This window comes from Neofelis nebulosa, chromosome 5 (genome assembly GCF_028018385.1).
Source record: "Neofelis nebulosa isolate mNeoNeb1 chromosome 5, mNeoNeb1.pri, whole genome shotgun sequence".
Taxonomy (NCBI): Eukaryota; Metazoa; Chordata; class Mammalia; order Carnivora; family Felidae; genus Neofelis; species Neofelis nebulosa.
The window spans coordinates 3454448-3598626 of NC_080786.1; the positions used below are offsets into that span (position 1 = coordinate 3454448).

General features: G+C 39.0%; 1 long non-coding RNA gene across 1 annotated transcript; it reads right to left on the reverse strand.

Annotated features, from left to right (window-relative positions):
- Nucleotides 1-34092: 34092 nt before the first annotated feature.
- On the reverse strand, nt 34093-113870 carry LOC131511565 (uncharacterized). Its single transcript, XR_009261586.1, has 4 exons — nt 113702-113870; nt 99309-99420; nt 35411-35672; nt 34093-35013 (listed from the first exon to the last, which is right to left on the reverse strand). It is a non-coding gene; the product is annotated as an uncharacterized LOC131511565 (long non-coding RNA).
- Between the last annotated feature and the right edge of the window lie 30309 nt (nt 113871-144179).

Genomic DNA, 144179 nt, shown 5'->3' on the forward strand with positions numbered 1-144179 from the left:
TTTTCTTACTTTCTTTCAGCTGGTTAAAGTCGTTTTACTTCTGGAGCCAAATGTATGTTTAGATCACCAGTTCTTTTCCCTTAAGTCCTGTTTTATTGTTGCCATTAGTGAAGCTTTCTCCTAGTGTCTGGTGAGATAGGCAATCTTCTTCTTTTCAAGTTTATTTTATTTTTTATTAAGTTTTACATTTTATTATTTAAAAAAAAATTTTTTTTAACGTTTATTCATTTTAGAGACAGAGAGAGACAGAGCATGAATGGGGGAAGGTCAGAGAGAGAGAGGGAGACACAGAATCTGAAACAGGCTCCAGGCTCTGAGCTCTCAGCACAGAGCCCGATGCGGGGCTCGAACTCACGGACCGCGAGATCATGACCTGAACCGAAGTCGGTCGCCCAACCGACTGAGCCACCCAGGCGCCCCAAGTTTTACGTTTTAATTCCAGTATAGTTGTCATACAGTGTTATGTTAGTTTCAGGTGTGCAATATAGTGATTCCACAATTTTATACATTATGGTGATAGGCTATCTTCTGGTTTTAGTTTTTACTCCTTGAATGTTGCCCTGCGTAGGTGAGCGGGATGGTAGGAGAGGTTGTTTAAGGCACGACTAGCCTTTTATCATTTCAAACTCATCAATTCCCTCCTTGTTGCTCGAATGGTACAAACCATGTGGGGGCTCATGGAAGTTTAACACAAGCGGGAGAGTTGAAAAGTCCTAGCCGGATGCTAATTTTAGTCATTGCCCTCTGTCCTCCTCAATTATTTATGATATTTCAAAATACATACTTGAACCAAATTCCTGCTTGTTTATTTTCTAGGGATGTGTTCCATGTTTTACTGAGATCAGGAAGTTGACGAGCTCAACCTTGAGACTTTAATTACCGCATATTCCACATGGACCAAGCCCTAGGCCTTCCTGTAGGGAGTTCTGGGCCCAAGCGCAGTACTGAAGTTCTTCCAAAATACATTTGTGTATGTGAGGAGAGAATCAGGCATAGAGGTAGAGGCGAAGAAGAGAAGAATGCACAATGGGTACTCTGGTGGCTTGGAACTTAAGGGAGAAGGAATAAATAAAATAAAGGCCTGAGTTCAAAGTACAGCTGAATCTTTCCGCTTTATAATTTGGGGTGGTTTTCCTAAACTTTATAATCTTCCATTTCTTTATCCTTTAGTATTAAAGGATAAATAATATCCTTTATTATTAAGGATCGTAATAATTATATTATCGGGTTGTTGTAACGAGGAGATGATCTAAGGTAAGTTAAGCTCCTGGAAGACTAACATTATCTTATTTTTATTTAATAAGTGTGCGATATATTGGAAACCATATGCAGGGCAAGGTCAAAGTTGTGGGTCAAAGTTCACTCTTGCTGGCCCCATGATCCTCATCCATTGAGTGATTTAATGATCACTTAAGAACTTTCTGGATGTACGTTTCTATAAATATATAATAATTTAAGTATAATTTGACCCATTTTGCCAAGGTGACTGACAAAATTTAAAAGCCAGGTGATTTTTCCCAAGGTCACACAAATAGGAAGGAGCAGAGCTAAAAGTTGGAAACTAAATCTTTGGGCTTCAAGTCCTCAGTTCTCCACAGTTCACCTTGTTTGGTTGGTGTAGATGACCTATTATGCTCTTATTGAACAGATGTAGATGCTGTGGGTCTGCATTTATTTTTGATTATTTATTCATTTGGTTACACAGACTTTCAGGCAGGCACATCTGCCTGGAAGACGTCAAGACAGTGAGTACAGAATCTCTTAAAAATGAGGGACCCTTGTTTCTTTGTTCTCCAGAAGCAGACCATTAAAATATGGAGCTGCCATCCTGTGATTTTACTTACTTCCTAGTTTGTCAGTTACATGATCTTCTGGGTCAGGCAGAGCTGTAAGTGACTTGCCTGACTACGTTTTGTCCTGGGATGACAGCCAAGTATCGTGGGAGCCTGAAAAATGAGGCAACGTACTTGGACTTTTCTTTTTGACCGTGACATTTGCCACTTCAGGCTCATTTCATAATGGGACAATGCAGGTGTGTGTGGTTTGGGGGAATGGTATTTAGCTGATGGAAACTTTGATTTCACATTCTGAAAACAGAGATGATTAATTAATACCTAATCAATTTACCCTGATGCCATAAAACACAATCTTCCTGTTTATTAAAGCGACCGGTAATAGAATGCTGACTTTCTTCATTTCAGTAGTGTTCTATTTTTATTTCCTCAGAATAAAGATCAAAACCCTAAGAAAAGCTTGAAAGGTGGGGCTTAATCTGGCCCCTGCCAACTTCTGTAGGCTAAAATTCTGTACCCAAAATTCCCTTTGGTTCAGTCACAGTGACTTTCTCTTTGGTCCTTGAATACCCCAGATTATCTCCACCTTCTGGATATCTACATATGTTTCATCTGACTGGACTTTCCTGGTCCTTTTCCTTGCCAAAGCCTGTTTGTTCTTCTTGATTTATCTATCCACCAGGATCTTCTCTGAACATTGAGACTAGAGTAGGTACCTGTTTATAAGTTCCCCAAGCCCTCTACAACTCTTCTTCGTAATATTTATAGCACTTTAGTTAACTTTTCTCTATCTTCTTAGCTAGCCAAATACTGTAAGATTGTAGACCCTAAGCGTGGCTTGTCCATCATTGCTTTCTGGGTGCTTTTCGTGGTGTCTGACATGTAGTGGTTATAAATGTTTGATAAATGAATGAATAAATGAACAAGAGCCCAGTGGAGGGAAAAAACAGTAGAAGAAATAATGATGCTAAACCCCTCAATAATCAGCATTTTCAAGGAGAAGGTTGGTTAACATTAACTGATTGACAACTCTTTAGATGGCATTTTATTTTATTTTCATTATTTAACTGTGTGCAACGGTGTAACTAGCTTCATTTTAAAGATAAAGAGTCCTCAAAGATGATGTGACTCACTCACATGACTTCCAAGGAGCAGAGATGAGATTTCAGCACGGTTTGGCCCAGGATACATCTGTTTTCTCATGGGTCAAATGGGTGAGCGAATGAGAATGTGGTGGGAATGACCACTCCAGCATCTTTAAGTCCTTAATGCAGGGCCAAATCTGGGTGATTCCTCCAAGAATATGGTATTGCCTTTGTTTTACCTTTTCTTTTTTTGTAGGTTTTGGTGTTGTCCACTTGGCCTCTCCTACTGTAATAGCCTTCACAGCACAGATCAGAGAACCAATGTGGGGATTCTGTCAGTGGCTGAGTAGATCTATTCTATTACGCATTCTAGGACTGGGGAAATACACACAGGATAGTGTTAGGGACCCAGTGGGATCACTCTGAGGGGGATCGAGCTGAAGCGCCATTGATGGCCTGACTTCCATATGCTCTCACTCTGACGGGTGGACCACAGTGGCATTCCGTGTCTCCTGGAATTAGTGTCAGTTCAAAGATAGTGTCTAGTTGCCTTTCTCCAAAGCACAGTCACCCTGGTAAATGGCCTGAGTTTCCTTTGAATAAAGCTAAGAAAAAGATCAGCACTGTACATTTTTGGTGGTGTTCCAGGCCCCTTCCTCAAATGGACCATACTCCTCAGTTCAAGGGGATTTGAATTTGGAAACAGGCTCAAGTCTAGGGGCGCAAGGGGCTATAATTCTCCGTTCTGGCTATTCAAATTAGACTTCTGTTCACTAGACCTGGAACTGGTTTGCTTTTACAGATCAAGTAACAATTAGTAGATTTTCACTTGTACCCTAGTGTTTATAGCAGCACTTTCAACAATAGCCAAATTATGGAAAGAGCCTAGATGTCCATCCACTGACAAATGGATAAAGAAGATGTGGTTCATATATACAATGGAATACTACTTGGCAATGAGAAAGAATGAAACCTGGCCATTTGTAGCAACGTGGATGGAACTGGAGAGTGTTATGCTAAGTGAAATAAGTCAGGCAGAGAAAGACAGATACCATATGTTTTCACTCATATGTGGATCCTGAGAAACTTAACAGAAGACCATGGGGGAGGGAAAGGGGAAAAATGAAGTTACAGAGAGGGAGGGAAGCAAACCATAAGAGACTCTTAAATACTGAGAACAAACTGAGGGTGGATGGAGGGTGGGGGAGAGCGGGAAAGTGGGTGATGGGCATTGAGGAGGGCACCTGCTGGGATGAGCACTGGGTGTTGTATGGAAACCAATTTGACAATAAATTATATTTATTTATTTATTTATTTATTTATTCATTTATTTAAATGTTTATTTATTTTTGAGACAGAGAGAGACAGATCATGAACGGGGGAGGGGCAGAGAGAGAGGGAGACACAGAATCGGAAGCAGGCTCCAGGCTCTGAGCCATCAGCCCAGAGCCCGACGCGGGGCTTGAACTCACGGACCGTGAGATCATGACCTGAGCTGAAGTCGGACGCTTAACCGACTGAGCCACCCAGGCGCCCCATTAAATTATATTTAATATTAAAAAAACAGTTAGTAGATTTCCTTCTATTTCTTTTCTAGGGACACCATGATCTATAGCTAATGCCATAGGTCTCTGTGTGTTAGAATATTCTGATTACTGCTTTGTCTCTGTTCATATGACTCTTTTCAAGTTTACATGGAAGAAAATATGAAAATAGATATAAACAAATCAACACCATACAAACTAATATTCCAAGTGGATTAGATTACATTAGAGACCCAAATGAAATCGAAAAAAAGCTATCATATATTGAAAATTATGCCTATGTGTATCCAAATAATTTGTAGATGAAAGAAGAAATCATACTTAATGTTACAAATATTTTAGAGAAAATCGCAATGAAAACAACTTATGTAAAACCCATAAGCAGTTTTATTTAATTCATAAACTAAATGCAAATAAATTGAAGATGATACAAAGAAATAGAAAAAAATTCCATGTTTATGGATTGCAAGAACAAATATTGTTAAAATTTCTATACTACCCAAAGGAATCTACACACATAATGTAATTTCCATCAAAATACTAATAGCATTTTTCACTGATGTAGAACAAACAATCCTAAAATTTGTACGGAACCACAAAAGACCCTGAATCCAAAGCAATGTTGAAAAGAAAAGCCAAACCGGAGGCATCACAATTCCAAACTTTAAGTTGTATTACAAAGCAATAGTGATCAAGACAGTAGGATACTGGCACAAAAGCTGATGTGTCGCTCAATGGACAAGAAGAGAAAATCCAGAAATGAACCCACAACTATATGGTCAATTGGTCTCTGACAAAGCGGGAAAGAATATCTAATGGGAAAAAGACAGTCTCTTCAACAAATGCTGTTGGAAAAACTGGATGGCTACATGAAAGAGAATGAAATGGGACCATTTCCATACACAAACATAAATTCAAAATGGATTCAAGACCTAAATGTGAGACTTGAAGCCATGAAAACCCTACAGGCTAATATAGAAAGTAACCTCTTTGACATTTGCTGTAGAAGCTTCTTACGTCTCTGGAGGCAAGGGAAACAAAAACAAAAACAAACTCCTGGGACCGCATCAAAATCAAAGGCCTCTGCACAGTGAAGGAAACAATCAATAAAGCTAAAAGGCAGCCTAAGGAATGGAAGAAGATATTTGCAAATGATATACCTGATAAAGGGGTAGTAGCCTAAATATATAAATAGCTTATAAAACTCAACACCCAAAAAACAGATAAAACAGTTAAAAAATGGGCAGAAGACATGAGCAGACGTTTTTCCAAAGAAGACATCCAGATGGCCAATAGACACATGAAAAGATGCTCAGTGTCACTCATCATCAGGGAAATGCAAATCAAAGCCACGATGAGATGTCTCCTCATACCTGTCAGAATGGCTAAGACCAATAACACAGGAAACAACAGGTATTGGCAAGGACGTGGAGAAAGGGAACCTTCTTGTCCTATTGGTGGGAATGCAAACTGGTGCAGCCACGGTGGAAAACAGTGTGGAGTTTCCTCAAAAAGTTAAAAATAGAACTACTCTATGACCGCAATTGCACTACTAGGTATTTACCCAAAGAATATAAAAATACTAATTCAAATTAGTATTTGTACCCTAATGTTGATAGCATCGTTATCTACAATAGCCGTATTATGGAAACAGCTCACATGTCCATTGACTGATGAATGGATAAAGAAAAGTGGTATGTCACACACATTATATACATAATATTGTATATATACATATATACATATACATAAATATATATACATATTATATACATAATATTATATACATATATACATATATATGTATACATATACATATATACATATACATATATATACATATATACATATATATGTATACATATACATATATACATATACATATATATACATATATACATATTATATACATAATATTATATATACATATATACATATACATATATACATATACATACATATATACACACATTATATACATATTATATATATACATATATACATATACACACACACGTATATATGTGTATATGTATATACACATATATATGTGTGTGTGTGTATATATATATATATATATATATAATGGATAATAGCCATAAAAAATAATGAAATCTTGCCATTTGCAACAACATGGATGGAGCTAGTAATATTATGCTAAGTGAAATAAGCCAGTTAGAGAAAGACAAATACCATATGATTTCCCTCCTATGTGGAACTGAAGAAACAAAACAAATGAGTGCAGGTAAAAATAGAGAGGCAACCCATGAAAGAGACTCTATCAGAGGAGAGCTGTGTGGGGAGTGGGTAAAACAGGTGATGGGGCTTAAGGAGTGTGCTTGTGTTGAGCACCAGGTGTTGTTGAAAGGGTCGGATCATTATATTGTGCACCTGAAACTAATAGAACACTGTGTTAACCATCTAGAATTTAAATAAAAACCTAACAAAGTAACCGCATACACTAGAGAAAAGGCTAGATAATAAATTAATGAGCTAAATTAGTAATCCACAAGTTTGAAAGTAATAGAATAAAACCAGATAAAGATAATAAAGATAAAAGACAAATAAGCAAGATAGCAGATAGAAAATTGAAAAGATAAAATCAAAAGCTGAATTGGTCCATATTTTTCCTAAAAGATAAGAAGGAAAAAAATTTGGTAAAATTCTACTAGATGTTGAATATGTGTGTTTTATATATGGGTGTGTGTTTTATTATTTTTTTCATATTTCAATGTTTGATATGTTTTATAATTTTTAAAAAATATTTTTGTTTTATTTATTTTTGAGAGAGAGAGAGAGAGACAGAGTAAGAGTGGGGGAGGGAGACACAGAATGTGAAGCTGGCTCCAGGCTCTGAGCTGTCAGCACAGAGCCCAACATGGGGCTTGAACTCATGAACTGCGAGATCGTGACCTGAGCTGAAGTCAGATGCTCAACAGACTGAGCCACCCAGGCGCCACTATAATTTTTTTTAATTAAGGGAGATAACTTAAACATTTTCAATTTTTTTTTTTTAACTTACTGAAGAACTGAGAAAAAAAAATGGGAAATATCAGATAGGCGATCCTCAATGAAATGAGTGTTTTTGTGTATGGTTAGAAAGAGACATGAGAGAGATCTGACAGAATAGTATATTTTAAAGTAGCTTTTTTTTGTAATGGGAAAAAATACCTTTTTATATCTTTGTCACTGTATTCCCCTTTGTCTCTATTAAAGAGAAAGAAAGAAGTTTTTACTTTGGCAGATTGTATTGTGTTTAATATGAACTACGTTTCTACCTGGTTTAATGACTAATTATCCTTTCTATTCGGGGGGCTCTCCTACCTTACAGTCCATTTATCCCCAGTCTCCTGGCCCCAATGGGAACAGCGAAAATAAGGCAGGCCCTCATGGACCAGCTCGCTTTTCTTGACCTCAGTTCGGAGATTTCTCCTAATACAATTATGGCAGGCTTAGGATCATTCATGCCATGAACATGTTAGTCAAATTGTTATCATCTGAAGTTGATTACATCTACTGAAAAAAAAATTGTACCAAATGCTTACTATACGTCAGGCACTACTCAGAAATCTGCCTGTGTTTCTTCTATTAATATTTGATACAAGGAGATTAAGCTAGTGCAATGTTTCTTTGGTCAGAACAATACATTCTTTCTTCTTTGGAAAGAATTTCAAATCTTGCCTCCTTTCTTCCCTCCTGCTTCGTCCTTTGTTTCTTCTCCGCAGGCTTTTCAGAGCACAGATGACCTAAAACTGTCATTTTTAAAAGAGAAAAACTGATGAAGACGTTCCATCTCCAGTCCTACCAAGGAGATAAATCTAATTACTAAGTATTATGAGGTCCTTGTTACAATGCAGTTTCACTCATTTTAAAGAATATTTATGTATTGTTTTATGGTTTGAAAAATGTTTTCACATATATTTTATCATTTAAATTCACAGGGCTTTGTAAGGCAGATATCATATCTCTCTTACAAATGAGAAAATTAATGTTCCATGGTTTAAAATGTGTACGTTTATATTGTTATCAGTGGTAGAAACAGGACTCGAGCCCCCAGGGTTTTATTCCAGGTTCTGTGGCCTGTCACACACACTGTTTTACCTAGGTAACCTCATGGCTGGGGTGGGGGTTGGGGCCTGGAGGGTTGGGTGGGGGGAGAGATGTTTCTCAGAACCTTCTGCCATAGCCTTACTGATCTCCCCAGTTGAACCTTCATATTAAATAATGATTTTTATTTTTTTAATTTTTATTTTTTTAACGTTTTATTTATTTTTGAGACAGGGAGAGACAAAGCATGAACAGGGGAGGGTCAGAGAGAGAGGGAGACACAGAATCTGAAACAGGCTCTAGGCTCTGAGCTGTCAGCACAGAGCCCGACGCGGGGCTTGAACTCACAGACCGCGAGATCATGACCTGAGCCGAAGTCGGCCACTTAACCGACTGAGCCACCCAGGCGCCCCTAAATAATGATTTTTAAAGGGCTTTAAACTTCTTTTAACTTTTGTTTTTAATAGTACAAAATTTTATTATGGTATAAACTTTCTAAAATCTCTAAATCCACTACCAAGAAATCTACTTAGCTATTCAACATTTAGATCATATATTATTTAAGTACAGGTGCATGCTGAGACCACTTAAACAGAAAGTGAACCAATGAAATGGAAAATAAAAGCCTTGGTGTTCATACCGATCATTCTTTCCCCCTCAGTTTATGACAGCTAACAATTTCTGGTTTGTTCTAGAAGTTCTATCAATCGATCTATCTACCTAGCTATCATCTATCTATCTATCTATCTATCTATATTGTAAAATCTGTCATATGTGTGTGAACATATATTTGTTGTTAATGTGAGTATATTTATTAAATGTTCTTTATGTAAAAGGGGTCATATGCTACATACCAGTTGCCACTTTTTTTCCCCCTGCTTGATATATGTCGAAAATCTTTCCGCAGCGGGCCCTGGTCAGTGAGGTCAGTATCAAATCACTGTTGTAGCTTGACTTGTTCTGACCTTAGTCTTCCTTGTTATTGTGTGGAGTATCATTTGATGTCGTAGGAGTTCCTTCTAAGATGTCTCACTGTGGAGAGCAAGACTGAGTTCTTTCCATCATGGCCCCTGTTGCATCCTTGGTATCGTGTGTTTGTGGCGGCGGGGGGGGGGTGGAGGGGGACATTCTTGGGCACTGTATATTCAAGAGGAAGAGTGTCTCTCAGCCTCTCAATGGCAACATCTACTTAGAATCCTGACTGTTCAATATGAGTAAGAGTCTTGGTTGGAGGAGCTTTACAGGTGCTGTGGACTGAATCGTGTTCCCCCATAATTCATATGTTGAAGCCCTAAGCCTCCAAGTGACTATTTCTGGAGATAGGCCTTATAAAGAGCCTTATAAGAAGAGGAAGAGACTTTTCTGTCTCTCTCTATCTCTGTCTGTCTGTCTGTGTCTGTACCCATCACGTGAGGATCCAGGAAGAAGGCAGCCATCTGCAATCCAGGAAAACACAAACGAACAAACAAACAAACAAAAACTTTCCCCGGGAGCGTCACCAGCTACACCTTGACCTTAGACTTTCCAGCCCCCATAACCATGAGGAAATACACTTCTGTTGTTTAAGCTACTCAGTCTGTGGACTATGGAAGCCCACGCAGATTAAGACACCAGGTATGTAAAAGAGCCTGGAGGAAACCAGTTGGCCATGAAGTAGATGACATAGAGGGGGTGAGACCAGGATCGTATTGGCGGCACGTACAATGAGATTGGAATCCTGGGGCAAGAAGTCCTCAAAAGTACTACGTTAGAACGAAGACTGCTTCCGGAATCGAAGTTTACTAATCCCGGTTTGCAGGGGATCATTTGATGCGTAGCCACGGTTACCTCCTCAGAGCCCAAAGAACCTTTTCTCCAGCAGGAATAGCAGATCCGTTCCTCATGTTCTACTACAAGCAGAGACAAGTGAGGATGCATCCTAGGCATTCTCGGGGAAACCTGGAAACAGAAGTAGCTTATGCGCAGTGGAAACTTTTAACCCTTGTATGTTTATCGTCATGTATGTGCAATTTACATTCTACTTCTTGATATCTCTGTATTTATCTTTTTTTTTTTTTTTTTTTTTTTAAATTTTTTTTTTTCAACATTTTTTATTATTTTTATTTTTGGGACAGAGAGAGACAGAGCATGAACGGGGGAGGGGCAGAGAGAGAGGGAGACACAGAATCGGAAACAGGCTCCAGGCTCCGAGCCATCAGCCCAGAGCCTGACGCGGGGCTCGAACTCACGGACCGCGAGATCGTGACCTGGCTGAAGTCGGACGCTTAACCGACTGCGCCACCCAGGCGCCCCTCTGTATTTATCTTTACATGAAATAACACTAAATTCACTTACCGTTGGATACAAGTGGAGCTCCAAAAAGATGGGAAGATAAGTTACGTCTATCCTTTAACTTTATCACTGGCCCTCTGTCGCCCCACCCTTCCCCACAACATAATGCCCCATACCTGCCAAAGACGCCTGTCATGCCTCAAGAAGCCCCAGGAATGAACCGCAGAAGACCCAGAGGATGAGAGGAAGGCCTCTTCTCTGCACAGAAGGGCATTTTACAAACCTTAAACAGGAAACAGATCGTGCTACTCTTCTAGATTTTGCCGGAGACAGTCCTTCAAAATTCTGTTCTGACTTTCGTCTTAATGCAGCAATCACAAAGACAGAGCTCGAATTTAAACAGCCCCTGGAGACAAAACGCTGCTTGAGAGGGATGGAATGAAGAGAACTCAAACACAGGGAAATTAGCTACAGCCCTGAAGCTGTTGCTACTAGGTCTCCATCAGTTTCTAAGCACAGATTTGGACAGAAAGCTCTTTCTGTCATTTGAATGGGAGCCAGAAAGTAAACCGCCCTCAACTGGACGAGTGCCATTCATCTGGTTTTGAAACGTCTGCTTCAGTATTGATGCAGTGGTGTGTATGCACAGGCTTTAATGCGATCAGAGGGACTAGGATGATTCACTCAAGCCATGCGATACACACTCTTTGTCATTGTATAACCTTCACACAGTCTCTTTATTCTGGAAGTGCAATGTTGCAGAGATTTCTGGTAGAAAAGCATTCATGGTAAGTGGTAGGGTGGACGCCTATCTATTTTAGTTCCAGCAAGTTTGTGAAAGTTGTGTCTAGTGCATTTTCAGAACTAAACACCATGGTAATTCAGTGCAGCCGATTTTTTATTAGGTATGTCAGAAAAAGAGGCACGTTCTTGGAGTGCTCTGAGGGAGATGTGTGTGGTCCTGTTGTGGTGGTCCTAGGTTGTAGACTTCCCTGTAACTCACTCCCCAAATTCAAGTGTGAATGAGGATTGGAGGTCAGAATTAGATAGCCTATAGGGAGTTATGGGTCATGCTAAGATCTTATCTGATCGTTCCTGCTTTTTTCAGTTTGAAGGGCATCCAGGAGAGGAGCAGTTTCTGGTTTGTAGAAAAATTAGAATGTCTAGACACAGTATCCATCCATCCATCCATCCATCCATCCATCCATCCATCCAGGCTTCCATTAATTTATTCTTTCGTATTAAATTGTTTATGAAGGTCAGATAAAATCACTCATTTTTTCTCACCTAATCTAAACAACTTTGCAGGCCAATTGTCGCCTTTAAAAACCATAAAGCATGGAGATCTATTAGGTGTGTGAATTCAGATTGAAGTGATTCTGAAACATTTATTTGAACATTTATTTGTTTTGGGGAGAGCGCGAGTGAGGGAGAGGCAGAGAGAGGGGACAGAGGATCCAAAATAGGCTCTGCACTGACAGGCTGACAGCAGCAGGCCCGACGTGGGGCTTGAAGTCACGAACCGCGAGATCATGACCTGAGCTGAAGTTGGACGTTCAACCAACTGAGCCACCTGAGTGCCCGGAAGTGATTTTTTTTGAATAAACAAAAATAAAATCAGTAAAATCACTCAAATTAGAACTGATTTTTGAAATAAAACTGGGGTGCCTGGGTGGCTCAGTTGGTTAAGTGTCTAACTCTTGATTTTGGCTCAGGTCATGACCTTGGGATTTGTGAGTTCGAGCCCGTATCGGGCTCTGCACTGGCAATGAGGAGCCTGTTTAGGATTCTCTTGTCTTCTCTCCCTCTGCCCCTCCCCCACTCATTCTCTGTCTCTCTGTCTCTCTCTCTCTCTCTCTCTCTCTCTCTCAAAAAGAAAGAAGTAAACATTAAAAAAGAGCAATATTATATAAAAAAAAGAAATAAAACAAAAATGGTATCTTAAATGTGTTTGCAATGAAAAGTAAAAACAACCAAACACAAACATTTAAAACAAGAGACTGAGCATTACAAAACTGTATGTTTTAAAGATAATTCTTTTCAGAATTGTTGATATATGCCTGACACATTTAGTGCTTTAGCAGTGGTTGTCAAACTATGTTTCCTTGTAACCTGAGCTTCAGCTGGCTGGACTGAGGTCATCTATTCTGAAATCATAACTGTCATATTTTTCCAACCATGTGAATTCTCTGTCACCAGTGCACAGGAAGATAACTACAGAAACTGAAAGTAAGCAGTTGGAAACTTTGGAGGCAAAATAATTTAATGTCTGTTTAGTCTAGTGATGAAACCAAATGGGGTTTGTGGTTTATTTATCTTTGTTTTTTTATTTCATTTTTCTAATAATTCATTTACATTGCATTTTACCAAAATATCAGGCCATGGTGGATTGGGAACAAAACAAAACAAAGCAACGATAAGATAGACGAAAACTGCCCATCACATTAATCAGCAAATTAAATTAGTAAATGAAAAAAAGTTAATTGGTTAATTAGTAAAACATCACTCTAGAATTCTCTTGATTAATCTGGCGTTTGGAAAACAGAAGTGCATTTTCCAAAACGCCTCATTACCATGCCGTGTACTCATATTCATTCAACCCTTCAACTTATTTCAGTGCAAGGCCAAGGGTAAAAGTCCCTCCTTTAATATGATTGTAACTTTAATAACATTTTATATCTTCACCTAACAAAGCCTATTTGATGTTTTGTTTTCTTAAAATGACTTTCTATGAAGAGAAAATACTTATTTAAAAAAACACTTTCTTCTAACAAAGTATACCTGACCCTTGAACTGACCTTGTCCTGCAGCTTATAAGCCATAATGATGATAGTGATTTTTAATAAAAAAGTATCCTCCACTTTTCCTGACGGAGTAACAGCTTTGCTGACACTCGCGAGGCCCGTCAGGGGGCTGCTTGGTTTAAACCGCAGAAAAACCTGCTTTTACCTGCCTACTACTTTGGTGGGCCAGTGCTCCCAAAGGCCGATGGGACTCTTGCCACATTTGGGGTGCGGAGAGCCTGAGTGCCCTGGGAACGTCTGAGCTGAACCAGAGTTTCCTGCTGGCCTGTTACAAGCGGCATCCCCTCAAGGTCCTTATGAAGATCACACGTGGGGTGCTTCCAAATAGGGCTTTTGAGTATGGCCATGATAATGACCGGGCTCTGGGGTGAACTTTGGGGTGTTTCAGCCAAAGAAGTTGGTATTTTGCTGATGAGGGTTGATGAGAGTCAACAAGAAGGAAATGTAGCTGTGGGAGTGCTAGAAGCTTTGTTTGAAGTCCTAGGCGAATCCAGTCTACCCGTGTCTCCCCCGCATCCTGTAGAGCTCTTCTAAGGGGAAGACCCCCCTTTGAAATTCACAGGAGTTTGTCTCTTAGATCAGCTTCATGGGGTGTGGACGATGATACGGAAGACAGGATGCCAGCAAAGCACAGCAAGCAGGGAATGGAACCAGCTAAGTACTGTTGTATACACTCGGGCGACGAGATGACTGCTTTCTCTCTTTTGTGGGCCGAGTTGTCTCCCCTCAAAATTCACGTGTTGAGGCCTTAACCCCACTACCTCAGAATGTGACTGTATTTGGAGATAGAGCCTTGAGAAAGCGGTGATTATGTTAAAACGAAATGGTTCTGACTGGTGTCCTTGTAAGAAGAGGAGATTAGACTGAGACGCTAGGGACACTCGTGCACAGAGGGAGACCAAGTGAGAACACAGGGAGAAGGCAAAGAGAGCGGCGTCAGGAGAAGCCAAATCTGCTGACTGGGTGGCATATATGTGGCGAGACAGTTCACTCTTGTGGCCTGTGTCTACAGGCCACCAAGTTCATTCTTCATAGCTCTCCTGTACAGACAGAGTAGTCCACTTTTGCAGACTGACTTGAGGTTCGTGATTGAAATGAATACCCTAAGGGGCTGCCCTTGGATCTCATGCCTTCCATAACTTGTGAAGAACCACATGCACATAAGAGAACTGATCTGTAGGGATTTTTCGAGATGGATGGCAGTGGAGAGAATAGGTTTCCAACTCTGGTCGTTGGTTATAATTCACGTCAGAAGCTATGACGTGGACAGAGCCTACACGAAGGTTCAATATATCCTCAAAATAAAGATCCTCTCTCTCCCTGGTGAAAGCATCTTCCCATTTTCATATTTGGGCTGAGAGTTTTCTTCCTAGTTTTGACTTTGGGACAACCAAAAACCGTGTCCTAGTTATTATTACTGTAGAAGAAAATGTCCACTTATAGAAGATTCAGAGGCTAGTTATATATTCATTTATTTATGGATTCAACAAATATTAACTAGTACCTACTGTGTGCTGAACATTATGATAAATTCCTGGAAACCTTGCTCATGTCTTTCTAAAGTTAGAATTGCTAAAGTGTCTGAGAGGGCTGTGAGGGCAGGAGAATGGAAAACCGGGAAGCAATTCATCAAATAAACATGAGTATAATAGATTCTTTAAAAGAGAATATTGGAGGGTGAGAGCTTTTTAGAGGAGGTCTATTTTTTATTTTTCATTTATTTTTATTGTTTATTGGAGACAGAGAGAATGATCATGAGTGGGGGAGAGGGTAGAGGGGGAGAGAAAGAGAATCTTAACCAGGCTCCAGGCTCAGTGTGGGGTCCAGCCCTCACAAACTGTGAGATCGTGACCTGAGCCAAAATCAAGACTTGGACCCTTAACCAACTGAGCCACTCAGGCACCCCTATGATATTATTGTTCTAGAAGCCTAAATTATCTGGACACTTGGGAGGATCAGTCAGTTAAATGTCTGACTTTGGCTCAGGTCATGTTCTCACATTTTGTGGGTTCAAGCCCCACGTCAGGCTCTGTGTCAGCAGATCAGAGCCTGGAACCTGCTTCAGATTCTATGTTTCCCTCTGTCTCTACCCCTCTCCCACTCACCCTCTCTTTCTCTCTCTCTGAAAAATAAACAAACATTAAAAAATTTAAAAAAAGGAAGCCTGATTTGTCTAAGACACTGAATGAAAATGTGTTAAGACTCTCAATGCTTTGTTTGAAAGCAGTCTTTTCATTTAATAAACAATACGCATGTTTCCAAGAGAATAAACCCAATTTCTACATGTAGTTTATAATTTATACTCTATCCATAGCCTGTAAATTGACATCTGGAATTCTCTATTCATTTTATTCTATACTTGGTATAATTATTCTGTTAAATGGCTTCTTTGACAGAGAAGTGAGGGCCAGAGAAAATGGTACATTTATCAGGCAACTCATATGAAATATCTAACATCTTAACAGAGACTAGGACACAGTTTTGCCTGGAATAGCTGTGGAAGTAGGAGAAATGCCTTTAATAGGAAGAAAACATGACCTAAGTTATAGTAAAGATGTCAAGTTTGGTGAAGTGTTAGCTAATGAAGGCCATGATGTAATAACTGTCTATAATAACTAGACAGTCTAGCGGAAGCCAAGAGCTGAGTTATCAGTAGTTTTCATTTGCCAGATCAAAGGCAAAATGTTGTCTTTTTTGAATAGGAAAGGAATCAATGGCAATGTTAATTAAAAACAAACAACAACAACAAAAACCAAACCCTACAGTTTCCTATTTTGGGATGGTGGTGTAGGCAAAGAGTCTAAAAGGTGTTGTGCGATGTTACAAAGAGATCCAATTTATTGGATCTTCTATAAAGGATAGATTTGACACAAATAGTCACGAGGTAACTGTTTTCAGTAAGTGTTTATTAGACACCCTAATGTTGATGATAGTGTGTGATGCATGCATTGCACTAACTGCCTGGGTCTCTTACTATGTATCAGCAATTAATCCATTTTACATATTATCCCACTGATTTTCTTTTCCGCAGACCCCAATGTTCAAGATGTCTTTCACCGGAGACAATGATAGTCAAGTTATTATTTTCACTTTGTTATTCTTTTTTGGTAACCGAGTTCCCAAAGAGAAAAATCAGCCAATAGATGAAACTTTACTGGACATACATTTTTAGTGATACATTAGGAAGAATGGGAATTCACAAAGTACAAAGAGCATATGGGCCTTGAAAAGGTTCCTGGTTTTTGAAAGTTTGCAAACTACGTGCTCGTGCCCTTGATTGAACTCAACTTCCAATAAGCAAAACTAACAAGAAAATTGAATGAACTTGGGTCTGTAGAAGGTTTGGGGCCAAGTATGTGGGAGACTGCTTCTCTGATGGGAATAACGCCTTCATTAAGGCCTGGGGAGGCAGGGGGGGTGCTTCATGTTTTAGGGGAGCACTTCCCTTACCCGCCACCCCATTTCCCTACAGGTAGCACTGGTAACCCTCTTAGTGCAAACAAAATAACAAAAGCACTAGCCCGGCACTGGCTCCTGAGGCAACCAGAATCCCAGATGATACCAGGATGGCACTGATTAGAGATTAGGGAGACGGAGGTGAGAGTATTCTAGAATAGTGGGTAGCCCATTGGTTATGCGTGAATGGTTAGCATGTGTCTGAGAGTATGGTATCCCTGCCCTCCAGGAGAGGTGGCAGGGGCTGGTGTGGCCAGTCCCTGAAGAAAGATTTCCAGCTGAAAGTGGGAGTATCCTCATACATTTACCCCAGGGGTCTAATAATACTTTCTAGTAGATTACAACACCAGAAATACTGGAAGACTTGTTCCGAGCTTCTAATTCTGGGGAGGAAAATATAAGGCTTCATTATCTTAATTTATATGGTTAAATAAAAAATGTAGGTCTTGGGTGATGGGTATTGAGGAGGGCACCTTTTGGGATGGCCACACACACAAAAAAATATAGGTCTTAAATAATTTATGGAGGGTCACAAGTAGAATGACTTCAGTCTTGAAAAGAAAGGCAGAGAAAAAAAGCACCCGTGAAAAATTATTGTTAGTAAAAACAAAATGAAATGAAGTACCTAAAATATATTCAAATTTATCGGTTATAATAAACATAAATGTATATGGGATTAACTCACTGATCAAAAGATAGTTTATTTTTAAATTTATTTTCTTTTTAATTTGTATTTATTTTTAATTTTTGAAATATTTATTTATCTTAGAGGGAGAGCATGTGAGTGGGGAAGAGGGAGAAAGAGAATCCTAAGCAGGCTTCATGTTCAGCATGAGCCTGATGCGGGCTTGATCTCAGGACAGTGAGATCATGACCTGAACTAAAACCAAGAGATGGATAGTTAACTGACTGACTCACCCAGGTGCCCCTTATTTTTTTTTTAAGTTTATTTATTTATTTTGAGAGAGAGAGAGAGAGAGAGAGAGCGAGCAAGGGGAGGGTCAGAGAGAGAGAGGAGAGAGAATCTCAAGCAGGCTCCACATTGTGAGTGTGGAGTCCAATGGGGGGCTTGAACTCACCAATGGTGAGATCATGACCTGAGCCAAAATCAAGGGTCGGATCCTTAGTTGATTGAGCCACACAGTCACCCTAAGGGTTTTAAATTAAATGTAAAATGATCCAATAAAATCAGGTTCATTAGACACACACACACACACACACACACACACACATATATATTTTATATGTCTAAATATTTAAAGTAAAAGTACAGAAAAGCCTGAGAATAAAGGAAAGAAAAAAGTTATGCAGAAAAATGTAACTGCAAAATTTGGGTTAGTAGTTTAAATATGAAACAACATCGATTTTTAAAGGGGTATTTTTAAAGGACAAAGAGGCATACTTTTTTTTAAGTTTATTTATTTATTTATTTATTTACTTATTTATTTATTTACTTTGAGAGAGAGAGAGAGAGAGAGCAATCAGGGGAGGGACAGAAAAAGGAGAGAGGAGATCCCAGGCAGGCTCCATGCTTTAGCATTGAGCTCAGTGTAAGGCTCAGTCTCACGAACTGTGAGATTATGACCGAGCTAAAATCAAGAGAGGGGGCGCTTAACTTACTGAGCCACCTAGGCACCTTGGGGCACTATTCTTAACTTAAAGGGAATAACAGGTCAATATCACATGCTCATTCTTTAAAGATAATGATAAGATGCACACCTCTGGAAAGACTGAGCATACAAAAAGAAGAATGAAGAGTACAATGAGAATATTTGAAATACAGTAAAATTTCACTGTCAATAGGTATATGTTAATATATTTTAAAATCTAGATGTGGGGCGCCTGGGTGGCTCAGTCGGCTAAGCGTCCGACTTAAGCTCAGGTCACGATCTCGCGGTCCGTGAGTTCGAGCCCCGCGTCGGGCTCTGGGCTGATGGCTCAGAGCCTGGAGCCTACTTCCGATTCTGTGTCTCCCTCTCTCTCTGCCCCTCCCCCATTCATGCTCTGTCTCTCTCTCTCTGTCTCAAAAATAAATAAACATTAAAAAAAGTTAAAATAAAATAAAATCTAGATGAAATGTTTCTGGAAAAATGCATAATTTCCACATTGATGATAAAGAAATAAATAATTTCAATAGAAAATTAAATATTAAAAAAACAGGGGGCGACGGGGTGGCTCAGGAGTTTGAACACTCAAGTCTTGATTTCTGCAGATCATGATCCCAGGGTTGTGGGATCAAGCTCTGTGTTGGGCTCTGGACTGAGCATGGAGCCTTATTAAGATTCCCTCTCTCTCTCTCTCTCTCTCTCTCTCTATATATATATATATATATATGTATATATATATATATACATATATATATATGCAGTAAAAAATTTTAAAAATCAGAATATTATCAATCCCTCTCCATATACACATATAGTTAATCCCCATCTTATATAAGCTGTTTTAAGAAAGAAAAAGAGAGAAATCTTCTCATTTTGTAAGGCTAAATATAAACTGGATTCCAAAAGTAAATAGGGATAAGCAAAGATAATTTATTAGCATAAAGCCAGAAATTGTAAATAAAGGGTATGGCCTAATTAAAACATTAATTAAGTAATATTTTATATAGAACAGTCTTTCCCAGAAACAGAAGGAACAATTTAACAGAAAAAAGTGTATTAGTGTACTTTAATATATAAAAAGAAAACAATTTATCTCAATAGATTTGGAAGACACATTTAATATTCTTTAGCATTTGCTAAGATAAAAACGATTGGAAAACTACAAATAGAAGACAACTTCCTAAATTTGAAAGTTATAGATCAAAACCTTCAACACACATCTTACTTTATATAAATCTTTGGGTGTATCTGCTTTAACAATGAAAAGCTGACAATTTTGTTGTCATTGTTACTGCTCAATATAGGTTTGCAGGTACCAACCAATGCAATATGACAAGAAAAAACAAAATGAATGCCCATAAATAAATTAACTGAAAGAATAAGTTGAGAAAGGAAGAAATAAAACCCTCATTTGTAGCAGAAAATATGATCACCTACATAGAAACCTCAACAGACTCCACATACAAATGATATAATCAATAAGAGAGTCCAAAAAGAACAAATTTCAAAAATCAATAGCATTTCTATATACCAACAAAAATAAATGAAAAGTTTAGTTAAAAATGTGATATAGTTTGAAATAAAACAAAACTATTAATTAATTAAAGAATTAACTTACCAGGATTCTCAAGGGTCTATGAAAAATTTAAATATACACTTTGAATTCACAGGGAGAAAATCTTAGAAAAATGTGAAGAAATACCTCATTCATGGAACAGATGACTTAAGATTATAAAAATGTTAATTTACATTAAGTGAATCTACAAACTCAATTTAGATTCCAGATTTCAAAAGTCTTATTGAGGAATTTGATTACTTTTTCTTAAGTTTATGTAGAAGATTTCTATAGAAGCTAAAGCAGTTTTTAAAAATGAAAAATGAAAGGTGAAATCCATCTTTGCAATGTTAAAGACACTCTTAGAGCCAAAGTATTTTCAAGGGGTGGCAGTGATGTGATAACATAAAACAGACCAATGGAACAGATTAGAGAACCTCTCAAAAATGCATATGGAACACGACATATTATAGAGTTGGGAACACAAACCAGTGAGTAAACAATGTAAACAGAAGGTATTGGGAAAACTGAGACACTGTATTGAGAAAAACAGTGTTTTATTCCTTCTTAGACCAAAAATTGGGGAACTGACATTGCAAAACTAATATAATAAATATGTTAAGGAATATCTTTAGAACCTAAGGATGGAAAATGAATTCATAAATAAAACACAAACACTAAATATACAGAAACTATTGACTCCATTGAATAATATTCAAAGAAGCATTGAAAATCACTGTAAGAAATCTGTAACTCACATCCAAGCGCACATCCTCATCCCTCCCTCCTCCCCCCCCCCCCCCCGCCCACATATATAAAATGATCGGGACTATTTAGAAGGGAGGAAACCAGAATGACAAGTGAGCATGTAAAGACATCCTCTCATATTAATCAGAGAAACAGTAACTAAGCAGTAAAAGAGATCAGTTTGGCAACTAATAAAACCTTACTTACTGCAAATGTTGACAGGATGTTGGGAAGTAGGAACTTGTAATAGACTTCTGATGTTAATCACTTAGTGACATGGTATTTAGTAACATTAGGTTCTCATATGCCTTATTACCTGAAATGCACCCAAGCAAGATCAAATATGTGTCCTTTTGGGGACACGTAGAAGGATTTTTCGACACTGCATCATTTGTGGTAGTGAGGGAGTTGGAGGTGACTAGAGTAATAGACGTACGGAAGATGACAGATGCTTCTATGGGATACTCTGCAGCAGTCAAAAACAAATTACAGGGACACACCATCATAAAAATGGATCATAACAGCATATTTTTGAGTAAAAAAAAAGTTATGAATAAGAACAAGATTTATAGTGCAGTAATGCATACGTGAAATTAAAACGCACACACACATTCAAAACAACACTGTATATTTTTCAAAAATGCATGCACAGCCAAGCATTTGTACCAAACACCTATGACATAAATTTAGAAGGATGAGGTGAGCCTTAGAATAAAGTACAATAAAAGAAGAAAGGAAATGTGGCAAAAAGCAACAAATACCTACTAAGTGGGAAAAGTGCCTGAAACCAGTAAGGGGAAGGTCGTTAATAATCATGTTTGCTTTGAGTCCTATCTATCCCACATCAAATTAAATCCAGCTTGGCCCTCATCTACTAAAACTGGCAGAAAATCCAATCTGAGTTGTGTGTTAAAGTGTCATTCCTGTTCCTGTTGATTTTATAGTAACCTCTTATGCTTCTATAACCCAGAAAATTTTCTAGAGGTTCTCACACTTGGGCCTGCCACGGTCACCGATGCCCTTCAGCTTGCCACCCCTCGGTCAGCATCTAGACTTTATTTCTGCTTTGTGCTCCCTGTTCCGGGTATGCTGCAGGGACCCCTGTGTTCTGTAGCCTGCCTTTCTGTTGTAGGCCGTCCCTAATGTAGCCAGTACGCTTTTCTCCCTGTGAGTTTAGGCTGTTTCATAGAGTTGTGTACTCGTCCGTCCTCCACCTTCCAAACAACCTCTGTTACTTCCCCTTCCAAGGTAGCTCAGGAGCAGGAAAGATGAAACCAACCTTTGGGGTTACCAAGAAGCTGAACCATAGACCAGAAAAGCCCACTCTCTTTTAAGTAAGGAAAGGGTGGAGTCAGAAAATAGGAGAATATCACTATTTTATATAGGTAGACCTTACAGCTACCACAACCGGGTGCAAATCAGTGTCTTTATGGATCAGCCCAGGCATAGATGTAAGCTTGGCTTCTTTACTTCAGGACTTCCCATACTATTCATTATGTCAAAGATTCACAAGTGGCTCTACACACAAAACTTCACAAGTTTATATGCCCTTGGGTGTTTGTTTCTTGGGGTATATTATACAACACGATTTGGGGGAGTCCAAATTGGGAAATTCTAAACTAAGGAACCGCTTTATCTCACTAGAAGCTGTCATTCGTGTGGCTAACCTCAACCCAGAAACTGAGCTACACATAAATTATTTGATGTCCTGGAATTCATGCAAGCCCGGGACAGAGTTGTTATTTCTGTTGCCATTCCTATATTGTATATTGTCAATGAGGAAATAGTGACACCTTCCAGCTTTTCCAGATACAGCAGAAGCAATTGATTCTGTCACATGGCTAACTGGGAATCAATACTATTTGATCTCATGCGATTCGCTGGTGATTTGCTCAATTAGTTCTTACGGAAGCATGCTATTCACCCTGTAGGATGCAGTCGTTAGGTGTTAAGTACAATTGAGGGATAAAAACTGAGGTTTCCTAACAGGTAAACGTGGTTTTCTTTTCATGTTATTACTATTATTTACAGTAATATTAAACGACAGGATCCCTATAATTGTCAATAATGTTAGCATTAAAGAACTTTAACGTTACAGTTTTCTTAATAAGGAAGCAGGCTCGTAACTGTCAGATTCTTTCTGTCCTTATCCAGTGTGACCTACCTGAGCAACACGTTTGAAAAGAAGTGAGGTGAAAATGGATACAAGTCTTTTTTAATTCGGCTTGTTTGGTGCTAATAATTGACGCCTGTTATATAGCCAAGAGTACACAACAAAATTTTTGTAGAATTTTAGACTGGAGTAAAGCATGAGCTTAATTGCAAGGAGAAACATGTAAAAAGACATCAAAAAGTTTTCTGGATGCTCTTTATGGAGAGATGGGAAGCTAAGAGATGTTACGAACTTATTTTTCTCAATTCATATTGCCAACACACCGGAAATTGGTAATATCTAGTATGTTACTCTGCGTGTGTGGAGGATGATAACCAAAGTGGCAAAAGTTTTCATATATATATTTCATTCAAAGTGTATGTTTAAATTTTTCATAGGCCCTTGAGAATCCTGATAAGTTAATCCTTTAATTAATTAAATAAACAATTGTGATGAATGACAAGATTGTAGGCTTCCCTATATACTAAGAGAGAAGTACAAAATTGAGCAGACCCATACACTATTAGTAGATGAAAACTGAACACTGCCCAAATATCCACCAAGGGTGTAATGGATAAGTCAATTGTGGTATATCTATGCATTGGAATAGTAGAGAAAAATGGAACTGAATGAACTACAGATATATGTAGGTGCAATGAGTCGGCCACAAGCAAATACATTTTATATATGCAGTGTGTGTGTGTGTGTGTGTGTGTGTGTGTGTGTATCTCCTTTATTACAATTTACATAGGGAGACAAAAATAAGTTATAGTGTTAGAAATAAAAATATCCTATAATGCTGGAGAGAAGGGACGGGAAATGATTTAGAGAGGATACAGATGGGGGTGTCTTCTGATGTATTGACAATATAGATAATCCATTCTGTTGTACAGCTCTTTTGTGTGCTTTTCTTAAAAATGTCATATATATTATTTTTATTTTATTAACCTTTAAAGTTTATTTATTTATTTTGAGAGAGAGAGGGAGAGAGAGAGAGAGAGAGAGAGAGAGAATCCCAAGCAGACCCCACACTGTCAGCACGATGCAGTTCTTGAACTCATGAACTGTGAGACCATGACCTGAGCTGGAACCAAGAGTCAGACACTTAACTGACTGAGTCAGCCAGGCGCCCCTATTTTTATTTTATTTTTATGACAATGATATATTTTTTTTTTGAGAAAGAGAATGCCTGAGTGAGTGGGGGGTGGGGGTGGGCAAAGGGTGCAAGAGAGAGAATCTTAAGCAGGCTCCACACCGAGCATGGAGCCTGATGTGGGGTTGGGTCTCACAACCATGAGATCATGACTTGAGCTGAAATCAAGAGTCCGAGGCCTAACCAACTGAATCACCCATGTGCCCCAACATTTTTGAATATTAAAAATCTAGCCCAATTTAAACATTTGTCTTATCCAAATCTTCTTCCCTTTCCACGAACCACATACTTCTATTCACTGATGAATCTCAGCTTGTATTTACATAAAGGGAAGATCTGCATAGCTTTCTCTCCCTTTTTTTTTTACCCGGTGCCCATCACAAGTGTACTCCTTAATCCCCATCACCTTTTTCACCCATCCCTCCCCACCCACTTCCCTTCTGGTAACCATCAGTTTGTTCTCTAGAGTGAAGAGTCTGTTTTTTGGTTTCTCTCTTACTTTTTTCCCCCAGGAGACACATGAAAAGATGCTCAACATCATTAGGGAAATATCAGTCAAAACTACAATGAGATATCCATTCACACCTGGTAGGATGGCTAAAATTAACAACACAAGAAACAACAGGTGTTGGCCAGGATGTGGAGAAAGGGAAACCCTCCTACACCGTTGGTGGGAACGCAGACTGGTGCAGCCCCTGGAGAACAGTATGGAGGTTCCTCAAAAAGTAGAAAATAGACCTATTTTATGACTCAGCAATTGCACGACTAGGTATTTACCCAAAGGATACAGAAATACCAATTCAAAGGGAGACATGCACAGAGATATTTATAGCAGCATTATCCACGACAGCCAAACTATGGAAGAGGTCATCTATTTTAAATAGAATCTGACAACCCCACCTAAACAAACATGGGGTATGGGAGCAGACCATTCTGATTTCAAATCCTGAGTCTGCCCCTCATGAGTGTCTGTGCCCTTGAAATTGTTACTTAACACTCCGAGTCTTGGTTTCCTCATTTGTAACATGGAATTTATTATAACTACTTGGGATTGTGTCATTGGTTTAGTGTGAGTCCATGTACCAAGTGCCTTTGCCTTAGTGAGACTTTGATAAAATTAGTAAAAGTTAACCACCCACCCTCGACTTTGAACATGCGACTTCATGACAGTATGCCGACAGGTGTTGAGAAGGAAGACTATGTATGGTCACAATAGTATGGTCACGCTATTTTGCCGTGGGAAAAATTGGGATTTGAAGCCAGTTGGGCTATGAAAACAAAGTTCATTACACACTTGTTGTTAGTGCAATTGCTTGACTACCGTCCATCTGACCAGCATCAGAATGTACGATGAGGGACCTGGTCATAAGACTCGGCAGATTACGAAGTCTTGGCTTCAAATTGGTTCATAGGCCAACATTGATCTATCAGTTCAATTTAGGTACGAACACCGATCTAGTAAAGAGCTAAGACTCCGTAGCTCCAATTGAATCAGGATCTCCACTCTTGAGAAAATCCACCAAGTTCGCCCTTTTTTTTTTGCACGTTTACATCATGCATTTGACTTTCACATTCTGTGAAAATGATGCTGATTTCACCAGCTTTTCCACTAACATTTTTTTTTCTGTTCCAAGGTTAAATCTAAAACCCACATTGCAGTTAGTCATTGGGACTTCTTAGTCTCCTCCAAACTGAAAATTTCTCACTCTCTCTTACCTAAAAGATTTTCAGGAAACACGTCCTTTATTTTGGTGGATGTCCCTCGATTTGTGAGTGTTATGATCAAAGTTATGCTTTATTGAGAATTATTCCATGGATGCAATATGTTCTTCTTAGTACATTGTGCCGGGGGGTGCATTACATTGATATGTCTCATTCCTGACGGTGTTAAATTGGGTCACATGGTTAAGTGGTCTTTGCTATGCTTCTTTTCCACTAGAGTTCCTGTTTTCCCTTTGTAATTAATACATATGGGGGGGATATTTTGAGACTGCAAATATCCCTTTTCTCCTTATGCTTTTATCTGCTTAGTTTTAGCATGGGGCCTGAGTGCAGCAGTTACTAATTATGGTGTTCTAAAGGTGCATTTCTGTTTTCTTCCTTCTTTCTACACTGAATCATTGAAATCTGTCTTGAAGGTGATCTTTCCTTCCTTCCTTCATTTCTTCTTCCCTCCCTTCCCTCTTTCTTTCTTCCTTCCTTTCTTTCTTTCTTTCTTTCTTTCTTTCTTTCTTTCTTTCTTTCTTTCCCCTTTCTTTCTTTCTTTCTTTCTTTCCCTTTCTTTCTTTCTTTCTTTCTTTCTTTCTTTCTTTCTTTCTTTCTTTCTTTCTTTCTTTCTCTTTCTTTCTTTCTTTCTTTCTTTCTTTCTTTCTTTCTTTCTTTCTTTCTTTCTTTCTTTTTCTTTCTTTCTTTCTTTCTTTCTTTCTTTCTTTCTTTCACAGTATGGGTTCATGAATGTTTCCTTTATTCTTTTTGTTATAATTTATTGCTACATTTTTCTTAAATTATCCCTGATTTGGCTATTGGAACCTTTTTCAGGTTGAGTCCTGTGTTTTTTGTTTGTTTGTTTTTGGTATGCCTCATTTTCTCCTTCCTTTCCAGTTTTTCTTTTTCTCTTTCCTTTTTCCTCTTATACTCTGGCACCAGCAATAGTTGAAACTTCTCTTGGGCTTTTCCTGCCTGATTGTCAGAATCTATTACCTTATCAAGAAGCTCTGCACCCCACCCCCTGCCTTTTTTAAGTTTATTTATTTATTTTTGAGAGAGACACAGCATGAGCAGGAGCGGGGCAGAGAGGAGAGAAAGAGAGAGAGAGAGAGAGAGGGAGGGAGAGAGAGAGAGAGAGAGAGAGAGAGAGAGAGAGAGAGAGAGAGAGAGAATCCCAAGTCTTTAGTGTGGAGCCTGATGTAGGGCTTGAATCCACGAACCGTGAGATCATGACCTGAGCCAAAATCAAGAGTCAGTGGTTTAACCAACTGAGCCACCCAGGTGCCCTCTGGCCCTTTTTTGAAAAGTATTTAGAATGCAAGACCCAGCTGCTGAGTGCATTCATTAATAATAGGATGTCATTGCTTCTAGACCCACTCAGCAGACACATGAAAGCATATGCGTGTGTGAATGTGTGTGTGTGTGTGTGTGTGAGTGTGTGTAACTTTTATAGCCATAATTCTGAGTCCAATCTAGCATTAGAGGGCTCTAGCTTTCCCCCTTCCTTTATTTATAATCTGTTTTTTTTTCTGACAATGAAAAAACTGGTTCGAATTATCTGTGCTATATTTGCTTATATGTGCAATTCTGTTATACCCCAGAATATTGCTAACTCATACATCTCTGAAAACAAATTTACCATCTAGATCACAATATTGATGCACTGTTAACTTTTTTGTCTTCACCTTTACAACGTCCAGTCAAAACGCTGTTCTCTAAAGTTAATTAGGTCAGTTCCTTTCCCCCCTGCCCACTTCAGTGTGGTTTATGCATTTTCTCATACATTTAAGATTCATTGGCTACAGGGTACCTTCAGTTTCCCCGCATTATGGTTGCTATTTTAAAATGTACGTATGGTACAACTCACCATTTTTGGTATAAATTTGTATGAGCACCAGCATTTTTCTTTTAAAACAAAGTTCCTGGGGCGCCTGAGTTGCTCAGTCAATTGAGCATCCAAGTCTTGATTTCAGCTCAGGTCATGGTCTCATGGTTTGTGAGTTTGAGCCCCATGTCGGGCTCTGCAATGACAGTGCGGAACCTGCTTGGGATTCTTTTCTCTCTGCCCCTTCCCCACTTTCTCTCTCTCTCAAAATAAATAAATATTAAAATAATAATAATAATAATAATAATAATAAGTCCCATCTCCTCCTAAGCTTCCCCACGGTGCCCTTTTGTAGTCAACCCAACAACTGGCAACAGGGACCTATTTTCCATCCATGCGGTTTTGTTCTTTCCAGAAAGCCATCTAAGTAGAATGATATAATATGTAACACTTTGGTTCTTCTTACTTTCACTTACCAAAAAGTATTCACGTTTCATCTATGTTGTTACATGAATCAATACTAGATTCCTTTTTATCTATAATAGTATCCCATTGTGTGGATGTACTGACATTTATTCACCCATTCACTCCTTGAAAATTATCTGGGTTGTTTTCGGTTTTGAGAGTTTATTAAAAAATTGTTATAACATTTGTGTACTATTTTTTATGAGAGTAAGTTTTCATTTTTTTTTTTTTGGAAAGATACTTAAGAGTGAGATTGCTGAATCACATAGTAGACATATATTTAACCGTATGAAACCTTCAAACTGTTTTCCAAAGTAGCAATACCATTACAAATTTCCTCAACATTGTATAAGATTTCAGTTACTCTATGCTCTCAACAGTATTAATCATCAGGATTTTTTCTCGTGTTCCAGCCCTCTTCCCTTCCCTTCCCTTCCCTCTCTCTCTGCCATTCCAATACTTGTAGGATCTCATTGTATTTTAATTTACATTTTTATAATAACTATTTTAAACATTTTTCATATATTTATTTGTCATCCGTATTTGTTCTTTTGTGAAGTATCTGTTCATATCTTTTGCTCATTACTTTAAAATGAAACTTTTTATTCTGAGATAATTATACATTCATATACAGTTGTAGGAAATAATGCCTAGAGATTTCATGTGCTTTTACCCACTTTCCCCCAATGGTAACATCTTGTAAAATTATAGTACAACACCATACCCAGGGTATTGACATTGATATAGTCAAGATACAAAACATTTCCATAACCACAGAGATCTGTACACTTTTAGTTATACCTACTTGCCTCCCGCCATTTGGTAGGGGTCTCTCTGGCTCTGGTAGTTTTCTTGGCTCTGAGTTTCCTCTATCTGATAGTAATATAACTATTCCTGCTTTCATTTGATTCATATTTTCAATACACAGCTTTTTCCATTCTTTTACTTTCAACCTGCTTGTATCATTATACTTGAAGGGAGTTTCTTGTAGATAGCATATAGTTGGGTCATATTTTTATCTACCTGGTCAATTTCTGCTTTGAATTGTCAATTTCTGCCTTTAATTATGGAGAAAATTTTCATTTACTAAATTTACAGATATAATGGGGTTTAAGTCTTGTATTTTTGGATATATTAGAGTTTAAGTCTTGTATTTTTGTGTTGTTTTTGTTGTTGTTGTTGTTCTGGTTTTTATCTGTTCTCTTTCATGCTTCTCTGTGGGGATTCATCAGTTTTAGGAGTTCCCTTCTAATTTGCCTATTTTGTTTTGAATATATTTCTTTGTATCTCTTTTAAAATGATTTCTGTAGGTATTATATTAAATACATAAAACTTACCACGGTCTACTGATGTCACTACTGTACCCGTTTGAGTGAAATGTAGAAATCTTACCTACCTTTGGGTCTGCTTATGCTCCTGTATAAAAGTACCTTAAATATTTACTTTATTTATCATATAATTATATTTAATACTGCTCTACATACAATTACATTTAGAATCACATCTAAGTGTTACACCTATTATTTTAACGGTCAAATAGTTTAGGAGGACGAATATGTACTTTGTCCATATTAAAACATTTTTTTTCTATCATTCTTTCTCCTTTCCTGATGTTCTCAGATCGCTTCTCTTATCACTTTCTTTCCTTTTTAGAAACCTTCCTTCAGTCATTCTTTTAGGGTAGTTCTTCTTAGAAACAAACTTAGTTTTGCTCATCTGAGAATATCTTGATTTGCCCTTAATTCCTGAAAGATACTTTCACTGATTTACAATTTTGACTTGACAGTTCTTTTTTCTCTTCACTTGACAAATTTTGTGCCATTTCCTTCCAGTCTCCATGGTTGCTGACAAGGCGTATGCTCTTACTAGACTTGCGTTTCTTCTATAGTTAAAGTGTCGTTTCTCTCTCATTGCTTCCAAAATTTTTACTTTAGTTTTTCTTTTCAAAGTTTGATTCTTATGTCGGTTGGTGTGCTTTTTTTTTTAGATTTTTTAAAAAAATTTTTGAGTTTTTCCTATCTGGAATTTACTCAGCTTTTTGTCAAATTTGGGAATTTTTCAGGCATTTTGTTAGTACCTTTTTTGTTTCACCTCCTCCTCTCTTTCTAGAACCTTGAGGACAGGAATGTTAGACTTTTCATTATAGTCTTATGGATCTCAGAGGCTCTGCTCATTTTTATTTCCAACTGATTTTCTCTCTGTTGCTCAGATTGGGTACGTTCTATTGTTTTATCTTCCAGTTCACTGACATTTTTATCATTACCATCCCCTTTTATCTCCTTATTCCTTACATCTGTTTTTTTTTTCTTCTGAGATTTATATAGTCACTCTGGTTTTCTTTTTTTTTTTTTTTTAATTTTTTTTTTTAACGTTTATTTATTTTTGAGACAGAGAGAGACAAAGCATGAACGGGGGAGGGTCAGAGAGAGGGAGACACAGAATCTGAAACAGGCTCCAGGCTCTGAGCTGTCAGCACAGAGCCCGACGCGGGGCTCGAACTCACGGACCGCGAGATCATGACCTGAGCCGAAGTCGGCCGCTTAACCGACTGAGCCACCCAGGCGCCCCACTCTGGTTTTCTTTTAGTTAGTGTTGTGTATATTTCCTAACCACTTACTTATAATCAATGTATTTTTAATTAATTTAATTTATTGTAAATGATGTATGGTTTATTGCGTTTTAAAATCTGATCTGACAGCGTCTGAAGTAAGTAGGATTTTAGGCCACTAAATTTTCTAAAATTTTTAAAAATATTTTATTTATTTTTGAGAGAGAGAGAGAGAGAGCGAGAGCACATGGGTGGAGGAGGGGCAGAGAGAGAGAGAGGGAAACACAGAATCCAAAGCAGGCTCCAGGCTCTGAGCTGTCAGCAGAGACCGATGTGGGGCTCGAACCCACAAGCCATGAGATCACGACCTGAGGCGAAGTTGGACGCTTAACCAACTAAGCCACCCGGGTGTCCCTAGGCCACTAAAATTTAATGTAATGAGTGATCTGTTTAGATTAAAGTATAAGATCTCACTAGTTATTTTCTATTTGATTGTCTCTTCTGTTTTCTCTGTCTCTCTTTTCCTACCTTGCACACTTTTTTGCAATTCAATTTTATCTTTTGTGTTGACATATACTTCTTATTGATTTTTTCAGTGATATTCCCTAGGATTTACAATATCCATCTTTAATTAATTGGAGAATATCTTCAAATTATAACGTAGACTTGATGTGCAAAGGCCTTAACAGAAATATATTCCCAGTTACTTTCTTTTATCATCTGGGATATTCTTGACACATATTTCGGTTTTTCATATGCTGTAAGCATACAGCACATTGCTATTAATTTTGCTTGACAGTGAGTTACGTATTAAATATTAAGTAACAAAAATGTGTTATTTCCCCTCATTTATTGCACTTCAATTTTTGTGTAGATTAATTTTTCTGATACCACACTCCTTTGGTCCGAATAATATTATGTAATGTATTTTTTTGTAAAGTAGGTCTTCTTTCCATCAATATCCTTAGTTTCATTTGAGAAAAATATTTATTTCTACATTAGTTATGAAACAGTTTCACTGGATGCAAATTCAAGACTGACATTTTTTTTCTTTCTGGAAAAAAGAAAAAGTGATATTATTCCGTTGTTTTCTAGCTTACGTGGTTTCTGATGAGACGTGTATTATACTTCATTTTTTCCCCCTAATGTAGCTTTTATCTCTGGCTTCCTTCAAGATTTTTTTAATCTTTTGATTTTAGCAGTTTGCGTGTGTGTGTGTGTGTGTGTGTGCGCACGCGCGCACGCACGTGCATATTGTATTTATTCTGCTTGGATTTCTCTGAGTGTCATATCTTGGACCTCGGGTTTGGTGTCCATAGTATTTAACATTTGTTCATTTTTGAGAGACAGAGAGAGACAGAGCAGGAGCGGGGAAGGGGCAGAGAGAGGGAGACACAGAATCTGAACCAGGTTCCAGGCTCTGAACTGTCAGCACAGAGCCCGATGCGGGGCTCGAACTCACGAGCTGCGAGATCATGACCTGAGCCGAAGTCGGACGCCCAACTGACGGAGCCACCCAGACGCCCCCGTATAGTATTTAAACATTCAGCCATTGCTTCTTCGCTTCTTCATATGTTTGTTTTACACTCTTCTTTCTTCTAGTCCTGGGATCTGAATTTGCAGACATTAGACCGCCTAACACAGCTCTTGGGTGCTCTGTTCAGATTTTTTTGCTTATTTCATTCTTTTTATTTCAGTTTGAGTAATTTATAGTAACTGTCTTGAAGTTCACTGATGTTTCCTCAGCTACGATTGATGAGTTCTTCAAAGGCATCCTTTATCTCTGTTACTGTTTCTCTCTTTTAACATGTCCATTTGATTTCTTATCATTTATACGTCTCTGAGGAAATTACCCATGTGATCTTGGAGGTGTGCACCTTTCCTGGTTGAGCAGAGGTTGGAAAGCCTTTTATGTGAGTAGCCAAATTGTAAATGTTTTAGGCTTTCCAGTCTGTGTGGTCTCCATCATAACCAACTCTCTTGTTGTAGCACCAAAACAGCCACATACAATATGTAAATGAATGTGATTGTATTTCATGAAAACTTTATGTAAGGATACTGAACTTTGAAATTCATCTAACTTTTAAATTTTTGTTCAAGTTTATTCATTCTTGAGAGAGACAGACAGACAGACAGACGGACAGCGCATGAGCCCGGGAAGGGCACAGAGACAGAGAGACACATTATGTGAAGCAGGGTCTAGGCTCTGAGCTGTCAGCACACAGCCCAACACGGGGCTCAAACTCACAAACTGCGAGATCATGACCTGGGCGTAAGTCGGATGCTTAACCGACCGAGCCACACAGACAACCTCCCTCCCCCCACCCCTCCTACAAAGGGGATATTTCTTAAGACTTTAATCTTTTCTGTAAGTACCTTGTGGGATTCACGAAGAAAGAGCCTACAGGAGGGTGCAGACTCCCTAATCACTATAGCCACGAGGATTTCTCTGGTCTTTGCATGCCTTGTCTCTTAATAATTTTCCAGCCACTCTGGCTAAACTTTTCCTAGCAGTGAATGGTTTCATCAACCCCAAGTAAGACGATGGTTGCATTTTACCCTGTCCTCCTGCAGACACTTTTCACTCTGGAGCTTTTGATTGCCCTGTGACCTCAGCTCTCATAGTTACAGGAAAATTCATAAGCTCACTGTGTCTAGCTCTTCTGTTGTTGTAAAAGCAGAGGTGAGGCTCTTTCCAGCTCTGTACACCCACAAGAGTAAAATAGACATTCTCAATGTTCTTTTATCTTTAACTTTCTTTTTTTTTAAGTTTATTTATTTCTTTTGAGAGAGAGAGAGAGAGAGGCCAAGAGAGAATCCCCAGCAGGCTCCGTGCTGTCAGCATAGAGCCCGATGGGGGGCTCGATCCCATGAACCATGAGATCATGACTTGGGCCTAAATCAAGTGTTGGGAGATAACCAACTGAGCCACCCAGTTGCCCCTTAACTTTATTTTTTCTGAGAATATTTAGGTACAGGGTGATTCCCAAAATTAACTTACTTATAATCATTTGACATGACTTGGTCCAAAAGTGGTTTATGATAATACCTGGGTTTTATGTCCGCCTTTTTGGGCCAGGAGAGACTCCTCCTCAAGGTATCTCCTCTTTAAAGTGCGGGGGTGGGGTGAAAGAGGAGAATGAGAATGAGTAAGAAAGGGTAGTTCATTGACTCAACTTTATGAATGGGCTTTTTAGAGAAATGCAGAATCTTGATATGGTGTGGACATAAGGCCGACATTCACATTATTAAAAGCTAGAACGCTTCTGTGTCTCCTTTGTTAGCCTTTGAGTCTGATGAGCTATGTCCTCAGTAGCTGTTCACTCTGGGGGCTCCGAGTCTAATTGTAGGTACATACAGCAAAGTAGCAAGAGCACACAAATGATGAGAACCCTTCTGTAAAGACTTAGCAGGGTCTCCGGTACATAATGAGCATTTGAGAAAAAATTAGACCCATACTCATAGAATGGCAGTTGTCTCCCTGTTGTTTATCTCCTCTGTTAAATGGCTAAGTCCTTGACAAAAGGGACTGCATCTTAATTTGCCTTTGTATCCAAAATACCAAGTCAAGGCTTCGTATGTAGTGAGCACTTGATAAATATTACCTCGCTCCATTTAAAAAATAATAAATGGTTGCCATGCACAATTTATGTTTGTCTCCCTCTCCCTACTGAAATCCCCATGAAGACAGAGATCTGTCAATATTTTTTGTTATTCCAGTTGAGTGTCTAAATAAGGCCAATTGTAGATGCTTCATAAATACTGATTGTTGGCAATAGTCTCTTCTGACAAATTTCCTCCATTTACACGTCTTTCGTATGGCCCCAAATGGTTGCTGCAGTGTTTGAGCCTGGATGGTATCTCCATCATCAACTAAAAATACTCAACTTGCATTTGGACTTTCTTGCTGTTAAAGTGGCTCTCTCTTCTCTGAGCAAAGTATTCTTTCTTCAGACAGAATTACTTGTTACAGATCAGAGGTATATAAAGCTTCAGGATAGCTCACCCAAGAAGGAGGAACTTCGGACAAGGCTATGCAAGTCAGAATTCTCAGGAAGAAGTCATTTACAGGTTTCGAATATGCAACTATATAGTCTCATTAAATGTAATGTTGGCAGTAATCAGTTCCACTTCACTGAACTTTTCCAACAGTCCAATTTGAAAAGCTCATAAGAATAATTGATCCCCAACTCATCGGTGACAAATGTTAGAGAAGTTGAAGAACTTCGCACTTATTTTTGATGAGTTTATAACCTAGTAGAAAGAACAAGGAGTATACCCTTGAAATGATATTACAGGCAAAGTTTCACGGAGTGCACGTAAACAAAGTTTGAACTGTATCCAGAATACCCACGTGTCTCCAGTTCTGGTGGCAGGGGCAAATTGGTGAAAACATTTTTTTTCGTAGTATAGAAACAAAAAATACAAGCAAAAATAAAGTATAGGATATATGAAATCATTCGTGGGACTCATGGGATTTAGACTTCTTCCTTCCCTTTGATATCAGTTCAATAAATTATGCAATAGATATTTTACTTTAGAAGGAATGAAGTATGAAAGATTAATAACTGTCCGAAGGCATGACTTTCTAAATTAAGAGTATTTGGGTCAGATTAAAAGCGTGTTTCTTTTATCAAGTATCAATACTTACTCTCTGGTAAGTATTCTCCTATGTTCTTTGTGACTGTTGTCCCATTTAGTTCTTGGAAACACGGTAAGTTGAAACATCTATCGTTTTAGAGGTGAGGAGACTGAGGCAATGGAGGAGTTTGGAGGCAGGTAAGTAGGGAGCCAGGATTTTCAGTTGGCAACTGAATCTAGAGTTCATAGCCCTGCCTACAGAGTCCAGGGGTTGCCCTAGCCGACTTCTGGGCCTCAGTGGGTGGTGGGAGGCAATTTCATGAGAGTGACTCCTGGAGAAACAGAAGAGATGAGAAGGCACGGAATTAACGTAAAGCTTAAAAAAGGTTAAGGACACAGACAACCCCCCGAATAACACTGAGCAAAGGTCAGTCGTGGTGATTCAGAGGAAGGAGGTGAGGGCAATCCTGTAAGATCCTCGGGTCTAACAGGTGCAGAAATTCAGGCTTTGAGTGGGGAAGGTATTTTGGAAGTTTCCACTACTCCGGAATACAGAGGTGATTCTGGAGCCCAGGTAACTCCTTGGGTTTAACTCATTGGGTTCAGGTATGTTGTGTGGGCAGGAGGCTGGCAGATTATTAAGATCAGGCGTAACAAGAAACCTTGAGAGCCGGGACCAAAATTTAGGTATTAGGGCAGTGCAACTGGGTACTTTAGTTACGGCAGTCACACATCACATCATTGCAAATTTTATGTTCATTTCAAGATATTGCTTACTGTGCCAACCTAAAGTCTCTGGCAACAACCAGTGACTAACTAACTCTTTAGTTGATGCTGGGAGTATGATTTCAAAAGATACACACTCTGGAATCACAGAGCTGAAAGTAAAAATTCAGTTCGGTAAACACCGAATCTGGAGACTTACCTAAATTGCCAAGCAAGATCACTAACAAAGAAGAAAGCTAGTTGGACACTTCCGTAGATACAATCGGATGTCTATCCTGTTTTCATTTTTGGGAGACGTTAGGGAGCTTCTCACTGTAAAGCTGTATGCTTTTATGCACTGCCCTAAACCTTCCATAAAATCTGCAGGAAAAGTTAGCTTGAATCCCGTATCTGCTGTATATCATGGAACCTCATCACTACGTACGTGGCATTCTGACAGAAGCTGCAGAAAATTAGTCCCAATAGCTTAGCAATGCTTGCATTTAAGAGCCCATACCAGAGTGTTCTTCCTACCGATTCCCCTTATGTTCCAAAGGGAGAACGGTGCAATCTATTTGTGGCTGCATAAACGGCATGAAATACTACAGTAAAAGAATTCCTTGTTCCTTGCAGAACAAGCTTGAGACTAGTGTATTTTATGTAGTGAGGGAGCATAATTATTTCACCATGTGTTTGTTTACTAAAATAATTTATGAAGGGATAATCCCCCTTTGGAACCAGCTCCTAAAGAACGTTCTTGATTCATGCCCCTTGGCAAAGCTGTCTTGCTATGTCTTCTGCATGAGGTTGTAGCTTTGCAACGAACTCCACATTTTATGATTAATTTGCAGCTGCTTGATTCAAATACTGCTGAGCTTACTAGCTTTTTTTCCCCTCTGATCAACCTGCCCCCCCCCCCCCTTCTAAACCTGTCAAGTTCAAAACTATCGTGAAGGTGTAAATAATGACTGGTTGTTACATTTATTCAAGTGGAATCTTTATTTAGGAGTGAGACCACATGCCTGGCATTTCACACATTTTCACACAGATGAAACTTTCAGAGAATCTTAATTTGGGAGTACATGAGGAACCGCAGGGGCAGATGAGAAATCTTTGAAAATACATTGGGGAATAGCCATTCAATGAAGAGGGTTAAAAATGAAAAGCCCACCAACTTTAGTTCTAAAAATAAAATTATCTTTTTCTGGCTGAGGAGTGTTAGGCAAAGGCTGATGTTTGCTGAGCCTCAGTTTGCTTTAATACTTTTTTTTATAAAAGGAGGCATAACTCTCATACCTCAAATGAGGTTGTGTATTAAATTCCAAAATATTATCAAATGCTGTGTTATTATTATTGCCTTATCTTGTTCAATTATTTTCCACTGCATTTTATTCAGGTCAAAATATCACAGTGATGAACTCCTTCTATCGTTATGTGCACAAACACGAACCCAAGATTGTTCTAGGTTCTGTAGACAGAACAGTAACCTCTGTCGCAGCTCCAATGAGGGAAATGATGAAAGAAGAATATGTCAGGTGTTGCCAAGTGCTAAAAAGAAATAAAAAGAGCAAAGCAAGGAATGAGCCAATGATGAGGAAGGGTGTTATTTTGGTTTAGGTAGATGGAAAAGTCTTCTCTGATAAGGTAGCGTTTGAGAGTAGATCACTGATAAGCGAGGGAGTAAGTAAAGTAATGGAAGACTGTTGCAGCAGAGGGCATAGCCAGGGCAAAGGCACTGAGGCAGGAGCATGCATGCTCTGTGTGTTTCAGGAAGAACAGGAGGGTCACTGTAGATGGGATATGGTAAGCAAGGGGGCAATGTGATAGAAGACGAAGTCGGAAAGCAAGGAGTGGGGTAATGGAGGGCCTTGAAGGCTAAGCTAAAGGACGGAGACTTCATTCTGGGGGAGATGTGAAGCGTCGGAGGGTTTTGAGCAGAAAAGTGACATGATCGGGGCATGGTTGTTTCCATCTATTTTTTTGGAGAAGAAACTACAAGGGGGCAAGAGTGGAAACAGTTGTGAACAAAAGATGGCAGGCGATGGAAGCAGCGGAGAAGATAATGACAAGTGATCAGATTCTGAATATATTCTGCAGGGAGAGCTGACAGTTTCCGGAAAGACTGCACTGAAGGAGCATGAAGGCAAGTGCAGTCAACTTACACTGCGGCTTCTAATAATGACAGGTGATTATTTGAAAGCGATGCTCCCAGCCCACCAGCCCACACAAATGTTTGTCCCGAGATGCAAACAGAGTTTGGTTTCCTTCTGTCTGGCTTGGTTTTTATTTAATTTTTGCTCCGTTTTCACTCTGCTCTTACTTTGTTTTATTTTAATATCTCAGCATCTCAGGAGCACAGAATTCATTATGTGTCTTTGTTTCCGGAACATCATTATCATTAAGGCAGGCAAGCTCCATTTGACCTTATTCATCTTTGTTTTCATATTTTAGCCCCTTTCATCTGTGGATTCCTGTTTTCTCTTTTCCCTTTGCCTCTAGTGCACAGTCAAATATATCTGATATTTATCTTTGAAAAATGTGCGGTCATGGCTGTAAATCTATGCCTAAAGTTTTGCATAAATAACATCATGTTGTAGATTGTGTTTTCTTCTTTCTTTTTTGAAATAACACTATACTTTCGACACTTTACGTGTGTTGCTTTTTCTACTTCCGGTGCTTTGTTTTATTCTGTGCAGGTTGTGTATCAGTTCTGCTTAACTTTTCCATTTGCCTGGTTATCTAGTGTTTTTTTTAATAGCTAATGGTGCACTAAGGAATATCCTTTTACATGATTCTTTATAGTCTTAGGGGACAATTTCTCTGGAGGATGTGACCAGTAGTTACTTTTCATTTAAAGATATTTGGGGCACCTGGGTGGCTCAGTTGGTTAAGCAACCACCTCTTTATTTCAGCGCAGGTCATGAACTCATGGTGGTGAGAGCAAACCCGATGTCGGGCTCTATGCTGGCAACATGGAGCCTGCTTGGGATTCTCTATCTCCTCTCTTTGCCCCTCCCCCACTCATGTGCACTCTCTCTCTCTCTCTCTCTCTCTCAAAATAAATGAATAAGCCTAAAATGTTACCAATACATTCACAATGAGTCATACAGAATCAGCAGTCATTTCTCATTTACAACAGAGAACAAGGGTGCTTGGTTAATTTTTAAAGGATAAATAAGTAAGTTTATTTTTATTGATATAGAGGCAGTTTAGAAGATTATAGAATGCTTTGGCACTCAGTTTTGGAAATTTGGAATTGACACTAAGAATGCTATGTGGGTATAGAGAGAACATCTCTCGATATAATAAAGGTCATATATGACAAACCCATGGCTAACATCATACTGAGTGGTGAAATGTTGAAAGGCCTTCCTTTTAACATTAGGAAAAGACAAGACGAGGGTCCCCACTCTCACCATTTTTCTTCAACATAGTATTGAAAGTCCTAGCAAGTAGGCAACAAACAAACAAACAAATAAAAATAAAAGAAAGAAAGAAAGAAGGAAAGAAATAAAGAAATAGCAAGAGAAAGAGAGAGAGAAAGAAAGAACAAAAGAAAGAAAGAAAGAAAGAAAGAAAGAAAGAAAGAAAGAAAAAGAAAGAAAGAAAGAAAGAAAGAAAGAAAGAAAGAAAGAAAGAAAGGAAGAAAAGGCATCCAGATTGGAACGGAAGAAATAAAACTGTCACTGTTTGCAGATGTGATAATATTACATACAGAAAATCCTAAAGGCTTCACCAAAAAGCTGTTAGAAGTAATAAACAGGTTCAGTAAAGTTTCAGGATAAAAAAATCAATATATAACGATCTGTTGTGTTTCTGTGCACTGAAAACAAACCATCAGAGAGAGAGATATAAAGACAACAATCTCATTTACAATTGCATTAGAAAGAATAAAATGCATAGGAATAAATTTAACCAAGGAGGTGAAAAACCTGTATGTCGAAAACCACAAGACATTAACGAAAGAAATTGAAGACGCAAATAAATGGAAAGGTGTTCTGTGCTCATGGATTGGAAGAATCAATATTGGACCATACTACCAAAAGCCATCTATAGATTCATTGCAATCCTTATCAAAATTCTGATAACATTTTTCAAAGAAATAGAGCAAATAATCATAAGATTTTTGTGGAATCACAACAAAACCCCAAATATCCAAAGTAATGTTGGGAAATAGGAACAAAACTGGAGACACGGCACTCTCTGATTTCAAACTATACTATAATGCTATAGTAATTAAAACAGTGTGGCATCAGCATAAAAACATACACCTAAGCCAAAAGAACAGAGTAGAGAGCCCAGAAATAAATCCACACTTATATGGTCAATTATTTTATGACAAAGGATCCAAGAACACATAATGAAGAAAGGATAGTCCTTCAATAAATGGTGCTGAGAAAACTGGACAACAGATGCAAAATAATGAAACTGGGCCACTATCTTCCAGCATACGCAAAAATTAACTCCGAATGAGTTAGACTTGAATGTAAGACCTGAAAACATAAAAATTCTAGAAGCAAACGTAGCCACTAAGTTCCTTGACATAGGAACTTGGCAGTTATCTTTTTTTTTTGGCAATTATCTTTTTAATAGGACACCAAAAGAAAAGAAAAGTGGGACGACACATATCGTCAATATTTACACGCATGAGAACAGGATTCAGACTTCTTTTTTCAGTAACAAAGAGGTCCCCTTAACAACATGTTCATTATGCTACCCGTATCCGGTCTTCAGACTCACCATGTTTCTGCATAGCTCGGAATTTGCTCCCAAAGTAAATAGCAGTTGAGCCTTGCGAGGTTGCCCTGTGCGTGTGTTTGCCCACAGAGAGAGCGGGCGACGGGCTACTTGTATGCAGTCCAAATCCTCCATGACTCTGAGTGCCCTTCTACATGGGCCACAAAGAGGCAAAGGCTGAGATTCTCCAGGACACCAGCAACTGATCAAGATGACTAGTACTGCTGGGTGTACTACTCCTCTCCTCCCATGTTGGTGATACACACTATCAAGAGAAAATGAGACGATGGCGGTTGATGATAAAGATGGGGGGCAGACAGAAATGCAAATGCTGAGCCAGCAGAAGAAGAGTCGGTCAAGGAATCCCTGAGGAAGGGCAGAGTCTTTCTCTTCAGATCTCCCAGCCAAAGGAAAACGTGTGCATGGCGTGAACATTCGGACACACTGATCAGTTAACTGTCAGGATTCTGATGTAACGTCTTTCTGAAACTTGGAATAAAAATACTGAAATGCTAAAATTTACTCTCATGTTTTAATGAGGTAGCGGCTGGTTTCAGCTGAACAGAATTAACTACATCCAGATTAGCTGGGTTGTTACAGAGTGATGGGGAACCCAACGGTCCTCAGGAGGATGCATTCTGGAGACGACCTGATTTACGTTTTAGCTGTGTCACTGGTACCATGTGCTTGGACAAATTCCTTAACTTTTTCATGCCTCTGTTTCCTCATCTATTTAGGTAGATAATTATACCTGCCTTGGATTTTATGAGAATGTAATGATGTACGTCCAATGGCAGCTTCTCAAACATCACTAATATGATCAACTGATGAGCCAAAAGTAAGTTTATTGATCATGTTGAAAGAGAGAACAGCACCTCCATGGAGGTGGGGTAGTATCTCATCATATATGGAGAACTTGAAGTCTGGTTGAAGGCAGGAGCTTAGTCAACTTTGGGTGTGGATCACAATAACACCGTTTAAGATGGGTGGAAACAGCCAGTTCAGGGTTCTGAGACATAAACTGTCCATTGAAGCTTCTTATCGAAAAGTGGATGGATTGTTCTGGAAGATCGTGTAAGGAACAATCAAGTTACTGGCCTGGGGAAGAGTATGCTGAAATGGTAAAGTTGTGCTACCGCAGACAGTAAGCTCTGTGTGTGTGTGTGTGTATGTGTGTGTGTGTGTGTGTACACGCGCGTGCATTAGGGGCATCGTTTAAATGGTTCCAGTTTTTAGTTAGTGTGTATAAAGTGCTAATTTCTTTGTCTAGCATAGAGTAAGAACTCAAAAAATATCGACTCAGATTTTTCTATGATAATATTTCTACTGCTCTGGGAAAATCTTATGAAATGTAGAACTGACTAAGCTAAGGCTGCTATATACTCAGTTTTATCCGTATCATCGATAAAGTGTGTGACATGTGTCTGGGAACGTGGGAAGGAGATGAAGGGCACTAGAGTAGGAACCAGGAAAACTGATTCTAGTCCCATCTTTACTACTAATCATTTGGGGGACCATAAACAACGCATTCGCTTTTTTTCTAAATCCGGTCTGTCCTCCCAATAAGGGTGGGGGTAATACCAGTAACTCTATGCTGACGGAGTTTGATTGGATGATGTCAAAGCCCTGGCCATTTCTAAAAGTCTAAGAAATATTGTTTTGATTCGTGTGCTATTAACATGAGGACTCACCAGGCTGAAAATGACTAAGAAGTGTAAAGAAATAAAACACTGAGTGGGCCACATTTTCTGGTGTGTGAAGCCTCCAAACAGTAGAAAGTGTTGGCTGGCCTTCTAGTCATAAGGGTACCACTTAATGTAAAGGGGACAAACCGGAAATGCCCTCCGCCTGGTTCATATTGGTTGAAGTTAGAAGGTAGACATCTATTGCTAATAAAAGCAATCTAATTTATGAAGAATACTTGTTAGATGGAATTTACTTAAGCTGATTAGTTATTTCTTTAGAGTTTAAAAAAATGTTTCATAAATAAGAATTCATTTGCTTATGTACATTCCATAAAAGCATTTTATCCATTCAAATGATCTATTGAATGTGTACCTTGTACCATGTACCTCGTAACTAACACAAAGTCCGTGCCTTGAATGTATGTATGTTTAGTTGAGAAAATAGACAAAGAACAAAAATAAATGGATTAATGTGTATTATAATTTCTGATAACTATTAGTGCAAAGAAGAAAAATTAAATACAGGTCTTATAAAGCAGGTTTAGAAAGGCTGAGGGCAAGGGACCATTTTAGTTTGTAAGATAGACTCCCTTTCCTAAATAGGCAATATTTGAACATCAATCTAGTAAAGTAAGCACATGTGTGAAAATCACTCCCAGAGTGAACTACATGTAAAGAAAATCGGGAAAAATATACTTGGCACATTCAAGAAAAATGGGGAAATTGGACACGAGGGGTTCGGGCAGAATGACGGAGGTAGAACAGAGGGCAGGTAACCAGGATCCGGGTCATGGAGGGACATTGAGGAAAAGGAGAAAAGATTGTAATCCAAGACTATTAGGGAATGTCATCTGGAGGCTTTAACCAGGAGTGCAAGGTAATCGATAATCAGTTTTAAAACGGTCATTCCGATGACGTGGAAAACAGATCCTAAGGAGGAGAAACACAGGCTTAGGAGGTCAGTTAGGCCCTGTTGGACCCGCAGGGCAGAAATAGAGGGTTGGACAAGGTGAGGGGGTGGGGACGGGGAAAAGTGATCAGGTTTGGGCATCTGTTGGAAATAGACGAATGGAAGCTGCTACTGGGGGGGAATAAGAGAAGTCTTGCACCACGTGAGGCTTCGGGTTGAGCAGCCAGTTGAAGGGTGCTTGCACTGATTTTCATGTAGACCAAGGGAAGGACTAAGGAAGTCTTTGGAGCAACACAAGGTGAAATTTGTACAACCTTTTTCTTTTTCTTTGTGTTTGCTCTACCCTGCCAGGATCTGGTTGTATGCTTGGCCTCAAGAGGTTATTTTGGTTAATTACGAAGGCGATTCTGCTCCACAATTATCTCCTTAAAGTCTCTCTCTCTCTCTCTCTCTCTCTCTCTCTCTCTCCACACACACACACACACACACACACACACACATATCTATATACACACATATAGATATGTATCTATATATCGCTATATATCTATATTGATACATCGATATATCTATAAATCAGTATCCCCCCCCTTGTATCTTTCAGGGGTAAGAAAGGAAACAATAAGGAGAAAGTGGGAAAATCTAAATATATGAAGATACATATGTATCTGCCTCACAGTTTTTCCTGAAACAAGTCCGAGTACGATCCACCAAAAGCAAAGTTTTGTCATCCACTTTGCCATAGCAACGCAAAAATGCCAGTTTCAAACTATCATATATTCCGTTTTGAACTGATACCAAAAAGTAGAAAATGTTCCTTTGGTTGCAAAATTTTTTTTTATTTCTAATGTGGACAAAATACCTTCACATTTAGTAGCACCAGGACATGGAAATATTTAGAAACAATCAGAATGCCTGGTAGAGTATACTCAATAAATGTTCATTGTCTTCCTTTGCACCTTCCTTCGTTCAAAACACAAAGTCAGGTGGAATACGGCTTCTTCCGTTCATGTCTTCACTGTCCCTTGCTAGTTGGGTGTTTGCTGACTATCTGAAGGGACTGTCAGGCAACTCACATGAGTCTGTCTTAGCCTCCCAGTATAGCCGATGATGGCCTTGTACAGATAGGAGCGACCCCTGACCTTAAAAGGAGACGGAACTATGGTGACCTTCTGGGAAAGCTCAAAGAGTTGAAGATTTGAAGCTTTCTGTTGCACCTGGGACTTCTAAAGTTGTTTCAAACGAGTCTGTATGTCTAGAAAGAAGTGCATCAAATGTACTGCTGAGGTCCTTCAACCAAAGAAAGTCGGAAGTGCAAAGGGGAAAACAAAATGTTTGCTTTCAGTATTTAGTCCGTTAAAAAAAATCGTGTCTCTATAAACGTTCCCCAATAGGGCCATTTTACAGCTGATCGGCAAGTTCATCCAGAAAAAATATATACATATTTTTAAACACAACCAATCCTGTGCCTTATTTGTGCTCTGGAAGAAGATTTAAGAGTGTCTCTTCTCACTAACCATAAACTTCTCCATGAAGCAGGACACATCTAGAGACTCTAAAAGAAAAGAGTGCAAGAGCTCAGAAGGTACCTCCAAAATGTAAATTTGTCCAAAGAATTTTGTGCTAAGGGTTACAATTTTTTTTTTGTATCTGTTTTGGTTTTCTTTTCATAAAATTCGGGTTAGCGACTTTTCCTTCTCTTGCCTGCCTCCCGCAAAAAGACAGAGAAAGAGAAAAAGACAAATATGGCTCTCAGAGATACAAACTTCTTTTTCCAAAACAGTGTAAAAAACCACAAGCTACCGGGTGAAGACAAGAGATCATAAATCAGATGGCCTCAAAGTAGTTCATATTTCAGGAAGCAGTCACGGAGATACCAGCCTAGTGAGCCACCACGTCCCCGAGCTCTTGTACATTTATTCCTTCTGCCGCGAAATCTACAACATGACTTTGACATTTTCTGAGTAATTTCTCAAAACTATTCATAGGGGAAGGGAAGGAAAAATAAGATAAAAGAGGGAGGGAGGCAAACCATAAGAGACTATAGAGAACAAACTGAGGGTTGCTGGCTGGGTGTCGGGTGGGGGGTGGGCTAAATGGGTGATGGGCGGGGGGGAGGGGTGGGCTAAATGGGTGATGGGCGTTAAGGCGGACACTTGTGGGGATGAGCACTGGCTGTTGTATGTAAATAGTGAGCCACTAAATTCTGCTCTTGAAATCATTATTACACTATATGTTAACTACCTTGGATTTAAAATTAAAAAACTAAACAAAACCTTTCAGTATGATGTAGGAAAATAGCTCTTCAAATACACTCTTGTGAGGACTTGTGTAAAGAATTTTCAGTTACATTATTCAAATTATTCTTGTCAGGTACTAGCTCAGGTTTGGAATGAGTTCGCCAGGTCTGTGTAATTTTTGCTAAGTGCAGAACTTATTTCTATATATGTTCTAGCTAAATGTTTTCATTAAGGAAAAACAAGTCTTTGAATGTTTACAAAATTCTCCCACTAGCCACTAGATAAAGTGTCTTTGTGAGAGCTCAGAACACATACCATCAAAAAACAATTTAGAGGGGTGCCTGGGTGGCTCAGCTGGTTAAGTGTCTGACTTCGGCTCAGGTCATGATCTTGTGGTTCACGAGGTTGAGCCCCACATCGGGCTCTGTGCCGACAGCTCAGAGCCTGGAGCCTGCTTCAGATTCTGTGTCTCCCTCTCTCTCTGCCCCTCCCCTGCTCACACTCTGTCTGTCTCGCTCTTTCAAAAATAAATAAACATTAAAAATTTAAAAAAAAAATTAGAAATCTCCTGTGGAAAAAATTGTCTTCCTGAAGTCTTTATTATAAAATATTTAAAAATTTTAGAATTTGAGCTTGTCACCTACTTTTCTTAAGTAATTTCAATATACTCTGAATTATTCTCAGTACTGACTTATATAAATAAAGGAGATGAAATTTTCCTTTAAGGTACCCACAGCCAGGTGGATAATGAGAGAATATTATTGGCAACATTTGCCAATGTGGTAAATATGCTAAATATTTAGACCTTTTCAAATGATTCAGAAGATCAAGTATGGCCCTAATTCAACAAGAATAAAGGGGTGTTTGAGGAGTGCCTGTTGTGATAGGGACCTTTGCAAGCAATGAGAATCCCCCGGGAAAGTAGCACACCTTCAAATCCATGTTAGCAAGACATAGCCCATCAGAATACCGGGGTGTTTACATCAATACAGATCACCCGGGGACCTCCACAGGACCGAATATGTATCTTTAGTTCAATACAGGTATTTACAAATGCAACAGATACGTTGATTTGAACTTGCATATCAAACAAGACCTTTTTGATTTTCCAATAGTTAACCATACAGATCTTGAGGATGAATAGCGACTACTCTTCATTAAATTATCTGAGAGACCTGGGCAACTGTGTCTCTTTCCTCATCATGGTTCCATCTTTGTTCCTTCCGACTTGTCTCATCTTGTCTTAGGTGGGATTCCTCAGATGCGGGCTCTGGCTCCCGTAACTTATTGTGGGAGTGCCCCCAGGGGCAGCAGAGGTGAGCGAGGCAGGGTGAGGCAAGAGAAGGAGCTTCCTGAGGACTAGGTGTCCTGGTCCTAGGAGCTCAGAAGCATGAACTGTCGCACTCTGATCCCCCCGGCCCACTCACTCATTGTCAGGAGCTACCCCTTGGGAGGTGATAAGGAGTCAGCTGTTGAGTAGCTTCTGTTGACCCAGGAGAATTTTCTGGGCAAGGGGGCAGCCTGGAGATGGACGCAACAGTCTGGTAAAGGGGATCTGGGCAGTGCACCAGGAGGGCCTGCCACAGTCTGCCACTTACATCAGCCATGGCCAAGCAGAAAGCCTGCTCACATCAGGCAAAACTGGAACTTCCGAACATTTAGAGCTCCAAGCTGTGCAAAGCAGAAACAGAAGGTAGCTCATGCTTGGGAAAATCCTCCAACCGCCCTACAACGTCTGGGAAACATGACCACTGCTGAGGCAGGAAGGAGCATAGACCCTCCGTTACGTGTACTGGCAAAGAAAACAAGTGTTACCTCAGCTGAATACTTCGAGGAAAACTCCTATATTTCACACATTCTTTCCTTGGCGATTACCAACTTTCATATAAAAAAAAAAAAAACAACCCACAGCCTTCCTGGATTTAGTAATTTGAACTAAAAGATGTTCTTTTGCCAAATTATAATAATACTTGATCTATATTGGGTACTTAGAAGATTCTGGAGCAATATCTCACTCGAGCAATATCTGGGCATTGTCTCCTTTTATCGTCCATTCAGCTGAATTTAATTTAAAGTTGGTAATTTAATTATCATCTGCAGTTTTCCCATGAAGAAACTGAGGCAAGGGAATATTAACCAGCTTTCTGAAAGTCACCCGGCTGGAGGTAATAATCTGAACCCAAAGCAGCCACGCTGAAACTTTAATATGCACCTGAATTGCCTGGGGATCTTATTACGAGGCAGATTCTGATTTAGTAGATCTGGAATAGCATTGGACCTCGTTTTTACGGAGAGGAGTCTAGAACGTTATATCATGCTGCTTTCTGAAAATACTTCTTAAGAGAGTGTGCCCAGCGGATCTGTATTTAGTTGTTTCATGCTTCCTGTAAACAAGGGAATTTTATTTTGTCTCAAAATCCCTCACACTTGTCATGATGCGATGCTGCGAGTGTTTGTGATTGACCTAAAAATTGTTATTGTTGGTCAGCCCTACATTTTAGGATGAACGAAGTATCCTTAAGCAGTTAAACACCTTCACCAACAGGCTGAATTCACGAGCTGTCGCTGATCCCGTATTTGGCTGCCGGAGACAGGTCGTAATCCTCCAGAAGATATCTCACTTGTGGTCTTCAAGAGCTCAGCTTGAAAGAAGATCATTGCTTGGCTGCTTCTGGCTTCCTCTTCCTCTCATCCCAGAGAGGCCACTGCAAGGAAAGGGCAAATGCCTTCTATTCACAACTGTATCAGCAGAGCAAGGAGCCGCCACGCATTGGGCTGGAGGTGGTTATGATATGGAGGCTCCTCTCTGTTTCGTCTCATTCTGGGCATCACGGAAACAACAACAACCACAACTGCCCTCCAATGTGATGTAATTGCTCAAACTATGTTAGGGATGTCGAGACGTGCATGGCAGTTAATTCAACAACTCATTGCCATGTGTCTACACGTGTGCCAGGCCATGTGCCGGAAGCTGGAGCTCGGCTAGTAAACAAGGCCACAGTGCCCAACAGTGTCTGGTGATGAGGTCAGCTTTAGCTCTGGCGGTGGAGAATGTTCCCAGTATTCCCAGGTCTGATGCCTTGGTTGGCTAATTACAGAAGCGTAGGGAAGGGAGTCCTTGCTCAGCCCCCAGCTACATCCTTAATTCTGGCCAGTTTTGTGTCACCATCGGTATTAGCCTGGATCCTAGAGTGGCCATAGACAAACAGACATCATCAAGAGAGGTTTTCTGCTGGATGAAGAATGAAGAAAAACCTGCAAGTCAGTACGGAGCCGGCTTCACATCTCTCTCTCTGCTTCTGGGAGTTCAGTGTGGAATAGTGATGACAGCTTTGGACTTGGCCTCCCAAGCTTTGAGTTAGGCTCTACCAAGCTGATGGGGTCTGCTGCTTACCTGACTTCTAGCGGCCCCATCCAGTCGGCTCTCTGAGAGGCCAAAAAGCACACGGACTCCCAGGTGTCGATTACAACCCATGTAAGTCTGTGAGTCTTACATACAAGTGAGGTTTTTCTCCGGGGTTGAGATCGTGGAATTTCGTTCAGTTTCTAATTTAACTACCCCCCCCCACCCGCCCCTTCCCCAACACACACACTGTTTCCAGCAGGAGCTATAGAGATACTGATTAAGCAGCAATTAAACATCCTTACACTGTCATTATCTCTCCTTAAGTAGCCACTTCAGCCATGAGGAGAGCATTAACTAAATCAGAATTTAATTTTCCAAGGGGGTAGGTAGGCTTTCAATTTCCCTGATTCTGGGTTTGTCAAAAGGAGCACAGAGTCTTTTGTTTATCCTAAGAGACTCTTCAGATTGAATTTTGCATTCATGGGGATGGAGTTTCTGTCTTTAGATCACAATATTTGCAAAATATATTTCCATCCAAAATAAAGCTGTCTCTGCAGGGAAGAAACCACATCTTGAACGGTCTATTAACGCTCTCTCAGGTCAGCATTGATTGGGCAAGCAGGTGGCCCACTGGTCAGCAGTGACTCTGCCAAGGCCCATGACCTTCTCAGGATGGCTTCCATTTGTTCCTTAACCCACTGCGAATTCTGCGCTCTGATATCTAAGACCTTCTGCAGACGTCTCTAGAGAGATATCTCAGTTGTCTCTGTTCTTCTCTAGACTGTCTCCATTATAGTTATTGCTTCGTGCTGCTCCCAAACTGGTCTTCTTTCTCAGGATGTTTAATAGTTCAATGCAGGAAGCTTGTTGCTAATGCTAGAACCCACCTTCCACAGGCTGCGGCAATGTGGGAGCCTGAGATATTCTAGAAGGAAAATAGAGGGCGGCTTGAGTTGCAGAATCTGATGTGATGTGATTCTGTGGTATTGTTTCAGCAACCCTTCCAATTCGCCTTGTGCCTCTGATCGACTTGCCAGCCAACATCATCTGGTCCCATGATATTTTTTGCCCTTGTCACCGACCAAGATGGTGCCCACAGTAGGGTCTCTGTAGACTTTGTTGTTACTATTTGCTTGTTCTTTATTCTGAACTTCCCACATCTGGCGTGTTCTTTTTGTTCAAATATCAGCTTAATGGCATCTTAGGGACACTTTCTGAGTTTCCAGTGAAAGTTTCCACCTAGTGACTCCATTTTTTTTTTTGGTATGTTTTGCGTGAGTAACTTTTAACTTTACTTTTATAGTTTGATTTTCACGCAAAAAAAAACAAACAATTCTCATCCTGGATTCACTATCCACCCTTGTTTTCTTCTGTAATAATTTCAGCATTAGTCTAGGACAAGGGGTTTTCTGGGCTTAGTCGCAGACTTCAAACAGACCTTGAAGAAGTCAGATGTTATTCCAAATGCTTTTGGTAATTGAAGAAGGTGGGAGGTTCCTCCCCAACCACCATCACCGCTAAGAAAGCCTGGATCCTCAAAGACCAGACTTTCATGTTCAGAAAAACTACATTGCTTACAGCCAACATTATGTTTTAAAGAGTATGACCTGAGGGGTGCCTGCGTGGCTCAGTCGGTTAAGCGTCAAACTCTTGATTTCAGCTCAGGTCATTATCTCATGGTGTGCGAGTTTGAGCCCCACATTGGGCTCTCTCTCTCCTTTCTCCTTGCCCTCCCCCTCCTCTCTGAATAAATAAATAAACTTAAAAAAAGAAGTATGACCTGAAAGAGCCTCAGAGAACTGACCAAATGGTGTCCGAGAAAACTTAGATTAATTATCTTGGTCACTGGGACGATCTCCATTGAGTTCCTACAAGTGATTAGAGCCCTGAGGTTGGTATTAAGGGTTCCCCAGGGCCGTATCCAAGTCACATCCTGAGATCATTGGGAAAAGCTTCTAAAGACCTTCCATTATGTGCGTCAACACAATTCGGCAAGCACTCGTTACATGTGCGGTGTCTTCTTTGTGGGGTAATACCAACAGGAAGAAGACTTAGGCTCTGCTTCAAAAAGTTCACAGGCTAGTGCAGGAGACAGACACAGAGATTTATGACTGGGAGCATCAGGTACAAGAACAAGAATTGCAGAACAAGAATTGTAACCAAAGAACCAAGGGAAGACAGACAAAGAAAAGATGAATCCCAGATGGTGCATCTGGCAGGTACCACACTGTTCATCATCTGATATATTTAGGGAAAGTGGCTTAAAAGAAATGTCACTCATGTGCCAGAGTTGGAGAGGTTGTCGGTCTCTAATTCAGCATTTCCAATACTCAGAGCTTCTGATGAGCTTAGCATTCTTGACATTAGGCTAAGAATAGCACAAGGCAGGCAATGGTGCCTGAGATCAGCACTCCAATCCCGTTGCCAGAGAGCAGGGAAGGAATGAAACACTCCAGGCCGTCCTCGGAAACTGGTGATTCCAGACCCCTTCATTCGAGAAGCTGTTTACAATTGCCATCTGTAAGACAACACTTTTATATCCTTCAACACATTTGGAAGAAGTGGGCTGTGTCCAAATTTAGCATAGTCTCCCTCCACATGCTTCTCATCTGTAATTTCCAAAGTCCCAAAGTATTGAAGAACTATGCTACTAAGCTAATTTTGCTGTTCCAGCACATAATCTTTCCTCAAGGAAAGTATTGAAAGCACTTCCTACCTGAATAGCCCACATGAAGGTGTTTGCCTTCATGCCATCTCATGACTTGCTTTTATCAAGGGCAAATCTTCAGAAGTAGTCTAATTCTTTTTTAAAAAAATTTTTTTGGATGTCTTTTAATTTATTTTTGAGACAGAAAGCACAAGCTGGTGAGGGGCAGAGGGAGAGGGAGACACAGAATCCGAAGCAGGCTCCAGGCTCTGAGCTGTCAGCCCAGAGCCCGACGCGGGGCCTGAACACACGAACGGCGAGATCATGCCGCGAGATGAGGCGAAGTTGGACGCTCAACCGACTGAGCCCCCCACCCCCCCGGGAGCCCCCTAGTATAATTCTTTATAGCAATTTTTGGATGCTTGTCCTTGATCCACGTGGGTATTGTGCCTTTATTTCCCCAACTGACTATGTTATGAGCTTGGAATCCAGACAGACAAGTGACTTTGGGTGACAGTTACCTGAGAATTATTTCCTCTCTAATTAGTCACTTTCCTCTACATATGTATCCCTTAGTAGACATGCAGTGCAGAAGTCCAAGATGTCCAATGGTGGCGTCCAAAAGTGTTCCCGCTGTCTAAAGATAGCAACAACTCACTCACCATGCGTATCTCTACGGAGAAAGTGAACCTGGAAGTACTCTTGGCGCCAGGGAAAACAGCGCAAACTTGTGTATCTCACAGGAGAAACTTTGGAGAATAAAATGATTGTTTGTGTCAGCAAGTCCAATGAACTTTTGTTGATGATTCTTTCTCATGTGTTGAGAGTTTGTTTAACAACCTTGAATGGGATGTTGAATCTTGTTGTGATATCCCTAGATGTCAGGAGCATCTAGCATTTTAGGACCTGCTGCAACCTAGTTTTCATTACCATGCCTGTCTTCCCTAAAGGGATATAATGTCGTTATCTTAAGAGGAGCACAGCACTCAGGCCTGTTTGTTATGTCACCAGGGGTGTTTGGGGTTCTGTAGTGATCGAGTCTTCTATGAACGCAGAAAGGCAGAACACTGTGTATTTAGTTGATCTGGGAGAATAATTGGGATGATATTGAGCCCGGTCCCCTCTTTCAATTAGGTGCCCTGTGAACCTTCACCAACAGTGGTTAAAGCCACAGTCAAAGCAAGAGGACACAAGGCCTTTGGTAATCTCCTCCTAATCTACCTTTCCAGCTCTAATCTACTAGAGGACCGAGATGCACATTCTCCCCGATCTTGCCTTAAGGAACATTTTCCATTACACATTTAAGCCATGTTCTTTGATTCTTCAGCAATTTTTGTTCATGTTCTTTCTCCATTTTGAATAAGTTTCACCCTTTCTTTTGTTTTCTTTCTTCCAAATATAGTTCCTTTGACATCTCGGTAAAGCTTTCCTCTAATAACACCCAAGCATTTGGGGGCACCTGGATGACTCAGTCAGTTAAGCTTCCCACTTCGGCTCAGATCATGAACTCGCTTTCGTGAGTTTGAGCCCCGCGTTGGGCTCTGCGCTGACAGCTCAGAACCTGGAGCCTGCTTCAGATTCTGTCTCCCTCTCTCTTTGCCCCTCCTCTGCTCACGCTCTTTCTCCCTCAAAAATAAAGATTAAAAAAATAAAAATTAAAAAAAAAAACCCACCAGGCATTTTGACTTTACTCCAGCAGCCCTTGACTCAAACTACTGTCGTAACACATACCTTGAGAAATTCGAAATTCGAAATTCGAAATTCGTTACATATTGTCTTCTTTGTCCCCTTGCTTGTAGCATCCAAATCTCATATATTTCATATTTTTAAACCTCACAAAAATAACTAGCATCCAGTAGAACTAACAATAATTCACTATTAATTCACCTAAAAATTATTTTTAAGAAAAATATGACCTGTTATGAAAAAATAATTATTGGTATCAAAGTGAATACCATTTAGTAAATTTGCTCTATCTGCCTATATGCATATCTAATCAACATAACAGTGATCTAGGTAAATGATTTTCATGGTAAAAAGGTAGGCAATTCAAACAACAAGTGCTATTTCCAACCATTAATAAAATTATTTAGTCCTACAGTTGGATCAGTACCTTAGAGACTGCACAGACTGATCTCCATGTCTTTCAAAAAAGAGATTCAGGGGGGTAAAATGGTGTATGAGCTCAAGAAAGTTTATGATCTTGATTACCAGTTGAATGCCAACAATTAAAAAACAGCTGTGGTTTTAGCAGTAACTTTTTTTTTTTAAATATAATTTATTGTCAGGTTGGCTAACATACAGTGTATATAGTATGCTCCTGGTTTTGGAGGTAGTTTCCCATTGTTCATCGCGTACATACGGCGCCCAGTGCTCATCGTAACAAGTGCCCTCCTCAATGCCCGTCACCCATTTTCCCCTCTCCCCCCACCATCAGCCCTCAGTTTGTTCTTGTGTTTACGTCTCTTATGGTTTGCCTCCCTCCCTCTCTGTTTGTAGCTATTTTTTCCCCTTCCCTGACCCCATGGTCTTCTGTTTAAGTTTCTCAAGTTCCACAAATGAGTGAAAACCTGTGATATCTGTCTTTCTCTGACCGACTTATTTCACTCAGCATAATACCCTCCAGTTGCATCCATGTAACAGGAACTTTTATCCAAGTCTTTTGTGAATATCTCCATCAGGAGAAGCACTCAAATACCTGACCCTGAACTCAATATCTACCACCATATTCAAAATCCTTTGCCTCTTATATTTGACTATAGCAGTTGTTATCCCAATAACATTCGATATAATCCTGAAACCCAGTTTTGCCTCTGAATCATCCTTTTCTGTGTCTCCAATGGATTACCAACCTCTGCCAATATTTCTGCAAATATTTCTCAAATTTCTCTTCTCAACCTTCACTCAATGAACCTTAATTTACTCCCGTTTCCTCCTCAATGGCATGGGTGGATTTAGTAACTTCTCTATTGTCTCCCTTCATTCAAACTGTTCCATCCAGTCTATCCCAGGCACTGCAATAAGAACGATCATTTTGTGACTTCGCTTCTCAAAGACAAAGGCCAAGTTCCTTAGTGTGATTTCTCATGATCTCACTCTACCCTGCATATTTAGATCCTTTTCTGGTCCTGTGACATCCTGTGACTATCCTCATGACATCCTTATCTACCCACCACATATTTTTTTTGTTAGGACAACTATTGAGTCTTATCCAGCTTTTGAAGGTAAGCCCTTTAGTCTAATAGTCTGACACACGGCAGGTTCTCAACAGATGTTTGTGGAATTTAAACTCAGTAGGAAGTGGGGGCGCCTGGGTGGCGCAGTCGGTTAAGCGTCCGACTTCAGCCAGGTCACGATCTCACGGTCCGTGAGTTCGAGCCCCGCGTCAGGCTCTGGGCTGATGGCTCAGAGCCTGGAGCCTGTTTCCGATTCTGTGTCTCCCTCTCTCTCTGCCCCTCCCCCATTCATGCTCTGTCTCTCTCTGTCCCAAAAATAAATAAACGTTGAAAAAAAATTTTTTTTAAAAATAAAATAGAAAAAAAAAATAAAAATAAAAAACTCAGTAAGAAGTGGAAAACATATGTCTTGAAGAACATAGCTCTTCCCATTACACTGGGTTACCAACCTAGCCGGCCGAGGTGTTTGCAGCAACTTATACAAACCATGCAACTCAACTCTCATTATCCAGAGGTATGGTATTCAGTGTTTTGAATCAACTAGATCATTTTGTCCCTTATGCCTCATTCAGCGATACTTTCCTTTGGGTACTGTACAGTTCACGAGAGAAGGCATGGTATAACGTAATATATATTGCATTTTTATCGCAAGGTCGTTGGTTCAAACCTCAGCGCTCAGGCCTAGAAACTGTGTGATCTTAGATGTGTGGATAAACAGATCCGAGTGTTGGTTTTCCTATTAGCAAAGGGGAATCGTGATAATTACCTCATAAAGTTTTGAAAACTGTGGGTAATTATGTAAGGCCTGTAGTGTACCAGGTACACTCCATAAATGTTTGCTTTCCTTTTTATTATTTTGTGGCCATAGTCTAGTTGGGTCTGTGATGTATTAAGAAATTTGAACCAAGTTTTATTTGAGAAGATGTTTGAACAACCGCCAAAAGCCCAATATCAAAAAATATGGCTTTCAATTATTCATTCTGTTTTGTCCTCTACAATGCTTTAGGTATTCAGATATTGTCTGCATTTTCAAATACACATTAGGGTGATAAATTGAGAGTGAAAGAACGCTGTCTAATGTGGTCTGAGAAAGAAATGTTTGGTTTGGTGGAGCATATTGTGAAGGGCAGTGAATGATACTATGAAAACTGGGGATTTTGTCCCAACACTGTCATCACTTGAATTTGGACACGTTGCTCCTATTTGTGGGGGTAGATTATTCATCTGTTCAGCAAGATAATAGAGTAGATGACTCTTGGCGGGAGGGGTCTTACACAGCTCGAACGTTTAAAATCTTTCATTATTTTAGTGGTGTCAGTTAGGGACAGCCAGAAGGGCCATAGACAGATAATTAATTTTCAAATGATTAGAACATAATCAGATAATACTGTAATAGATGATTTTCTCTCTCCTTGTCAGCACAAAGGTATTTTAGCTTACAAGGAATATTTTATTAGGGTTATCCTTTATATATCTATCGTCATTGATGTTAAATGAATTAAAAAAAGTGATGCTGGGGGAAAAGTTTCCCAGGAAAAGATGCTGAGTGAATCAGGTTTTAATGTGACTGGGAAGAAATTCTTTAATGTAATTAAGAAGACGGTCCTTTATGTAGAATATTATGCCATAGCTTTATTTGGCCCATTTTCTAATTTTAAAAAGGAAAACTCTTTAAAAAGGAAATGAATGGACAATAATACATGTCCTTTGCCAGTTGGAATGATGGATGGGCTCCAAGAAGAAATAGCCAATGTCCACAATAGGCTTGTGATAATAGTAAGTCCTCGTTCTTTATAATAAACAGAAGTGAAAGTGTATAACAAACCCTTCCAACAAATGAGTGACTTCCATTATCTGTCAGTATTCTTTTGTTTGCTTTTCTTTACATTATTCTATTCAACTCGGTTTCCTAGTTTTATAATTAGAAGTCCTTGAATATGATTAGAAGGGAAAAAGAAAAGCCTAAATGGCAATAATTTTGTAAAGCCAAGAATTGCCTTTCAGAAAATTTAGGAAGTGACCACTCCTTCTGGTAGAGAAGGAAAGTATTTTGACTAATGATGGATCTGTCTTAATGGAATGAAAAAAATATTTATTTTTCGTTGAACAGTGCAGCTTTTCAGAATTTTAAATACGGCTTTTGATGCCCTTTGTTCAACAAAGCCTTGTTTTGGGGTGCTATGTGGCAGGCAGTAAGCTAATACCTAGTCAGCATATAAAGCAAGGGAGCTCTTCTTTTTAAAGAAAACAAATTTTTTTAATGTTTTATTTATTTTTAAGACAGAGAGAGACAGAGCATGCGTGGGGATGGGGCAGAGAGAGAGGGAGACACAGAACCTGAAGCAGGCTCCAGGCTCTGAGCTGTCCGCACAGAGCCCGACGCGGGGCTCGAACTCACAAACTGTGAGATCATGACCTGAGCGAAGTCAGATGCTCAACAGACTGAGCCCCCCGGGCGCCCCTCAAGGGAGCTCTTCTGAGGCAGCCCAGGTAGATGAGAGAGGAAGGGGACCTGGTTGAAGGGCCTGCCCTGAAGCTGTATAGCCAAAAGTAGCACCCAAAGAAGCATCGTCATGTTGGGCTTTTGGAGGGGGTAAAAGGGGATCCAGCCTGGATGAAAGAGGTCCAGGGCATTTTCAGAGAGAATCTATATTTGAAGTTATTAGGTAATAATGCCATGGTTCTGAGTGTTCTAATTAATTACAGTAGAGCCTTACCCTACACCAAAGTGGAGGAGGAGGAGGAGAATGCATCCCCATGGAGATGTGCTGGTGATTAAGCTGTCTTCTTTCAGCTCGAAGCCACCCTTCCATATTCTAAGAGTTTCTGCAAACCACATTTCTCCATTGGAAACTAGGTTTATGTTGGATTCTGCCAGTAGGGAAAGGGACAAATGCAGGGTCACCAATAGACACAGTAGATGCTTTAGCCTCTACTAAAGCATCTACCATGGTACCATGAAGAGACTCCACTTGGGAGTTAAAATCATGCTGTGCAAATGGAGAAGTATATTGATTTCGGTACTCACTTTTGACTAAATGGTCTTCCAGCCTATTTCTCACCCTGCTCCCCATCATACGCACTGGCTCCAGGGACTCTCTTGACCCGTTTTCTACTTCTAAGAATTTTTTTTTACATTTTATTTATTTATTTATTATGTCTACAGATAGAGAGAGACAGAGCACAAGTGGGGGAGGGGTGGAGAGAGACGGAGACACAGAATCTGAAGCATGTTTCAGGCTCTGAGCTGTCAGCACAGAGCCCAACGTGGGGCTCGAACCCATGAACTGTGAGATCATGACCTGAGCCGAAGTCGGACGCTTAACTGACTGAGCCACCCAGGCGCCCCAACGTGTTTTCTACTTCTTTTGTAGTTCCCTCATAATTGTGTTCTTCTATCCATCAACACTTTTCCATTCCCTTCTCTCTCTAGAGTCCAGGATTTTCTTGAACTGTCCCCTCTGTTGCTGGTTCCAATTTTCTTTACCTTTATGGGCTTACCCCTTTGGAGAACTCTAAACTTTTATTTCATTTGAATCCGGGTGTGAGAAAGAGGTGAGTATATACATGTTCTATCCTCCATGTTAAACCTAAATGTTTAAAGTTGTTTTAAGAAAATCCTTATGAATAATAGTTGACATTGATTTTTGCCCATGTCTCATTCATTCAGTGGAAAAGCAGTTTGATGATGTCTTCTTCAAGTTTTCTCCATTGTTACCTTACTTTTAGGTCACCCGTTACTATTATTCAGAAATTGCAATAGGATTTATACTCGGTGCAAGAAAAACATATGTGAAGACAGTGCATGGAATAAACTGTAATCTCAGTTAATATCTTCATATTTGAGATTCACTTCTTAGTTGATATTTGACCTTAGCAAGTCACTTAACCTCTCTGAGCCTCCAATTTCCTCATCTGTAAAATGAGGATAATAACACTTATCTCACAGACATCATAAAAATTCAAATAGATAATGTATCTACTGAAGCAAATACATTATCAGGAAGCCAAGGAATTTTGAAAGAGAGTATATTATTAAGATCATACAGGGAGATGATTTTTATGGTATAGTTGTAGATATAAAGTGATAAATGTGGTCCTAACCATACATACCCATTTTTTTTATTTAAGAAAATGAAGAACTAGAAAAATTAAATGCTCTATTTTCCATATATAGCGGGCACTTACTCAGAATAGAAGAAGCAATTGCCTGAGAAGTTTGAAAAGGCTTTCCATTTGCGATGAATTCTGAAAGAGGTTCTGTAATTCAAGAAGGAGGGGTGAGACAACACATACATCTAACTCATGAGCGTGGTTGGTAGGCGAAACCCCCAAAGATGTCCATGCCCTCGTCTCTGAAACCTCTGGGTATGTTCTATCACATTGCAAAAGGATGTCTGCAGCTCCAACTAAAGTTTTTGGTCTTAAACATATGGTGATCATCCTGGATTGACCTGGCTTACCCAATCACAGGAGTCTTAAAAAACAGAGACTTCTCTAGGCTAAAGTCAGGGAAATATAGCAGAAGAGGAAGTCAGACAGAAGAGGGAGGTGGCCAAGGAACTCAGTCCAACAAACAGAAGGAGCTGAATTCTGCCAACCACCTGAGTAAGCTTGGAAGCAGATTATTGCCTGGCATCTCCAGAAAGGATTGCAGCCTTGCGAGCACCTTCATTTGCTCTTTAGATTCTGAGCACCCAACGGAGCCAGCCTGAAGTTCTGACCTCCAAAAAGCACCAGCGAATCAAAGGATTTCATGTTAAGCCAATAAATCTCTGATAATTTGTTATGCAGAGCTAGAAAACCGACACACCCAAGAAGTGGGCAGAATGTGTCTGGCAGTTTCTGGGCCAACAGAGGAACTCATTCTAGGCTAGGTTGAGCAGTGGGTAGAAGGAACAGTTCTAAATGATTGGACATATATGTAGGGGGAGTTGTTTGTGATTATCTTACTAATAATGGAACCTATTACAGAACCTAAAAGAGAGAAAGGATGAGATCGGAACTCAGTAAGAGAAAATTCTGTTGGCAATGAGTCAGGTGCTATGTAATTTTCTGGAAAATGGTGTTTGGGTAGGACATGAACGTGGAGAGGGGAGATTTGGGGAGGTGATGAACATAAGGGAAACCTAAGAAAACTGGTAGGTTTCTAACTTGGTCTCAGTAGATAAGGAGGTGGGTGAACCCGATAGGAAATGCAAAGAAAGGCACTTGTTACCGAGAGCATGGTCTTTGTGGTAAACTACCGCTATAGGTTTACTCACTCTTCCATTGTCGTATTTGAAAATGGGTGCAATAATAATGTCGTATTCTTAGGGTAATGGTGAGGATTACAGGATATGATGCATATTTGTCTTTTAGGGTTATTGTATCATTAGATAAAATGATACATGCAAATCTTGTATCAGTGTGCTGGCATCTAGAGTGCACTAAAGTAAGACAGGCTGTAACAATCTTTATTTCAACAACTTCTATCGCTAATTAGTGACAAAGCCAGGCTACTGCTCTCTCTCCTGACATGCTGTTGCAGCCTTTGCCCACATATGATTTCCTGCTTCCAGGAGAGGATGGATGAACTGTCCTTTCCTTAAAATAGACTTTTCTTAAAATAGATTCTCCAATTATTCAAGTTGTCTCCTCCTCAGAGATTTTTCTTACTGAAAATCTCAGGGTACCGGCTAAGAAAAGTGATGGCAAATTCTTTTTCAGACAGGACTAACTCAATAATACTAAACGATTGGCTCACTTTTTAAAGAATCTACTTTTCTCCCATCCAGAGGCAATCTAATCTGCGTTAAGTCTCACAGCATTAATTAGAATATCTTTGCCAAATCCGCCCCCCCCTTTTTTAAGGAGCTGTTTTTCAAATTCAAACAGTGGAGTTGTTACCACCAGAGAACCTCGACTTAAAACCACAGCTGGAGTGTATGAAAGGGAGCAGATTCACAGAGACACAGAGCTCTGACCACCGGGAGTATTAAACATGCTGTTTTCTGGAAGGAAAATCTATCTGCAATATGGACCTTGAAATGTATATTCAAAATATTTCCAAGTCGTTTTCAGCTATTTTAAACACATTATTTTCAAGATGTTAGTCATAGATTTCACTTCTCAAAATATAAATGTGGAAAAGGGAAAAACAATGCTTACTTTAAGATAAGGAGATAATTTAGGATGAGTGGTACTTTCATCCCTTGGATGTTAGTGCTTTAAAAAAAATGCCAGGAGGGGGCGCAGAGTTTTATAAATGTAAATCTTCTTAACATGCCTTCAAAAGTTCCCAGGGATATAAATTTTCCCAACACAATAAATTCAATTTTGGTCTCGCTTGCTTGTCTATTGCTGTTGTATGTATTTATTCATAACCTGACTTGTTCAAGACCAATGCAAAGTGCTTTATAAGGAGGGATGCTTTGAGCAGAGTTATTGAAAGAAGTGAAAGTCTGAAATAAAGGGGAAAAAATGTAGAAAGTGAACCAGAACGAGCTGATAGGCGAACGACCCCTGCAAAGCTTCCATACTTTGCTCGGGGTGCCACACATTTGAATCTAATCTTTGCTCAGGGCAAACAGCCCTCCTTCTTTGTTTTGAGACGCTTTTCAAGTTTCTTCTGCTGGTCACCGTGAATCGACCACTGCACAAAATCATGACTGCCATCCTCGCTAAGGCCCGTGTATAAACACAGCTATACGTTCCCCAGCACAGGTATTTCAAGCGTCTTGAATATAGGTAGCTGGCATAATATCAATACACATTTTGGCAAACACAATCTCTTTAATGGTCTGACGTTATTCTGCCCATATTATCCAGAGAATTAGAAGATCGAAGGGGTGTGCGTCTATCAGACTCATTCTCCATAAAGTCACTTCTTTTAGATTAGTTTTCTTGAGCAGTTGGAGTTCGATATTATCTTCCCTGAGGGGTTCCTGAGGTACAGCTACTCTGTTCCTGCTTTAAATCACCTGAGCCAGGGAGAAGATTGACCTTCTCTTGGGGAACACAAGGCATCTGTGTTATAACTACATTATTAAATTCATGGTTCTCTCCCTACTTATTTAGTACAGAGTTGCTTTATAAATCAATTCATTTATTAAAAACAAATATTTACGGAGGCTCTGTTAGCCACCATCCCCCCAGGCAGTTTTCCTGGAGGTCACCATGATTGTAAAATAAATCGAATTCAAGACCTCAAAAAGTTTACAGACTTCAGAGGGACTATTCACAGAATGACTTATACCGGGAGAAACTGACGAGTGCCAAAAAGGAAGGCTGAGTAGATTTTGTTGTGAGTTCAAAGGAGACTTCAGAAGTACACGGGGTGCCTCTACTTAGGTGCCAGAGGGAGGCGAATCCATAGGAGAACGCAGACAAAGCGTGGATAAAGAAGGGCAAGGACACAAAGATTGTGATGTTTTGGTTTACAGGGCAATGGAAACTTTTGAGAAACAGGTCATCTGTGCCATAAAGCTGCAGAGATATAAAGGAAGATGAACTGTGAGGAATGGCCATTGCCTGTGATGACAAGGGACTCACCGGTTGTCAGCATTCAGCAAAGGAATAGCTAGTAAGAAGGAATGTTTGCCGTCTTACAACGAAGTCGTTCTATTTCTTTAAAAAATTATTTCCTCCTAGACGTTTAGTGAATATCAGTTTGTTGAAAAAAATACTTGAAGAGCGGACTCAGGCTTTTTTTGTAAACTAGAGCCAAAGAATTATTGCAGATCTCATGCAGAATTGACAACCATGCTGCGGAGCGTCGCGCGGACATCATCCTTCCTCTTGGACTTCTAACGTTCTCTTGTAACTCCGGGTTTTCCAGCAATGTGCGCAGGACACCGAAGTTCCATAGATACGACTCCATGTGCGATGAAACAATAGCCCTTGAGGTCTCAGAACTTTTCGGTTCTAGGGGAAAGAAAGCGGGAGGGGCAATATTCAGGTATGACTACCCTGGTGCAACCCTGGGTGCGTGGCCAAGGAGAGGATCCACCGTTGCACCCGTAGGGGTGCGGACGACACTGACTTCATCTTTGGCCCTCCATCTTTTTCATGACTGCACAGTGACCTTGGAGCCATGTATCCCAGGCCCCAAGGAGGTTAATGTATGCCCTGACTGGCTGCAGGTAGGCTTGGTACCATTCTAGATAACTACCCTTTGACCTCACCCCATGCCCCTCATGCTGTAAAAGCTGTGGGTTAAGTTCTGGACTGGGCAGAGAATGGGGGAAGAGAATAGCATAGCTGCCTGGATGGTCAGTCCAGGTAATCCCCCTGCCAGTAAGTTACCCTGAATAAAACTCCGTGTACTTAGTATGGAGTGACTTGTGTTGTTCTTTTGTAGAAAGTGCCTTCTCAGTAGACGGTCCATCACTGACCCTCCCTTAACTTCTAACAGTGTCCCTATTTTTGCAGCCAACAGCAAGTCCTAGGACCCGTGTGGACATAGGTCTCATGGAACTGCTACATGAGAAGTTCATGGTTCCCGTGTCCAAGAGACAGCCAAGAAGGGCTGAATATGTTTTCTTTTCAACCATGAACATAAGTTGAGCCAACAGCTCCAAAATTTTTTTTGAACGTTCTAACTTCACTTTCATTGCATTGAATTACAGCGCAGAAATGTTAAAAAGTTCAGTGTTTTAAGATGTTCTGTTGAAGTAGTTTAAGCTTCCCCTTCCTCCCTTTTTATTTTGTTCCCTCTGTGCTTTTCTCTAAGTATACCCTTATGTGGTATATGGATATGCATTCTATATGTATGTGTATTTTGTATTAAATATATTACGTATTATTTATATATATTCCAAATATATAGATTATTCAACATAAAATAGTAGGAACTAAATATAGTAGAAGCTAAATAGTCTATATTTAAAATAGTATTTTTCAAAATTTAAAGTTTTTATTTAAATTCCAGTTAGTTAACATATAGTGTAATATTAATTTCAGGTGTAGAATTTAGTGATTCATCACTGACATTTAACATCTAGTGCTCATCACAGAAAGTGCCCTCCTTAATGTCCGTTGCCCATTTGGCCCATCCTCCCACCCGACACCCCTCCAGAAACCCTCATATATTCTCTATAGTTAAGAGTCTGTTTTTATGGTTTGCCTCTCTCTCTTCTTCCCCCCCATCCCGTGATCATCTGTTTTGTTTCCTAAATTTCACATAGGAGTGAAATCATATATTTGTCTTTTCTGACTGACTTATCTCGCTTAACATAATACTCTCTATCCCATCCGTGTTGTTAGAAATGGCAAGGTTTCATTCTTTTTTTATGGCTGAGTGAAACAAAAATAGGGAAGTACATGAGACAAAAGAGTAAGCAAATTAATACATTTTACCTTGAAACCGTTCAGTTACAGGAAATTTATCATAAGGTCAGATTCCAAACTTAACTTATGGAATATCTCAAAATTATCAAATGTTTATAGATGTCATGAACAAGACTTATGTCCTATTGATTTTCTATGAACTCATCGGTAATCAAGCTAACCTCTAAATGAGGTTGAAGCTATTGTAACGTTAATGGAACAGATTTTCTGATAAAATGATGAGCTTTTTTAAAAAAATTAATACTTGATTTTTTTGGAACTAAGTTAAGTGTTTAGAAAATTGAGCCAAAAGTACAGAGCTCCCATAAAGCCCCTCAACCCTACACACAGTCTCCACTATAAATAACATCCTACATTAGTGTGGTATATTTGTTATAATTGATGAATCTATGTTGGTACATTATTATTAACTGAAGTCCATAGTTTCTATTAGATTTAATCTTTGCGTTGTAAAGACATTATACATGTATAATGTCATGTATTCTCCATCACAGTATCATAGAGAATAGTTTCACTGCCATCAAAACCCCTGTGCTGGACTATTCATCCCTTCCTCCCTCCTCGCAAGCCCTTGCCAACTGCTGATATTTTTTACTGTTTCTATAATTTTTCCTTTTCTAGAATGTCAAATAGTTACAGCCATACAATATGTAGCCTTCTTAGACTGGCTTGTTTTCCTTTAGCAATATGCATTTAATGTGCTCCCGTGTCCTTTCATGGCTTGACAGCTATTTTTTCCTTTTTATTGAGGAATAATATTCCATTGTCTGGATGTACTATAGTTTATTTATTCACTTAAGGACATTTAGGTTGCTCTCAAGTTTTGGGAACTATAAATAAAGCTGCTATAAACAGTGTGCAGGTTTGTGTGAACATCCATTTCCAAATCATTTGAGTAAATATCAAAGAGAATTTAAGGGTCCTTTGCATACTTTGGATGCAAGGATTTTATCAGATATATGTTCTGCAAATATTTTTTCTACTCTGTATGTCTTGTCTTTTCAATCTCTTAACAGTATCATCTGTCAAAACACAGATTTTTTAAATGAAGTTTAACTCGACCGATTATTGCTTTCATAGATCAGGTGTTTGGTGTTATATCCAAAAAGTCCTAGCCTACCCTCTTAGGTTTTCTCCTATGTTATCTTCCAGAAATTTTATACTTTTAGAGTTTACATTTAGGTCTCTGGTCCCTTTTGAGTTAATTTTTGTGAACGGTGTCATCTCTGTGTCAAAATCTCTCTCACTCTCTTTTTTTCCCCATATGGATGACCAGTTGTTCCAACATCAATGGTTGAAAAGATCTTTTCTCCATTGGATTGCCTTTGCTCCTTTGTCAACAATCAACAGACTATATATGTGTGGATTCATTTCTAGGATCTCTATTCTGTTCCATGGATCTATTCCAATGCCACACTGTCTTGATTACTGTAGCCTTATAGTAAGTCTTGAGGTTCAGTACTATCTTTCCAACCTTGTTCTTCTTTAGTATTATTTTGGCTATTTTGGGTCTTTTGCTTTTCCATGTAAACTTTAGAATCAGTTTTTCAATATTCAAACAATACCTCGCTGGGGTTTTCATTAGAATTGTATTGCATCTAGAGATCACAACCAACACTGCAGAAATACAAACAACAATAAGAGAATATTATGAGCAATTATACATCAATAAATTGGGCAATCTGAAGAAATGGACAAATTACTACCAAAACTGAAACATGAAGAAATAGAAAATTTGAACAGGCCCATAACCAATAAAGACATCAAATTCGTAATCAAAAATCTCCCCTCTACTGCCCAAAACAAAACAAAACAAAAGACTCCAGGGCAGGATGGATTTCCAGGGGAATTCTACCAAACATTTAAAGAATTAACTCCTATTCTTTTGAAGCTGTTCCAAAAAATAGAAGTGGGGGGAAAACTTCCAAACTCATTCTATGAAGCCAGAATTACCTTGATTCCAAAACCAGACAAAGACCCCACTAAAAAGAACTACAGACCAATTTCCCTGATGAACACAGATGCAAAAATCCTCAACAAGATACTAGCTGACAGGACCCAACAATACATTAAAAGACTTATTCACCACAACCAAGTGGGATTTATACCTGGGATGCAGGGCTGGTTCAATATCTGCAAAACAATTAACGTGATTCATCACATCAATAAAAGAAAGGACAAGAACCATATGATCCTCTCAATAGATGCAGAGAAAGCACTTGACAAAATACAGCATCCTTTCTTGATAAAAACCCTTAAGAAAGTAGGGATAGAAGGAGCATACCTCGAGATCATAAAAGCCATATATGAAAGACTCACCTCTAATATCATCCTCAATGGGGAAACACTGAGAGCTTTCCCTCTGAGATGAGGGACATGACAGGGATGTCCACTCTCACCACTGTTGTTCAATGTAGTGTTGGAAGTCCTAGCCTCAGCAATCAGACAACACAAAGGAATAAAAGACATCCAAATCAGCAAGGAGGAAGTCAAACTTTCACTCTTTGCAGATGACATGATACTCTATGTGGAAAACTCAAAAGAGTCCATCAAAAACTGCTAGAACTGATCCATGCATTCAACAAAGTCACAGGATATAAAATCAATGCACAGAAATTGGTTGCATTATTGTGCATTATTGCACCAATAACGAAGCAACAGAAAGAAAAATCAAGGAATTGATCCCATTTACAATTGCACCAAAAACCATAAAAACCTAGGAATAAACCTAACCAAAGAGGTGAAAAATCTATACACTGATAACTATAGAAAGCTTATGAAAGAAATTGAAGAGGACACAAAAAAAGAACATTCCATCCTCATGGATTGGAAGAACAAATACTGTCAAATGTCGATACTACCTAAAAGCAATCTACATATTCAATGTAATCCCTATCAAAATAACACCAGCATTCTTCACAGAGCTAGAACAAACAATCTTAAAATTTGTATGGAACCAGAAAAGATCCCGAATAGCCAAAGCAATCCTTAAAAAGAAAACCAAAGCAGGAAGCATCACAATCCCAGACTTCAAGCTATACTACAAAGCTGTAATCATCAAGACAGTATGGTACTGACACAAGAACAGACACTTCGATCAATGAAACAGAATAGAGAACGCAGAAATGGATGCACACATGTAAGGCCAACTAATCTTTGACAAAGCAGGAAAGAATATCCAATGGAATAAAGACAGTCTCTTCAGCAAATGGGGTTTGGAAAACTGGACAGCAACATGCAGAAGAATGAACCTGGACCACTTTCTTATACCATACACAAAAATAAACCCAAAATGGATGAAAAACCTCAATGTAAGACAGGAAGCCATCAAAATCCTCGAGGAGAAAGCAGGCAAAAACCTCTCTGACCTCGGCTGCAGCAACTTCTTACTCAACACATTTCTGGAAGCAAGGGAAACAAAAGCAGAAATGAACTATTGGGGCCTCATCAAGATAAAAAGCTTCTGCACAGTGAAGGAAACAATCAGCAAAACTAAAAGGCAACCAATGGAATGGGGGAAGATATTTCAAATGCCATATCAGATAAAAGGTTAGTATCCAAAATCTATAAAGAACTTATCAAACTCAACACTCCCAAAACAAGTCATCCAGTGAAGAAATGGGCAAAAGACATGAATAGACATGTTCCACAAGAATACATCCAGATGGCTAATGGATACATGAAAAAATGCTCAACATCTTTCATCATCAGGGAAATACAAATTAAAACCACAATGAGATATCACTTCATACCTGTCAGAATTGTTAAAATTAACAACCAGGCAACAAGAGATGTTGGTGAGGATGCGGAGAAAGAGGATCTCTTTTGCATTGCTGGTTAGAATGCAAGCTGGTGCAGCCACTCCAGAAAACAGTATGGAGGTTCCTCAATAAGTTAAAAATAGAACTACCCTACAACCCAGCAATTGCACAACTAGGTAATTATCCAAGGGATATAGGTGCGCTATTTTGAAGGGGCACATGTACCCCAATGTTTATAGCAGCACTATCGACAATAGCCAAAGCATGGAAAGAGCCCAAATGCCCATTGACAGAGGAATTGATAAAGAAGATGTGGTGTACACACACACACACACACACACACACACACACACACACTCGAGTATTACTTGGCAATCAGAAAGAATGAAATCTTGCCATTTGCAACTACGTGGATGGAACTAGAGGGTGTTATGCTAAGTGAAATTAGTCAGAGAAAGACAAATATATGACTTCACTCATATGTGGAATTTAAGATAAAAAACATGAACATAAGGGAAGGGAAGCAAAAATACTATAAAAACAAAAAGGGGGACAAAACATAAGAGACTCTTAAATATAGAAACAAACTAAGGGTTGCTGAGTGGTAGTGGGTGGGGAGATGAGCTAAATGGGTAAGGGGAATTAAGAAAGACACTTGTTGGGATGAGCACTGGGTGTTATACATAGGGGATGAATCACTGGAATCTACATCTGAAATCATTATTGTACTATATGCTAATGTACTTGGATGTAAATTTTTAAAAAAAAAATAAAGAAAGGATGAAAGAAAGAAATAAAGAGAAAGAAAGAAAGAAAGAAAGACAGAGAAAGAAAGAAAGAAAGAAAGAAAGAAAGAGAAAGAAAGAAAGAAAGAAAGAGAAAGAGAGAAAGAAAGAAAGAAAGAAAGAAAGAAAGAAAGAAAGAAAGAAAGAAAGAAAGAAAGAGAAAGAAAGAAAGAGAAAGAAAGAAGGAGAAAGAGAGAAAGAAAGAAAGAAAGAAAGAAAGAAAGAAAGAAAGAAAGAAAGAAAGAAAGAAAGAAAGAAAGAATTGCATTGAATCTATAAGTCACATTGGGATGTCTTAACAATATCAAATCTTCACAATTTGGAATCTAGACTTATCATTTGAAGATATAGCAACTGAAAGACAGAAGTTATTTTCAGGAATGAAAGAACAGATCTTTTGGGGCTTATGTAGGTTGTTGTGAAATTAAAAAGTTGAGTCTATTTTGCTTCTGAAAATACATAGACACGTATCAACCTTGAGAGAAACGTCACGATCTTTATCTGCAAGATCATGGAAAACTTGGCCAGAGTCACATCTTACAGTATGAAACGCACAAATTGCCTTTCTTTTGGAGGCTGGGAAAATGGAATAACAGGTTGTGGAAGCTCACAGAACTTGTTTTGTATTATCCAAAAACCCTAGGGCTTTACACACAATAATCATTAAAATGCCATCACAAGCAAATTCAACCTCCAAGAGGTGATGATGGCATTGTGTCCTGGCATTTATTGAAAAGACTTTAACAGGTTTTCAAGTGATTCAACTTTCCTGCTTCTATTAAAGAAACTCAACCACCAGGGTGACATGTTAAATATACCTTTTCCATCAGAATAAAGGTTGATTCGAAACTGATTCTTATTACTGATCTCCAAGACACCAACCTCTGAATGACAGTAAGACCTCTCATGTACCCTAAAATGGGGTGGTAGGGTATGTGTCAGTGGAAGGAACAATGGAGGACGTATTGGATTTTATTTACATAAGACTTGCCCTCTCTGTGGCAGTAAGTAGTCTTTCAATACTTTTGCTCATGGACCCATCAAAGCATTTTTGAATAATATTTATTCTCTCCCATATTTAGTCAGTAGCCAAACTTGTTACCATAACTATGAAGAGTTTCAAGTTGGTTATTTCAGTTGGCTTATGAAGATTAGCTTTTAAAATAAAAAATAAAAATTGAATTATAAATACAACCTTTATGCAATAAGAAAACATATGAAATATTTTTTTAGAAAAACTCGTGGATAGTAAAGTTTATGACGTGTGGAATGTATGAAATTTTCCTAATTCTACCTTCCTTCCTGGTTCATAGTTTGTTTTTATTATTGTTTTAGTTCTACCTTGAATCAAATTTGTACTCACAAGTTGAACATTGCACTATATTTTTTCTCAAAATTCATCATATTCTGATTCTTTCTCAAATGTTTCTAAGGAGTCATTTCTTTTTCTTACTTCGTGCTACTTTTAAGATTTTTTTCTTATGTCTTTTGAACAATGGAGAGTGTTATCTCAATATATTTTTCTCTAACCGATATCCCTGTTTTATCCTTTGGGGACTCACAGTATACGCATGTTGGAACTTGCAGATGTACATTCTATGTTTGTAGATTTGTTTCTGTCTGATTTTCATTTCTTTATTTATCTCATTTTTTATTCAGGGATGATCACTGAGCTCAGTGTGGCATTTCATCAATTCACTTTCTATCTTTTTTTGCTATTATGCAATCTATTTAATTGTTTAATTTCAATGTTTCTACTTTTATATTGTAAGATTGTTAATTTATTTTCCAGAAATGGAATAGTCTTTCTCTGTCTCTGTGAATATGCAGGAAGGTCACTTTTTTATTGAATAAATCTGGTGCATAACATTGTGTAGATGTAAGGTATACAGCCTATTACTTTGATACACGTCTATTTTATAATTGCTGATGTAGCCATATTTATCACATTACAGTATTTTGTCTATAGTCATTATACCGTGCCTTAGGTCTCTATGAAAAGACTTTAACAGGTTTTCAAGTTATTCAGCTTTCATGCTTCTATTAAAGAAACTCAACCACCAGGGTTATATATGTTAAATACTCTGTAACTATCTGCTGCTATCCACATTTCTATTCACAGCATGGAGTCCTTGGATTAAAGTCCTGTGTCTTTTCCATCAGAATTTAATACTCATTACAAATTTGTATCCTTAAATACCATCACTTTTAGCCACACCCCCATCCATTGGTAACCAGCATTTTATTCTCTGTTTTTTATGGATTTAACTTTTTTAGATTACACGTATAAGTTATACATATGGGATTTGTCTTTTTCTGTCTGACTTACCTCGCTTAGCATAATGTGCTCAAGGTCCATCCATGTCGTAACAAATGCGAGATATCTTCTTTTCTCGTGGCTGGATAATACTCCATTGTGCATATGTAACGTATCTTTTTTATGCATTCATCCCTTCATGGGCCTTTGGGTTGTTTCCATATCTTGGCTGTTGGGAATAACGCTGTGACAAATGTGGGAATGCATATATCTCATCAAAATCCAATTTTTATTTGCTTTGTGTGTAAAGGAAGTGGAATTGCTGGATTGTATGGTGGATCAAATTTCAATTTCTTGAGGAACGTCCAAATGTTTACCATAGTGATCAGACTAATTTACATTCCCACCACACATCCTCAGGAGCATCTGTTGCCTCTTGTCTTCTTGAGCCTAGCCATTCTAACAGGTGTGAGGTGATATCTCACTATGGTTTTGATTTGCATTTACCTGATGATTAGTGATGTTGAGCATCTGTTCCTGTGTCCATTGGCCATCTTGATGTCTAGTTCTTCTACCCATTTTCTTAAATTCAGATTGTTTGTTTTTGGTTATTGAGGTGACTGAGTTCTTTATACTTTCTGGATATTAACCCTCATCCAATATGTGGTTTGGAAAAATTTTCTCCTATTCTGTAAGTTGTGTTTTCATTTTGGTAATTGTTTCTTTTGCTTTGTGTAGGCATTTGAGTTTGATACAGTCCCATTTGTTAATTTTTTCTTTTGTTGTTTGTGCTTTTGGCATGATGCCCCTCAAATTATCGTGAATACCAGTGAGTTTCTTCTGTAGGTTTTCTTCTAAGAGTTTTATGGTATCAGCTCTTATTAAATATTTGATCAACTTTGAATTAATTTTTATGAGTGGTATGAGATTGGGGTCTAATATAATTGCTCTGCATGTGTTTCTCTAGTTTTCCCATAATCGTTTGTTGAAGAGCTTATCCTCCCCCCCCTGTTAGGTATTCTTAGCCTCCTTGTTGAATATGAGTATCTGCTGGGGTTTAATTTTAGGCTTTCTCTTCTGTTCCCTTGGTTAATGCGTTTATTTTTGTGCCAGTACCATAGTGTTTTCATTACTATGTATTTGTAGTATAGTTTGAAATCTGGAAGTATGATACTGTCAATTTTGTTCTTTTTTTCTCTATGCTTTGGCTATTGGGGGTCCTTTGTGGTTTCACATAAATTTTGGGCTTTTCTTCCACTTCTTTGAAGAATGCCTTTAGTATTTTGACGGAGATTGCATCCAATCTGTGGATGGTTTGCAGTAGCATGGCCATTTTAACACTAACAGTGCTTCCTATCCATGAACAGGGTATGTCTTTCCATTTGTTTGTGTCTTCCTCAGTTTCTTTCAGGAAAGTTTAGTAGTTTTCATTTTACAGATCTTTCACTTTGGTTAAATTTATTTATAAACATTTTATTATTTTTGATACTATTGTGAATGAGATGGTTTTCTTTATTTTTTTCAGTTGCTTCATCATTAATGTAAAGGAATGCGATTGATTTCTGTATGTTGATTTTGTATCCTGACACTTTGGTGAAACTATTAATTAATTCCAACAGTTCTTTTACTAATTCTTTGAGATTTCTATATATGATCATGTCATCAGCAAATAATGACAAGTTTCCTTCTTCTTGCCCAGTTTGGATGCCTTTTATTTTATTTTTTGTTGCACCTAATTGCTCTAGGTAGAACTTCCAGTACTATATTGAATAGGAGTGGTGAGAAAGGACATCCTTGTCTTGTTCCTGATCTTAAGGAAAACACTTAATTTTTCTCCAATGACTATAATGTTAGCTGTGAGCTTGTTTTATATGGTCTTTGTTATGCTCAGGTATGTTCTTTCCATGCTCCTTTAAGGGGTTTTATTGTGACAGGATGTTGCATCTTGTCAAATGCTTTTTCTGCATCTATTGAGATGATTGTGTGGTTTTTGTCTTTTATTTTATTGATGTGACATATTACATTTATTGATTTGTTTATGTTGAACTATTCTTGCATCCCAGGAATAAATTCCACTTGGTCATGGTGTACAATCCCTTCAATATGTTCTCGAATTCTGTTTGCTAACATTGTTGAGAATTTTTGCATCTGTATTCATCAAGTGGTATTGATGTCTATCACAGTCTATACTTTTCTTTTCTTGTCGCATCCTTATCTAGTTTTGGTATAAAAGTTATGCTGACCTTGTGGAATGAGTTTGGATGTTTGGCAGTGTTCCCTCCTCCTTGATATTTTGGAAGAGTTTGGGGAGGATTGATGTTAATTCTTCTTTAAATATTTGATAGACTTCTCCAGGGAAGCTGTCTGTTCTGGAGTTTTCTGTGTTGGGAGTTTTTTGATTACTGATTCAATTTTTTTACTTGTAATGGGTCTGTTCACATTTTCTATTGCTTTCTAATTTAGTCTTAATGAGTTGTGTGTTTCTAGAAATGTACCTATTTTTTCTAGGATATGTGATCTGTGGTCGTGCAATTGTTCATTATAGTCTCATGATTTTGTGTATTTCTGTAGTATCAGTTTTAATATCTTCTCTTTTATTTATACTTTTATCTATGTGTTCTCTTGACTTTTTTCTTAGATAGTCGAGCTAAGAGTTTGTCAATTTTGTTTATCTTTTAGTTTCACTGATTCTATTGTTTTTTTTCCGGTCTCTATTTCATTTATTTCCACTCTGATCCATATTATTTCCTTCCTTCTGCTACTTTGGGCTTAATTTGTCGGGAGTGTATGTATTTCTGATCGCTATATCTTCTTGATGTATTGACTCCTTATCATTTATATAATGGGCTTTTTTTTGTCTCTTGTTACCCTATTTGGCTTGAAGTCTATTTTGTCTGATATAAGTAGTGTCCAGAAAGCCCATCTTTCCTGACAGCTGTCTCATGGGAAACCACCAGAGGGATACCCAGATTCCCTCCTTTGCTCCATGAATTCACTCCCCACTCTGAGCCTGAAGATTGCCTGGAACCATCCATGCTTCTCTGCACAGCGGTCTCCTGCACCTGGTTTCAGCTCAGTCCTGCTTGGGTCCTATTTCTCCAAAGGTATAATTCATCATACTTTCAATCTTTTAGAGATTCCTCAAAATGGCCGGCCCACTATCGCAATTTCTTCTTTGTTGTCCAGCTTTATAACGGATTTAAATTCTCCTGAAGTACACTTTCTGTCATTTCTCATGATATTGTGTGGGAGGTAGGTAGACATGTTCTCGGTCTGTTTTCTTGATCCAATTTCCGCTTTATTCTCTAAAGAAACTCTCATGTCAAATTAAAACGCAATTATTTTCTTATCTTGATAATACCCTGCAATTTCTCTAATGCAGTTTCAGAGGAATGATAAAAGCAAATGGGTATTGCATCTCCTAAAAGAGCCATAAACCAAGGGGAACAGAGTTGCATATGTCAAGGATTTAACATTGATACATTTTATGCCATCTTGAACTCCACCAGGAAGCATCATCCTTCCTCAATGAGTTTCTTGGGACCAGCCATTTCAATTAAGTTGTTTATATTACCAAGCCCATTTGTACAAGCACATGCTTAGCTGCCCCGCATGATAGCATAATGGACGGGTTAAATGATGGAGATAAAGCTTTCCATCTAGCTGAGGTCCTTGTGTCTGTGCATTCACACATAGACCCAGACACACAGAAACTTCTTTTCAAGACTAGACACATTGCACATACATTCCACCAGGACTTGACTGTAGTATCACACATTATACAACTCTACTTTTGATCCCTTGAAGATTGGATATGTGATCTTCCATTGTGCTGAAAGCACTCTATTATTCCAACTTCTAGGGCTCACATTGCCCTGTGCAGTGATTTTTTTCTCTGTTTGACCTTCCCCAACCCCTCACCTTCCATGGAATCTGAGCTCTTTGAGCACAAGAATGATGGATGCTGTATTCACCCTTATCTTTCAAAGATAACTTGCAGTATAGTCTGTCACCTGGTTAATATTATGGGCTCAATAAATATATTTCTAAGATGGATACACAGCCACATAGATAGAGATAGATATTTACTTATAATGTCAACCATATAGACAATAAGTGCAATTGTCATAATAAATAATTCTATCTTGCTTTAGCTACTTAACCATATGTACATTCAAGAGCTATTTGCTTCTAGATATGTCAGTACGTATTTATAAATATATCTATTGTATCCTCATATAAAGCATATATAGACTTAAGCTACCCAGGAGGTTTTATCTTAATAATTTTTTATATTTATAATATAAATTGTATACTCTGTATAAACATGCACACATACATCAGTTTGCATATATGTGCATATACATGTATATACATATGTATATCTATCCATACACACACACACACACACACACACACACTAACTAACACACAATATAGTATTTTTAAATATATAGAGGGGGAAAGGAAAATAACTGCTTTTTACTACCCTGAGAAATTGTGTATTGATGACTTGGTATCTGGTGTTTTTTGTTTTTTTTTTTAATTTTTTTTCAACGTTTTTTATTTATTTTTGGGACAGAGAGAGACAGAGCATGAACGGGGGAGGGGCAGAGAGAGAGGGAGACACAGAATCGGAAACAGGCTCCAGGCTCCGAGCCATCAGCCCAGAGCCGGACGCGGGGCTCGAACTCACGGACCGCGAGATCGTGACCTGGCTGAAGTCGGACGCCTAACCGACTGCGCCACCCAGGCGCCCCATTGGTATCTGGTGTTTTTAGTTGTTCTGATGTTTTATTTTATTATTATTTTGTATTTCCTTTCTTTGTGTGTGTGTGTGTGTGTGTGTGTGTGTGTGTGTGTGTGTGTTTTGTGTGTGGGTTTTTTTTGTGTTTTTTTTTTTTTGTATTTCCTTTCTAGAATTAGGAATTGACGCAGTGAGAAAGAGATGTTCTGGACTTTGAGGCTGGGGGACACTTACATGCATTGTGGAATGTGTATTCCATGTACTTACACATATGGTATGTGGTTTGGTGCATCATTTATCAAATTTTGTTTTGTTTTAGGCATGGGCGCCCAATGCTTTATTAAAACAGGTCCAAAAATGGATCATTTTACAGTATTTGCTAACTGGGCTCCAAAAGTGAAAACAAACAAACAAAAATCTTACATCTCCATAAGAGTTGAGAAACCAGAGAGAGGAATCAGAAGAAATGGGGCACAAGTATTCCCTGAGAATCTAAGAGGAAAACTGTGCACCCACACTTGGCATTTGAAAATATCCACTTGAAACAAATGCATCTGGATCTGTTGATGCTGAGTTTAAACAACTATCCCTATAATCTCTGAATTTGACTCAGATCATGCCTCAGAAAGGCTCAGTGACCCTGAAAACGAGTGACAGAGGGTTGACTTCAGCCCACATCTCAGTGCCTTTGTTCTGCGATGGACCTCTAGTGTTAGGTTCAGCTGTTTAATATGAAATATAATTGAGTCTCTTGTGTGTAGATAAGAACATCCAGTAATTTCCCAAAAGCTCTCTGAACTTTTTGATGGTTATCATGATTGTCCATTCCAATAGGAAGGTTGCATTCATGCTTTAACAATGAGGTGCCAGGGATCCAATGAAGATCCGGAGGCTAGTGTGTGTCACAGCCATATTCCTATGTATGTGATAAGAGCTGTAGATATCACACCAGCTTGTGATACAAAACAAACAGAAACTTGAATGTAAAGCCATCCTTTTAACTGTTACAAGTTTACCACACCTTTAACCCTATTTTAGATCAAAAAGTGTTTGTGAGGAAGGGTTTTGAAAGAGCACTATATATTTCCTCGTTCTTATGTTCAGTTCTTAGTTCTTGGGACACTTTAATCAGTTAGCCAATGCTAATAATCCCTTTAGGTCGAGCAAACTCTACTGTCCTTGCTACCTATGACATCATTCGTCCTGTGTTGTATCTAGAAGTTAAAAGCTACTTGGGGCCTCTGCCACTCCTGGATCCCATCAATGCATCAAAATGAGATAGCTGACTTCAATGACAGCATCTCTTAACATCATCTCCAGTCTACAGAAGACAGCCATCACAATGGTTTCCAAAGATGCTGTTTTTCACTTTGTTAATGCATTCTTTGTTACTTTTGTTATGGGAGGATCCTCTGAATCCTCCTATGGGACACGGACAGATGGGTATGTAGGTCTTATAAGACAAATCCAACCTAAAATTCTTATTATCCTGAAACTTGATATTCCTTTCTTTCTCTCTCTCTCCCCCAACTCTTTCCCCCCATCACAAAAGTGATGGGATCTCATCCGTCTTTTTTGTTCTTTTAAGTTAAGTTTATTTATTTATTTTGAGAGAGAGGGAGTGTGTGCACACATGCACATGCTCGTGTGAGTTAGGGAGGGCTAGAGACAGAGAGAGAGAGAGAGAGAGAGAGAGAGAGAGAGAGAGCGAATCCCAAGTAAGCTCTGCACCATCAGCACAGAGCCTGACGTCAGTCTCGATCTCACAAACCATGAGATCATGACCTGAGCTGAAATCAAGAGTCGGGCGCTCAACCAACTGAGCCACCCAGGTGCCCCATCTTTTTTTAATATAGGAAATCGTGTCCTAGTCAACTAAGCAAACTGGTAGAGACAGTTCCAACTATATCACTAACATTTAACTTAGCAATCCCTAGTATGTAAACCCATTCAATCCCAATCCAACATTATAACTTCTTGGACACAGTGTCTTAGAATATATTTTCAAACATATACCCCAAATTTCTACAAATATAAATGAACACGATTTTGTAATTCTTTTGCTATTCGAGCTCTTCCTAGTATAGACTTTGTATATTTCCCTCCTGAGTTTGCTGGAATTTGCCTCAGATTAGAATCAGAAGACAGTGATGGGGGTCGGAGGGGTCACTATGAGGAAAATAGACATGTCTTTACAAATTATTTGCTTCAAATAAGGTTATCACAGGACAAGAGCAAGCTATTTAATTCAGACATGGTGAGGGAGGCTCAAGGGGGATTTGGAGCTTCAAATTTTTTCCTTTGCAAATCTTCCTGATCAGCACCACAATTTTCACACATAAGACTTGTGAGCCTGTGAATTCCATAGGTACTTAAAATTTAAACATGCACTATAAAACTTGTGGTCGGATTTTTAGCTATGTCTGCACTATGTGAACTACAAATATGGTATTATTTAGAGGATTCCGTAGAAGCTCTGTAATTTTCTGACCATACTTTGAGCTCGTTCTTGTTATGGGATTTTTATAAACTTTTTGGTTAACCAGATGCAAAAGATCATCACAAAAAGCTTATAGTCAAAATATTATAGGAATTGAGGATAACAAGTAATTGGTATCCCAGTTTTTTTCTCAATGGGCACTTTATGTCAAATGTATGCAGGTGAAAATTTAATTGTTAGGTTATTGCGTATTGTGAATTACCCTAGTATTCCACTTTCTAATGACAACTGACTGGGTTATGCTTGGATTTATTCTCAATCATTTAGTTAACTAATCAGGAATCCCATCTTTGAAAGTCTGCTTCCTGGTACCAAGGAGGGTTATCAATCAGGGTCATGATTAACACAAAAACAACTTCAAGCATTTCAAGCAGAAGAAATTTAACATGTGGAATTCACCAGATACCTGTTGGGTACATTGCAAGAGGAAAGGGCAAAACAGAAGCTGAAGAAAAACAGAATAAAACAAACAATAACAAAAGGAAGAAAGGAAATACAAGACATCAAAACCTGCAAATACTCATTTTCACTGTTGTTTGTAACATTGACCTTTTCACATTGGCTGTAGTTTTCGGAGGTTAACTGAGGCTCTGCTATTATTATTATTTTTTAAAATAATTATCAACAACTTCTCTCACCGTCAACCCATTGCAGCCATGTCCCTGCTCACTCTAACAACGTTCCCAAGTTAAAAACAGGTCTCATTTCTAGTTTTTCCTTGTGCTTCCTGAAGTTCAGTGGTTGTATCGAACTTCTCTCTCAACTTCTTTATTGACTGCAATAGCTTGTAATGCCAGACGCTCTTTTGGGATGTAGGGTTGTTTTGAATTAGTGACCTTTATAATTGTTTTTCACCTGTTTTCTCCTCCTGGTGGAATATAGGAACTTCTCAACAGGGCTGAATGGTTTATATATGTTAATTTTGAGTTGGCAGTTCCCAAGAAGGGGAGTAACAGTTTTCTAGGTGGGCGTACTACTGATTTCTTCCTCCAGCTTGAGAGAGGATTCATGTTGTTCTGAGTGCACCAATTTCATATCTTACAGAACAGATATGACTGAGATTTTCCCTGTCCCCAAACTTAGACCGGAATAAGGCACTCCCCACTTTAGGGTTTTGACCTTACAGGTGAGGAACTAGAGAATCAGTGTGATTCTGCTGTGTTTCCTCTTACGTGATGCCCATGCACTCTTTCTCCTTTGTTTCTGTTTTTTCCTCGGTGTTTGTTTGGTTGGCATGAAGTCTATAGACCCTTTTATAAATCTGCTTTCCTCTGTTAGAATATGCAAAAAGTCACTGAAGTATTAGACTATGAATAATGATGATGATAAAATACAAATAATAACTAGTGGTGAATCATGACTTTATTTGAGACTCTGTTCTTAGCATGCATTACCACATTAATTCTTATAACAATGATTTGACAAAATAATATGATGATCCTTATTTTACAGATGAGGGATCGAGGCTTAGAGAAATTAAGTATATTTTTCTTGTGCTACGTTTCACACCTAATAAGCCGTGTTACTTCAAATAATACCCGCATCCACTTTTTCCAGCATGAACGCACACGTGCACACACACACACACACACACACACACACACATTTCAGTTGGGATTTAGCAAAGAAAATAGTCACATGCAAGGTTTTGATGACTATATTAAATAGGAAGTCTACCAACTCACTAGCAAAAGTATTTACTAGGTAAATATATTATAATAGGTGTATATATTTCAGAAGGCAAAATAGGCTTCTAAAGCATATAAATGCACATATTTTTATAAGTTATGTTTATGAAAATGACTTCCAGGTAATACTGATTAGAGGCATCAAAGAACCCTGGTCTCTATAAAATGTGTCTCTAGTCAGTTGACATCACAAGAGTTATTTTAAATTAATAAAAATATTTAAAAAATAGTCCTCATTCACTCAGTTATTGTCCTATATATGCATATATATTAATTTGGATAATTTTTTACATTTAAAGGGATATATAAATAAATATGTTAATAATAGTAACTTCCTTTGAAGTAAATATCAATTATTGCCATAATCGTTTACCATGTTGGATATTTATGATGGTATATAGCAGTTTTCTATTACCTGTAAATATAAGGTAACTAGTCTTGTAAATTAAACCATTCTAAATTCAGTTCTTCTTGGGGGAAAATTAGTATATATCGTGTGTCTTCTGGGGGAAAATTCTCATTTCTAGACGACTAAATAACCTTTAATATTTTGGCATTTCCATCTAGCTAGTTATTATAACTTATGATCTAATTAGCATTTGGTATTTGATATCTTCAGTGACTAACGAGACCATCTAAATTAAAGTATTTCAAATCCTAATGTCTTGCTAGAGAATTCTATTAAAATAGAAGAGCAACATTGGCTTCTTCCATTCCTCACAGTTTACCTTCAGGTTTATTGGTTAATGTTTAATTCTCCAATGAAAACTTAATGATCTTGGAATGTCACGTATTACGAAATCCCACATTGCTCCTTGCTGAGTCTCATCTCTCAACTGAATTCTCTAAAGACTTTAAGACTGAAAATTTCAGCATCAATTTTTAGGAAATCTTTTGAAAACCTCAATGCAGTATCCAACAAGAAGTTCATATATATATATATATATATATATATATATATATATATAAAATACATTATATATAATATTTTATATATAGTAATATATAATTATAATAATTATTTTAATATAATATATTTATATCATAAATAACACATATATATATATATATATATATATATATATATATTAAAACAACCATTATATGGAAAACCATTGAAAACTCCCCAATTATTGTAGTCTTTTAAAACTCACTCTCTCACATTAATTGTATGTAGTATTTTTTTCAGAGATTTCATTTTGCATTCATACACACCCATTTATGAAATATTGAATAAAATTTAATTTGTTACATTTTACTCGTAGTTTAAAAACTCTAGGTTTTAAAAGAATTGGCACAATCCTGTTGTTCTGGAAGAAACCTAGGAGTGAAAGCAAAGTACTATAAATAATTTTCTAGGTATCTACATATTTAGTTACACCATATACCATAACACAAAGCACACGTGCACACACACGTGCATGAAATAGCTCCACAAGAGAGTAGATTAAGCAGATTTTTAGAATTATAAAATCTTGTAAAATTCATTTTAGACCACAAACTTGCCCTAGAATCATTTACTTAGATCTAAATCACAACTGCTCCTGAAACTTGTTTAAAAACAAGTCCTTGCCCTCAGGAGTATAACATCTAATGGGAAAGGATGCATGGATAAAAAGGTTACCTAGATAGGGGTGCCTGGGTGGCTCATTTGGTTAAGCGTCAGACTTTGGCTCAGGTCATGATCTCACAGTTCCTGGGTTCGAGCCCCCATCAGGCTCTGTGCTGACAGCTCAGAGCCTGGAGCCTGCTTCAGATTCTGTGTCTCCCTCTCTCTCTCCCCCTTCCCTGCTCTCTCTCTCTCTCTCTCTCTCTCTCTCTCCAAAATAGATACACATTAAAAACAAATTCTAAAAAAGGTTACCTCTATAAATAAGCATTAAAAAAATTTAATGGGTCAAACTTTCCTTTCAAAAAATTACAAGTCAGTGATTTAGCTCCAGCTACTTCAGCAATGAGAGAATTGCTGTTGTAGCAATAGACAGTTCTGAAGGTGCAGTGGCTCTGGAAGTTTTCTTTCCTGCAGAGTGAAGGTGGTCATTCCACAAGGTCAAGTAAGGTGTGCTTTATGAACCCACAAGTGACCAAGTCAGGATGCACACACAATTAGGCAAAACTAACCACCTTTGGCAGAGATCCGTGTAGCAGTAAATGTGATCAGAAGTATTAAGTGTCATAGAAATATCCTTGCGAGGATGTTTTTTCTTTCTCTGAGTAATTGTACCTAAGATTTGTCTTCCCCTTGCAATGAACACAATAGCCGTGGCTGAAGAAACCTTAAGAAATCATTGTGAACTGGGATTAGTCAGCGTGAGACAGAGACCAACAGGGTACACGGGTCAGAGGGTGTACTGAACCGTGACATAAAGAAAAAGAGACAAGCTGAGGTGGAAATACATGTTTGAGAAACTCCTGGCTGACTTCCCAATATCCCAGGAAGAAGGACAACCGGGCAAGAAACCACAAAGGTCTCACTCCTGGAAGGATGTCAGAGTTGCATCACTCATCCGGGCACCTGCACTGGCTAATGAAATATTAGTAACAGGTGTCACTGCTGGGAAGAGAGATTTAAAAGCCGTGTGCACCTCTTCATTCTCTCTCTCTCTCTCTCTCTCTCTCTCTCTCTTTCTCTCTTGGGCTTTTATCACTTCCTCCATTCCAAATAGCAGAGCTATTTGGCCAGAGAGAGTGGTCAGCCTGGTCCTGGAGAGTGAATGGGCCCACCCCTACTCCTCTCTCAGGCGAGTAGCAAAGACCCAGAAGGGAACCAAGGAAGAAATACATCCTCACTTTTAAGCCCCTGAGAATCGGGAGCTGTCAGGAGCCCCAGCAACCCTAGAGCATCTGCACTTACACAACGAGCGGGTTCAAATTCTCTGACTGAGCTAGAGACGACATTGTTTTTGCTGACATCCTTTTCCCCTCTGCCTCTACACTTGCTCCTTGACCCCGTCTTGTAGGTGAAAGATACCAGGGTAAGATTTCCATTTTTTTTTTTTTTTCTGTCATCAGAGGCCTAACGGTGAAGGCGGAACTTGTTTTCTGAACCAATACCCAGTGAACATCTAACAGAAACTGTTCCGATTTCATCAGAGCAAAACAATTTATCCCCCACTGCATCATGCTCATATGAATGTTAAGCGGAAATAGGTGCAGAACTAAGTTAATTTTTCAGAAGGCAAAGGGACTCTGAAATGTATTTGAGAAAACATGTATTGTCATTTTCCATTTGGAAATTTAATCTTTCCATTAATTAAGTTTGGCTTTTGACGTTACTCAGGGTTAACCCTGCGAAGTGACCAAAATCATTGTCCTTCCCTCCTCTGCATGGGATTGACCGGTTCAAATGCAGAACGGCCGAACCTAAAATGAATGTTACAGGAATTCATGATTGAAACAATAGGTTGTTGTTTTGATGTCCTCTTATTTTGCTGGGCCAAAAATGATATAAACTACCCAAGAAAATGATGGTACACAGGTGTTGTTATTGCCTTTTCAGCCCAGTGTGGCTTTTAAATCATGTTGCTATGGTAACACAATCATTTATAGACTATAATCCCATTAGGAGAAACCGGTGATAAAGTAAACTCATTATAACAGACCTTATATTTGCTTCACTTCCGGTTGTGTCTGCTTTATTGCAAATAACACTGGTAGGAGCTATTAAATAAAAAACACATAAGAATGTCACGCTTAGTCATAAAATGTTTTTGGACAGAGAAAATGGGGATTTTGAAAATTACTGCAGATTGTTTGAATGTTAGCAAAACTCTGCCAACAAATACCACTTATTCAGTTTTAAGAGACTACTGGGGTAATGAAGTACGTCATACACAGATGTAATAAATATTATGAAAATATATACATTTATAAGAGATAAGTGAATAATATTATGCATCTTACTTCTTTGACATTTCAGTCCTTTCTCCTATGACATGCTTTTAGAATCACATCTACCAATATAGCAACAGGTCATCTATTCACAAGAAAACCGGGATCCAGGCAGAATCTATGACTAGCCCAGGAAGTCGGTGGATGGACTAGCCAAAATTGTAGGAAGGACATCTTTACTCCTAAGTTTCCCCTCTCCCTTCATTTTATTTGATAATTATTCTGTTGCTCAGAATCATTCTCAATTGTTCATGTTTTTAATTTAGAAATACTATTTCCAATATGTGAAATCAGAGTCTATCCCCCATTTTGGACTGAGTATGCACATTTCTGTATAAGCTGAGCTAAGAAATGAGTCATCTGGTTAAGAGGCTCTGTGCAGATAGAATTGAGTGGATTAAAGGCCGGCTAATTTCAACTTCCAGGATGATGGAGAAGTCCTTTTCCCTATTTCTCCCACTGTATACAAATAAAAGCTCGGGACACTATATGTAAAACAAACACAAGACAACTCTGTTTCAGAAGACACTGAAGGCAGATCAGCCAGGGATTTGGGGACAGAGGAACACACAAGGGTGACTTTCTTTGGTTTTCATTTTTCTCACGCATCTGGGCCTGAAGGTAGGAGAAGCCAGCATCTTTTTGGATGTTACCAGTGTGCATGTGCCACACTGGCCCCAAAGTAGCCTGCTATCGCCAGCCATGGAGTGAGGCAAGGGGCATCTGGAAAGGAATAAAACACAGACAACGATGGCTCTATTCTAACCAAACACCTGAGGACACACTGTAGACTGATGCCCACTTCTGCCGGCAAAGACTGAATGGGGAACATAGACTAACACCATTTCCATCACCAGGCTCTGACCAGGAGTCAAGTAGACCAGGTAGGCGGTGAGAACCTTCAGATCTCCTGGGTGATAGCGAGGCCCCAGTCCTGCAGTCTTGGTGGAGACCACTTGGGAACCCTAGACTTGCATCCCCAATGGGCAGTAATGGGGAAAAATGGAGGAAGGTCAGAAGAGGCCAAGCAGAAACTTTCACCAGCACACAACAGCAATGAATCTACCTACCTGTGCTCTCCGTAAGGCCATGTGAGGAGAAGTAGAAAGGTATCCTTGTCTTTTCCAGCCAGGGTGACAAAAAACCAAAACTTTCATCCTTGCCCCGCCAGCAAGGAGCCCTCCCCCTGTCAATGGAAGGCAGCAGTAAAGGCCGAGAGGGGAAACTGGACTTCTTCCACGGGGGCAATGCCAGGATGATGACTTTTCATCTACCTGAGAAGAGGATGTCACCTCACCTATAGGGTGAAACCAATTCGACTGACAACAGGTTTCTCATCAGAAACAAGGTCGGTTATAAGGAGGTGACATGACATTTTTCAAGTGCTGAAAAATCTAGAATTCTATATGGGCTGAAGTGCGCTATACCATATGATTTCACTTAAATGTGGGATCTCAAAAACAAAACAACAGCAACAAAACACAAAAGAATAAACAAAATGAAAAGCAGAACCAGGTCTATAAATACAGAGAACAAGCTGGTGGTTGCCAGAGGGGTTAGGGAATGGGCGAAAATGGGTGAAGGGGAGGGGGGGTCCAGGCTTCTAGTTATGGAATAAGTTAGGCAAGGAAGTAAAGATACAGAGGAGAGAATACAGTCGATGATATTGTCATAGCGATGTGACAGGTGACGGCTACACTTGTGGTGAGCACAGCATAACATATAGGCTTGTCTAATCACCGTGGTGCACACGTGAACCTAACGTGATGTGGTGTGTGTCAACTGTTCTCAATAAAGAAAAAGAAAAAAATTAAAAAGGGAAAGAGAAACGAGGAGGACATCAAGGCATTCTCAGATGAAGGAAAGGTTACATCCTGTATGACTTCATTTATATGCCATTTTTGAAAATACAGAACTGCAGAACTAGAGGGAAGATTAGTGAGGGTTGAAGGAGGAAGGAGGTGGGAGGTGGGTGTGTTTATACAAAGTCAATGGGAGGGACCCTTATGGTGGGATTGTTCGGGATTTTGAATATCCATCTATGTTGGTTGTGAATCGTACTATAGATTTACAAGATGCTGCTCTTGTGGAAACAGGGTAAAAAGTGCATGGGATTTCTCGGTATTATTTCTTAACAACTACCTGTGACTCTACAGTTCTCTCAAAAAGAAAACAAAATGTAATAATAATAATAATAAAAAGCTTATGGAGTTTTCATCTCTTCTTTTGTCCTGGGACAGGGAGGCATTACTACTTTGTGACTGGCAAGGTATATGTATATTCTATCTGGCATTGAAGATGCACTTTGAAAGCGGAACATTTTCAGCCTTATTCTCAAAAATATCCTTGTACTTTAGTAGAGTATTCCTGACAGGCATAGAAGTATGTGTTGCATGACTGAATTAGTGAATGGATTAATGCCAAAATGACTCCCTATATAATCTTTGAGTAGGCTCTGTTATTATGTAGATGAATCCTTTGAGCTAGACATGGCCACCTTATTCCATCTTCCAATGGATGGCCCTCTAGGATTTGGTAAGGGCCATCAATACTCCTTCCTCCTCCCCAACGTTTCCTTAACTCTTGTTTCTTTAGCCATTCTCTACATGCAAGAGATGTTTCTATACCCCTAGAGAATTTGGTAATCTTCCTTTGAAAGTGCTCTGATTTGTCAATATCCTAAACAATAGGAGACTCTAAGCATGCTAGGTGAGATGTCGTCTTACAATACAATTGTACGATTAGACCATAGTTTTCTTTTTATATTTTTAACCACATATTTATTAATAGTTGCAATTCCAATAGCACAAAGACGCAAGTTTTGAAAACTAAATTGGCTCATGATTTTAAGAATTCAGAAGCCCCACTGACATTAAAAACATGAAAATGATACAATTACATATAATATTTAAGCAGCAAAAATTCCATGCCTAAAGGCAAACACTTAATGGTTTCTTGCATATCCTTTCAGAAGCTAAGAGTATATATGTTGGTAAATGTGTGTGTTTTACACCCATTCATATATATATATATGAATACATGTGTGTATATGTATATATATATAGTATTTGTCTATACATATGCTTATATTATAGACTGATATAACATATAAATGTAAATGTTACCTACATAAATTTTCTTATGAACATGATGAAAAGAGTATAATCAAGATCTAGTGTATCCTTTCTACAGATGAATGAAGTGAGACCAAAAGGGATTACATAGCGTATTCATAGTGGCCTATGTCACAAATAAGCTTACAAGAATAGTCATTATGTGACTCCCTTCTAATAAGTTAAGAGAATGATACAGAAGATGAAATGATATAGAAACACTCTCCAAAAGCAAACTTGAAGTAGTTTGCATATTTTTGTAACATGTAAAAGTATTGAAGGACATTCACAATATGTAAGGTCAAACTTGAGCTCAGGAATTATAACCATTTCTCCTTCTTTTTCATGTCCATCTGTACATAAAATTTTACTATATATATGTGCTAGTTTTTAATAAGAGAAAGCACGAGTTACATAAAAAAACGAAATGATCGTAGATGCACACAACATTTTGTACGGAAGAGTTCAAAAGTCATAATCAAATACGGTAGTGAAAGCTCAAAAATATTTTAAATGCATAACAAACTGAGAACTATAGAATGCATACTGCATATGTCATATGAATGCCTACGAAGTAGTTATTCAGAGGAAATGTAAGGAAAATATTACTGGCTGATAAAATACTTAAAGTAAAATTTAAAACATCAAAAATCATTTCTACTACTTTCCCTGGCAAGTTTTTGTTGTGCTATAAACTTAATAACATGTATATAATATAATATATGTGATATAACAATATAATAATATAATATATATACTTATAATATAACAAACTTAAAAACAAGTATGGAATAGAATATAAATATGCAATATTGTATAGCTAAATATACTATAACATACACACACCTGTGAAGCATGGATTTGTATGTTGTGTGTAGTCATCATAGAGATCATTAATTTTGTTTTCTCTTATGTAATGTCCTATTTTCTGTCGTTTTTGTTTCACGGGTGCATATGAGTCGTATATTCAGAAAGCCTACCGTAACTGTAAACGAGTATCTCTAGTCTTCAAATATAGTAATGAAAAATACTGTTTTAGTAGAAATGAAATAATATTCTCGATAGCCTAATATTTTCTGTGCATATTTTTGTTGTTTCCCTTTAATTTGCAAAATGCCTGACAATATGCTATTTTCACAGTAATTCATACTCTTTTATACTGTGCTGTTTCCTGCCATTGGTACATTTTATACTATACTTTTTCGTACTCTCACAGTTTCATTCTATTTTCATACATCTTTTGGAACTGGGGAAATAATATCCTTCTTTGACTTAAACTGCTGTGTTTGAACTTTTACTCGTCCACTTCAATCTTGTATGTAGGGAGGAATTTTTTTTAATGTGAAATTTATTGTCAGATTGGTTTCCATACAACACCCACTGCTCCTCCCAAAAGGTGCCCTCCTCAATACCCATCACCCACCCTCCCCTCCCCCTGACCCCCCATCTACCCTCAGTTTGTTCTCAGTTTTTAAGAGTGTCTTATGCTTTGGCTCTCTCCCTCTCTAACCTCTTTATTTTTTTTTTCCTCTTCCCCTCCGCCATGGTCTTCTGTTAAGTTTCTCGGGATCCACATGAGGGTGAAAACATATGGTATCTGTCTTTCTCTGTATAGGGAGGGATTTTTTAACTCTCTATATTTTTCTTGGAAATTCTCCCATTTGCTTTCTTTTAACATCTCCATGGTAGACAAACCATCTACCCTGCTATTAGAAGCCTTTGCTTTGAAAGTTACGTTTTTTTTTAATAGAATATATCCAATGCTTTCTTCTTAACACTGAAATCCTTGAAGATCAGGGGTGCTCATTAAGACTGAAACAGAGGGGCGCCTGGGTGGCGCAGTCGGTTAAGCGTCCGACTTCAGCCAGGTCACGATCTCGCGGTCCGTGAGTTCGAGCCCCGCGTCAGGCTCTGGGCTGATGGCTCGGAGCCTGGAGCCTGTTTCCGATTCTGTGTCTCCCTCTCTCTCTGCCCCTCCCCCGTTCATGCTCTGTCTCTCTCTGTCCCAAAAATAAATAAAAATGTTGAAAAAAAAAAAATTAAAAAAAAAAAAAAAAAAAAAAAGACTGAAACAGAAAATGAATGTGCTCTGCTTGCTGAACAAACATGGCATTTCTTTGTAAGGATTTTTTTTAATAGAAAAGACATACATACATTTACCTCCTTCAGCTAAGTATCTGAGAAAGACCCTCAATTAATATCTCAAAAATCTTGCAAATAAATACTTCACTAAGCTGTTCACATTCCAGGTGAAGATCATCTGTTAGCAGATGCTAATTTCCCATGGTGCCCTGGCCCGTAGAGCAGATTATTTGATCAATTACCACCCTACCTGAAAGACAAATGCTTCCCTCATCCAAGCCTCTCAAGTCCACTCTGCTAATTTCCATGTTCAAGATCAAACCTGTTTACTAAATTCAGACAATTCTGCATCCTTATGAACATTTCCTGGGCTCTACACACTGGAAAGTTCTTGCTAGGTGATTATGCCAATAGAAAATAAAATTATTGTCTGGGGTGCCTGGATGGCTCAGTCGGTTAAACGTCCATCTTCGGCTCAGGTCATGATCTCGCGGTTTGTGAGTCCGAGCCCCGCGTCGGGGTCTGTCCTGACAGCTCAGAGACAGGAGCCTACTTCGCATTCTGTGTCTCCTTCTCTCTCTCTTCCCCTTCCCCACATGTGCTCTGTCTCTCTCTGTCTCTCAAAAATAAATAAATGTAAAAAAAATTTAGAAAATAAAATTATTGTCTACAAATACATGTAAAAGATTTTGTACAACCTCAATATGGTCCATGTCTAAAGAGGGTGATGTTGTAATGGAAAAATTTTTTCTATACCTACTACTAAAGGCAAGTATACTATTGGAAGCTCCATTGGCCTGGGGGATATCTTCCCTTTTTGTATTTTTATGGCTGAGAACAGAGAATGTTCTCTTTTATAATCTTGAATATCTCATGAGATATTTAATCCTTGGATTAGGACGTCATCTTTTGGTGTGGGATATGATGCAGTGTTCCCCAAAGAGGGTTCCCCACTAGCCTAGTATGCTGTTCTGAGGCCGAAGTGTCCCATGGTGACATAATTAAGGAAGAACTTTATTCTATTCATATCCCCCCCTCACACACACACACACACACACACACACACACACACATTCACACTTGAAAATTCATAGCATATATTAGCATACATTTGTAGCTTCAGGAGGTTTGGTAGTGAAAAACCTACTTAACTATTTTGACCTCGTGTTCCCTAAATTCATTCAAACACAGACCCTGTTTGGAGTCATACATTTCTCTATCCCAAAGGAAAAATACTCCTTGGAACACAATTTTGAGAATGTTATGTCAAGAATTTCAGAATCGGGAGCACATAAACATCGTATCAAATCTTGGTCCACAGCACAGACCCCAGCATCACTTTGTATATAACAATTTCTCCCAAAATCTCACATTAAAACATTGCTTGGTAACATTTTGGTTCACCATTTGCTTGACCATCCACCCATGACAGGGAACATTACATCCCACGCCTTCAATTTCTAAAGCACATTACCAAGAAAAGAGAGCCCTATGATAAGGTAGAAAGTATATCAAACATAGATCCAGACTTTAGGTTTATGTTGTGGTTGTGCCTTGAGATGTTGAGAAAATCTGTGTGTTTTTTTTTGCTTCATCTGCAAAGTGAAGATAACGGGCATTTGCCTTGTAAGATTTGCTAAGGTTAGATGGAGAGACGTCAAGAAGGTACGTCATTATGTTCATTTAATACAAAACTGATAACTATTATAACTGTTTTACAGAATCATGATTAGGCCCAAAACTTCAGGAACTATAGAAAAAGAAGGTTCAAATTTTGTGTCCCCTAGTAACAACATTTAATTGGATGCAAGTCCAAGATTAAGATATATGCCAGTGATCACTTTGAGGGTACCATGGCAGCTCGAATGGGTCTCAGAGTATTCTAGAACCAGATATCTGAGAATATGTTATTATATCTTCTGCATGGCAGCATTTCAATCCGCACTAACAACTACTGTATTACCACTAATGGGACGTGAGTCCTAGGGCTCAACCCTATCCTGAGTGGAGAAATATCTCCTTGGCTGGGTACAAAAAATTTTTTTTTTAAAAAGGGCGGGGTTTCAGAAGATATTAGATCCCAGAGACAGTGGACTCGAGATGATGGAAATAGTGAAGATCAATCTCAGGTTCTGTTCTCATTTCTCCCTCAACAAATAATAACGATTAACAGGAAGTGATGGTCTTAGCGAAGTACTCCTATAATTCATCTCTCAACAAAAACAAATGCAATTAGAAACTCTATATAAAAATGCTATTATTATAAGAGGGCAATGGCTCAAATTTGGAGAAACCCAAAGGTGGCATGATGGTGAGCAAGTGATGGAGAAGAGGAAGAAGCCATGTGACCTTAACACTTGGAAATATTTTACTGGACAACGTTGCCACGAAAGGCTCCCTGGTTTCCTGTGAGCCTCGTCGATTGCCAGGAGGGATATTCACATATTTCTAACAAAGTAAATACCACTTACTGATTTTCAGCTCTTAAGATTGAAATAGAGACAAACACCGGAAGTTAAAGTAGAATTATAGTGTGGAAATAAATACTTCAAACTGTTATGTGATGGACGTAACGGTATAGCTCCAAGAGTTTAAGCAGCGGAAGGAAGCGGAGAAATGAGCAATGATGAGTGATGCTCAATTACTTATCCTTTGGAAACAGGGAATCGATTACACTCTCTAAAAGTCAAGGTGGCTGAGGGGAGAAAAACAAGACCAGGGGAAGTGATCAAAATTCGTCATCTTACTGCACGGAGAAAACAAGTAGGTTTAAAATGGAAAACATGAAGAAATGCAGTGAATATGCATATTAGCAAATCACCAGAAGAGTAAAAACAGAAGTTCTCAAAATTAAGATGGGCTAAGTATCGAGCGTTTTTCACTTCCTACTGATCTGTACTGGCTGAACATTTCATACACGCTTAACTTTAAAAAAATTGCTTATCGATTTGCAGATTTGGATCATTTGAGGTGAATGTATTTTTATTTCCTTCTCTCCCCTTACTAAAATATTTTCCTAATTACCCAGCAGTCTCAACAGACTGTTTTTATTTAGTTTTGTCTTGGGTTTTTTTTGGGGTTTTTTTTCACTTCAACCATCCTGCATAGGTTTATCGACCTTTACCTGGAATTGAACTGCATCCCCGGATGCTTCCTGCCCCTGCTGAGGGAGCTGCTGTTTTCCCATTTTGCACAGAAAACATTCTAGGGCATGTGGCAGCATCCCACTCGGTTTTCCTGGGATTCAGGAAGATACTCCAGGGCAAAGGGACACTTTAGTCTTCTTGATCAGAAATAAGAGGACGAGGGCTAATAATCACTGGATTGCAGAAAGCAAAAATCTCCACCAGAGTAAATCAGAACATAACAGCAACAATTTACAAAATAATACCAACTACAGTTACAGCTATCATTTATTGAGCCCCGGCACTTTGGCAGGTAAAGTAGTAGATTTTTCATATGATGCACCACACACACACACACACACACACCCCTTTAAGTTGCAGAAACTCTGTAAATAATATTTTGATATTTGAATTTTACCAAAAAAAAGCAACCTGAAACTCAGAGATCGTGTAACTTTCTCAAGGGCACAAAGCTAATAAATTCCAGGTCTGCCTGTCTGTCAGAAGCACTCAATAAGATTGAAAAGACACGGGGCATCTGGTCTGTGATAAAGAGAAATACTATCCTCACCCACTCACGTGCTTGGCAAAAACCTGGGGCCTGACTGATTTTCACTGTGTCCTTCACACTCTACGTACCATCAGCGAGTCCTGCGAACTTCACCTCGAACGTAGAGCTGAAACACTGCTCCTTCTCACATCAACGTGCACTGCCCTAGGAAACCTGCCATTGCTTCCCTCTCTGGCTGTAATGATGCCTCCCTGTTTCACTGCTTTCGTTCCTGCCTCCCTTCCTACCCACCCTTATAGAATATCCAGAATAAATTTTTAATTGTGCAAATCAGATCAAATCACTCCTGTGCTTAACATGGCTCAAAGCTTTCTTTCCTCACTTGGACTAAATAAAATCATACACTTAACCACCATTTGCAAAGATCTATATGATTACATACATTTTTGTCGTCCTCCCCCTGGCTCAGTCAGACCCATCTATACTGGCTTTTGTATATTACCTTGAAAAGTTTCAGATATCTTTCCCTGGGGTTTTTGTAGTTGTGAATTTTCATGTGGGAGGAAAACCACACAGTAGAAATCTAATGGCACAGAGAAGGCTGGTTTTACTGAAGTCTGACAAGCTAATTTGGAACCTAAAACAGGTACTGAATTCTCACCCTCGTCTGCTTTCCAGTAAGTACTGTTCAGTGAAGGATACAGAATCTTCCAAGGCCAAAACCGTTACTTCTGATAACTCACTGGGATTTTAGGCTTAAAATGTTTCCTATCTCTGCATTTATCGCGTTCCTGCTGATGTGCCAATATGTCCATCCCAGAGAGCTTCTAGAGAACTCCTGGAAGGGTGTTTTTTTCTTCTGAGTATTTTTAGATTGCAAGTGTCCTACCCAGAAACTAAAATAGAGTGTCTCCAATTCACATTTTAACATTAGCCAGTATCCTGGTAATCTAGATCATGGGCTACAAAGGAAACAAAGAGGAAGTTATGGCCAGAGGGGTCTTCCCAAAAATATTCTTCCAAAAGATGAATTCTAAACCTTATCTACCTGGTTCTTAATCATGTTATCCTAAGTAAGAATAATTACAGTGTCCTTATTTAACCTTTGGACTCTTTTTTGAGTTCAATTAGTCTTACAGTATACCTGAATTTACCTTTTACCTAAGGAGTCTTTTAAAAGTGTTCTTCCAGTGGGGCGCCCGGGTGGCTCAGTTGGTTAAGCTTCCGACTCTTGATTTCAGCTCAGGTCGTGATCTCACAGTTCTTGAGATCCAGCCTTTAGTCTGTGCTATCAGCAACAGAGCCTGCTTGGGGTCCCCTCTCTCTCTTTATCTCTCTCTCTCTCTCTCTCTCCCTCTTTCTGCCCCTCTCACGCGTGCTCTCTCTCTCAAAATATTTCAATAGAGGTGCTAAAAGAAAGTAATCTCCTGGTATTCTGTTTCTCTACCATCCCGTCTTCAATCATGAATATTAAGATACGAATATTAAGATGATGCTGATAAGTGTAATTGTTTCATCATAGCAATCTGCAGTTCCCTGCCCTCAAATGTATCATTATTGCTTTAGTCATGCCTGATCTCCTTGATACCTTCAAAGCACTTATCAAATTTACTTTTTATCTTATTTAAAAGATAATATATCTTATTTAATAAGATTTATCATTATTTATTTAAAAGATTTCTTATTTAAATGTCAATCACCACTTCACATTCCAAATCCTCCTTATCTTGCTCCATTTTCTTTTTCCATAGTAATTATTGTTATAGTTACGGTTTGTCACCCTCTTCAAGAAGGAAAGAGGCCATGAGGCCATGGATCTGGACGCATTGTACTCTGATGTGTCCCTAGTGACTAAAATGCTAACTGACACTTAGAAGATCTTCAGTAGTTATTTGTTAGGAATAGCAACAATAAATAATAATGATTAGTGAGGCAGAATTCCAGCCTATGAAAAGTTTCTTAAGCAATCAGTTATTTTAGAATTCTTTTGTTATTGCTGATAGCTCCGTATAATTAATTAATTATGTCAATTATTTCTTTATTTATTCCTCTTTTTTCCCCTACTCCTTAGCCCCTGGCGAGCAATAAATATATTTCCTCAATGCAAACAGAAAATTAATTTGCACACCATTTAGATACTTTAAAAAACATGTTTATCTATTTTTGAGACAGAGAGAGAGAGAGTGTGCTTGTGCAAGTGGGGAAAGGGCAGAGAGAGGGGGACAGAGGATCCAAAGCGGCTCTACTCGGAGAGCAGTGAACCAGAGGTGGGGCTCCAACTCCAGAAGGACTAGAACCACTAGATCATGACCTGAGCAGAAGCCAAACACCAAACCGACTGAACCACCCAGGACCCCTGCATGTAACTAACTTTGAATCAAGCTCTACCTTTGTTTCTATAGCCTACAAGTTGCATCATTTCCTATACCTCTGTGTTGCTCAAAATGTCGTCCTTCTTACAATGTTCCATCTAAAAACCATAAATCAGGAACAGGGGGATTGGCTCCAGGAATTTTAGCATGTGCCCCAGGGGATACTTAAGTAAGTAAGCTGATATTTCAGGACCAACCACTATATTGATAAGAAAACTAGTTTCAAAAGAAACTAGATTCCAATAACTATGAACTTACATGACTTATGAATTAAAAATAAATGGATGAGTTTTTTTCCAGCTCAGTGTACTTTTAAAATACATTTGTCATAATTTGGTTAATATAGTTTCTATGTAAGAAAACAAACTGACCACATTGAGGAAAGTAAATCAATAGTAAAGATCAGGTTAAGTGCCTGTTTTTCCAAGCCCTGGGATTTAAACATAAATAATTAAACAAATAAATAAATAAATAAGTTTATTATTTTAATTTTAATAATAATTTAATAATTTTAATTTATCATTTTAACTTTTACTAGTGATTTTTGAACCTCCCTACGATTATTGGCTCTTTGTGTTTTTTTTTTTCTAGAATTTCTGTTTACAATCTTTTTTGTTTTTCCAGCTTTTATTTTCTACTTTTAAAATTACATTTGAATAGATTTTTTAAATATTCAAAACATTATTTGTTTCTCATTGTCTGTAGTATTTACCTGGGTTTTATTTGTCGCTTGAATTTCTTTAAGTTGTTTGTGAATGCTCAACACTTGCAAACATTATAGTCATGTTTACAATGCTTATATCACTTAATGTCACCCCTTTTAATAGCTTGTTAACAAATTCTTAGTGAAGAACTTGACAACTTACTCTGAATTTCTCTCTCCTGAGTACCTTCATCACCCTTGTGTTACCAGGGTTCATGTGGGCAGTTCCTTGTATTGTTATCTATAGCCATCCCAATAAGCATATATATTTAAACATATTTTTATTTATTTAATTCCAGTAGAATTAAATACAACGTTCTATTTCTTCCAGGTGTATAATATAGTGATCCAGTCACTTTATGCATTGCCCAACATATAGGAATCTGTTGCCTTTCTATACACTAATAATAAAGTTGCAGAAAGAGAAATTAAGGAAATAATCCCATTTACAATGGCACCAAAAATAATAAAATAGCTAGAAATAAACTTAACCAAGGAGGTGAAAGACCTGTACTTCAAAAACTATAAAACATTAATGAAAGACACTGAAGATGATCCAAACCAATGAAAGCTATCCTATGCTCATGGATTGGTGTGTTAAGTATTGTTAAAATGTCCATACTACACAAAGTAACCTCCAGATTTAATACAATTCATATCAAAATACCAGCAGCATTTTTCACAAAACTAATAATAATCCTAAATAATCCTAAAATTTGTGTGGAACCACGAAAAGCCCGAATACCCAAAGCAACCTGGAAAAAGAACAAAACTGGAGGTATCACAATCCCAGATTTTCAAGATATACTACAGACTTGTAGTAATCAAAACTGCATGGTACTGACACAAAAATAGATCAATAGAACAGAATAGAGAGCCCATAAATAAACCTATAATTATATGCTCAATTAATCTACCACAAAGAAGGAAAAAAATATACAACGGAAAAAGACAGCCTATTCAACAAATAGGTGCCGGCAAAACTCGATAGTTACATGAAAAAAAAAATGAAAGTGGACCACCTTCTTGCAACGTACACAAGAATAAACTCAAAGTGGATTAAAGACCTGCATGTGAAACCCAAAACAATGAAATTCCCACAAGGAAACATAGGGAGTAATCACTTTGACATCAGCCATGGAAACACTTTTCTAGATATGTCTCCTTTGGCAAAGGAAACAAAAGCAAAATCAAACTATTGAGGCTATACCAAAGTGAAAAACTTTTGCACGGTGAAGGAAACTATCAACAAAACAAAAAAGACAACCCACCAAATGAGAGAAGATATTTGCAAATAACATATCTGGTAAGGGCTTAGTATTCAAAACATATGAAGAACTTACACAACTCAACACGAAAGAAATCCCTCAAATAATCCAATTAAAATGGGCAGAAGACATGAACCGACATTTTTCAAAGAAGACATACAGATGGCCAACAGACACATGAAAAGATGCTAAACATCAGTACTCACCAGGGAAATGCAAATGCAAATGCAAATCAAAGCCAATAAACATCTTTATCCTTATTCTTACAAGGAGATTCTTTCAGTTATCCTGATAAAAAGCTTCCTTTTCATAACCTCTGAATTTCCTTTTCTCACTGACTTCCAGTATGATAGATCTCCAGTATGTAGGGATCCCCAGTTCATTGACCCTCCTGTTTGTGTTTTGTTTTGTTTTATAAGTCCACTTGTCTTAGTTTGCTAGGGCTGTTATAACAAAGTAGTTTGAACAACAGAAATCTACCTTCTCATAGTTCTGGAAACTAGAATTCTGAGATCATGGTGTTAGCAGGGTGGCTTTTCTTTCTGAGGCCTGTATAGATAACTATCTTCCTGTGTCTTCGAGTGGTTTTGTTCTGTATGCGTCTGTGTCCAAATGTCCTCTTCTTTTTTTTTTTTTTTTTTTTTTTTTTTTAATTTTTTTTTCAACGTTTTTTATTTATTTTTGGGACAGAGAGAGACTGAGCATGAACGGGGGAGGGGCAGAGAGAGAGGGAGACACAGAATCGGAAACAGGCTCCAGGCTCCGAGCCATCAGCCCAGAGCCTGACGCGGGGCTCGAACTCACAGACCGCGAGATCGTGACCTGGCTGAAGTCGGACGCTTAACCGACTGCGCCACCCAGGCGCCCCCAAATGTCCTCTTCTTAAGAGGACACCAGTCATGTTGGATTCGGGCCAATCCTAAACGACATCATTTTTTTAAGTGTATTTATTTTTGAGAGGGTGGGGGGAGGGGCAGAGAGACAGGGAGAGAGGGAATCCCAAGCAGTCTCTGTGCTGTCAGCACAGACAATGGGGCTTGAACTCATGAACCGTGAGATCATCACCTGAGCTGAAATCAAGAGTCGGACACTTAGCTGACTAAGCCACCCAGGCGCCATGATAGTGACATCATTCTAACCTAAGCAGCTCTTTAAAGACCTTGTCCACACCTACAGTCACATTCTGTGGTCCTGGGGGTTAGGCTTCCAACGCATGAATTTGGTGGTGAAGGGGATAAAAAATCAGCCCATAACACTACCAAGCCTTTCCCCAACAATTACGCAACATTTGGTCTCTCACGTCACCATTTTTCCTCCAGTTTCTGCACAGGTGTGCGCCACTTCCTTGCTCTCATCATGAGCTGGAAAAATTCTAACGCTGTAGGAATCCAGCTTTCCACCTCTGGCTGGACTTGGAGAAAATTTTGACAAAAACATAAGTTGCTACCTTGATGAATGATCAGACTAGGATTCTTGCAGCTTTCTCCCATAGCACTTACCCGCTTGCTATATTCTACACCTTCTGTTTACAGCTGAAGCTAATAGTTTTGTGCTCTGGATCCTAAACCCTCACGTGCTCCCGACGATCTCATTCTTATTTATGAATTTGATCCAACATTTCCCCTCAAGTCCCCCTTTTCATCAGGGATTTCAGTGTAAACGTGCTTAAGCTCACTGTATGTTAAAAATATGTGTCAGCGTTCAACAAACACGTATTTAGCACTGCTCCAGACACTCTTTCTGGCATGACAGTGCACCAGCGTGTAAGGCATAGTCACCCTATCAAATAATTTATATTCCAGTAGGAGGAAACAGTTAATTTTTTAAGGAAGTTACATACACCAAAATGTACAACAAAGCCTTGGTTAGTGCTAGAGAGGAAAAGAAATGTGGATAAGGACAGAGATGGCAAAGGTTCACTATTAGAAAGGTTAGTAAGAGGGGTGCCTGGGTAGCTCAGTCGGTTAAATGTCTGACTTCAGCTCCAGTCGTGATCTCATGGTTCATGGGTTCAAGCCCCATGCTGGGCTCTGTGCTGACAGCTCAGAGCCTGGAGCCAGCTTTGGATTCTGTCTCCCCCTCTCTCTCTCTGTCTGTCCCCTGCTCACTCTGTCTCTCTCACTCTCAAAAATTCATAACCATGAAAAAAAAAAGTTTACAGGAAGGATGGTTAGAAATGGTCTCTAAGGAGGTCACTTTTTAGGAGAGATGTGACGTGGTTGAAGGAATGAGACCGGTAAAACACACAACTATTCCAGATAAAGGAAACAGGAAGTGTAATGTCCATCAGGGAATACGCTTGGGATGGTTGAGGCACAGTAAGCTATGAAATTGAATGTGAGAAAACGACGCCAGACATAACGAAGGGTTGGATAATATAGGGAATTACCGGCCATGGTAATGATTCTAGATTTGGTTCCATGCGGGATGGCAGCCATGAAAGTTTTGAGCGAGTCAGATGAATGGCATAATTTATGTCCTCAACATATTCCTGGATTGCTCTGTGGAGAAGAGACAGAGAAAGACAAAGGATTGGTGGGGGTCAGTTTCGTGTCATCGCCCCAGTTCTTACGAACAAAGGAGGTGGCCTCGACTGTTCATAGTGGTGGGGCAGTGACGAGAGGTCGGAGTCAGGACCTATGTGGAAGGCACAGTCCATGCAAAGATCCAGAGTGGGGCTGTCAATAAGGGGATTGTTGTTATAAATATCAAATGCCACTCCAAGGCAGTAACTGCTTAAACTTTGTGTTGTTGGGCCCTAGCAAGATCACATAGTAGTCAGGTGTGGTGCTTGTGATACAGTTGTATCAGTTTGTGATAGATTGGGGGAAACAATGAGAAAAGAAAAAAGTTTCATCTCAGAGAGTTAAATAAGCACTCGTACGGATGCTATTGAACTCTAAGGGCCTTTGTGTGATCTTTTGGGATGAAACAGAGATTGAAAAAAGAAAAGAAGCAAGGACTGAGTCTCGAGGTCCTCCAAGTTTTAGAGGTCTGGTTGAGGAGGGGGGGCCAGCTAGACATTGGAAAGGAATGGCTTGTGAAGTAGGATAATGAAGAGAAGCCAAACAAAGAAAATGTTTCAAGGAGAGAAGGTGGGATCGTTCCTGTGGAACCCAGTTGAGGGACCGAGTAAAATAAAGACGACCTTCAGATACGTGTGTCTGTATATCCGTATCCCTGTCTGTATCCACACCTACATCTATATCTTCCACACGTATCTCTACCTCTCATGGCGTTTCCACCTTCATCAGCAGAGGTGATGTTTACTCTCACTTACATAATGGCGGTCATCTCTTAATTGCTCTCTTTTCTTTCATGATCTTGCTATCTCTTATCCCTTGCCTCCTTCGCCACAGGGAAGCTAGAACGTCTTTTCTAAAGTCCAGTATCAATCCATCTTTAACCCCTTTTTTTAAAAAAAATATTTATTTAATTTGAGAGAGAGAGAGAGAGAGAGAGAGGGAGAGAGAGGGAGGGAGGGAGAGAGAACATGAGTAGGGGAGGGGCACCTGGGTCTGACAAACTGGGAGGGAGATCATGACCTGAGCTGAAATCAAGAGTCGGACACCTAACTGGCTGAGCCACCCAGATGTCCCATCCCCTTTAACCTTTCTAAAACCACTCTGTATCTATTTGTCTAATACAAACGCTATGCTTCACAGCTTGCAAACATAGGCTTTTATGGTCGTCACATTCTTCTCTTTCCAGTTCTAACGCTGGACCAGAACGTATGATGGTGAGTCCCACAGCTGGGATTTCCATGCAGCAGCCACAGCCCCGCCCACGGTAATAAGGCGGCATCACCCCCAGAGGTGGTAATCCACATTGCCTATGACCAAATGCAGGGCATGGAAAAATGGCTCTGCAGGACCCAAGAAGTTTCCGCACCTACATTTGTTTTCTCTCCTAGGCCCCAACCAAGTTCATTCCCTGGTGGTCTTCTCCTTGTGAGCTACCCCCATTCCCCACAAATTCCTCTCCAGATGCCCCCACTAAGGAAGACCGAGTTGGCTCCTGTTTTGCTCTATTTCAGGTTATTATTTTTTTATGTTCTATTTCCTTTCCCTCTGTAATATCATAATCTGGCTGTACTTGGCTCATTTCACACTTGTACTTACTGTAATGAAAATAGACGTTACACAGTCTCGGAATCCCCATAATACTTTGGGGATCTGTTATGTGCTCCCCTAAACTTACTGGCTATGTGGCTTAGAGGTCTACCAAAGTAAATCCATTTCATCATTTAGTATAATAGATTTCCTTTTTGATAATTATCACTCAACATCAAGAAGGAGAAATATCAGATCTTTCATGGAAAATGTTGATTGTAACCTCAGCCCATTATCTGGCTTAAAGCTAGTGCCAAATTAAAATTATTCTTTAAGTAATTGTGCTTAATTTTCCCCCATTTAAGCCAAAAACCATTGCAGGGTTTAATTTGGTGTGAATAATGGCTTGAAAATTAACTTTTCTTTTTCAAAATGGTAAACCAGATTTCCCAATCTCATTTAATAAACACAGCATCTTTTACCAATGAATTGAAATGTCACCTTCAATTTATTAAAAATGTTAAAGCCATCTGAGCTTTTTTGGGGGTATTAGTATTCTGCTCACTTGATATATTTTACCAGCAACATTCTGGGACAATGCATTTCTCATCTCTTGAGCTTAATATCTGATATAATAAGTTAATCTTTGGCTTCTTTTTTATTAAAATATATGAATCTTATAACTTTCTTCACATTTTTACTTTGAATATTATAAGGTACCAGACGATATATCCATGGTATGAAAGTTAATATGATGAATTTTCCTCTTTGTTCCATATATGTAGAGAAGATATTAATGTGTTTTTTTTTTAACTTATAACACATTTAGGTATGCTTTCTAAAATCCTTTATTTTACAATATTTTAATTTCACTAGTTTAACTTAATTTTTTAAAGTTAGTTTAATTTAAAATGTTTACATTTTATTTAAAATATTTGTATTTTATCATTTTGTATATTTGATGGCAAAATGTAAGATTTTAATATAACCACATCACATATCTTTATATATATTTCCTTTGTTTTTCAGTTGACTATCTTAAACATTCACAACATTTTTTGTGGGTTTTCTTATTTTCCCTTTTGTTGTAACATTTACACTTCTAATTTACTTTTCTTCAGTGAGAGTGGGAAATCTTGTCTTTATTTCTGAATTTAGTGGGGACTTTTCTACATTTTAATGATTATATATGAAAGTGGTAAATATTTTAAAACATATAAAAGAAATATTTGATTCCTATTATAATATACACATTTATGTACACAAGTATGTGTGTGTATATTCAATTATGCAAAAAATCTTCTTTTTTTACATTTGTTGGAATGACTTTATTTTCTTTGTTATTTATTAGAAGAATTACATTGATCGATTTCTTAATGTCTGTCTTTCTAAGCATTCTTGAAATACTTTGTATGTTCTCATGGTACATTCTACTTTAATATTTTGCATTCCATTTACCGCTCTCTCTTTTTTTTATTTTTAAATGTATATTTAGAATGCGTTCTTCCTTTTTATTTGAGCAAACATCCAAGTCATACTCTTAACCTTTCTCAAAGAACTCCTTCTAAACTATTGTTATGGAGAATTTTATGATTCCCTATTAATCAATAGGACAAAGCATTCAAACGTTCCTTAGAGAATTAATTCGTGAGTTGACTGTAATTTTGTTCTTTTTGAAGGCTCACTGAAGGTAATTGAAGGAAAAACAAATCCAAGGTAGATGTATTATCTATCCCTGTTGGTCCTTTATGTTTAAGCCTTGTATTAAAATAGGTTATTAGAAACCAGCAGGCATTAACCATATTCTCCTGGCTTCCTGAGGATTGGCATTCAGTCACCATTTTGGTATAAGTAATATCCAGTTGACATGAATTCTTTTAGATATCAATAATAACAGTTGACAATAAGGCACAGCCTTTTGGAGAATAAATATGCACCATCTGAAAATGCAACTGAAAGCATTTTACATTTTATTAAAAACTGTGGAAGTACCCACATGTCATATTTTACAGCACTTAGCATGATGAAACATTTTTATTCTCCAGATAAGCTTGAGATTCCTTAAAGCTAAATCGGTATTCTTTATTTGTCAGATACTCAGGATCTGTATTCAACGTCAAGTTCAGTAACCAAATTCTTCCGTGTGGTTGCTGATGTCTATTTCACAACTTTACTCTGCTTTAATATTTAGTTAATTATATAATCTGTTTCAATTAACTTTTGAAAGCTAATGAAAATATCCCCAGGGGTATAAATTGGCAGTGTAGTTGTGGTATAGACGTGGCAGTGTAGATTCCTACCCACTAACTGAATTCCAAATACTCAGAAAACAGTCATCATGTATATATATATACATATGTATACACATACATATACATATATATATTATTAAGATATACATATATACATATATACACATATATATACATATATATATTATTAAGATATATGCAATATATACATATATACACATATATATATATACATATATATATTATTAAAAACTATGTTATTTATAATGTTTGAAATATTATGGGAGAGTTGGCAATAAACTGAGATTTAGGTCTTGCTTTCAAGGGGCCTCAGATGACAATATGATAAATGTAATTAGATGTCAAGTTACGTGATATAATCTCTAAGTACAGAAATATTTTGAAGGTCTGGGCTTGTCAGGGAAACTTCCACAGGGCAGGGAAGAATTCAGTTTGGCCACGAAGAAAATAAAATCGAATTCAGATAGGTGGAAGATATTCTTCGTAGCTGAAACCACTTAAGGAAAACAGTCTATGTGCTGTTTGTTTGACAGTGTGGACACGAAGGTGAATATATCTGAGTGAATTTCTAGTGATCTGAGGAACTGAGCCTTCCTCCTACGGCCGCCTCTGACAGACCATACTCTGCTATTCTAGTTCAAATAATGACTTTTTGGGTGTTGTTGGGTTTTTTTTGTAAGATTATTGTGTGCATCAAAGATCTTCCTCAGGCCATCTGCACATACTGCAGGACTCAAAGTTCAAACTAACTTTGGTTTTAGTTTCACCTTAAAAAACAAACTTGGGGGTTAATTCTCCGAAGACTGGATCCTTCAGGTAATAATTTCCTCCTGCCAAATTTTAGCACTCAATGGAAAAATGAGTTTTCTGTGCTGTTTCTGTGAGCATCCGTATCGGGTATGAGGTCCTGGGAAGCTCTAGAAATTTCATCTAGAAGAGGGCATGGCACAAAGAAGTAGAGGGAGCCAATATCAGCTAGACTTGAAATGGCTCCCAGTCGAGCTTCTGACTGCATTCCGTGTTGCTTATGATGGCACTTTTAGGCTTTCATGTAATATTTGTCCTTCCCCTATTGTCCCATTCTCCATGACAGATACCAAACAAGATAGGATCATTTGGAAGAAAGAATAAGTCTTTTGTTTCATAACCAAACATTAATCTGCAAATTACAGCATTTGTTTTCTGTGTTGGCTCCATAAGGAATACCCTAATGGACTCATAATAGACCATCATTATCACATCAGCGAAAAGTAAGGTGCCTTCAGTAGGATAAACTATTATATTACAATTAAGTGAGTCCAGTGGACTCATTGGTACTTTCCCAAAATTATACCCAAATGCTTGATTATGAAAATCATTGAGAGGAGGGCCATAATTAAAATACCTCTCTGTCTCTAGCAAGGAGAAACATTTTTTTACAAAAAGCAATATGGTTTTCATATATAAACTTTTCTTTTTGTGATTCAAAAAGTATTCTCTTCTCAGGTGGGGAACAAACAATTTCGAGCACTTACCATGCATCAAGCATTTATAGACTGAAACTGCAAATAAGACTAGAAACAAAGTACTTTTCGTAAAGGAGAGGTACTCCCAAGGGTGGCAGGTAAATGAACATTTACTGCTCCTTTGGGCATCCAGTTAGATAAGGAGGTGCAGGGTCCTGACAGATCCCACAGAACCTACAGAGGTTAGGAGATGTAGCTTTGAGAAGACATTCTAGAAAGAGCAGCGACTGAACTTTGTATATGAGGATGTGCAAGGATGTAATCAGGCAAAAACACATATGGTGATACAGTTTGCCGGTCAAGAGAGTGGACCCCAATGTCTTTCGGGCAGAGGAAGTGAGCGTTTCAAAGTTACGTGGGAAGGATGTGCCACAATAGGGTAGTAACAAGTACTCCGGGTGGTAAGTGAAGAGTGTCTCTGACATCTGGGCCAAGAGGCCCTGGAAAAACCAGACGCGAGTGTGTGAAGACAAGGGTCCAGGCCAAGGAGGGAAACTACTCTGTGATCAATGGAGCTCACTGAAGGATTTTAAGCAGAAGAATGGCAAAATCAGATTTCTGTTCGGAAAAGCAGAGTCACCGTCCCTTTTTGAGCAGAATCTTTCCTCCCTAATCTTTCAGGAAGTGGTGATTGACTCTCTAATTGCAATGAATCTCCCCGTAAGAGTGTTAGATTCTTTCCTACTGGTTCAAAACAATCTCATGGATATTCTGGCCTGATTTTTCTTAAACACGGCCGTGAATTCAGCTACGTTGCTGTGCTCTTATGCCTTCAACCTCAGGACTCTTGCTGTGTTTTCTGTGAGATCTATGAAAACCGCAGGACTTGCAACAGAAAGAAGAGTATTTCCAAACCTGAAATAAAATGCTCACTGGACTTTTAAACCGAGGACTTTAAAACGGAATTGCCAAATTGCCTAGCACTCAAGATTAAAAGGAAAATACCCAGCCACTTCTTTCAAAATCTGTGAAGTGGCACATTTAATCAGACTTGTCTAGTACCTGGGCTTTTGAGAAGGTGTATTTCAGGCTCATACTTACTGATTCGACAATTTACAGATCACCTTTCGATAAAATACGAGGAGGCTGTGTTCTGCGGCCCTTGCTTGCTCTGTGTGTCCTTCGCATCAAATAGTTCAAGTTGCTTATATAATGAGATGGCGCAGAGATTCTGTGATGCCGTATGATTTTACAGCGAAAGTAAAAATAAGCCTCCAGCAGGATCGTTCTTTTTCATCCCATTTTGCCAGCTATGCCAATTATGTTTCTAGAATACACAATGTGAGTATGGGTTTTCTTGGTCAGAGTTAATAATGTCCTTCCCAGACACAGTTACCGGGCATGTGTTGGTTTGTTGTTGTTGTTGTTGTTGTTGTTGTTGTTGTTGTTTTCTCTACTGAATCCTATATTCATGGAGCAGCATCTTCTGGACCCATCCCTTTCCATTTTAAACTCTCCTCAGTTGCTTTGATTACAACATCATTACAATTACACTTAAGAATAATTCCCCCCCCCCCCCCGATGAGGAGGAGAGGATGGTCTTGTGCTGTGGGATTCAAAGTGTTTGAGATGGGGGCTCTAATGTTTTGCTTCCATTTTCTCCGTTATAGACAGAAATCAGCCTTTAAAACTCTAACATGTCTCAAAGTTAGCATCCGAAGTTGCTAGAGTCTACGTTATGTATTGTCTGCTCTAGACCCTTTATACGTATCAACCTCCCCGATCCTTCCGGTGACACTGTGAGGTGCCATGACCAACACCTGCTGTTCTAAACCAGAAGACAAACCTACGGTCATTTTCTTTCTCTGAGATGTGGCATCTGTTGAAATGGTATATAAATTCACATTTGCACTACTGATGCGAGGTGGCAATGTTGGTTATGTGATCTTCATTTTACTGAGAAGCAATCTGAGATCATTCCCGTTGTATGGGTAAGAAACCCCACATTCACCGTCAACACGATCATGATGCCGTCTGAGGGTTCCGCATCTGCCTGCCAAATCCCATTACTTGCCCTATGAAGGTGGGTCATATTGAAAGCAAACAACTATGAAATAGCACTGCGCATGTCACTATGTGACCCCTGCTAAATCCATATCTACTGCCAGATGTGCAATAAGATTTAAAAGCTAAATAATTAGAAATGAATGTGCTTTCTACTTCTCTAAACTTCTCCCCAAAAGTAAATTACTCAAGTCTCCCCATCGAATCTTTGTTTCACATACAACAGTCCCTGTGTTCCTAGATCTAAAAAAATTAGACTCTTTATTTTTCCCTTCTGTTGTCTGAAACAAATTCATTCTTTCAATGCTTGTTCCTTGAATCCTTGGCCCTGGGTGCCTGGTGTTTTCTAGCTACCGGGGGAAGGAGGTACACCAATGAAAACAATTAGACAAACACCCTTTTCCTCACTTCCCTAAAAGGGAAGGAGGTGAATGACAATTAGCAAATAAGTAAGACACACAACAGATCATGCAGTGGTAAGTGTTAAGGAGAAAAATAAAAAAATAAGGAAGAAAATGAGGAGAATAATGGAGGGTGTCATTTGAAATCTGTTGATCAGTTTACATACCATCGGGGAGGTGACTTTGAGCAAAGACCCGAAGAAAATGAAGGATAGAGATACAGAAGTAGCTGGCAAAGAGCACTTGGGTAGTCTGGTGTGGCTACAGCAGAATGATCGAGGGCAAGAGTAAGGGTGGCTTAAATGGGAACCTACTGGAAGGTTTAGAGCACAGGAGTGACAGGACTTCAATTTGAAATGATCGTTCTGACTGTGAGTTGAGAACATACTGTAAAGGGACAAGAAGGACAATCTTTCAGATGGGGCTGCTGCAAACTCCAAGTGAGAGATGATGATCATCTCCAAGATGGAGAGATGACAAGGGTTAATTCTGGATCTACTTTGTGCAGAGAACAAGCATTATTATTATTATATGGGTAGTATATGGTACATTAGAGAACCAGAAAAATAAGGATGATATTAAATGTTGGGCATTAGCAGGTAAACGAGAAAAATAATAGAAAAACATGTGTATAAAGGAATAACAGAAATTACCTTTGGAAAATAAGTAAAAGATTTTTTTTTTAATTTTTTTTAACGTTTATTTATTCTTGAGACAGAGAGAGACACAGCATGAACGGGGAAGGGGCAGAGACAGAGGGAAACACAGAATCGGAAGCAGGCTCCAGGCTCTGAGCCATCAGCCCAGAGCCCGACGCGGGGCTCGAACTCGCAGACCGCGAGATCGTGACCTGAGCCGAAGTCGGACGCTTAACCGACTGAGCCACCCAGGCGCCCCAGTAAATGAATTTTTGATGAATAAATGAACCATCTGGATTCAGGTTCAGACAGAACAGCCTAGAAAGGCAAATGGTTTTCTACAAGATAACATAAAAGTCACACGTTGATGAAGACGAGTACTATCTAGTTTTATATTCATGACAGCAGAGACTTCTAAGGCTAATTAGAAAATTATTTCAGGGGCGCCTGGGTGGCTCAATCGGTTAAGCGGCCGACTTCGGCTCAGGTCACGGGTCACGATCTCGCGGTCCGTGAGTTTGAGCCCCTCGTGGGGCTCTGTGCTGACAGCTCAGAGCCTGGAGCCTGTTTCGGATTCTCTGTCTCCCTCTCTCTCTGTCCCTCCCCTGTTCATGCTCTGTCGCTCTCTGTCTCAAAAATAAATAAACGTTAAAAAAAATTAAAAAAAAAAAGAAAATTATTTCGGGTGCTTTTTTTTTAGTCCTATTTGCCAGTATACACTCTTCATCCACCAATATTTAGGATTTTTTCCTTTTTTTTTTTTTTTTTAAATTCAGCATGTGTTACCAAGTAGAAGAGTTGTGGTCTCATTTTTCAACAGGGCAACCTGCACATGTAATTTTAAACTGATTGGACCTAAGGCAAGAAGTTAACTTGGTTTGAAGGTCTTTCTTTCCCAGAGTGATAGCTCAGTGCATATATAAAACCTCTTATTTAATTCTTGGAAATTTCACAAGGCATGAATAGAATTAAATCAATTCGGATATAGGAATATACTTGGAAATTACAAAATTGGGTCATACTACACACAAAATGACCTAAGCATGAGATCAGCATTTAATACTTTGTGCACACACACACACACACACACACACACACAGAGTATAGAACTATTTATTTGTGGGACACCTGGATGGCTCTGTCGGTAAAGTGGCTGACTCTTGATTTCGGCTCAGGTCATGATCTCAAGGTTTGTGAGATTGAGCCCCATGTCAAGTTCTGCGCTGACAGTATGGAGCCTGCTTGGGATTCTCTCTCTCTCTTTGCCCCTCCCCTGCTTGTTCTCTCTCTCTCTCTCTCAAAATAAATTTAAAAAATTATTTAAAGAGAATTATCTATGTGCAGTAAAATGCCCTGTGTCTTTTCTGAAGTCACGTTGTCAATTACAGGTTTAATAGATAGTGCAGGTTTTCAGCTTCCTCTGGTATAGTTGGAAATCAAAGCTAAATAAAAGGACTTTTCCAAGGCCACCCATTTAAGTGTGCTGCTGAGGAAAGACTTGAACCCCAAAGTTTTAGAGGCTAATTTTTTCCTACCGTCACATCTCCAGACATCGCCCCGATGTATTAATTATATAACCTCTAATTCTTTTTGTTAACACTCTCGTGGATTTGTTCCTCTCCTTTCTTAGCTCAGATATTTAAAACCTAGCTGGAAGCTCTTCATTGTGTTGGTTTTGTCTGGTCCAGTGGCCACGCTTGACCAGCGGATTTTCATTCAGGATTGGAGGCTTATGGTGGATAAGCACTCGGATTTTTATTGTCCTGAAGGTATTTTTGCCATTACCTGCTATCAACCCCTCATAGGCTAACACTTCACAGTCAGATTAAAATCTGCAGCATTTAGGGGCACCTGGGTGGCTCAGTGGGTTAAGCGTCCGACTTCAGCTCAGGTCATGATCTCACGGTCCCTGAGTTCGAGCCCCGTGTGGGGCTCTGTGCTGACAGCTCAGAGCCTGGAGCCTGCTTCGGATTCTGTGTCTCCCTCTCTCTCTGTCCCTCCCCTGCTCACTCTCTGTCTCAAAAATAAATAAAAACATAAAAAAAAATTTAAAAATCTGCAGCATTTAGTTTATTTTGACAGTCTTCATTGTAAATCATCAGGGCCACGTAGGTTACGCAAATGATTATAAAGAAGCTGCAATTCTGTATTCGCCATATCTTAGAATCCTTAAATGCTGTCTAACTCATGTTGACAGACCAAAAAAAAAATTTCCTGATGGCTTCATCGGCTAGGTCTCTTTAGCTTCATGATTGAATGTCCTGTGGTCTCCTTTTAATTTCCTTTTTCTTTGGTTATTCATGGGGAAAGGCCAAAATGCTATGAAAATATGCCATTGGGACTGTAATCGGTTCAGCTTTTTTTCCCATGCTCCGACAAGCCTTATGGGAGCAGACCCTCAGCTCACTGATTATAGAGATGTGATCCACATGCAGTGACTCACCAAGATTTTCAAAAACGCAATAGATTTGTTCGTACAATAAGCCTTTCATCTTATTAATAAACTTATGTGTCTTTGGTTACCGGGACTGTTCGAGAAGTAAGTGGGAGTGCTCAGCGTGGAGGAATCATTCATGAAAATGAACCACGCACTGCACTGGGGAAGGGGCGTCATAGCGATGTACCCTGGAATAGGTTGGGGTTTTAACGCTCAGCATTATTGAGAGGGAGTATCGAGCCACGGCGGACCACTCAGGCAGGGTTCTACCCTTGGGTAATGAACACAGAATTCTCTTCTTTTCCTTTCTTTCCTGAAATTTGTCACTGAGGTATTTTTAGCTCCGCAGGAGTAAGCGTCTCTGAGTGAGTGCCTCACACTCTATACTGTGGAAAATTCTATTTATTATTGATTCCGCTATGCATATTCTATGGAATATAAAACACTCTAAATTCTCTACTGGTGCCTTTGGCACAGTGGCGAAGAGAACTTTTTGAAAGGAAAACATTGCCTCATCTATAATAAATTAATAACAACTCAATATGTGGTTTTTAAAAGTAACTAAATACATTCCAGCTATTTTCGAAGGGATTTTAGGCTATATGCAAATACACAGCTCTAAAAATTTCAATTTGGGGATTAGCATTTTGATGCTTTCTCTCCCTTAGGTTATGCTTGCCCTACCTAAAGTGTTTGCAGTCTTTCTGGAATTTTGTATATGAACAGATAGGAAATAATTAACTCTCATTTGTCAAGTGTTTTAGAATTTACAATTTGGTGTTTTGTTGTTTATAGCCTTTTTCTCTTGCTAACTATGGAGAACAATCACAGGATGAGTTATTATTAGTCTGTGTTCCAGATGAAAAAATGGGATCTTTGGAAAGCTGTGGGTCTGGTCATGGAATGTGCTGGTTCACCCAGACTTGAAGTCCTCATTTATGTCCTAGCCCCCTCGAGATTTTTTTTTTTTTTTTTTGGCTCTAACTTTCCTCTTCCTAGTGCCTCCTGGCACAATCTCTTTAGATAGATACTTCATTCGGCCCATCTGTTTCTTCAACTCGCCTTCTGAAACTTTGCTGTTGGACTATTTCTGTGTCTCCTATTTGCACTTAGCTTCTGGAACCGCATCCCAAGTCTTTGGTCCTCAAAGTGAGTTAGACAGAAAAGCAGACACAAAGCAAGTAAAGAAAAAGTGTAGCTCTCGGTTTCCATAAGGTCTGTTCATCCTCAGAGTTAGAAAGACAAGATGGAGCCATGGTTCCCGGGCCTGGATCTGCTGGGCAAGATGGGGTTCCAAAGCCTTGGGTTGCTGTCACTTTTTTGGCATCTGCCGGAGAGTCTTACCATTTGCAAGTCATATTAGCCGCTCTGGTTCTCATTCTCCTGATAGAAAATGTTGATAACAATCCCTCATTTTCTGACAAAGCTATTATGAGGAGCAAATGGTCTGTGAAAGTGAGTATTTTTTTTTCTTTGCTTTGTAAAGCTCTATGTAAGGATATATCGGCTCCTATAATTATCATTACCATAGACCTCCTCAGAGCAATCAGTGACAACGGCTTACTGCTAATAATAATTTTTAAAAAATGAAGCCACAACAAATATTATGCTCTCTCTGTGAAGGTATGAACCTCCAACAAGAAACTTACATATGGAACATTTAAGGTGTCTCTATTTTCTTTAAAATGATTTCAGTTCAAATCTGCCCCTCCTCCCTCCAGATGGGTAGGATATACAAAAGGGCAAAGCCTTGAGACATGCGTAAATATTAGAGTGGTCTCTCTCATGATTGATCTATCTGGGTTTACAGCACTCAAGTACCTTCTGTCCCACCACTGTGATATAGGTCAGAGGGCCATACTGTCTCCCTGTCAGGCTTGAGGGACAAGATTCTGTGAGATACCTGAAAATCTAAGCATCTTGGACCTCATTGTCCTAGACCCACCAGGCAGTTAACCCCAACAGGTCTTAACATCTCCCAGTGGGTGCCCAGGTCCATTGATCTCTACGATTTCCCAACTTTTTACCAGAACTAACACCCTCTTCCTCCCCAGGCTTCTAAAAGATACCACCCTAAATTCTCTCCCTTAGAACTCCCACATCTCTTTAAGTATTCCATCCTTTTGAATCAGGTTCCATTTTGTTCTGTGATGGACACTGAGGAAAGGAAATAAAAAGGTTCTGACTACCTTCTCATAATGGTGGAAGAGAAAAATTATAGAGAAAATGAAAACAAACTAATAGGGCAGTAACTACATGTGTCATAAACGATTCAGGTAGAAATAGCTAAAGCACAAAATGAGGTTGTCTTACTGACATCCTGATTTGCAGGAAGGTTCTAACCAAGAAGTTGACTTGATGCTCTTTTACCAGACTTTCCTCAGATTTTCTGGTATGAAAAAGAGGTTTACATCACATGCAGTGATTTCAGCAGTGTGGGTGAAAAACTTCAGCATGGCGGAGAGAGAGAGAGAGAGACAGAAGGGAGGAGGGAGGAAAACACAGAGAAGACCAGATCAATAAACAGGGATAATAGGTTTTGGTTAGTCTTCAGATAAGAGATGTTTGAGGAATGATTTTCTGCGGGAAAAAAAAATTTCTTTCGTAATTGCAATCTCTCACTGAAATAATGAAGATGAAGTGCAAAGAAAAAGTAACGTGCAACCCAGGCAGCAATTCTTAGATATTTTAATTACAGTATTTATATTTTTTCTGATGATGAAAGTGACAAGGAGCCCTTGTAGAAAATATGGAATTTAAGCAAGAAAACCATCATTACTCATAATCTATTGCACACACATGCGTATGTAATAAAAATGGTTTTATCACGTAACTTTACACATATACAATTTGTTCCTGCCTTGGAAATTATTTGAATAGGTCACTTTAATGGTTTTAACATTCCTTTCTATAAACATAGCATAAGCTGTTTAATTACTCTCCTTTTACTGGAGCTTTAAGTTGTTTCCATTTCTTTGATATTACAAATCATATGGAATTAAAAATCCATGTTCATAAATTTTGTGCTCCTTTTAGTCATTTCATTATAAAGATTTTAGGAAATTAAATTATTTAATCAAAGGAATAGATATATTTATTACTCTTTGGTGATAATTTTTTTATAATGGATGAATTTTAAAACTGATCTTAATCATTTCTTCCCAATTGGCCAAAACTTGTTTCATTCATTTATTTAATGATAGAAATCCACTTTATCCTCCAAAGGTAATCTTTATGAAGAACATGGAGACATCTGGAATTAGCCATGACTTACATTTACTCATGTTAGTCTTGTTGCCTGGTTTTACGAGTAAAATGGATAAGGAGGTACGAGGATTACTTCCTCCGACTTGGAATGAAATTCAGTGTTCTCTCACTTGCTACTAATGTGCTGACAGCATCGATCCCCAATCCCGATTCCTCTTGGGAATATGAGTTCCAGCAACAGACCAGCTAGCTTTCTGACACATACCAAATCTCACCGTACGTTGAAGCCTGGTTGATATGTCTTGAAATCCAGTATTTGAAAGTGAGAAACTGAGAGCTTGGATAGTAGACATATAGGTCAGTTTACCCTCCATAGTTCAAGTCCAATGTCATGATTCTCCCCAAAAAGGCACAGGTACTAAGAATCAGCCTGTTAATTCACGTAGGAAGAATTCCTAATAATGCCTCATGTGTGATGTCATCTTGCTGGGGGCCTGGAACATCTTGCTGGGGGCCTGGGTGTATGGGACACCATACAGGAAGTGAAAGAGTCGTTCTTAGCAGGTGGGACTCAACCGTAATAAAACTCAAAAGACTCTAAAAGTAAAGGAAAAGGCCAAAAAATATTCGATCCAAATTTTACTTCATGAACCAGAATCTGAAGCCTTTTTCTTCATGAGATTTATTTCCTGACCATTATATGCTGTCTTGAACCAGAGAAGAAATTGCACCTGCGTGTCGTGGAAGATTCTCAGAAAAGCTTTGACTTGGTTGTCAAAATCATTTCACTTTAGACATATTTTGACTGTCCCCCAGCACTGTGGCCATAAGTTATTTAACCTCAAAGATTTCTTTATATGAAAACTGGTTGGAGTTACATCTTGTTGTGTGGATTCAGTATGGTAACAAACATGATAACGTTGTGAACTTTGCAAAATTCCAGAATATAAAAGTTATACTTTGGAGTAAGGGTCCAGCTCCCGGCCGTAAAACCTACGTGAGCTCTTTCAGGCTGGGCCATCTGCAATTACAAAGGCTTTCTGCCCGGCAGGTCTCAAGGAAGAAGCCTATTCTCTATACCTCAAACTTGACCCACAGCCAGTGCACTGCAGTGTCTGAAGGGAGCCGTAGTCAAGGACTCAGGACCCTCTGGTGGCCATGAGCTTATGCATGTGTGTTTTCTTCAGTGTCCTTAGACCGTGCACTTCCTTTTGGGTACTTGTCCACCCCCAGCCCTCCACCATCTCTCTCTCCCTGGTCCCGAGGATGGGACTATTGATCCTTCTTTAGCCAGTGACCCTGTGGCTGAACTTGCCTGGTGGGTCAGACTACATACCCATCAGATGGGCTGCGGACCTCTCAGAGAGTGTGGTCTGCTTTAAAATGCTGGTCTAGATGCAGACTCGCATTCTCCTGGATTCTCGGTAAAATAGCAGAATTATATGAGTTTTTTTTCTTTTCTATTTTTTATATAATCATTGATCCATAACTCAATCACTGAGTCCAAGTAATTTCACGAATGGTGAGAATCTTTATGCAGGGTTTTTTTGGTTTCATTCTTTAGATGTGTTAGATGTTTCGATTGTCTTTCTGACGTGTTTTTCTTACCTGTTTCATTTTAATGTTGTTTTTTTTTCTCTATGGTTTCATTTTAGTCTTGTCTTTATTAGCTTTGTTACTTGGTAGATTTCCCAATTAATCTTTACTTTCTGGGATTCCTTTCCTACTAAAAAATATTTTAATACAAAATATTGACCATCCATGTTTTAACCCATCAATGTGTTTAATTTTTTTTTTTCCTCTAAAATTTATTTATTTTGAGAGAGAGAGGAGAGGAGCGTGAGTGGGAAAGGAGCAGAGAGGAGAAAGATAATCCCAGGCAGTCTCCATGCTGTCACTGCAGAGCCCAATGCGGGGGCTTGAACTGTGAGTTCATGACCTGAGCTGAAATCAAGGGTTGGATGCCAGATGCTTAACTGACTGAGCCACCCAGGTGCCCTGTATGTGTTTTCTCTCTGGTGTACATCATATATATATATATATATATATATATATATATATATATATAATTTTTTTTTCTTTTTCATTAATGTGAAATTCATCTACTATAAAATAATCCATTTTTAAGTATATGATTTAGTGGCATTTAAGATATTTACAGTCTCATGCCACTGTCACTTTATCTAAGCCATTTCATCCCCCAAACCTTGTACCCATTAAACAGCCACCCTTCACACATTGTGTGACCTTTTCTATCTGGCATCTTTCACTCAACATAATGTTCTTGAGGTCCACCCACATTGTAGCATAGATTGGTACTTCTTTCCTATTTATGGCTGATTGATACTCCATTGCATGAATATACCACCGTTGATTTATATATCCATTCAGCCATTAATGAACATTTGAGTGGTTTCCACCTTTTTTTTAATTTTTAATTTTTTTATGGTTATTTATTAATGAAAGAGAGAACACGAGTGGGGAGAGGGGCAGAGAGAGAGGAGGACAGAGGATCCAAAGTAAGCTCTATGCTGACAGCAGCCAGCCCGATGTGGGGCTCAGACTCAAGAACCATGAGATAATGACCTGAGCTGAAGTCAGATGCTCAACCGACTGAGCCACCCAGGCGCCCCTGCACCTTTTGGCTATTGTGAATAGTGCTCCTAAGAACACATACCTACGTGTATTAGTTCGAGTGTCTCTTTTCGACTCTTTTGGGTGGAATTGCTGGGTCATGTGGTTTTTCTGCACTTAACTTTTTAAGGAACTGACAAACATTTTTCCAGAGCAGCTGAACAGTTTTACACCCTCATCAGCAATGCCCAAGGTTTCTAACCCCCCGACCCCCGCATCTGCATGAACACCTTTTGTTTTCTGGTTTTCCTATTATCCCCATTCTAGTGGAGATGAAAAGGTACCTCAGTATGGTCTGGATTTGCAGTTCCCTAATGACTAACGGCATGACGTATCTTTTCAGGTGCTTGTCAGCCATTTATACACCTTCTTTGAAGAAATGCCCAATCAAGCCCTTTGTGAATTTTTTTTTGTTTGTTTGTTTTTAGCTTGGGTTGTTTGTCTTTTTGTTGTTGAGGTGTGTTCTTTAAATAATGAAGATATTGGAACTTATATGTGATTTTCAAATATCTCTTATATTCTGGAGGTTGGCTCTCCACTTTTGTGGTGATGTCCTTTGATGAACAACATATTCAATTTTGATTCAGTCCAGTTTATGTGTTTTCGTGGTAGTTGCTCTATCACAGACTCACTGTATTATAATTTTCTTGGTTTTCTGGTACCATATCACCATATCAAAACAACAGCCTGAGGGGTCTTGTGTGTTTTCACTTTAGATGTCCTTTTTCTATTTTTTTTTTAAAGTTTACTTATTTTTACTTTTTGAGAGTGAGAGGGAGAGGACACAAATGGAGGAGGGGTAGAGAGAGGGAAAGAGAAAATCCCAAGCAGGCTCCGCACTGTGTCACCAATGTGAGATCATGACCTGAGCCAAAATCAAGAGAGGGACCCATCACCGACTGAGCCACCCAGATGCCCCTTTTTTTCTTATTTTCAAACGTAGCAGTCACATTTGTTTTACTTATTTTCTCACTTATCTTTCCCACCTCTGATCTCTCTTCTCTTTTCATTTTAAACACTATGCTCTTTTTATGTTTATCTAACCAAAGCTAATGTACTTTTTTTTCATTTTTAACTATTTGAAAGAATTATTTTAATCATAGTGTTTGGGGGTCTGTGTTACAGAATAATTCATGGTGGGAAACTAGACCAACTCAAGTTTAAAGAAGGTCCTGAACTTAATTTCTCTTCCTATGACTGTTTTTTTTTTGTTTTTTTTTTTTTCCTCCTCTCCTTTCATGAGTGGAGGTGACTTTCCTGGGTACTAAATGAGGGAGATAGGGAAGTGAGGGAGAAGGAAAGAAGAAAGTGAGTTAAATAGCCCAGTTCTAATAATGTGGTATCCAAAGAACTTTAGCCAATATATCTGAAAGCACTGAATTTATGACAATGTCCTTTGAATCTAAATTTAATCTTTAAAATACATTAGGGCAGCTGATTAGTTTAGAAGGACAGAAGGCAGTGTGGGACTAGAGTGGAACGGAATGGGCTTTTAAGCTAGAAGTGTCTTTGAAACCTGGCTCCACTGTTTGAAGCCGTGGGCCCGGCCACAGACACACACACACTTTCTTAACCTTTCCCGCCCTCAATTCTCTCAGCCATGTTTTTGTTTTTCCCTCAGCTGTGGCATTTTATAAGGACAGAATAAAATAATAATTGTGAGGCTCTGCATGTGGTAAATAGTCACCAAATGTTAATTCCATTTTATTATTTTATGATTCTTATTGCAAATGGAAAGATCACTGTATAATGTGATAATCATAACTTGGTCGAGGTCAGACATACTTATATTAGATTTCTCTAAGATTCAGACATAAAACTTCTAAATGCAAAATATTTAACTCACTGAACACCACAGCAAAGCATAGGGTAACCCCCAAAAAAAGCACTTACACATGGCATGACCTAATAAATTTCCCTCATCATTTCAGACAACTCAAAGCCGTTTTCTCTGTACTTCGTCTTCATTTTTGGGTGAAAAATCTGGATGCTTTTAAAAACAGAATTAGGAAAGTAAACACTCGGGGTGCCTGGCTGGCCCAGCCGGTAGAGCGTGAGACTCTTGATCTCTGGGTTGTGAGTTTGAGCCCCACGTTGGGTGTAGAGATTGCTTAAAAGTAAAATCTTAAAGAGAAAAGAAAAGACAAGACTCTTAGAACTCACTTTAAGATATAGGAGGCAAGGAAAGCAAGCACAGAGAGGCAAGAGCTATCAGAGTGGGGAATTAAAGGTGGCTGGTGTCATAAAATATTAAAGCATGGCTTAATCAGAAGTGAGATATGTAAGCGGGCTTAATTAGAAATACATATTATTATTTGACTTTAAAGTATAAAATGAAAAATTAAAGCAATCTTATAGGATACGTAATCAGTGAGGAATAATATGTTGTAAAATGAGTCTGATGTTGTAATTGGTGTATGCAATTAAAATTAATTAATTTTAGTTAGCATACATACATGCAAATATGAAATCAACAAATTTTAAATATTAAACTCATAATTATAGTGACACTATGAAGAAGCAAGATAGTACTCTGTGACATTTAGTCCCCTTCAGCTATAATATGCTGTTTCTGACCAAATCAGGGAGGTATTCTGTCTACAGGATCTTTGGGCAATTGTGATTATGTGAGGTATAGCCACTCCTAATTTTTTAAATTAAAATTCCCAGTGATGTTTTGCCTATGTCAAATTTTCTTTCCTATCACATCTTAGATGAAAAAGGGACTTAATTTTAATTAACACATCATTTCAGGTACTCTAATATTAATGTTCACTAAGCTCTTTATAAGATTCATTAACAATCATTTTGTGAGGAAAAAACCCAGGAGGCAGATATAAAGTTGGGAGGCTATTTTTTGGTGATTTCACTATTGACTTTACAAAATACTAAAGACAGAACTACAATGCTTCAGGAGTTCATAGTCAGGTAGGAGTAAAATCATTCTAAGAGGTAAGAAGAGTGAGGAAGAGAAAGGGAGAGAGTGAGAGAGTATCTGTCTATATCTATCTATCTATCTATCTATCTATCATCTATCTATCTATCATCTATCTATCTATCATCTATCTATCTATCATCTATTGCTTCTGAAATATTTTACTTGTTGCAAGACTCCATCTTCTTGGCTCTCTCCAGGTTAATATTTGCCGCTGGTTCAGTGGTAAAACCTGGTGCTCGCAGCTAATGCCCCACAAGTTCCCCTGTGCCTTGTGAAGGATTGAGCAGAAGCTTCTCTCCAAAGGCAAACTCATGACATATGCCATCAACTTCAGCCACTTCTCCCCTCGCTGCAGCCTCTCTGAAAGATACCAGAAGGTGGAGATGGGCAAACGGAAAGAGGGGGAGACAAACAAGGGGAGGGAACTCAAGGAGAGACAGCATGATTGGTGGGGTCTTCTCAAATGGTTCTCTTGTCTTCAAGATTAGATTACTAGATAATAAGAGGCATCAGTTGAATTCCACAGCTGCTTGGCAGTCAGCCTCCATGGTGAATTCAGGTTCTTCCTCGGGGTTATTGACTTTCTGTTGACCAATGAGCTCTTCATAACTCCAAATAGAGAGAACGAGGGGGCAAAATGACTTTCTCTCATGCCTTATTCAATAACCAGATGTTTCTGTAGACCACCACAATTCCCCTGATGACATGGTAAATGATTTGTTTTTTAAAAATATGTTTGTATGTATTTCTTTTCTTACTTACACACTTATTATGAAGTTGTACTTATGGTGGCCTGTCTCTTCATGCATATTTTTAGCAGGTACCTCTTGGGTCAGACTCATTCCATTTGGGTCCCTCTACATCTTATCCATGACTTTCCCTCATGGATTTGGAAGGCTGTCGCAGCCTTGGTGTCTTCCTTTGCCCCTGGTATAGAATTTTGGTTCAGAATCCCTGAGTTTCTGTAACTCACTTTCCCCTTACCTAGAAAGGGGAAGAATTTGGACCATATGGTTTTATTTTATTTTATTTTTTTTTTTGTTTTCTTTTTTTTTTTTTTTTTTTCAACGTTTTTTTTTTATTTATTTTTGGGACAGAGAGAGAGACAGAGCATGAACGGGGGAGGGGCAGAGAGAGAGGGAGACACAGAATCGGAAACAGGCTCCAGGCTCCGAGCCATCAGCCCAGAGCCCTACGCGGGGTTCGAACTCACGGACCGCGAGATCGTGACCTGGCTGAAGTCGGACGCTTAACCGACTGCGCCACCCAGGCGCCCCAAGGACCATATGGTTTTAAGAAAAGTAATAACAACAATAGCAACAACAACAAACCGTGGAATAGTTTCCCAGACCCAACGTCAAAAAATAGGGATACAACCAGTGTTCCTATGGGATACAAGGTCGTCTGAAATAAACACAGAGGGACTGTCTTGGAGCTTTCTTCGTGACATTATAATATGGTTCTCCAGAGAAACAGAACTGATAGATGTGTGTAGACATGTTCATGTGTACGTGTGTGTGTATATAGACAGATGACATACAGGTAGAGATATAGATACATCATTACATGCAGATAGAGATACAGATGCTGTCAAAATCTCAGAAAGATTTTGCCTGACACACAAAGTTAATCTAAAACTTAACCAGAAGGGTAAAGGAACCAGAATAACAAAAGTTCTAAAAGTAAAAATGGGAGAGAAAAGCGTTACCTGATTTCAAGCCTTAGCGTAGGGCTACAATAATCACGACTGTGTGGTTGGAGGGATAGACACCTTGGCCAACGGAAAAAATAGAGAAGGCAAAAATAACAAAAGTACGAATAACTTTTAGTTTTTAACGGCTTCCTTGAGATATAGCACACAACACAGCCCTTTACCCATTTAAAATATGTAGTACAATGATTTTTAGTATAATCACAGACATTTACATGGATCACCACAATGGATTACCCAAAAAGAAACCTTATACTCTTTAGCTATCACCTTGTAACATTCCACATCCCTTAACTACCAGCCCTCAGCAACCACTTTCTGTCTCCTTAGACTTGCCTAATTTAAACACTCGACCTAAATGGAACGAGATATCACGTGACTAGTTTCTTTCACTTAGCACAATTTTCTTCAATTATTCACGTTGTAGCATGTATCAATATTTAAATTTTTATGGCCAAATAATACTTCACTGTACAGATGTACCACATTTTTTCCCTATTCACCAGTTGATGAACATTTGGATTTTACAGCCGAGTTCTAAAAACAATTCAATGCGGGAAGGATAATCTCTTCAACAATGATACTGAAACTGTTGGATATCCATAGTCAAAAAATAATTAACTTCATTCCAAACTTCACAACTGATATGAAAATTAATTCAAATTATAGATTGCAGTATAAAATGTAAAAACTTTATATTGTAAAATATAAAAGTTTTAGAAGAAAACATAGAAGAAAAAGTCTCGGATATAAGGCTTGATGAAGTATTCTTAGACATGACACAAAAAAGCATGATTATTAAAAAAATTGATAAAAAGGACTTCTTCAAAATTAAATTTTTTTTCCCTCTGCTATACACTCTTTAAGATGACAAAATAAGGTATAGACTTAGAGAAAAGGTTTAGAAATCACATATCTGACCAATAACTCCTAGCTAAAGACTATAAGGAATTCTCAAAAGTTAAAATTAAAAAATCAACAATCCAAACATGGGCAAAAGACATGGACATTTCACTGAATAAGATGTATGGTTGGTGAAGAGTACAAGAAAAGATGTTTCAATTTACCAGCAATTTCCTAGTTTAGACATATGTTTTCTACAGTCTTTATCGACAATGATAATTAGATGTAAGGTTAATTTATAACACCTGAGCACAACCAAGATTATCAGAGCATTTCTAAAATTATTAATATTATTTCTCCGAACGCATTTTCCATGGAGAGATACTCAAAAGTGAAATTTCACGGTGACTGCAATCAGCACACACTGGTTCAGGAGGTCTTTAGGTCTATGTTTCTATAGTGTGTGTGACCCGTCTAACTTGCCCTGATTCATTTGATCGAGTACATTGGGGAATGTTAATTAACAAGCTTAAAACTTCTTAGAATAATATGATATTTAAGTAAGAGAGTTTAACTTCTACCTACAAGTTTTATAAAGTCTCTAGTGTTGTATTTTTTAAACATTTCTGTTATTCCAAAAATATTCTACCAGACAGAAAAAAGTAATCACGGTTATGATTTTTTTTTTACTTTTGTCTTTGCAAATTACCATGTAAATTTACAGAATTGTAAAACATCTGGGCTCAAATCACTTGTACCTAGTGAAATGAACAAATTTACATTCGTCAAGAAAGAATGATAACCCTTGTTGGGCATATTAGAAGCTCTGACACAATATTAAATAGTCACATAATTATCATTCCGCTTTATTCCAATTTGTTCTGAACACAGCTCCTAAATGGTATAAGTTTATGTGTTTTTGACATTTATGTAAATGGTACCTTCTGCAAATACTGTCTTATTCTTCTGCTCAATATTGTGTTTGTGTGATCAGTGTTGCTGCTTAAGCTCCTGCATTTTTTATTTCATTTGATTGCTGTATTGTATTCCATTGTGCAGAGATAACCTATTTCCCAGCATACTGGTGAACAAGTTTAGAGTCCTTTTGCTATGTAAATTTTATATACATATGTATGAGTTATCTATTAATGTGTAACAAATTACCACCTTTGCTGTATTCTATTGGTTAGAAGGAAGCAACTAGGCCAGCCAATACTCGGGGGCGGGGTGGGGGGTGGGGGAGGGAATGACACAAGCCCATGCAGAACAAGAGGTGGGTCTTTCCAGAGGCTGCTAGCCCAACATATTATACGTATTTTTTTTTAATAAATGGAAAATCACTATACAAATGTCTCTGCAAGATTTAACGACTGCATAGTAGGAGTTCTGCAAAAGGAACTTTGCTTAGCACTGAAAGCAAATAATCTCTAATCCTCTTAACTGTCCTGCAAGTATTATTATCCTCTTTTTACAATTTAGGGAAGTATGGCTCAGCGGGGTTAGGTAATTTGCCTTTGGAAGGTCTGGTACGCGAGGGAGAACATATTGTATTGCCGTCTTCAGAACCAATGTTGGCAGTATGCTGTTTAAATATACTAAAAATAAGCATTAGTAATTATAGAAAATAAATATTGTTGTTGTTCATCTTGATTATGACGACGGTCACCCCCTATCTCCACTGAACACAAGATACAATTTAATGACTTTCCTCTACACTTCATACCAGAGGTATGTGCAAGGCAAAAAGGGACAGTGTAGCTGTACTTCATATTGCCATATATGAATCATTCTATGACCTTTTGATTCTTTGAAATATCAGCGTGGAGCCTCTAATTCAATAATATGTAGGCACTCCTGGCCAAAGTTAGTACAGTTATATGATTTACTGCCAATAGCCACACCACTAGCTCTGTGTAGCATTGGGCCAATCAAAGTGCAGAGAGTATTGGCAATAAGTCCTGATCAAACATTGGGGCAGAAAAATAAATTTTATCTCATTGTGTTCTTACAGTTAGAATAAAGAGAAAATTTCCTTTTCTTTTTTATTGTCTCTCCCCCCCCGCCCATTTTAAGTCTAAGTTCTGTCCATATAGAGGCATTCTTTAAAAGATGGTATGGAAGAACCTGGAATTGACGGCCATGTCTGGCATTACCTCATTTCATTGCTGATTGAAGTCCACAAAAGACTGTGTATAGATTTCATGATGCATAAATACAGACTTTTGGGAACATTTTTCTAGCTCTCAACAACTCTTCCTTGAACAATTTTAATAGCCTTCCAGCAATACCCCTCTTCTTCCTTCAATTATTTATTTACTCAGTGAATATTTCTTAACCTTCCAGGTACTTGCTCCCAGAATTCTTTTTTAAAATGCACATATGATCATGTTACTTCTCTGCATGACACTTTATCATCTTTGGGATCTAGTCCAAAGACTAGAAGAGAGGGATTCAGACCTCCCTGTTCACCCCACCTGCCATTGTGAACACACTATCGGGGTTCACCAACTAACTTTTCTATCCCAACTATTCTCTCCTGTTTTATTCCTCCATGTTTTCATTGTCACATGCTTTTATTACCTTGTCATTCATTGCCAATTTTTAAATTATATTTTAAAGCTCAGACAAATCCTTACTTCCTTTCTAATTCTTTTTGTTGTTCCCTTAATATATCTTACATTAACACTTTCTTAACTGTTCAATTCTTATCTATTTTTATTGTAGAAATAACTATGCAATATCCTCACCGCAAAAGATTCAAATAACATGTCAAAGACACAGTCATCATCCAGGTAGTTTACCAGGGCACCCATCAATGACATTGAAGTTCTATAAGTCCCCACGTAAATCACCCGGGTACCAACATAATTTTTCTTGTACTTTTTGTGTAACAGCAATGTAATTTCCCTTTGGCAAATGGAACTTTCCACTTCAGCTTTCCCCTGTGCTTGGCATTTCAATAGCACAAGCAGACCCAATTGGCAAATGGATATTCTCAGATTCTAATCTGGGGACCCATGTATATGTTCTCTGATGAAACAATATTCCTCTCTTAGAAACTCTAAATTAGCCAAGTTCATGGTTTTAGGGACAAGAGACAAAAATCTCTTAGTGACTCCTTGGCTGAGTAGAACCCTCCTATGTCCACCCTAAATTCCTGGATTCATGGATTCTGATTATAGAGAAATATATATATATATATATATATATATATATATATATATATATATATCTTCATATATTGGGCACAGATTCAAAGATTATCCCACATCCTTGAAGTAGCATCTGGATCTTATATGGTGGTATCTTTTGGTTGGTAGTGCAACTCTTCTTTTAATAGACCATTTCACTGTTACAGCAAGTTGACTGCCTTTCGGTGATGGGACACATGGTAGACCAGCAAATGTCATAGGTACGAAGTTCATTGTCTACTTTCATGTAAAATGAGGTTCTCCACGATTGAAAAATGGTGTGTGATGCCATGGCAGAGAATAAGTCATTTCATCAGTCAAGATGGGGCTGATAGAAGAATTGAGGACAAAGAAGACAAATTTGCATTCAGCATCTGTATCTATCTCTTATAAGGGTGGATTGCTGTTCTTCCCAAGATGGAAAAGTTCCAGTGCAATCAACCTGTCACTAAGTGGCTGGGTAATCCCTTCTACCCATCAATCTTGGGAATGGTGCCATATCAGTGCTTGGATTTGACGTCTGTTATTGGCAATTTGCACACTCTGTAGATACAGCAGTCAGGATCACCTATGGTGAGGGAGATTTCATGTAGGGGAGCCTACATGGAACCTTCATGGCTGCCAAAGTGACTACTTTGCTCACGAGTCTATTAAGCAAAACCCAGGATAGCTCCCTGACAGCCCCAAGATAAGTTCTTTTGACCACCTGGATATCGGCAACCTGAGCCACACTGAACGCAACCTGTAGGCATTTTCATGGGGCACAGATACATTCTTATTCTATTTCCATTCCGAGAAGAACATCCACATTCTTCTTCTTTAGACTTCCCAGCTACTGATTTTTCATCTTATGCAGTGACTATGGGAACTCGAATCAGATTTATCTCCATTGGTCTAGAATGTATCTGATTATATAAATCAAGTAGCACCTTTTAAACTGTCCATCTAGTCCCTTCCTTTGGGCTGTGTGAAAAATTAGTCACTGTCATATGTCCTTGAGAGTCAAAACACTTGGACTGTGACTGTGCCCTTGTGGATTATTGCGGCAGTTGTGTCCCCCTGTTAAGAAACGATTAAATGCCACCACGTGGCATCGGCCACTGCAAGATCATATTATTCTCACCAAAATTGGGAGCCCCGATTCCCCCTTTATCTCCAGACTGAAGACAGTACAATAGACAAGCAAATGTAACAGAGGGTTACAAGGATGCTGATGTTCCCTTCGTCAAAGCATTTGTAATAATTTAGTGGAGTTTCCTCTGAGTCTCCTGAGGGGTAGCATTTAGTCTAACATCTCCATACCCCAGAGCTTTCAACCCCTTTTCTCTACTGCATACCAGAGAATTTCTGGATTTCAATCTTGTTGAACTCAGTGCACCAGTGAACTCAAGTTTCAATATTCCAACTAAGAAAGCTTCTAGTTTCACCCCTAGATCATAAATCCCTGAATTTTGACCTCCTTTGTCTAAAACCATTAGAATCTCAATTCCACCCATGTTTTCCAGTAAAATGTAATGTAAAGAGTAAAACGCAGGAATTTGAGTCTCCCTCTAGCATGGATCCTAGTGAAGGCAAGATTAATCTTGCCTCCATTAGTTTTCATATGTAAAATAATGTATATAAAGTCTTCATATATAAATTTATATCTATCTATCATCTATCGAGAAATTCTGAAAATCAATTAATGATAATGCACAATATAGTACTGTCATCATAATGATCTCTGGGAAAGTGGTAGAATGGTATTTTGGATTAGAATAAAAAGTAAAAATAAAACTAAGAGGAAAAGTATTTTTGAAAAGGGACAGATGGGGGTCAGAAGTGGTTTGTGTCAATAGAAAGACGGTCTTTCATAAGGTAATGATTAATTGTATATATTCTATGTCCCTTTTCTATTCTTTATTTCTAAGAGAGATCTTTTAGTTGCTTATGACTATGGATTTGTATTTTGTACAAATCCATGTTACAAACAAGTTTCCGCATCTGTCACATGTCAAACTCTTATGGGAATTTTTACAATTCATATGATATGTGTGAAATCGATTCTGTCATGATGTTACCTTCTGACTTTTAGATTTTGCACCTGGAAATACTTTTTCTATCACCAAATTACATGTATATTATCTCATAAAATATTTTAATACTACCACATATATTCGTAAAGTGTTACTTTTGACCCTTAATCTCTGTCTCTCTCTTTCTCTATTCCTACCTGCTATCTTTTTTACTTTATGTCAACAACATTTACTGACTTCTGATATTTTCAGCAATAGTTTGAAATTCCACTTACAGAATAAATCAAATTTCTGTAAATTAATGGGTGTAATTCTGAACTCTATTCTGTTCTATTCATCTATTTCTTTCACTAATACTTAAATTTTTTGATTAATTACCATACCATTGCAATATGTTTTAAAATCTGAAAGGTCTGCCCCATCTCTCATGGCTTTATCCCATGAAACAGGTGCTGTCTTACACACTATCTAGATAAAATCGTCCAGTTTGTTGCTGAGTATCTAACATTTCATGGGAGTTTTGAATGCACAGCAGTGACTGTTTGCTCCCAGAAATATCGTGTAGCTTTCCCTTTATTCAACTCTACCCTTATGTCCTTCACTGTGTCATTCTAGTTTTTTTTTTTTAATTTTTTAACGTTTATTTATTTTGAGACAGAGAGAGACATAGTATGAACGAGGGAGGGTCAGAGAGAGAGGGAGACACAGAATCCGAAGCGGGCTCCAGGCTCTGAGCTGTCAGCACAGAGCCCGACGCAGGGCTCAAACTCACGGACTGTGAGATCATGACCTGAGCAGAAGTCGGACGCTTAACCGACTGAGCCACCCAGGTGCCCCTGGTTTTTATGATAGACCCTTCATGTTTATAATTAAGTCATCCCTGATTTGGTCATGGTTTTCATTTTACTGTGAATGAAGAACCCATTTTTCTAGTGCATTTTCCAATATTGCTGGTGTCCAGGAAAGCTTTGGATTTGTTTATGTGGGTCTTTTTGTTTCCACGTACTTCCTTGAACTTTTGGATTTTTTCTATGTAGAAAATAATATTATTTGAAATAAGTAACATTTGGCTTCTTTCCCGCCAAAATTCATATACTATTTATTTATTTATCTTTTCACTTTCTATTTATTAGACACTCCATTGCAATGTAAAAAATGTAATGTGATAGGAGTTTTTCCTATCTCCTTCTTGATTCTTGTCAGAGTGTATAAAATATTTTATCATTAAAATTTCATTTCATTAAATTTCTGGTACAAAGTCCTCATGATATTAAGTAAAATATAAGATTTTCTTCTATTTTTAGCTAATATAATAGTTGTGGCTCCAAATGTTGAATATTTTACTGCTTTTGGCATCCAGTTGAGATCCGCACATAATTTAATCTCTTTGAGTCTCTTAAAGTATTAGAATAGCTTAATATTTGCTGAAAACTAAACTATGCCTGCCTTCCTAGAATAAGCCTGCTTGGTGTAGTAATCTTTTAATACACTTACAGATTTGTTGATTAGATGTCTATTTATTTATTCCGTTTGTATCTGTGTCGTGTATACAATTGAGTTTTTGTGCCACCGCTATACTAATTTGGCATATGATAGACATATAAAACAAATTAGAAGAGGTTTCATCATATTGTATGACTTATGATACTTTATCAAAGTTGAAATATTACATCTTCAGGTCTGTATTTGCCAGACAACTCATAACATGTATATCCTCCATGGCAGGCATCAGATTGAGCTTTGATATGGACTAATTTAATCATCTTAAAAGAAAACACTTGATGCTGTTATTATCTCCAGTATTAGAGATAAGGAAATTGAGGAATAGAGAGGATCTGTTATTTATACATAATATCCTTGGTGGTGTCTGAATTAGAAATCAGACAACCTAAACTTACATTGTTGCCTCAAGCAATCGTAGCTCCCATTTATAATGATTTAAAAAGTTCGATGTTTAGAATACATGAAATATTCATTTATAATCTCTAATGTAAAAGGCATAGTTTAAAGGATAACAATTAAATCATTGCCCATGTGTCCAACACCTTGTTTAGGAAATGAAATAATAATCTTTTTTTGTTATTATTTTTTTTAAGTTGTCATTTAAATTCCAGTTAGTTAACATACAGTGTTAGTTTCAGGTCAACACTTCCATACATCACCTAGTGCTCAGCACAAGTGTATATCTTTTTTTTTTTTTTTTTGAGAGAGGGGAGCACCAGTGAGCTAGGGGCAGAGAGAGAGAGAGGGGGGGGGGGGAGGAGAGAAAAGAGAGTCTCACCCAAAGCAAAGCTCGTGTTTTTACCCCATGCTGGGCTTGTGCTCACTCATGGGGGGGGCTCGAGCTTACCAGAAACAGAGCTCACATATTGTGAGATCACGACCTGAGCCAAAGTCAGATGCTTAATAACTGAGCCAGCCAGGCGCCCTCAAGTGCACGCCTTAACCCCTGCCCGCTATTTCATTCATCCCCCACACCTTCCCCTATGGTAACCATCAGTTTTTTCTCTATAGTTAAGAGACTGGTTCTTGGTTTGACTCTCTCTTTTTTTCCCCCTTTGCTCGTTTGTTCTGTCTCTTAAATTCCACATATGAGTGAAATCATATGGTATTTGCCTTTCTTTGACTAACTTATTCCACTTAGCATAATACTCTTTAACTCCGTCCATGTTGTTGCGAATGGCAAGATTTCATTCTTTTTTATGGCCGAATAATATTCCATTGTGTGGGGGGGGGGGGGAGGGGAGAGTGGGTGTGTGTGTGTGTGTGTATTTTTTCCCACAATTTGGTTATTGCAGATAATGCTGCTATAAACATCGGGATGCATGTATCTCTGTGAATTAGTATTTTTGTCTTCACGGGTCATCCTTGTTTACTTATTCTAAAATATGTATCCACATGTGTGCATATCTTGGCTTTTATATCAATAGAACCCAAAACATGGATTTCTTGGGGTTCCCCGTTTGGTTTCAATGCTGCTCAGTAATTGATTATTGATTGAACCTCTTTTGTGTCTCCATTATTCCCCGAATAAACTTTGGGGTTGTTAACACTTCCTTGCCATCACAAACAACACTCGTCTGAATATTCTTGTACGTATGTCCCAGTGCATACTGTAAAGCTTGTCTAGGATACGTACCTAAGCTGGGTTAATGGATATGAAGCGTGTAACATTTTCTAGGTAATGCCGCACTATTTCCCAAAGGAACTGTATCTTTTTATAATCGCACATAGGGGTTATACTGCTTCACGTTCTTGCCAAAACTTAATTTTTCTCAGAATTTTCAAAAAAGATGAATATTTAAAAATGTACGTCCGGAGCCAGTGCTGGATACAAAGCGCTTTGACTCTCACTTCTCTCATGATGCTGAATATCCTATTACTCGCTTTACTTTGCGGCTAATTTGTTTTATCGATATACAGGCAGGATTTATAAATTCCGAACGTCAGTCTTTTGTTCTTTGTCTCCTGTGAAACTGTTTTAACTAGATGGAAGTCAAGTGAATCTTCCACGGCCCGAGAAAACAGGCGTGGCCTCCCTTGCAAGGGAGCGTCAGGCAAGACGCCGCCCATCCCTGGCAGGACCCTGGCAGGACTGGACCCGAATCCCAGCAGGCCCCTAAAGGTAAAGTACGAAGCGTGATCAGTGAGAGGTGTGCGTCTCTAAGAGGACTTGAGTTTCCTCGTTTATACCCACACAAATCACGGGAACACGTGCGGGGCTGGCTCTGAACTGGATCCAACAGAAAGTTGGATCAAGATCAAGCCAGATGTATTGACAAGGAGTCACTAAGCAGCGATTCTGCATTTAATGTTGCAGCCTGAGTTGTTAGGGACTTACCAGTTCAGTGATTGGCTGAAATATGGACCAAAAGGTGGCCCGCAGTGAATTAATCTGAAGTGCCTGACACGCCTGGGTTTGATGGAGAAGAAAGGTTCAGAAGCTCGAGGACGTTGGAATGTCAGACCGAGTTTGCCGTTTAAGGCCCACTCACCCACCCTGGGTAGGTCTGTAAGACGCATCGCTGATCCTGTGAGAAATGCATCTGTCAGGACAACCTGGGCATCCTTGAAGAACTTTGTGATGACCCGGCGTGGAGGCCTCCGTGTGCGAACTGCGGTCACTGCCCTGGGAAAGCTGAATGCAGTGGGAGTGACTGGATCTCAGGGCGGCACGGGGGTCAAACGGGGCCACATTCGATCACCAAAGGTGAGGTGGGCCTGGTCACCGGGACAGACAGCAGAGTCAAACAGCTATAAGGAGAGTCTGGCGTGTGCAGACGTATGGCATTGGCTCATCGACCGCGGTGCTTCTCGGAGTGAAATAGATAGGAAGTTTGCCCAGTGCTTACTCGATCGGTAAACTCTGAACTGGCTCTGAACTGCCACTGACTGATTGCAGGAGACGCAACACATCCCTGCGGTCCACAAGTCAGTGTCGAGGTTTCAGAAGGTCAATGGAGTTTTAGCTCACGTCCAGCTCATAGCGGATCCAGCGGACCCCCAAGCCTTTCCTGTGCGTATTTGCCAAATTACAGAACGTGTGGTAGGCATAGACATACTCAGCAGCTAGCGGAATCCCCACCTTGGTTTCTTGACCCGTGGAGGGAAGGTCGTTGTGGTGGAAAAAGCCAACTAGAAGCCACTAAAACTGCCTCTACCCAGAAAAATAGTACACAAAGCAATACTGTACTCGTGGAGGGTTTGCAGAGATTGGTGCTACCATCAAAGAGTTGAAAGATGCAGAGATGGGGATTCCCGTCACCTCCCCACTCAGCTCACCTACGTGGTCCGTGCGGCAGACAGACGGATCTTGGAGAATGACAATGGATTACTAAGCTTAGGTAGGTGGTGACTCCAACCGGGAGGCTGCACCACATACAGTTTCACTGCTGGAGCAAATGAACTCAACCCCTTGTACCTAGTTTGAACCTATTCATCTGGCAAAGTGTCATCAGCAGATTGGCATGCTGACGGTTTGCGGCTTTTCCTAGGCCCCTAGAGGTGAATCATACGGCAGACTCTTAGGATTTTGGAGCAAACACCCCCCAGTCCTCCGCAGGTAACGACTTCCCCTTTGAGGAACAGTCCTTGGCTTGCTACCAGGCCTTGGTAGAGATTAAACACTTAACCACAGGCCACCAGGTTACCGTGCAACATGAACTGTCCACCGTGAGCTAGGCGTTAGGTGACCCACCGAGTCGCAACGTTGGGCGTGCACAGCCCCACTCCATTATCGGATGGCAGTGGCACCTCCGTGATACTTGTAGCCCGAAGGCACAAGTAGTCACTTGGAAAGGTGGCCCAGATGCCCATGGCCTCCCCTCCCGCTACATCGCCTTCTCTCTCCCAGCCTGTACCCGTGGCTTCATGGGAGTCCTCAGAATCGGTCAACAGAGGAAGAAAAGGCGTGGACCAGGTTTACAGATGGTTCCGCATGGTGTTCGGGCAGCAAGAGGACAGCTGCAGCGCCACTGCCCGCCCCCCCCACCCCGGACCATCCCTGAAGGGCACTGGTCAGGGACATGCTCCCAGTGGGCACAACTTTAAACAGTGCCCTTGGTTGTGCCCTTTGCTTGGAAGGAGAAATGGCCTGGCCGGACATGCTATGCTATGTACCGATTCACGGAGTAATGAACTAAGGGAATACACGAAGCTACCGCATCGTATGTATTTCCATGCCAAATCTGTAGACTTGAATTGTAAAATTCCTCTGATCGTGATTTTCTTCAGATCGACAGTCAAAAAAATGAAGTCCTCTACCCGCCTGCCCGCAGCTCCCTCAGAGTCATTCCATGCTGCTGGCAAACCTTCTGTGACCCAGTGAGGGTGGAGACAGAGAGGGGAAGAAACTAAGCATTTGAGCTGCCTGTCGGGGCCAATTCCCACGGCAGGTCTGGGCTTTGCGCGTCTCAGAATCCATCTGCACGAGGAACACCTCTGTCCTTCCTGCCCCTTCTGTTCACTCTGCAATAACACTGAACCAAAAGGGCTGTCTGGTGAGCTCACGCTGGCAGGCTCAGAAGCTCCACATCTGAAGTCTGTTACCTCATAAAACATTTTTATGTGGGGATGATGGCACTGCGAGAGTGTGTGGAAGGGTGTGTGTGTTTGCCAGAACATGCCGGAAATTTATATTATATTTTATTTGTTTGTTCGAGGAAAATGTCAGCCTTTTATGAAGTGCCTTAGGGTTATATGCAATAAAATTGCATTAATTGGAATATGCAAAGCATCTGAAACAAGTGACAGTCCCACAACCACATAGGACCACGTGAAGGCGGCCAGAAAAAAAACAGTACTTGTTTGTTGCAAAACCCAAGGGGAAGTGGGATTTTATAATGTTGTGTCCCTTCCTGGTATATAAAAAAAATTCACCTCCCCCACCATGGAAAACACTGGTTGTATTTTGAGACTGAGGGAACTCGGGGGCTTGTTGAACTCCAATGCTACATAGCTATCAGCGTGCTTGTGGTGCATTTATCCCAAGAATCCTGAACTGAAATGAGGATTTCCTGAGCAGATTGAACCCACATAACCATAGAGCTGAGACGTGAACTCAGTAGATGTGCGTGGGTTGAGGGTAGGGGCCAAGATTTGTTGTCGTTTATTGTTATGTTATATTCATATGTGTATTCAAAGTTTACAAAATGGTTTTGTCAACTCATAGGTGAAAACATTAACTGTTACTGGAACTCGCATTTTTCTGAGACAGTGGATTCCTATGGCACTGACGTAAGGTGTCCTGGGTGATATGGCAGAGTCATGTTGATAGTGTATGAGAAATGCCCATCTTCCATGTCCCTGAAATAGTATGCTTTCTCACATCCATGTGCTACTTTTCCAGAAATCCTGTGTGTGTGTGTGCATGCGAATGGCACACATTAAAAAAATACTATCATTTTCGTGTTTCCAGCAGAAGGTATTTAATATATGGAATTGGTTGCCTATTTTTAGAAAGCTGAAGGAGAGGGGTGCCTGGGTGGCTCAGTCGGTTAAGCGTCCGACTTTGGCTCAGGTCATGATCTCGAGGTCCATGAGTTCGAGCCCCGCGTCGGGCTCTGTGCTGACAGCTCAGAGACTGGAGCCTGTTTCGGATTCTGTGTCTCCCTCTCTTTCTGCCTCTCTCTCTCTCTCTCTCTCTCTCTCTCTCTGTCTCTCTCTCTCTTTCAAAACTAAATAAACATTTTAAAAAGCTGAAGGAGAAAAAGAAAACACTGAAATAAGTCAGTAATAACTGCTTGGGGTACAGGAAGAGATGAGCTTCTAACCAAATGTAGAGAAGCTTCAGAGGAGGGACTCTGTGGGATCGATGCTCACAATTCTTAGGAGGCCTTACCTGGCCTCTGATGGTAAAACAGGGCCCTGGAGGGGGCTCCATAGTTTATACGCAGACCTCGAAGGAGGGCGCATCTTTAGGAGATTGTGATAAGGCTGGTTCTGAGTGTTCCGTAAAGAGGCTGGGTCTTGAGCCACTGTAGCCCGGTCATGCCAACAGCACCTCCCAGACAGAAAGGGAGTTTGTCACCCCTCCTTTTGCATTCATAGTCCTTACACCGCCGCTGACACGTCTTTGGGGACTCTGTCCTCCTGGCGTCAAGCTTCATCTCTACCTGTAGTTCCAAGTAGAACACATCAATTACTCTAGACTCCGGCCCGACTGCCTCAAGGAGATGATTGCACAATTAACCAATGACCTCTTTTTTTTTTATTTATTATTTTTTAAGTTTTTATTTAAATCCCACTTAGTTAACCCGGGGTGTAGTTATTACTTTCAGGTGTACAATATAAGTAATAAAACACTTACGTACATCACCCAGTGCCCATCACAAGTAGACTCCTTAATCCCCGCCTCCTATTTTACCCATAAATTTTACCCTGGCTCACCTTGTCTCTGGTAACCATGAGCTTCTTCGCTCTAGTTAAGAGTTTATTTCTGGGTCTGCTTCCCTCGCGCTTCTTTGTTTCCCCCTTTGTTTTGTTTCTTAAACTCTACATGGGAGTGAAACCATATAATAGTTTTTTTCTCTCACGGCTTGTTTTGCTTAGCATAATACTCTGTATCTCCAACCATGTCATTGCAAATGGCAAGATTCCATTCTGTTTCTATGGCTGAGTAATATTCCACATCTTTTTTATCCATTCAGCAGTCATTGGACACTTGGGCTGTTTCCATAACTTGGCTATTGTTGATGATGCTGCCATAAAGTTTGGGGCATATATATCCCTTTGAACTAACATTTTTGTATTCTTTGGGTAAATACCTAGCAGTGCAATTGCTGGATCATAGGGTAGTTCTATTTGTAACTATTTGAGGAACCTCCGTACGGTTTTCCGGAGTGGCTGTACCAGTTTGTACCTCTTCATAGTTATTTTTATCGATTAGTCAGAACGTAGCTGGAGGACCTACAATATTGTACGTGTGCAGGAAAGTACACATCTATGCTTGACTCAGCCTGTGTCTATGCACAAAATGCTGTGAACATCTAATAAAAGCTACCACCTCATAGCTTTGATATCGCTACCATTTTTTCTATAAACGTGTATATTTGAGAATAGCGATGAAAGCAAATTTGTTTTGGAATAAGAATTCACCGTAGTAAAATAAATTTACGGGAAAACAGAAGCATTTTTAGTCATAAAACTGAACAAAAATAATGGAGGAGAAACACTTGTATTTTTATTGCCTGTATATATTTTTACTTTAAAGCCCAGAGAACCCCTTGGGTCCTGACTGTATGTTCATATATTTTTCAACAAAATTAGTCATACTTGGTATTTCCCCCAATTTTATAAACTATACTCATAATTGTAGAAATTAACACTGCCTGCAAAATATCAGGGAGAAAGCCATGTTCGGAAATGTGTTTTTTGATATAATCATCGTTAATGTTTGCATGACTATCCCGTTAGGTATCTTTTTTAGAAAAATAAGCTCAGATATTATTTATGAATCTGCGCTCTTAGTTTAATTTTTTCGTGGGAGTGGCCAACCCTCTCCCTTCATCCGTAATGTTCTTTTTTCTCTACCTGATGGTAACAACTTGGTGTATCTCTCTAGACATAAGTTTTTGGATGTTTATATGTGTACACATATATTCTTATTTATTTTTTTTTTAATTTTTTTTAACGTTTATTTATTTTTGAGACAGAGAGAGACAGAGCATGAACGGGGGAGGAGCAGAGAGAGAGGGAGACACAGAATCAGAAGCAGGCTCCAGGCTCTGGGCCATCAGCCCAGAGCCCGACGCGGGGCTCGAACTCACGGACCGCGAGATCGTGACCTGAGCTGAAGTCGGACACTCAACCGACTGAGCCACCCAGGCGCCCCATATTCTTATTTAAATGTGTACTTTATTTTTAGGGCAGTTTTTGGTTTACAGAAAAATTGCGTTGGAAGTGCAGAGTTTCCATATACTCCCCGGTCCCCTCTCCTTAATTTACCTATTATTAACATCATGCATTGATGTGATATCTTTTTTACGGTTAGTCATCCAATACTGATACATTAACTGAAATGCATCTCTTATATTTGGGCTCACCCTTGTATAAATGTAAAATGTATCAACCAGTGTACAGAATCATTTCATCAACCTAAAAATCCCCTTGCCCCACCTGTTTATTCCTTACCCAACCTCACCATAATTCATGATCCCCATTAGCCTTTTCACCGTCTCACAGTTTTGCCTTTTCCAGAATGTCGTGTAGTTGGAATCGTACAGAATGTAGCCTTTTTCAACTGGCTTTCTTACCCTTTGGTTCATTCACTCACTCAAAAATATTCACCCATTTAGCAATATGCATTTAAGTTTCCTCCATTTTTCATGGCTTGATAGCTCATTTCTTTTTTTTTTTTCTTTTTTTTTTTTTTTCTTTTAGAGAGAGAGAGTGTGTGTGAGTGCAGGAGAGGGGCAAAGGGTGGGGGAGAAAGAGAGAATTGTAAGCAGGCTCCATGCTCAATTATAGGATAGTGATGAGGGTAGACAGGAAGAAGGAATTATAACGGACACAAAGGAGGCTTCTGGAACTACAGAATATTCTATTCTAAAGTTCTATTTCTTGATTTTGGTGATGGTCCCCTGGTGTGTTCATTTTGTGACAATTCAATATTCTCAAAAACTGTAATTCATTCATTTTTCTGCATATATAGAGATACTAAAGAGATATATAGAGTTATCTGCATATATAAAGATAGTAAAGAGTAAAGAAAGAAACAAAATAATAAATTAGAAGAAAATCAATATAATCAAGCAGTATGTCAAACAGTGTTCCAGAGACAGTAATTTTAAATATTTGACTCACAGATAACTCGTGTATAGACATAGCCCCTTCCTTTTTCCCTTTCAATACTTGCTAATTTGTATGTGATAATTGTGTATTATTTTTATAACTTTTTAAGCAAATTGCTAACAACATACGTATGTACATACATACTACATTATTGCTTCTTCTGAATACTAAAAGAGGGAGTCCTTACTGAATTCTCACCTTCTAAGGCTTTCGTGAAATCTGTTGGAAGGATATTATCCTAAAATTAGGGTATTTATAAGAAACAGGTAACTGTATTTCTTTCTAAACCTACGGTCTTAGACAAGTTATTCAATCTCCATAGTTTCTCATATTTATTGTTTCAAATATATATATATATATATATATATATATATATATATATATATATTACCAAATGGTTGAAAAGATTAACAAAAGGAAGTATTCTGAAGTCCCTGACACGTAACACTCAACAGAATGTAAATCCCATTTCCTATTTACCTAAATCTTTCCTTGACAGGAAAGACAGCTGCTAGTTCTTAAAACCACACGGTCAGGGCATTGGGCTGGATTTTAATTTTAATTTTAATAAAAATACAATAGTCTACAGCTTGGTGTATTTCACACAACCACATACACCTGCACAGGAGGCCTGAGATCAAAACGGAAAGAAAGTTAGCTTATGGAACATTTATTATCACAAGGAACTCGAGACTCAAGTAGGCTGAAAAGAACCATTCTCCGCAGTCATCAAAACCCAACGCAGCAAATCAACGTGCCATTTCAAGGCTTCTCGAAAAGGAAAATTGTTAAATGGAGTTCAAGAATTCCAAATTTATGAGAACATCAACAACAACAATCGGTCACTAAATCTCAAACAGCAAACGGTTAGAGGATACTTATTTCAAAGAGACACATTTTGAACCCCGTGATGTATTTAAAGCCACTGAGGACTCTCTCTTGTATCGAGTTTGTTTTGCAGAAGGCTTTACTTCCGCTCTCCCTTAGGCTTTGGGGATCAGGTCTCATTTCAAAATTCAGGTTGGCAACTCAGTGAAAGGCAAGATATCAGTACTTGTGACTACACCTGAAGACGGAAGCCAGTGGAGGAAATTCTCCCAAGTTTTCGCTTTTTCAGTTGGCCTTAGATAATCCTTGAAAAGTTCAGATGCTTCCTGGAGACTTATCTGAGAGACCTCGAGGGACTCCAGGAGTTCTCTGGAAACGGTTTTCTGCAAGATGTTTAATATTTTCTTCTTTCCCAACACAAATAACACCAAAACATTTCTATTTTTTCTTCTTCTCAAGCAAGTTCTGTTGCACTTTTCTTTGTAGATAGATTCTGGAAGGGTGAGAAAACATTGGAACAAAGTGAAACTGGAGACAGTGTGTGAATTTTTAAATAATTTAATTAACGTGTTTTGCAAACAAGCTATGGGCTAGAAAGATAATGTTTATAATAGCATTCTGACTACTACATTCTTACTTATAAGTTTGGAGCTTTTTACTAGGATCGGCTAGGCATGCAAAATGGAAGCAAGCAATTTTCTATGTCATATTATGAAAAACATTTCATTCTTGACTTCTTAATATGCTCTCCGCTATTTGTTTTCATATACGAGCACAGTTTTTGAGAGGGCATGATGACCCAACGAAGAGACAATTCAGCACAAAAGATGACATTATTCCTGGAATAAAAATCATTGAAAACCTTCTGACCTATTTTATCCCTATTATTCTCAGGCTACACATCAACTTATTTAGGCCTAGAAATAGAAAACATTATGATTTTATATTATGTATGATCCAAGATTAACACAGAGTTAATCTTGTGTCTATACATATGTAGCTTTTGTTGTGTAACAAAACACCACAAAACTGATGGCTTAAAACGGCCTTTTTATTTAGCTCACAGGGCGTGGACTGGGTAGTTTATTCTTCTGGTCCAAGCCACTTGGCTGATTTCTGCTGGCCTGTGGTCAGTAGGCGGGTGGGCTCATGACAGAAGGATCGGGGTTGACCTTAGCTATATTGGTTGAGAGGCTATATTGGTCAAAGTGGCTTGTTTCTCCTGCCTATGGTCTTTCATTTTCTAACAGGTTAGCTCAAGCTTATTTACACGGTGTTCTCAAAGAATATCAAGAAGAAAAGTCCAAAACGAAGAAGGACTTTCAAGGATGTGCGGACTACATGGTCAGACCTAGGGCTTATGTGTGAGGGGATCACAGAAGCAGGTGTTTACAGGGAGGTGTAAATGAATCGAGAGGCATTACTGAAATATCAACCACATAGTCCCCTTGCTTCATTTCATTGTTAACACACTAAGATCCAGAATTCCTAGACAGTTTGGAAGACCCAGTCCCATGGTATCTTTGCCTGATGACTTCTTGCCACTTCTGTCCTTGTGCAAGTTGCTCAGTCCTGGTACAGCTCCAAAATCCTCGTATTTCTTTAGCAATTGTTTACACGCTTGTCTTCCTTATCAGATTCTGAGGTCTTTGAGGAAAAGGACTTAGTTCCACATGTAGTAAGTATTGCATAAAGTAAATGAGTCAATGGATGAGCAAAGGAGGAATTCATCAGTAAATAATCTTCTCAAAGGGATTTCTGTGTGCACAAAGGACGTGCATATGTTATCACTCAATCTGTAGAGCTATGTAGTAAAGACTTAACCTCACCCAAAGGAAGTTCCGGCCTTTGTCTTCAGCTCCTGGGAGGTGATCTTCACATCCTTGGAATGTCCTACCTATTAAAGGTATATTTACCTGGGGTCCTTGGGCCACACTGGATAGTCAACAGTTTATTGTGGGTTCTTTAGGCCATGAGGTATCTGGTCTACCTCGGGAACAGCTGGAGACTCAGCCATAGGGAAAGTCAACCATGTTTTTGTGACCAAGCCCAAGTAAAATTTCTTGACATCAAGTCTCGGATGAGCTTCCCTGGTACACAATACTTCACGTGTACTGCTACGCATCATTGTTGGGAGGGGTTGATGCTGTCTATAACTTCGTGGACGGAAGACAATCGGAAGTTTCATATTTGGAATTTTGATGGACTCTGCCTTAGGCTCATTTCCCCTTGCCTGATTTTAATCTGTGTTCTTTTACTGAACCAAAAATGTGACCTCTTTCAGTGAGTTCTGAATAATTTTTTGGGCAAATTTTCGATCTGAGGGTGATCTTGGGGACCTCTGAGCTCTGCAGTCATTGCCAGAAGGGAGGGTGGTCTTGCGAACTGTTCCCTAACTTCACAGCTGCACATCTGAAGTTAAAGCAATATTTTCCCATCATGTATAGGCAACATTTCCCAAACTCTGTTCTAAACAACTAGCGTTCCATAATCTACTAACAGATGTTCTTTGAAAATAAGAGTCTATGTTCATATTAAGCCTTAAAGATGTAGCATTGAAAGACAGGTTAGGTCACTGTTCTCACAAAGATTACATTGTATGAGGTGGACAGGAGTGAAATATTTTCAGAGAGTTATAATTGCTATAAGCTTAATAAAACAGGGTGATATAAAAAAAATCAACTGCTAGGGGCTAAGAGAAAAAAATTAGAAACAGTGGTCAGGAAATGTGAGTCTAAAGATGTGATATTTGTCCTTCAATCTGAAGACAGAAGCCAGCCATGCCTATATGTATGGCAAGAGATTTCAGGGGAAAAGTGCCGTTGAAAGAAGCTCGGTGTGGCTGGTTCTGAGTGACAGTGGGCAGCGTTTAGGGGACCAGGTCAGAGCTATAAGAGGAACTCAGTCATATCAGAGATATGGTTCTCCAAGTGTGGTTCCAGTGACAGCATCATCAGAGTCGCTTGGGAGCTTATTAGAATTGCACATTCTGAGGCTGATCTAGACCCACAGAGTGAGAAACTGTGGTCATGCAGCTCGACAGTCTGTCTTGGCAAATCCTCCAAGGAATTCTGATGCATGTTTCAAATTTGAGTACTGTTGTTTGGTGCCTCGGTCTATCCATACTACAGCTGCACACTAGAAATATCTAGAGGCGCTCACCTGGGCCCCAATGAGCGTCCCGCAGACATCTCCCCTTTCTAAGCCAGTGTTCCCACTTGATCAACCTTTGTGATTCTTATTGTGATTGAACCTTTGTGATTCTTATTGTGATTGCAAGATGCCCTTTGGCAATAACCAGCAGGAAACTTAGAAAAAATATAGGTTTATTACATACAAGAACTGGAAATTACATAGCACACAAGGGACCACACAAGGAGGTCACAGGTAGAGGGAAAGAGAGATTAGACATGGTCCTGGGGCTCTAATTTTATTGAGGTTGAAGATAGAGGTCTAGGGTTTTGTGGGCTCTCGCTTTATTGGTGAATTTAAAACGTAAGAGTGATCATTCAAAGTGTGAGAAAAGACAAGTGGCCCCAATGGTCAATTATCCAAATAAAGCCAGATCTTTGAAAAAAAGGAGCTTCCGTGGGGGAAGGTGGCCTGGCTCTTTTTATCTGGTTGTATGGCTGGTAATGGGTTATTGAGATGGCTGTCTTTGAAGTGAATGCCTGGGCAATCAAAGTTTAAGTCAGCCATTTGCGTTATATAAAAGAAAAAGAAAAAAAAATCAGGGCTTACATTACAACCACTGATGCAGATTCTTGAAGACCAGCAAAGATAATTTTAGGTAAGAATGCAATGAAAAGTGGCTGAATTATTAAATGGTTTTAAGCAAGGGAATGATAGGGTTTGATTTATATTTTATTTTATTTTTTTGATGTTTTTATTTATTTTTGAGAGAGAGAGAGAGCAGGGTATGGGCAGAGAGAGAGAGGGAGAGAGAATCCCAGGCAGGCTCCAAGCTGTCAGCACAGAGCCCGACACAGGCTTCCGACTCACGAACCATGAGATCATGACCTGAGCCGAAATCAAGAGTCGGACGCTTATCCAACTGAGCCAGCCAGGCACTCCTGGCCAGAGCACTTTGCCTTACGTGAGGATGTCAGCCCAATGTGTGAACGGTATTATCATCATTTTCAGTTACAGAGATAGTATCCTGGGATTTTAAGTGATTAACTCACACACCTCATTGCAATGCATTCCCTTCCCGGCTCTGTATCTTACCCTGCCTTACACCACCTTCCCCGGTACCTACTGAATTTCAATATCCTCAAGTGTAAAGTTGGTTAATAACACCCATCACATAGTATCACTGCCAAGATCAAATAAGATAGCAAACTTGAAAAATGCCTTATGAATAATAAAGTGCTCCACAAGGCGAAGCATTACTCTCCGGGCATCGTTTCCAGATGGTAGCCGCTGTGTCCTCAGATCATGGCTGCTCCCTGCAGGGTCTTCAACAGTGAAGGCTCCTTTTTGGACCTGGTGAGGTATGCCATTTTCTCTATTCTGTCCCTGAAGGTCCGTTCGAGAGACAGAAAAACAGAATTTGCAGATTCTGTGTTACAGTGCGGGGTCCCAAATCTCTATGAAGTACTCTGAATCAGAACACCATTGTTTCGGGGCGCCTGGGTGGCGCAGTCGGTTAAGCGTCCGACTTCAGCCAGGTCACGATCTCGCGGTCTGTGAGTTCGAGCCCCGCGTCGGGCTCTGGGCTGATGGCTCGGAGCCTGGAGCCTGTTTCCGATTCTGTGTCTCCCTCTTTCTCTGCCCCTCCCCCGTTCATGCTCTGTCTCTCTCTGTCCCAAAAATAAATAAAAAACGTTGAAAAAAAAATTAAAAAAAAAAAAAAAGAACACCATTGTTTCCTGTGTCTCAATGTCGTGCATCATTGTCATTAGGTAACTTCTATCTCTCAAAATGAAGTAGGGAGTCAGAAAGAAATATTTGAAAGACCATGGCCTTCACGGATGACGAGGGGAACCCTGTTTCGTGTCCACTTTGATGTAGGTGGCTATCAAATAGCCTTACAAAGGGTAGCCATGGGACACGGGACTCCTTTGGTCCGGTGAGGCTTCCAAGAATGTTTTTGAGGAGGAAGGATGTTCGGTCGCCATTTTGTGACTTAAATGCCCCCCCCCCCCCCACTTCACCTGTTGTGTAGAACGTACTGATCACAGATCTGATGATGGCTGGCATTCTGGATGTTTATTCTGGTACAATGCCTGATGATTCTAAAGAGCAGTAGCAAACCACTACTGCATATGCTCCAAAGTGGCTGGAATCGATCCTCTTTTAAATGACACCGAATATCATTTCGACGTGTCAGACTCCTAAAGTTGACGTTCTCATGAACGTCCACCATGAAGAAAAGCTGTGTCCACTCAGGATTTCTTCGGCGGTATGCCTCCGACATCACTGTTTTGCCTAACTTGTGGGAAGGTGTTTCTTAAAATCTGTGAACAGCTTCAATATTGTGGTTGTTTTCCGAGACTCACTTTTCTATTGTGAACAATTTCATCTTCCCTCCGTTCAGCACATTTTTTTTTTCCTCTTTGTGAATTTCCCTTTGAAAATGCTGAGCTATTATTAAGGCACAGTAAACAGAACTCTTGTCTAAGAACGCCTGTTTCAAGTGGGCCCCTAGGCCTTCAGACGGGACAATGGAACAGAATCCGTTAATTATCATTTCCCAGAATGAATGGGGTGAACTTTGACAAAGCACACGGTGGAAAAGCTATCAGCACCAAGCACTCCTCTCCACATTTAGGGTATTTGACCCCCGGGAATGACACAAACACTGAAGGTGGGTTGTTTTTTTCTTCCTATGCCTGCATTTCGATGGAAATTGAAGAATCGATTACAGAAAGATTTAATACTCCAGGGTGGTTTGTTTCCTAGCAGAGCTCTTAAAAGCACTCCAGATTGTTAACAATTATAATTGTACCTTCACTCCTGGATACCGGAAATAATAGCACGGTTACTGCAATGATAGCTTTTCAGTTCAGGTTGACAATTGCACGGAAATGTACGAGGTTAAATGGCAACTTTAAAACGGGCACTGGTGATTGTTGTGTTGAAATTGGGAGACGGTATCGAACATTTGTAAAGAACGGGTTGTCTCTGGGCAGAAACATTTGAGAATCAATTGCAAACAAGTTTGGGTCCTCAAGAATAATTGTCTGATGGTGCGGTTAACGGTACAGGAAACTAACTAAGATTTCAGGTAAATGTTTAGATAATTCAAACATAAATAGTCCTTCCGGTCGCTCGACTCTCTGAGATAGATG